Source organism: Symphalangus syndactylus, chromosome 8, assembly GCF_028878055.3.
Source record: "Symphalangus syndactylus isolate Jambi chromosome 8, NHGRI_mSymSyn1-v2.1_pri, whole genome shotgun sequence".
Classification (NCBI taxonomy): Eukaryota; Metazoa; Chordata; class Mammalia; order Primates; family Hylobatidae; genus Symphalangus; species Symphalangus syndactylus.
This window is the reverse complement of record NC_072430.2, coordinates 135,370,018-135,507,774: the sequence shown is the minus strand read 5'-3', so window position 1 is coordinate 135,507,774 and position 137,757 is coordinate 135,370,018. Positions and strand designations below refer to the sequence as shown.

At 42.3% G+C, this 137,757-nt stretch overlaps 2 protein-coding genes and 1 non-coding gene across 3 annotated transcripts; 1 reads left to right on the top strand and 2 right to left on the bottom strand.

Annotated features, from left to right (window-relative positions):
• Nucleotides 1-24,678: 24,678 nt before the first annotated feature.
• CAB39 (calcium binding protein 39) lies at nt 24,679-85,714 on the bottom strand. Its single transcript, XM_055290928.2, has 8 exons — nt 85,582-85,714; nt 54,681-54,845; nt 52,390-52,508; nt 46,822-46,990; nt 35,390-35,449; nt 31,631-31,696; nt 27,860-28,003; nt 24,679-27,242 (listed from the first exon to the last, which is right to left on the bottom strand). Exons 1-8 carry the CDS (start codon nt 85,693-85,695, stop codon nt 27,054-27,056), a joined length of 1,026 nt encoding a protein of 341 aa, XP_055146903.1. The 5' UTR covers nt 85,696-85,714; the 3' UTR covers nt 24,679-27,053.
• LOC134737481 (phosphatidylinositol 4,5-bisphosphate 5-phosphatase A) lies at nt 85,676-133,461 on the top strand. Its single transcript, XM_063645767.1, has 2 exons — nt 85,676-85,738; nt 131,913-133,461. The coding sequence occupies exons 1-2, from the start codon at nt 85,694-85,696 to the stop codon at nt 132,510-132,512; spliced, it is 645 nt and encodes a 214-aa protein (XP_063501837.1). The 5' UTR covers nt 85,676-85,693; the 3' UTR covers nt 132,513-133,461.
• LOC129489115 (U6 spliceosomal RNA) lies at nt 93,458-93,564 on the bottom strand. Its single transcript, XR_008659909.1, has one exon. It is a non-coding gene; the product is annotated as a U6 spliceosomal RNA (small nuclear RNA).
• Nucleotides 133,462-137,757: the final 4,296 nt, after the last annotated feature.

Here is a 137,757-nt window from a genome sequence, read left to right as displayed (position 1 = left end):
GGTGGCGCCTAGCTGAGGGCCCTTGAGGTCTCCCGGAGTCCCCGCCGGGCCTCGCTCGGGGTGAAGACCCCGAGAGAAACTGGATTCCGGCGGCGCCCCCTTGTGGCAGTCTGCAGGGCCGCGCTTCTGCTACTGTTGAGTTCCACCCGGAACTCCCCTCCTCCGCCTTCCTTCCGGGCTACAAGTTTGAGTCACCGCCCAGAAGGAAGGCAAATGATTTTTAACCACTTTAGACTCAGAAAAAGACAAATACAGTTTGGAAGGTGAATATGAAAAAGTCACTTGAGGCCAGGCGCGGTGGCTCAGCACTCTGGGAGGTAATCCCAGCACTTTGGGAGGCTGAGGCGGGCAGATCACTTGAGGTCAGCAGTTCGAGACCAGCCTGGCCAATATGGTGAAACCTCGTCTCCACTAAAAATACAAAAATTAGCCGGGTATGGTGGTGCATGCCTGTAATCCCAGCTACTCAGGAGGCTGAGGTGAGAGGATCACTCAAACCTGGGAGGCAGAGGTTGCAATGAGCTGAGATCTCACCACTGCACTCCAGCCTGGGTGGCAGAGTAAGACCCTGTCTCAAAAAAAAAAAAAAAAAAAGTCACCTGAAAGTCAAACTTACTCTTAAAAGTGCAGCAGTGTCTTATTCATTCATTCAATGCCTATTGATTGAGCAAGGTGTCTCATGCACCAGGCTGTGGGGATTCAGACTTGAACCAAGACAGACAAGGGCCCTACTATTCCCTTTCATCTATGTTGTAATGAAAGGAGACAGGCAATAAGCAAGTAAATAAGTGTGATTATTTCCAAGAGTAAGTGCTTTGAAGAAAATAAAACAGTGACGTAAGAGGAATGAAGGGTGGGGGGTGGCCAGCATTGGCTAGGGTAGTCAGGGTGGGCTTTTCTGGGGAGGCATCATTGAAGTGATGAGCTGATGAACAGGAGTCAGCTGGGACAAGATGGGTCTACTAGAGATCACCCACTCTTCTCAAATCCAGAGTCTATTTGTTGTAGAAGTGAAAATTCAATCAGGAAAAACTGTAGCATGTGCATCTGGTTGCCTTTCTGTTCTTTCATATGCATGTTTCACAACGCAGTTGTGTTTCACCCACAGGATTAAAGTTCAGGTTTGTCCACAGGGATAAGGGCATGTGGGGCCCCCTAGCAGTTTGTACTTGTTTAGGGAGTGTGGACATCTTTGGCCTGGGTATGGGAGGCATTTCTTTTTAGAACTTGAGCTGTCTTTTGGGCTATGCTTAAGGACATTTTTTTGTCTGTAATTATTGTTGTCAATAAAAAAGTGTAAGTCTAGGAACTGGTGACAGTTTAATGGGCTAAATTGTACCGCTATCCTCAATTCATATGTTGAAGTCTTAATCTCCAATACCTCAGAATGGGACTGTATTTGGAGATAGGGTCTTCAAAGAGGTAATTAAATTAAAATGAGGTCATTAGAGTGGGTCCTAATCCAGTGCTGGCCACCCCCCTCCTTTCATTCCTTTTACATCACTGTCCTTATAAGAAGATGAGATTCGGACACAGACACACACAAAAGGGGGACCACGAGACCCCTTGAGAGAAGATGGCATCTACAAGCCAGGGAGAGAGGCCTCTGGAGGAATCAATCCTGCAGACACCTTGGTCTTGGACTTCCAGCCACCCAGTCCGTGGTACTTTGTTATGGTAGGTAACCTTAGCAAACTAACACATTTAGATAATGTGATCCTTAGAATGAAATTAAGAAAAATCAAAGTATAATGGTTGAAAGGAAAGACCTACCCTAAGACATTATTTGTAAATAGGCCTTAGGCAAGCTGAGGCCTAACTAGTCATGCTGTACCTGATGTGAGGAAAGAATGTGTTCAGAGAAGGAGGTGGAACAGGGAGCTCAAAGGATAGGGACTTGAAAGCTTTCAAAAATTCATTCATTCAACCAGCAGTGAATAAGCACCAGCTGCTTGCTAAGGGGTGGAGGTGAATCAAGCCCAAGGAAGGGACACATGAAGTTCAGAGCGAACTAAACAATAAATCAAGTCTGCAGGTCTGGGGAAAGTCATTGCGTATTTCCGTCATCTGCTGAAATAGTCCTTGAGTCACCCCCTCCACTGTCCTGCCTGCTGCCCTGTCGGATGCCTACTAGAGAACCTTTTGGTTTCTAATTTCGCATGACTTAGGAGAAGGGTGTTCACCACCCACCTGAAGTTTCACTTAATGAGCACCTACTGTATGCCAGGCACTGGAGATAACAGTGAGGGATTGACCTGGTCCTTGCTTTTAGGGAGGCTTTATATTCTGGGATATAGAGAGAAGTGGGTGGAGTTGCACTATGTTTGTAAATAGAGTCAGAAGAACTTGGAGAAGAATTGGATGTGTGGGGAGGTAGGAAGGAAAGGGAGGACTCCAGGATGACTCCCAGGCTTTTGGTCTAAAGAACAGGGTAGATGGTTGTGAAATGGAAGCCCGTGGAGAGGGGAATGGGGGAGAATTATCTCAGTTGTGTTGGGTTTGAGATGTCCCTTAAGCATCCAGGAGACATTAAGTAGCAGTTTGATACGTGGATCCTGGGAGGAGGCTGGGCTGGAGGGGTTCAGCCTAGGTCCCGCTGCTTGCCACACAGAAAGCCAGTCACTGAAACAATGAGTATTGCCAGGGAAAATGGCTTTATTACAGGTGACGTCAGCTGGAGGGATGGGAGGCAAGCCTCAAATATGTCTTTCCCTCGCTAACTAAAGTTAGGGGTTTATATTATAGCAGGGGATGGAAAACAGGTGAGGCAAGGAAGAAGAGTTGCTCAGCAGGTGGTTAGATGAGGGGTCTAGTGTCTGTCTCATAACCACGTGCAGGAGAACAGGAGTTACGGAGGGGTGAGGAAGAGGAGCTGGTCAACAGGCAGCAGGTGTGACTCACTGTACAAATGGAAGTTTCTCAAGCTTCAGTTCCATGGGCATCTGGCTTGTTGGAAAATTGAGCCTGTCTTTCCTCTGTTACTTCTGCCATAATGGCCTCCTTCTCTTCATGAATGACTGGGTCAGGGGTCCCTTACTGGACCCTGGGGAGAGCAGTTGCTGATGAACTCTTACTTTATGATATGATGTTCCATTCCATCCCATTGCTTATTGTTTTCTTATCTTCCTTTCTGCATGTAGAGACCCCAGTGACAGCAACTTTGTCTTCATTATCTTCATACACCCAGTGGTTGTTACAATGCCTAACTCAAGAAACAGTTGTTCAGTAACTGCTAATAGTAGGTTATTGTGCTTTACCATCTTTAGTGCTTACTAAATTCAGTTGAATAAAACAGGTATATACAGCAAGTTTCATGCAGCAAGTATAAAAATACTTCCAAGTGTTTGACATATTATTTCTCTTAATTTGAACGTATCCCTTATGTAAAGGTACCATTTTTATCCTGGTTTTACAGACAAGGAAACTGACATACAAAAGGTTAAGGTGGCCGGGCAAATTGGCTCATGCCTATAATCCCAGTACTTTGGGAGGCCGAGGCAGGTGGATCACCTGAGGTCAGGAGTTTGAGACCAGCCTGGCCAACATGGTGAAACCCCATCTCTACCAAAAATACAAAAATTAGCGGGGCATGGTGGCATGCACCTGTAGTCCCAGCTACTTGGGAGGCTAAGGCATGAGAATCACTTGAACCCAGGAGGTAGAGGTTGTGTTGAGCTGAGATCACGTCACTGCACTCTAGCCTGGGGGACAGAGTGATACTGTGTCTCAAACACACACACACACACACACACACACACACACACACACACACACCGTTAAGGTACTTGCTTGAGGTCACACATTTAGCAGATCAGTCTGTCTGGATGCATAGCCTGGAGCTCTTACTCTGCAGGCAAGGACTGTGGGAAAGGAGCTGTGGAGGACAATTAAAATGAAGGGAGGTAGAAAGTTGGGCAGAGATGGCCGGGCGCAGTGGCTCATGCCTGTAATCCCAGCACTTTGGGAGGCCGAGGCGGGCGGATCACCTGAGGTTGGGAGTTCGAGACCAGCCTGACCAACATGGAGAAACCCCATCTCTACTAAAAATTTTTTTTTAAATTATATATATATATATTTAGCTGGGTGTGGTGGTGAATGCCTGTAATCCCAACTACTTGGGAGGCTGAGGCAGAAGAATCACTTGAACCTGGGAGGCAGAGGTTGTGGTGAACTGAGATCCTGCCATTGCACTCCAGCCTGGGCAACAAGAGTGAAACTCCCTCTAGAAAGAAAGAAAGGAAGAAAGGAAGGAAGGAAGAAAGAAAGGAAGAAAGGAAGGAAGGAAGAAAGAAGGAAAGAAAGAAAGAAAGAAAAAAAGAAAGAAAAGAAAGAAAAGTAAGTTGGGCAGAGATAACTAAAATCCAAATATGGATAAGTCTTTAAAGACAGCTTTAAAAGATAGTTAGATTTTTTCAATAAAGATCAGAAATAGCCCAGTGCAGTGGCTTACACCTGTAACCCCAGCACTTTGGGAGGCTCAGGCAGGAGGATCACTTGAGCCCAGGAGTTTGACACCAGCCTGTACCACAAAGCGAGACCCCATCTCTACAAAAAATTAAAAAATTAGCTGAGCGTGATGGTGCCCGCCTGTAGTCCCAGCTACTCAGGAGGCTGAGGCAGGAGGATGGCTTGAGCCCAGGAAGTTGAGGCTGCAGTGAGCTGTGATCGCACCACAGCACTCCAGCCTGGGTGACAGAATAAGACCCTTTCTCAGAGAATAAAATAATAATGATAATTTGTGTAGTATGAGTCTGTCAAATTTAGCTGGGTGTCCTGTGTTTAATGTGGCAGCCCTGCCTGGTGCTTCTCTTGGCCTTGGCCATATGCCCATTTGGAACACAGGGTTGCAGGCATACTCTTGAAAGCATTGACATTCTTCTCCAATATTTTTACTGAAGTATAATTTTTCTTAAGTTTCTAAGGTTTTTTTTTTTTTTTTTCAGCCAACAGAGCTCTCAGCCCATTATCGTGGGTTTTTTCTCTCACAGGAAATAGGCTAGCTTGAGTAACAGCTTATGATTCTTCTGCATTTTTCTGACAGAATTTGGGCTTGTATTTTATAAGTCTCCAGCATGCTTGGTCTTGCCATCTGCTTCAGAAATAGTCTCCTCTATCATTAAGGGGCAAATTCTCTCTAAATTGGCTATCTGGTGCACACTGATTTCTTTTTCTTGATGCAATTCAGGAAGGACTTGGAGTTCCTGCTGGAGCTGTCGCCTCCCCTTTCTGTGTGTGTCTGACTTCAATGACGCTGTCTCAGTTCGTAGATTTTAAATATGAAGGCATCGATCATTTCATCTCCTTCAGCTAATTTAGTGTACATTTGATTTCTTTTAAGGTGTTTTAGCTGGGCTCAGTGGCTCATTGCTGTAACCCCAACACTTTGGGAGGCTGAGGTGAGCGGATTACTTGAGCCCAGGAGTTGGAGACCAGCATGGGCAAGCTAAAAAGACCCTGTCTCTACAAAAAATACAAAATTAGCTGGGTGTGGTGGTGTGCACCTGTAGTCCCAGCTACTTGGGAGGCTGAGGTGGGAGGATTGCTCGAGCCCAGGAGGTCCAGGCTTCAGTGAGCCATGTATGTGGCACTGCACTGCAGCCTGGGCGACCCTGTCTCAAAAAAATAAATAAATAAATACATACATACATACATAAAAAATAAAGTGTTTTATAAGAATCCTTTGAGTTGCCTTCACTTCTTCAAAACTCCTTTTGAATAATCTAGGAGCCATTGGTTTTCAAATGCAGTTGTTCTACCCAGTTCTGAGCTCCTACCATCCACACTGCCTTCTCCCAGGAAGGCCGCCCAATCACTCCTCTTTAAGCAAGTGGCCACCTAGAGGCTTGATCTGATCTCCTTTAGAGTTTTCTGTATTTCATTCTGCTTAATATGCTCACTCACTCTTCCTTCTCTTCTCTGGTTTCTTGCGAAAGCAGCCTCACACACCCCTGAAGACCACCATGGTCATCCAGGTCATGCTTCATGCTGTCTAAAGGTACTCTGTTTCCTTTGATGTATTCTGAAGGCTGTTTTGGTTGCAGATACTTGATATCGGATATATTTTAGTGCATCTTCTAAAGACTGAATGTTTCTTGCAATGCCAGCCGTCAACTCAACTTGTTCTGAATGTTTAGATTTCTCTTTACGTCCTCTTCTAAAAGCCTCTATTTTAAGCCCAAATAAAGAGTTGGCACTTTCCAACTCTTGATTAATGGCCTCCAGTTTTTATATTTCCATGTGGCTGAGTTTCCAAAAATGTGATGTTTTCCCCCTAGAAGGACAGTAGCCAATCTGTCTCTACTTGCATAAAGTAGGCTCTCAACTAAACTCTATGACCAAAACCGCCCTCTTGCCCGACAGTCCTTGGGGAGCTAGGCCTGGTCCTGGGCATTGCTCCCACTACCTGGCGTGGGATCTCTAGGACCAGTGTGACACAGAGCATCATGGCCGTAGCAGACCCTACACGGCCCTGACGCCACTGTGAAGTCCCTCAGGTTGTCAGTACCCTGCCAGTTACAACAAACTGAGGAAAACACAAAGATTGAACCAAACCAGCCTTGGCAACCAGGGCAGACTCCAGTGGAGGTGGGGCAGGGGACAAGTTAGTAGACCTGGCTGAAGTTCTTTCTTCTCGTAAACTTTTCCTTCTGAGGCCCTGAAGCCTTCATCTTGCCCATAAAAAGTTACACAAAACTCCTGATGCTCAGTCCCTCCTTGGTCTGGGTCTGGCCACCCTTGAATGTGTATAGGGAGGGGTTCAGGAGGGGTTACTGGGGGTCCTGCAATGAGGTTTGGCTTACTTCACTAACTTCATCTTTAAACAAGGAGGAGGAAGTAAGTGGGATTTTTTGTCCTAATAGTATAACTGCCCAAGGGGTTCACCTTGCCTGCTGCCTAGACAGAGCCAATTGATCAAGACAGGGGAATTGCAATAGAGAAAGGGTAATTCACATAGAGCTGGCTGTGCAGGAGACCAGAGTTTTATCATTACTCAAATCAGTCTACTCCAGCATTCGGGGAGTAGAGTTTTTAAGGACAACTTGGTGGGTGGGGAGAAGCCAGTGAGCCAGGAGTGCTGACTGGTCAGAGATGAAATCATAGGGAGTCGAAGCTGTCTTCTTGCGTGGAGTCAGTTCCTAGGTGGGGGCTGCAAGATCGGACGAATCAGTTTATCAGTCTGGGTGGTGCCAACTGGTCCATCAAGTGCAGGGTCTGCAAAATATCTCAAGCACTGATCTTAGGAGCAGTTTAGGGAGGGTCAGAATCTTGTGGCCTCCAGCTGCATGACTCCCAAACCATAATTTCTAATCTTGTGGCTAACATTAGTCCTACAAGGCAATTTAGTCCCCAGGCAAGAAGGAGGTCTACTTTGGGAAAGGGCTGTTATCGTCTTTGTTTTAAGCTATAAACTATAAATTAAGTTTCTCCCAAAGTTAGTTCAGCCTACACCCAGGAATGAACAAGGATAGCTTGGAGGTTAGAAGGAAGATGGAGTCAATGAAGTTAGATCTCTTTCACTGTCTCAGTCATAATTTTGCAAAGTTGGTTTCAATAGTTCAAGAAATAAGCTGGCCAACATGAGCAAGGAAGACATGACATTCAACTCTTCTTATGGGAGTGAAGTGTTTGATGAGTCAGAAGCCCTTAGAAGGTATTAGATGCTGGATGGAACGTGTGGCAGGAGGTTTGGGCCACCTGAGCACTTCTGCAATGTAGAATCTGGTCCCTGGGCTATGGGGGAGACCAGCCTTGTCTAGCTTAATGAGCAGCCGGGTGTTGATGATGAGGCTGCAGGTCAGCTGGAGGTTGGCTGATTTGGTCTGGGCATGGCTGGGAAGTTCTGCTGACCTCAGCTGAGCTCACTCCGGTGTCTCAGGGTCAGCTGAAAGTTGGCTGAGCTTGACAGCCCTCTGCCTGACTTGCTCATATGTCTCAAGGGCTGCTGGGGGTTGACGAATTCTGAGATTGGACTGTGGGGGACATTGGTGATCTTGGCTGGGCGCGCTCCTGTGTCTCAGGGTTGGCTGGGTGTCTGTTGATGTAGGCTGGGCTTAGTGGGGTGCTGGGCCCTGCCCCACATGTGTCTTTCCTTGGAGACATCAGCGATTGTTTTGATGACCATTTCCTTTCTCTTCCTGAAGTCATCCTTGTCAGGAAGGCTGTAGGTGTCCAAAACAAGGAAATAGAATAGGAGCAGGTGTAGTCACCCATTGCTTATTTTGTTTCTATGGCTCGCTTTACCTCACCAGCCACTGAATAATAGAAAATGTATGGAAAAAAATCTCAAGTCTGGTAGGGCCCCGTTTAGTGTGGACAGTACATGCTTGGCAGAGCTGATGGAGCTAAGTTTTGACCTCTGTAGGGTTTTCATGAAAGAATAAGCCAGAATCCATGTCATATGGATGCACCAAGTCATTTCTCCTATGGCCTTGTTCAAAGGCCATAAGCTTTTAATTCTTGGTCTGGAAGAACAGCTGCAACCAAGAGCTCCAAAATCTCAGTCAACTTGGCATTTTGCTCTTCATCTCTCATTTCCACCTCTGAGAGCCACTGGCCCTCCTGCTCCTTGGGGACTTCTGTGACTGACTCCCTTGGGCTGGGCAGTGGCAGCAAAGTGCAGGGTGGTATCCAGAGGAAGCTGCTGTCTTCACTGGATTTTGTCTGCTTATTCCATTAATGACAGAGAAAGGCATGTTTCATTGATAGATTGCTGCATAGCAAACCACCCCAAAACTTCATGGCTTAAAAAAATTCATTATTCCCCATGAGTCTGTGGGTCCACTGGGTCATTCTGCTTGCTGAGATCTCAGCTGGTGTCATTTAAACAGCTGCAACCATCCAGAAGCTCAGCTACTGCTAGCTTCACTTATGTGTTGGGGCCTTGGCTAAGATGCATCAGTTCCAGTCCATGTGGATTCTCTGACTCCACGTGATTTCCCAATTCTCAATAGTCTAGTCCAAGGTATTCTACATGGCAACTGGCTTCCAAAAGAGTGAAAGAGAGTCTTCCAGCCTCTTAAGGGCCAGGCTGGAACTGGCCCAGAATCATTTCTGCTACATTCTGTTAGTCAAAGCAAGTCATAAGGACCATGTTGATTTAAAGAGTAGGAAAATACAGCTGGGCGTGGTGGCTCACGCCTGTAATCCCAACACTTTGGGAGGCCAAGAGGAGTGGCTCACTTGAGGTCAGGAGTTCGAGACCACCCCGGCCAATGTAGTGAAACCCCGTGTCTACTGAAAATATAGAAATTAGACAAGTGTGGTGGTGCATGCCTGTAGTCCTAGCTACTCAGGAGGCTGAGGCAGGAGAATCACTTGAACCCAGGAGGCAGAGGTTGCAGTGAACCGAGATCACACCACTGCACTCCAGCCTGGGTGACGGAACGAGACTCTGTCTCAAAAAAAATAATAAAAATAAATTAAATAAATAAAGAGTAGGAAAATAACTCTTGTTGGGAGGTGTAGTACGTGGTTGGATGATGGTGACATTGTTGGTGGCCATCCTTGGAGACAATGTGACAATGATTACAGATTCATCTATTTCTCCATTTAGTTCTGTCAATTTTTGTTTCATGTATTTTCAAACTGTCATTAGATACAGCCACATTTAGGGTTGTTATCTTCCTGATAAATTGACTCGATTATCATGAAGAACTATGTCTCTTTATCTTTGGTAATGCCCCTTGCCTCAAGTCTATTGATATTAATATGGTTATGCCAGCTTTCTTGTGATTAGTGTTTGCATGTTTTTCTTAATCCTTTCACTTTTTATCTTTGTATCTGTATCTTTACATTTAAAATACGTCCATTGTAAACAGTATGTAGTTGGGGCTTGTTTTTTATTCAGTTCAACAATGTTTTTTGTTTTCTCCTCTCGTTCTTGCTGTCATCTTAACAGTTTTTGTCTTCGAAATGGAGTGGTTACCCTGTTTACATTTAATGTAAGTATTGATATAGTTGAGTTTTAAGTCCATCAGTTTGCTATTTGTTTTCGATTTATCCTATCTGTTATTTGTTTGTGGCTTCTGTTTTTCTGTCTTGTTGAGGATTAATCAGGTACGTTGTGGTATTTTATCTTATCTCTTCTGTTGGTTTTTCAGATGCACATCTTTGTTTCCAGTTATTTGATTTTTTTAAAGTGGTTGCTTCAGGCAGTCAATAAAGCATGTATCCTTAATTTATCACAATGTACACTGAATTAATATTAAACCACTTCTGTATAATACAAGAACATTACATTAGTATAATTATTCCTCGGTTGTCTTTGATCTATCTGTGTCATAGATTTTGCTTCACATTTGTTATGAACTCCATATTTTTTTTTTCCCTTTTAAAGAAATGAAGAAAAGAGATAAAAATTGTCTTTTATATTTACCCACAAATTTGTATTTCTGGCTCTCTTTATACCTTCCTGTTTTCATCTGTATCATTTCTCTTCAGCTAATGAGCTCCCTGTAGCATCTCTTGTCTGGTGAGTCTATAGGCTATGAATTCTCTCAGCTGCAATTTCTTCAGAAGTGTCTTTATTTCACCTTCAATTGAAAATTTTTTTTAAACTTTGGTATGATGGAAATTATTCTTTTTTTCCTTTTTTTTTTTTTTTTTTTTTTTTTTTTTTGCAGCATCTCATTCCCATGGCCCAGGCTAGAGTGCAGTGGTGTGATCATGGCTCACTGCAGCCTCGACCTCCCAGACTCAGGTGGTGATTCTACCACCTCAGCCTCCCAAGTAGCTGGGACTATAGACACCCGCCACTATGCCTAGCTAATTTTTTTGTATTTTTAGTGAGATAGGGTTTTGCCATGTTGCCCAGGCTGGTCTCAAACTCCTAGGCTCAAACGATCCACTTGCTTTGGCCTCCCAACATGCTGGGATTACAGGAATGGGCTACTGTGTCCAGCCTGGAAATTATTATTTATTTCCATATTATAATGATATTTTACCACTACTTTGTGCTAAGAAAAATGTATTAGCAATTATTACTTTATTTATCAATAGATCATACTTATTCAATAAAAAAATACAAACTTTTTTTTTAACAATAAAGTGTTTCTAAACTTTAAGATAGCTGGGGCCAGGCGTGGTGGCTCATGCCTGTAATCCTAGCACTTTGGGAGGCCGAGGCGGGCGGATCACTGGAGGTCAGGAGTTCGAGACCAGCCTGGCCAACATAAAGTGAAAAAAAGCCCTGTCTCTACTAAAAATACAAAAATTAGCCAGGCATGGTGGCACGCACCTGTAGTCCCAGCTACCTGGATGGCTGAGGCAGGAGAATCACTTGAACCTGGGAGGCGGAGGTTGCAGCGAGCTGAGACGGCACCATTGCACTCCAGCCTGGGCAACAAAGCGAGACTCCGTCTCAAAAAAAAAAAAAAAGATAGCTGGATAGAAATAAAACATTGTCAAATATCATTTTTTGGTTAAATGATACTTTTTTCATCATTTTGGTTAACTGCTACTTTTTCATTATTTTGGTTAATTGCTACTTTTTTCAATTCAATTATTTTTAGTAAATTTATGGAATTGAGCAACTATCTTTATAATCCGGTGTTAGAACATTTTAATCACCCCAAAGTGTTCCCTCATGTCCATTTGCAATTAGTTTTTGCCCCATCCTCAGCCCTAAACAACCACAGATCTGCTTTCTGTTCTCATAAACTTGGGACAGTTCATATAAATGGGATCATCTAATAGGAAGTCTTTCGTGCCTCGATTCTTTCAGTTGGCATAACGTTTTTCAGGTTCATCCATGTTGTAGTTGGACCAGTAGTCTCTTCCTTTTAATTGTTGAATAGTATTCCACTGTATGAATCTATCAGACTTTGTTTATACATTCATTAGCTGTTGGACATTGGATGGTTTTAAGGTTATAGTTATTATGAATAAATAACACTGCTCTGGACATTCAGGTACTGGCTCTGTGTGGCATAAGTTTTCACTTTTCTTGGGAATATTCCTTAGAATGGAATTGCTAGGTCATACGGTAAGTTTTTTTGGGAGGTTGTTTGGCTTTGTTTTGTTTTTTGAGACAGTCTCACTCTGTCACCATGCTGGAATGCAGTGGCAAGATCTCGGCTCACTGCAGCCTCCACCTCCCGGGTTCAAGCAATTCTTCTGCCTCAGCCTCACAAATAGCTGAGACTACAGGTGCACGCCACCACACCCAGCTGATTTTTTTGTATTTTTAGTAGAGATGGGGTTTCACCATGTTGGCCAAGCTGGTCTCGAACTCTTGACCTGTGATCCACCTGCCTCGGCCTCCCAAAGTGCTGGGATTACAGGCATGAGCCACCGTGCCTGGTGCTATTATTATCATAGATAGTAAATCTATATATTATAGACATAACACTACAGCTATATTTGTTGCTTTATACAAACTTACGTCTTTTGGAAGTTAAAAGAAGAAATAAAAGCAAAACATGTTTATCTGTTATATAAATGTATATATGTATGATTTCTGGTACTATTTACTTGGATTTACCCTGTGGATTCAGCTTAAAACATCTGGTGTCCTCTCCTTTCACCCTAAAGGACTTTCTCTAGTATTTCTTTTGAGTCAGACCAGCTAGCAATCAAGTCTCTCAGTCTTCATTTATCTGAAAATATCTTTATTCAGCCTTCATTTTTGAAGTGCAGTTCTGCTGGATATAGAATAGTTGACTGACAGTTTTTTCCTTAGCACTCAGAATATGCCATTCCACTGCCTTCTGGCTTCTATAGTTGCAGATGAGAGAAGCCAGCCAGTAATTGTATTGTTGTTCCCCGATGGATGGGTGTTTTTCTCCTACTGCTTTCAAGATTTCCTCTGTTAAAAGAAAAACTTCGGCCGAATTAAATTGAAAGGAGTTTAATTGAACAATGAATAATTCATGAATTGGGCAGCCCCCAGAATCACAGCAGATTCAGAGAGACTCCAGGAGTGTCTCATGGTCAGAACAAATTTATAGACCAAAAAAAAGTAAAGTGACATACAGAAATCGGAAGTGGGGTACAGAAACAACTGGACTGGTTACAGCTCAGCATTTGCCTTATTTCAACACAGTCTGAACACAGCCGTGTATGAGTGGTTGAAGTAGGGCCACTAGGATTGGCCAAGACTCAGCTATTGTTACAGGTGCATACTCCTAAGTTAGGTTTTCAATCTTGTCTACCTATTAAGTTAGGTTGCAGTTCATCCACAAGGACTCAAACATGGAAGTATGGAGTCCTTCTCAGGCCATAGTTAGTTTGCTTTAACAATTCTTGGTATGGCCGGGCACGGTGGCTCACACATGTAATCCCAGCACTTTCAGAGGCCGAGGCAGGTAGATCACGAGGTCAGGAGTTCAAGACCAGCCTGGCCAACATGGTGAAACCCCGTCTCTACTAAAAATACAAGAATTAGCTGGGCATGGTGGCACGTGCCTGTAATCCCAGCTACTTGTGAGGCTGAGGCAGGAGAATCACTTAAACCTGGGAGGCGGAGGTTGCAATGAGCCAAGATCGTGCCATTGCACTCCAGCCTGGGCAACAAGAGCAAAACTCCGTCTCAAAAAACAGCAACAACAACAGCAACAACTCTTGGTAGGTTCAACATGTTTGAGGACCTACCATGTGGATCTCTTTGCATTGATCATACTTGGGGTTCATTGAGTTTCTTGGATGTGTGGGATGATGTTATTTCACATGCAATCATAGTTGTTGATGGTAAGCCTTTCCCCCATCTGGTGCAGGGATGGATCTTTGAGATTCCTTCTAGAGCAAGATGAGTTTGACTGGGCTGCAGCTTTAATCAGGGGCATTCTCTATGGGAAGCCCAGTCCCTAATCTACTGAGCCACTGCCTTTTGATCTTATAGTCAGGGAGCTGATTGTCTTCAATTTCAGCTATTTTTGGTTCACCTTTGGATTCAACGCTGGCAGAGCCCCAGGATCCAATCACTGCAAGAATGTTTCGGATTACACAGTTTCTTTCTAGTTATCATCCTTTGCCCTATTGCTGTTTTCTTAGCAAAACTCAGAGGAGGATATTTCTGGGCCAAGTGATCTGTTCTTGTGTTTGAGGCTTGTCCAGACTCCAGTCTGTTCCACAGCCCTGTTTTCTAAGATCTGACTGATTTCCCCTAAAAGTCTCTCCATCCTCAGCAGAACTGCTCTCACCGAGATGAGGCATCACCTCCCCATATGGAAGCTGCCTCAGCTTCCCATTCACCTACAACAGCCTCAGAATGCTCCGGAATTTACTTCTTCCAGGTTCCTTGTTGCTACCACTTTTTGCTAGCTTCATAAGAAGCACGCTGTTTCTTATTTTGCTTGTTTTCTTCTTGTTACCACAAGACTGAAGTCTCTTGTGACCTAAATCCTAGCTGGGAGCAGAGGCCAAATCGGGAGTGCTTTCTTGCGTGTCCTGAACTTCAGGGTGACTGTTCTTGAAATCACCATTGCAAAATTATAACTGAGACACTGAAAGAGATCTGACCTGACCAACTCCATCTTGCTTCTAACCTCCAAGCTGTCCTTGTTCATTCCTGGGCGTAGGTGGAACTAACTTTGAGAGGAACTTAGTTTATAGTTTAGAGTTTAAAACCAAGATGATAACACCCCTTTCCCAACAAACCCCTTTCTTGCCTGGGGACTAGACTGCCTTTGTAGGATTAACAAATTAGCCAAAAGAATAGAAATTATGGTTTAGGCGTTATGCAGCTGGAGGCTACAAGATTCTGATCCTCCCCAAATCGCTCCTGGGGATAACATCACTATTGCAAAACCTAAGATCAGTGCTTGAGATATTTTGCAGACCTTGCACCTGATGGATTAGCTGGCACCACACAGATCGATAAGCTGGCTCATCTGATCATGTGGCCACCACCCAGGAACTGACTCAGGGCAAGAGGACAGCTTCAACTCTCTATGATTTCATCTCAGACCCAACCAATCAGCAATCCTGACTCACTAACTCCCCACCCACCAAATTATCCTTTAAAACTCTAATCCCAGAATGCTCGGGGATACCGATTTGAGTAACAATACAACTCTGGCTTTGTGTGAATTACTCTTTCTCTGTTGCAATTCCCCTATCTTGGTAAATCGGCTCTGTCTAGGCAGTGGACAGGCTGAACCCGTTGGGCTCCTACCCACTGTGCTTCACTGTCCTGGCAGTCCTGACCTCACTGAGTGAGGGTGGAAGGACCGAGACACAGCCACACTCAGCACCACCTGGGCTGGCAGCAGGGTTCAGCACGCACTAGCTGTGACAGTGGCTACAAAGCACAGTGACCCAAGCAGGGAAGGCACCAGGATGTTTCTAGCACAGTAAATGCCAGTGAGTGGCTGTGCTTTCATCCATCAAACAGGGGTGAGAAGACTCAAGGCAAGCATGACTCAAGGTCATGCTACACACGTGACACCCAGTGCTTTTTCCAAGCAAGCATGTGTTAAGCCGGGCACTCTCCGAGGTCCTCACAAACTCTGGCTTATTTAGTGCTCACAGGAGGCCTAAGAGGTAGCTCTTACTCTCTCCGGCCTGCACGGAGCTGAGGAAAGCAGGCTGGGGACGGGGGAAGCACATGTCCTGCCATTGCACTTGGCTTCAATGCCTGCATGAACTTGACATTTCGTCTCTCACGTTTTCAAAATGTAGTAATATTTAAACTGACAGGATCTTTCACTGAGACAGTTTTTAACACTTTGTCCTTCACAACTGCAGGTCTGGGTCAAAGGCCCACCTCTTACATGAGGAATAAAGGATTTGCTGTCTTCCTGGCCTCAGCGACGTTCCCATGTATGTCCATAGGGACAGCCACTGGCCCAGGCTTCCTCCCTCGCACCTAGCATGGCCAACGGTGGTCCTGGGGATCCTTTCCTCAGGAACTGTGACTGGATGCAGGTGACAGAAGCCATGTGGCAGTGGCATGGGGTTCTCCTGACTTCACACTCCCAAGTGGGGAGTCCACGCCTGGGCCGGGCCGTGTCCAGGTGGGCACCAAGCCTCTAGGATGCTTTCAGCTCTCCTCAGCAACCCCAGGCCCCAGCAGTTGTCCTTCTGGTCCTGTCTCCAGCCCTGGCTGGTGGTGGTCTGGGGCGGACTGAGCAGGGCGACACCACGTGTATTGCTTCTTCCCTTAACTCTCTCAGGGGGGCCGGCCCACCAATCCCTGTACTGGTGTCCCTTAGAGTCGCCCAGTGAACTGGAAAGAGTGCGTCCTCGTCACCACCTCCCTGGGCACCAGGCTCAGCCAGCAGCTGCCTCTTGCAGAAGCGCCTCCCATGCTTTCCAGGGCTCAAGGAGGGTCCCCTTCCGCACTGCACCCCAAGCCAGGAAGAGCTGAGTCCTGCACTCAGTGGGGGAGGCAGAGGCTGCTGCCGCCATAGGAGCAGAACAGCTTTCTGGCAGAGGGACCCCAAACATCACCTGGGGACTCTTGAGTGTCTACTTTCCAGGCCTAGGCCCTGCAGCAGGGACAGGCCCTCGGGGCAGCAAGGACAGGCCCTCTGACTGGGAGACGGCCTCGAGTCCTGCACAGGCCTTCGACACAGCAGGGACAGGCTCTGGGGCAGCAGGGACAGGCTCTCAGGGCAGGGCTCCAGGGATAGGACCTCGGGGCAGTAGGGACTGGACGTCGGGGCAGCATGGACAGGCTCTCAGGCCGCAGGGACAGGCCCCCTTGCGAAGTCTGAGGAGGGCTGAGCCAAGGTCTTGGCTGTGGGCGGGCGCCGGCGCTCAGGACTCCCCAGGGACCCCCTGTTGCTTTCCCAGGTTCCGAGGCCCCAGCCCTGGGGCGCCGCCGCCTGGCTCCCGGAGAGTCTGAGGTTCCGGGCCGCTGGGGGTCTCCCTTGGGTAGGGACAGCCCGGGGCGGTCGCGGGCCGGAAGGAAAGGGTGGCCTCCTCCCCAGTTGCCGGGGCCCTCTGCAGGGACGCGGCCCAGTGAAAGCCGCAGACCTGGGAGTCCAGGCCGGCCACGGCGCTGGGCTGAGCCCTGGGTGGGGCCGGGGGTGAAAGGCGCGCTACGCCGGCTTCCGACCTGGTCACGCCCTAGCTCCGGGTGCCAGGACGTGTGGACAGGCCGCGGGGACGCAGGCGAAGCCCACAGCCCAGGCTTCACCCGGGTGGCCATCGGCGTGGCCTCCGTGAGCTCCCTGGGACCTGGCATCCCAGCGACGCCGCCATACGCCCGGGCGCGCCCGGGAGACGCCCACCTCGGCCCGGGCACACCTCGGGGCTGTGCGCCCCGTACCTCCAGGATCGCGCGCCTGGCCCTTCTCCTCCCCGCGGCTGAGGTCGCCCGCCCCCCATGGCGCCTCCCGGTGTGGTCCTCACGGCAGCCTAGTCTGGAGTCTCGGGCCCCACCCTAGACCGCCGGACCCCCGATGGGTGGCGTGGACACTGCAGTTTGAGAAGCCTGCTCCGATCCTGGCCCTGGGCCCAGCAGGGCGGAACGTTCTGGTTCTAACCTGTCAGGGGACGGTGGCAAATCGCCTTTCCTCGTCGGCGGTCCTGTGACTGTTGATCAGAGCAGATGGGATTCCGGAACCCTTGGCACTGCTCCTCAGGCCCCAACAACGTGCTCTGGAGGTCCTGGAGGAAGCCAGGCGTTTGGAAGAGGGCGCAGAGGGCTGGACTAATGAAAAGAAATGTCAGCTGGGCGCGGTTGCTCACGTCTGTAATCCTAGCACTTTGGGAGACCGAGGGGGGCGGATCATCTGAGGTAGGGAGTCGAGACCAGCCTGGCCAACGTGGAGAAACCCCATCTCTACTAAAAATACAAAATTAGCCGGGCGTGGTAACGTACGCCTGTAATCCCAGCTACTCGGGAGGCTGAGGCAGGAGTGAACCCAGGAGGCGGATGTTGTGGTGAGCTGAGATCGCGCCATTGCACTCCAGCCTGGGCAACAAGAGCAAAACTCTGTCTCAGAAAAAGAAAAGAAAAGAAAGAGAGAGAGAGAAAGGAAGAAAAAGAAAGAGAAAGAAAAGAGATGTCACAGCCACCTGTCTGCTACCTACTGCTGTTTGGTCTTGGCTTAATCTCTCTGTGCCTCTGTTTCCTCCTTTGCAAAATCAGAATAGAGTAACCTGTGCTTCTGAGTGGCCTGAGGACTGAGTGAATTATCCCTCGCGAAGCCCTTGGTAATCACTCTCCAAGCATTAATGAGGATTGTTGGCTGTTAATGAAGAACTCGAATGAATGGGGAATCTGCTGTCATGGGTGCTTTAGGAAGTAGTTGGATTTCTCAGATGAATAAGGACAAGGTTAGCAAAGATTTACCTATCAGTTACTAGAACACTTAAATGAAATCTGTACATATTCTGCATGGCTTCCTCGTAAAATTGCATTTCTGTTTCCTAAGAAGGGAAACGAACTTTCTTGTAATTTTAGAAGGCTTGCTCTAATAGTTGCAAGGATGTTTGACTTGCAACCTTGAAACTAAAGCGTTTTAAGGCAGGACATGATTTGCTTTTGATTGGATGGGGGAGGAGGCCAGGCAAGGGTGATTCCCACATTGCTAGCTTAAGAAACCAGGAGGCAGTGGCGCCCTGAGCTTTGGGGTCCTGATGGGTGGGCCTCCATCAAGTTCTGTTTTGGACACAGTGCAGGTGAGATTGTTGTTGACATCTGTGTGCTGCAGCCGCTGGGCAGTTGGTGTATTAGTCTGTTCTCATGCTGCTAATAAAGACATACCTGAGAATGGGTAATTTATAAAGGAAAAGAGATTTAGTGGACTCACAGTCCCACATGGCTGGGCAGGCCTGACAATCATGGCAAAAGGCAAAAGGCACGTCTTACATGGCGGCAGACGAGAGAGAACTTGTGTAGGGGAACTCCCCTTTATAAAACCATCAGATCTCGTGAGAACAGCATGGGAAAGACCCACCCCAATGATTCAATTACCTCCCACAAGGTCCCTTCCACAACACTTGGGAATTATGGAAGCTACAATTCAGGATGAGATTTGGGTAAGGACACAGCCAAACCATGACAGTGGGGAAGTGAATTCCGGAGAAGGTGCTGCGTGTGCTGCTGCATCCCCAGACGCCCCTGAAACCCCTGTGCCCTTGTACTTGGTAGCATGTGCAGGATGTATATCATCGTCCCCACCCCAGCCATTTTTTCCCATCTTTTCATTATGAAATATTTCAAGCATACAGAAAATTGAAAGAATTTTACAGGAAAAAAAAAACATATAATGGAAAAGAGACAAATCTTCATGCAAAAAAATGGTAAATAATGTATGTAGATACTCCATTCTCAGGAAGGTGGAGCATAACTCCCTACTTGGTAGGTGTGGGCTGCACATAGTGACTTCGTTCCTCAGAGTACAGAACTGAAAGAGGGAAAATAAAAAGCAATTGTAGAGAAACCTGACAAACACAGCCTCAGCCGGGCGATCAAGGTCAACAGCAACAGGGAGCAGTCATGTCCATAGTGTGTACCCCTGATATGACGTGATGAAAACAACACTTTAGGCTGGGCGCGGTGGCTCACGCCTGTAATCCCAGCACTTTGGGAAACCGAGGCGGGTGGATCGCTTGAGCTCAGGAGTCTGAGACCAGCCTTGGCAACATGGCGAAACCCTGTCTCTACCAAAAGTACAAATCAGCCTGGTGTGGTGGCACATGTCTGTGGTCCCAGCTACTCGAGAGGCTGAGGTGGGAAGATTGCTTGAGCCTGGGAGGTGGAGGTTGTGGTGAGCTGAGATCGCACCGCTGCATTCCAGCCTGGGTGACAGAGTGAGGCCCCATCTCAAAAAAAAAAAAAAAGAAAGAAAAAGAAAAAAAAGCACTCAATCTGTATGATCTTCCTCCCAAACCCCATAATCTCATCCTAATCATGAGAAAAAAGGCAGACAAATCCCAGTCGAGGGAGATTCCACAAATACCTGATGAGTACTTTTCGAAACTGTCAGCAAAAACCAAAGTCTGAGAAACTCTCAACTAAACAGAACATAGGAACCTGGATGGGATCTGGGAACAGGAAAAAGACATCAGGGAAAACATAAGGAACTCAGAATAAAGTATGGACTTTACCTAATAATAGTGTATCCATATTGGTTCCTTAATTTTAACAAGTATAACAGTCATGTGAGATGTTAATAACAGGGAAGACGGGGTGCAGAGTATATGGGATCTCTCTGTGTCATCTTTGCAACGTTTTCTGTAAATCTAGAACTCTTCCAAAAAACAAAGTTTATTGGCAACCAAGACAACCATGTATCTACAACCTAAACTCTATCTTTCACATGTTACTCTCACGCATCTGTCCCGCCCTCTGTCACTCTTTTCTTCTTTTCCTTTCTTTCTTTTTTTTTTTTTTTTGAGATGGAGTTTTGCTCTTGTTACCCAGGCTGCAGTGCAATGGCACGATCTCAGCTCACCACAACCTTCGCATCCCAGGTTCGAGCGTTTCTCCTGCCTCAGCCTCCCGAGTAGCTGGGATTACAGGCTTGTGCCACCACGCCCGGCTAATTTTTTGTATTTTTAGTAGAGACGGGGTTTCTCCATGTTGGTCAGGCTGGTCTTGAACTCCTGACCTCAGGTGATACGCCCACCTCGCCCTCCCAAAGGGCTGGGATTACAGGCTTGAACCACACCGCGCCCGGTCTCTGTCATTCTTTTCATAACCCCTTTAGACTGTCCCTGCCTTTTTGCTCAAAACGGCGTCCAGGAAGCTCAGGGCAGTTGGGTCCACGACATCCCAGGTTCTCTGCTGTTGCCCAGATTTTCCCTAGGAATGCTCCATTCCCTCCAGCTCAGCGCCTGCTAAAAGCAAAGAGCTCTACTGCCACCCAGTGGACATTTTTAAAAAATGAAAGCAAGTTGACTGCAGAAAAAGCTCACGGGGACCCCGCAAGGCAGAGAGGCCCCTTCAGGCGTCTTTGAGCTGCCTCAGCACCATTGGGTGGGCTCTGCCTCCACACAGACCCTAGCCCTGTCTCCACTGTCCCCATCCAAATTCTTATCTCAGCCTGGACGTTTCCTAAAATTCTGGCTCCAATTCCTCATTGTGCAATCATTTTGTTGGGCTAGACTGTATCTTTCAAGTCTTTTTTTTTTTTTTTAAGGGGGCAGAACATGAGAAAATCTGGATTTTTCCAGTTTTGCTAGCATGTTTGATGACCATGAAGAACTATTTGGGAGCAGATAGTGTGTCCTATCCAGCTGCTTTTGAAAGGATAAGAGTCAGGGGGCACTGGCTGACTGGGGGACAGCAAGCCTGTGTCGGGGGTCTCAGAACAGCTTCTTCAGTAGGAACTGTGGTCAAGAGCGGCTCTGCTGAGCTGGGCTTCTCCCTACCTGGTGTCAGGCTTTGATGCATACTCAGGGGCCAGCCTCTCTTAAATATTGAGGCAAAAGAGACAGGAAGGATGCTTCCAGAAGGGCAGGCAACACTGTTTGCTGTCCCACTGGCCTCCTCTTTCAGGAGAGAGCCCTCTCACCTGGCTGACCAGGGGCATGGCTGAGTTAGAAGAAACAAAATGAGCATGTCTTAGTTTGGGTTACCCCAGAAGCACACCCTTGGATAAGGGTTCCAGTGTTGGTTATTTATTTGGGACTTGATCCCAGGAGATACTACAGAGTGGAATGTGAGCCGGGGATGGAAATAATCTGATAAAAGGTTTCTAGCAAGCTGATTAATGCAGTGGGCATCAGAGCTCAGCCCTGCTGGGGCTCTGGAAGGCAGGAGTGCAGCTGTCCCAGCTGAGGGCCAAGGACACTGGCAGCTGAGGGCTGTTTCTGGGGACAGTCATTCCTGCATTTGGGGGCCAGAGGAGAGGGCTGAGGCAGAGTCACAGGTATTCACAATAAGCAGAAGTGGGTGTCAAGGACAGGGTGTGGGGCACTGACAGGGCCCTCTTAGTGTGTTCAGATGACACAGGTTGGCACCCAACCCTACCTCACACCCCGGATCTTCAAAGAAACGAGTTCCCAGAAACCAGGAGGTCCTCAATGGCTTAGGGAGAGCCCAGGACCACACAGAGATTCAGCTAAGCGTGAAAAGGTGCCCCTTGGGTTAGGAGGGGACTTGGTGCAGAGGGACCCTCACCTCCTTTTTCTCCACACAGGTGAGGACTTTGTTAAGATGACGGGATATATGCAAATGTCCCCATGAACGTGTGTGAGCAGTGTTTCTGGGGAGGGGTATTTGCTCCCTGGGATTGGTTTGGGCTAGAGGGGACTTGAGGTCTTCATGCTGCAGTCCATGGGGAAGAAAGAGGGAGCCACCAGGGGTGCAGTCTTGCCTGGAAACTTCCTCTGGGCAGAAGCCTCCCCAGCTGGCCTGCGGCTCTTCCTGCCTTTGCACGCCAGTTGCGTCTCAAGGAAACAAGACTCAGCTACCAACACTTAGAGCTAGACCATGCTGTTTCCACGGAACACCAAGATTTAGGTGATAATAAATTATTACCAAGGGAAAGGGGCTCTTATGAGCTAAAGCTCATCTGTAAAACCTGTCAATCTTGTGCAGAATGTTGAAAAAATGTCACTCTTTTCCAGAAATCTCTGGGGTCTGTCTTACTACTGAAGTGCTACCTAGAAAAAATAATAAAAATTTAACAAATTGCAAAGGATGAAGTCTTCTGCATAGAAACGGTCTGGCTGGGGCGGTGGCTCATGCCTGTAATCCCAGCACTTTGGGAGGCCGAGGCGGGCAGATCACGAGGTCAGGAGATCGAGACCAGCCTGGCTAACACGGTGAAACCCTGTCTCTACTAAAAAATACAAAAAATTAGCAGGCGCCTGTAGTCCCAGCTACTCAGGAGGCTGAGGTAGGAGAATGGCGTGAACCAGGAGGCGGAGCTTGCAGTGAGCCGAGATCGCGCCACTGCACTCCAGCCTGGGCGACAGAGCAAGATTCCATCTCAAACAAACAAAAAAGGCCGGGCGCGATGGCTCAAGCCTGTAATCCCAGCACTTTGGGAGGCCGAGGCGGGCGGATCACGAGGTCAGGAGATCGAGACCATCCTGGCTAACACGGTGAAACCCCGTCTCTACTAAAAAAAAAAAACACAAAAAATTAGCCGGCCGAGGTGGCGGGCGCCTGTAGTCCCAGCTACTCGGGAGGGTGAGGCAGGAGAATGGCGTGAACCCCTGGGGGCGGAGCCTGCAGTGAGCCAAGAACGCGTGCCACTGCACTCCAGCCTGGGCGACAGCGAGACTCTGTCTCAAAAAAAAAAAAAAAAAACAAAAAACCCCCCAAAAAACAAAAAGAAAGAAAAAACCAGGAGGTCACCGTCCTTGGAGATTTAGCTCCCAGCAGACGTGCCCTCAGGTGGAACCTGCCCCACCTTCCAGCCACAGTGGGGATGGACACTTGGCTGCCAGTTCTCAGACAAGAGCAAGGTTTTAGAGGACACTGTAAGGGCACGCACAGCATTAAGGCCTCATATAGCTGTGCAGTGACACAGCCTTGTGCAACCACCACCATCCTCTTCAGTCAGCGTGAATGCTGCTGGCAGGATTCCTGGAGGTTCGAAAGCCTAAGGTCCTTATTAGGTACTTGTTGGGTCTGAAGTGCTCAGTGGCGGAGGTGTGCTGGTTGACCGCAAGCAGACTGTCAGCGGGTGAAAGCGGATGGTATTCGCAGTGAAAAGCTCCGGTGGGTCTTTCTGCAGGACTGAGATTGCTGACTGGGGAGAATCTTACCCTGTACTTAACGTCTTCTGGAAACCAGATGGTCAGTGAGGACACAGCCACGGCCAGGGAGAAGATTCCTGACACATCCGGGAGTACCTGAAGGGCGGTGTGTGCTGGGCTGCCCGCTCTTCCCCTAAAGGACAACTTGGCACATTGGCAGCTGGGCTTTCTCATGACCGTGAGTGGCTCTAGCCTCCAGCATGAACAAGGTACTGGGCAGACTGCAGCCTCAGAGCACTTCCTGATCAGGACCTTGTTGGAGCCTAACTAGGAAGGCTGGGTGAGAACCGCACTACTCCGGAGCTGCCTGAAGTGCAATGTTCTGGGCTTCTTTGGCAAGGGGAGGAGGGCATTTGATTGGTGACTGTGGTAGGAAGTGGAATTTGAGCTGAAGCGTGAATCCAGTCCTCAGCCTGGTGATCCTTGGAAGTGGCCAAGTCACAAGTTATGACTTAATACACCCTTGTCACCTTTGGGGAACTACACCATACAAGTAGACTGAACTACTTGACAGGAATAACAAATAGGACATCGCTATTCGGATGACGTGTTTTTGGCAAGAGCACGTCCCTTGCCTTCACTCCAGAGAATAAGAGTTCATTTACTGACAGGGGTTAAAGTTGAGGGCAGGGTTGTGAACTACGGATTACGAGGCACCCTGGAAGACAGACGAGGGACATTCTTTATGGTGCCAGAGCTCTTGCTCCTGCTTCCACGGTCCCCTCGCCTTCATGATCATTTCACGTCAGTAACCTGTGAATACCCCGGGCCAAGTTCTCTAGTTTAGCCTCGCAGTGTTGGTAACAGCGAGAGGATCTACTCTTCAAACGTTAGGGTCTAAGAAATGGTGCCATTAAAAGGTGTAATTTTACTCAGGAAGGGTAAGGAAAACATGAGCACGGGGGCGGTGGGGAGCGAAGCCCCTGAACAGGGAAAGAGGCAGACAGGAATGGGTATTCACTGTCCCTCCGCTTTCAGTGGGTGACAAAATTGGGGCTTGTGTGTCTCCTGATGAAGCTGTTCACAGTAACACAAATGCAACTGTCTATAATACATCATGAAGACAGATAATGCTGTTTCTCCAAAATTTTATTTTAATTTAAATTACAGGGCCAGCCAGATATTCTGATAAGAAATTCACTTTTCCTTAGGAGAAAGAAAATGCTTTCATGGCATTGCTAACAAATGTATACATCTCCACTTTTTTAAGGGTTAAAAATCACATTAAGTAACTGCCTTATGTAAAATTAAACCTTTATAACACAAAAAGAAACCACTTCCAGTATAATAGTCTTGGTAATATGAATATATTAAACGATCATAACTTCAAATGCAACATTTCAAACTTAAATGTTTTCACATTGTTTTGCTTAAAAACAAAACCCAAGAAGTCTGAACCACCTTCAGATTCCAGCGCAAGAGTAACATGTTAATGTCTCTGACACGCTGCACCCCTCACTGTCTTCCACCTAAAAGGCTACAACATCATTGCCAAAGTGGAAGCTGTTCTACACGTGTAAGTTCTAAGAATGAGCTTGGCAAGAAGACATTTCTTCCACTTGGTGTAATCCATGTTTTTACACTAACTCCATACACACAGCACTACACCACAAAGCCAGGACACCACATGACGGCCAAGTCTTCCTTCCTAAACATCCCAAGGAGACTAGATTGCCTTATTTCACACAGATTCTGGTAAAGACAGTCTCAGGAAATGCCAATTATGATGTAGACTGCCATTTTAATAAAAATAAAATATATCTATATTTTCTGGAGCTATTTTCCGGAGCTATTTTCCTAACTGGTGTTCTTGAAGGTTTTAAAACCTGCTGAAACAGCAATTGGGAGGCCCATTTTACTGGCCAATATATAATTCCATTAGTAAGAGAGGCTAGCAAAGAATAATCATATCAATTTCTTAATCAGCTGCAGCCATGCTGAATTTGAACTGGCAAACTGATTTGTAAGTTGTTAGTTGTGATCTTCATATCACTAACATGAACAGATACCATTCTAATAACTTTACACAGATATAGTCTAGAAGACATTGTTCTGCCGTGGTCACAGTAACAAAAAAGTGGTGCAAAATCAGTTACTTTATAAATACTGATAATTTGCAGCATTAAGGAACAGGACATTAAAAAAAATAAATTTCCCCATAGGACACCTATGACTAGGAAGTCATCTTTTCCTAAGAGAAGCCAAAGTTTTAATTATTCAGTTCACAACTATTGTACTGGGTTACTTAGTCTAAGAAAGAAAAGGTGCTCTATAGAGGTTTCCCACACACACAAAGAATCAGCATTAATTTAGCATAATCTCTATCATTCACAGATCTGGCAGATTCATTAACTCATTTTAAATGAATAAGGCCAATAGGATGCAGGAAGGTGTGGCTGACTGAGCTCCAGGGCTGTATCGCAGCTTACTGATGGCACCCCATTAGGTAACTGAATACAAAGGATTGGTTTACTTTTTTTTTCTTTTAATGCTGTGATACTTAAATGTTAAATCAGCATTTTCATGTGATCTGAAGTATTTCAATTACATATGAGCATTCATTGTTTTTTGCAAAAACTCAGTATTAGGTAATAGTTACATACTACTACAATAACATTCCTCTGCTGTACAAATTAAACCATTTAAAAGAAATGAGCATTCTAAGAATTATATACAAAAGAAACCTTTAAGCAGTGTTGAAATGAAATGCAAGGTGTCACTGCTAGCTCTACTGTTTTAAAATATCTTCGAAAAGTAAAATTAACAAATACCCTTCAACATATCCAGGTTTACAAGTCTCAAGAAAATCAAATGTCAAAAAATTCTAGAAAGCTGTGAAAAGCATATATACATTTTCCTTATGATCTTATGAGGCTTCTTTACACTTTGAAGAAGTTGCTAAGTTTCAGTATCAATTTATTCGCATGTCAACTTTATCTGCCCCCAAACTCCCATTTTGGATAGCTCCCCTCTGATTTCAGATAAAGCTCTGCGTCATCTTCCTTCAGCGAAGGTGCGCGATCTGAAGGTGCGCGATCTGACGCAGGGATGCCAGGTGTGCACTTGCCACACTGCACTCAGATCGCCAACAAAGATGGGTGCAAACACATAGGTCTAATCTGATATCAGTGCCCTCTTTCCTAAACCACACTCTCATCCATACATTTGCCTTCATGAACCCAGCCATGTTCAGAACTCCCGTAGCACAGAGCCTTTGAATTCTGAAATGACACAAAGATCAAGAGAAAGCCCACATGTGCCCTAGTGTGCAAGCAGCAGCAGCTACGATCTCCAACCTGGACTGAAAAACAAAAGGGTAAAATGAAAAACCGTTCACTTAACAGCAGATTAGCAGTAATGTTCCTCATGAATCAATAAGAGTGCCTGATGCTGAATAGCTAACAGCAAATGCTGAATTTGGATTTAACACAGATGTTTATTGGAGATTAAGCTTCTTGCTGAGCTGGTCTCTTCAAATCCCTGATCTGTTTAACTAAATAGGTCTTCTCGTCGTTAAACTGCTCGTCCTCCGTCCTGTCATTCTGAAACTTGCTGAGGAACTCTATGAGTTTGGTCTGGTTCTTGAGGAGGATGTCTAGGATGGGCTGTGTCTTGTTAGGATTGGCTACAAACACCTGCATGGAGAGAAATGCACATGAGGCACAGAGAAAGAACAAAACGCAGCCACACCTGAGCTGCGGCCACAGCGCAGAAAAGCAGAGCTATGCTCTCCTGGGGTGGCGCTGAAGTCAGGGTCATTAGGTTTTACTTTAGAAGGCCTTATTTTACAATTTGGAAAAAAATTAATAATTACATGTTTTAACACAAAACGACTGATAAACTCATTCTGCCAGCCCTGCAACACAGTGTTTAGTATTAAATACAGACTTTGATTTTAGGATAAAATGGGCAGAAATTATTCCCCAGCACAAGAGGTCAGATTGGATTTTAAGAATGAAACCTCCACAGAAAGCATTAAGAAATGCTTTTGTTTTGCAGTTAATACTCTTCTAGACCAAAGATAATGACATTCCTCTATGAACAAACTTTCTCGTTCCCAAATCCAAATAGTAACCCCTGATTCCGGGTCTACGTTTCTGTTTAAAAGTCATAGCACACAAATGTGAAAAGTGTCTGAATTTAATTAAGTCACCTGGATTACCAAAGTGAGGCTAATAATTTCCGTTATTTGCGAATGAAAGAAGAGGAACAATTCTAGTGGACAGTATCATTGACGGTTCTAGTACTCTACCTTAAAAACGTGAAAGGCCTCAAACTGGATGTTGCGACTTTTGTCTCGCAGCAGGTTCATCATTAATTTGAGGTTCTCAGGTTTACTGATGTATTTTGTCATAATTGTGAAGTTGTGTCTATCTAGTAGTAGTTCACCGAGAAGCTGAGAAGACATTTAAACAATTACTCTTACACTGTTATTAAAATTTAAAGAAAAATCAAAGTTTAAAAAATTTATAATCATCATTAAGTATAGAGTATCAGTAGGCACTCAAAAGACCGAAGAACTGAACTGAATTACAACCTAAAAGCTATCAAGGGCCTTCTCTCTGCCGCCTGAATGCCTTCCTACCTTTCCCTGAGGAGATGAAATCTACAGGAGGCCTGACGCTTCTCTCTGCAGAGGATGTTCAAGATGCCCCCTTGGCCCCGAGTGGGAGACTCTCAAAGCCTCCCCTTTAAGCATGCATTTGTGTTAGCTCACTAAAAAGAAACTATTCAAGAAAATGGTCAAAAGTTATTGATTATTCCTGTTAACTAACCACAAACCTTAGCTTAATTTTAAAAAACTATTTTTAAATTTTATTTAGTGGGACTTCCCAAGATAAAGGGTTTTGTGTCCAAAGTTTTCCATATGTGTACCCTGCACATGCCACAGGTATCATTTTATCACAGCTAATTCAGAAAGGTTTACACAAGTGAGTATTTTTCTGCTCCTTCTTAGGTCTCCTGAAGATAATCCAGTGTTTTCTTACTGACCCCTCATCATCACTAATTATACCAATTACGCTAAAAAACATCTGTTTACTTCAGGGTTTACTAATTTCTGGAGAGTTGGTTATATCATATAAACTCATAACTTTTAAACTGTCACTGCTTACTCTTTCCTAAAACCAGCAGTCACTTCTTCAGGTGGTCAACATGCCAACAACCTGGCCAAGGCTGCGTGTGCAGAGCCAGCAGTGGGGCAGGTGCCAAGCTGCGGTCCTTGTGGACAGAGGCAGAGCAGTGGAGAGCTTGCTCCCTGGTGCCAGCCTGCCTGGGTTCCAATCCTGGCTCCCTACTTCTTGTGAGCTCTGTAATCTTGAGCACATTATTGAACTCCTCTGTGTCTCGGTTCCATCATCTGTATAATGGAACAGTGCCTCTATCTCAGGAGAGTGCAGTGAGAAACGAGCGTCAGTGTGCAAAGCACACATCAGGCCTGCATCTACAGAGATGTGAGTGAGTGAGGGCTAAGGGAAGAAAAGGCGCAAATAGCGGCTCTGTGTCTTTGCTTTAATTGCTTTTGTTGCTTCCTTTCTGGGTTTCTGGCTATGTTCTAGATACTTGAAGTTTCCAGATAACTGATCTCTGGATAAGTAACTTGTCATCATATTAAATAAAAAATGAGCTGATGTACAAGAAAACAAATCTATTTTACTTAGGCTTTATAAGGAACTCATAGGAAGAACTCAAAGGTAGGCTTCATATCAACGTGAATCACAAAATCTATTCTTGCGGTGAGAAGCAACCAGTATCTACTCTTACAAAGACTGAAAAGTTAGTATTATGTGATTTATAGCTTTAGTGTTCTTTTTCTATCACAGAAACCAAAGAAAATCTGAAGGAAGATGACTTTAAATATGTAATTTTTTTTAAATTTTTGAGATAGTCTCACTCTGTCACACAGGCTGGAGTGCAATGGCACAATCTTGGCTCATTGCAACCTCCACCTCCCGAGCTCAAGTGATTCTCGTGGCCTCAGCCTCCCAAGTAGCTGGGACTACAGGCTTGTGCCACCAGACCTGGCTAATTAATTTTTGGGGGTAGATAGAGGGTTTCACCATGTTGACTAGGCTGGTCTCGAACTCCTGACCTCCATCCATCCACCTGCCTCGGCCTCCCAAAGTGCTGGGATTACAGGCGTGAGCCACCGTACTCAGCCCAAACATGCAATCCTTTACTAAAAAACTTGGAGTCTTGCATAGGGAATATACATTTGCTGGCAACATAAATATGGGAATAAATAAATTCCAATGTGGCTACAAAAAAGAAAGTACAATTAAAATCCATCTTTAAAGTATGGCTGGTGCTGAAGCCGCTCCATGTGTTCACGGGGCACTCACAGGTCCACCGCTAACATCAACTGCAGGAGCCAGCAACTTGCTTTATATCTTCCTAAGGGCTTGGAAATGGCAGTCTCAGCCTTTCTTTTCATGTTGTAATTCTGAATGGCAGAAGGGTCTTGAAGGCCTTTCTCCTTATCCAAACAGCCCAAGAATCCAACATTTGGTCAAAGTTTATGGATTTGTCAATAACCCGCCTCCCCCGGCCCCCGCTTCCTCCCACAATGGCCCTAGAAGCTACTAACCTAGGCTATCCTGTCTGGCCTTTGTGGCCTTAGAAGATACTGACTCCAGTGAACTGTGTGCATCTGTGTAACCGCTGGCAAGAGTAGTATACCTCAGCCCTTTGAGGATCACAGAGCAGGAGAGGCCCCAGGCACCTCCACTCTCTCACACACTGATGTCCAGGGAGGAGAAACTTCTCCCACAGCTGCCAGGAAGTTCTGTCCAATCCCCCAAAGATGAAAGGATAACAAATGATCCTCTAGCCAGGGGAGGGGGGGCCCAAGCAACAGCAATGAATGGAAAGCAAGGGGCCTGGCTGGACTGTGCCTGTTCCCCAGCTGTGGCTGTCACGGATGCCCTGCTGCAGGAATTACAGCCTTACACGGAAAGAAGGCATATGCTGTTCTGAAAGAAAGTGTGATTGAAAATGCGGACAGTGGAGTGTTCCTATCAAAGGACACAAAGTATTGCAGATGCTCCTAGTGTCGTTTAGTCTTTTCCACAGGAAGATAAGGTCCTCAAGGGAAATTTCCCCACGGTAGGAAGGGGATGAGTGGATGGAGTCTTGGTCATTATCGGTCCAGACACCCATGAGGGGAAGAACTCTGGGCAGAGTCAAATTTTAAATGGACCTGGCAAAAAACTGAATGGAATTATGATTTTCCCTCAAATCCTCTGTGACTTCATCTATATTTCCTGTCGGGACTGCTTACTGACAGAATGGAGGGTATGCACTTATTAACTGCTATAAGAACTTTCTACAGCAGGGGTCAGCAAACTATCAAGGGCCAAACAGTACATATTTTAGACTTTGCAGACCATAGGGTCTCTGGGGCATCTATTTAATTCTGCTGCTGGAGCTCAAAACAGCCACAGACCAATATGTAAATAAATGAGCATGTCTTTATTCCAGTAAAACTTTACTTACAAAAACAGGCAGCTGGCTGGATTTAGCCCATGGGTTGTAGTTTGCCAACCCTTGTTCTACAGTTTAAATCTTAAATTTAACATTGTAAACTTGCAAAGGATATCCTATTTTGATACAAAGCAGCCAAGCCTGTCTATGGTCCACAGCCTCACACGCACATTGCCTCCCTCCACTCTCACACACCTGCCTGTGCCACCCAGGCCACAGCCCAGGAGCACAGCACCTGGAGTGCCTTCATCTAGCTGATATGACTACGGCTCAAAATCTCAAAGAATGCACGGCTAGGAGATGAAGTCTTCTTCAAACTGCCGTTCATTCCCTTTCTGTGTCTCCACCTTACTAGGAAGCAGGAAGGTGCTCCACATGGATCACTGTCCAACTCCATTCCTTTCCGCAAAAATCTTGACCCTCGGCAAAGGTATTTATTTCCCCCAAAGGTCTATGACCCATCCTGCACATCTCCCTTTCCCCAAATCCACATTTCAAACACAAGGTGCAGAAATAAGCTATACAAAATGGTCTGTCATACCTTCAGTGACTGTCTTTTTGTCACATAATTTTCTGAATGAAGTAACTTCTCATATTCACTGAAAAACTAAAAGATAAGAAAACATATATCAGGGTTATTGCAAAAAAAAAAAAAAAAAAAAAGACTGGTAGGTAACATTGTAAATTAGCTTAAGGACACGCTTCTCACACCATGAAGGCCAACAGCTGCCCTGGCTCCCCTGCCACTCTCTTTCATGTCTTCCTCTGAGACTGTCAGGTGATCCCACCAATCCCTTCCAAGAAGATGGCTCCTGGGACTGAGCCACTTCCCAGTTCCAGCCAGGCCCACAGAGAGAGCTTAAATCCAGGCCTCTCTGTCACCCCAAGCTCCCTATGCACAAAACCTAACTCCCTTACCCCTCACACTTCTGCTTGTTGAGTCTGCTCTCATATCTTGATGTTAGATTGAAAAACTCGTATTTTATATAAACAAGAATTCAATTTGTTCAAAGCACAACCACAAAGAGAAAAGTTATCTGCTCTTTCAATGTATCAGGCAAAGAAAGAAAGTAATTCAGAATAGAAATTAAGAGAGGAGAAATTCAGCATTGTGTTAACCAGGCCGACACCGAAGGTGGGGCTTAGGCTCAGACCTGGCGGATGGGAGGGATTTCACTCAGAAATGGAGGGGAGAAAAGAGAATCTGGGCGGAGAAAAAAGGAAGGGCATAGCATGAATGAAGCCCCGGGGAGAACAAAATGCCACAAATTTAAGAACTGACAGGTCCGCTAGACCTTCAAAACAGCGGTCACTGGCAAGAGTGGCACTGCTGGAATGGTGAGGGCTAGAAGCCCATTAAAGCAGAGAGTTAGAAAACCGAAACGACAGGCACTCGGGGGCCAAGGCTATCCTTCAAAAACCTAGTAGACAAGGCTAGTTAGCCTTAAGATTTTCTTTTTTGTCTGTCTGTTTAAACCACAGATAGGTTTAAAACATTCTGAAAGTCTGCAGCACTAGTATGACTGTTGGATCTTGGTGCTTTCCTGAGACTTTCCTTTGGTCATGGCGAGTGCCAGGGGATGCCTGCTTTGTCATCTGTCCATGAGAGAACTACTGGTGTCCATGCTTTATGATGGGTCCTCATTAGCCATTCATCTGTGGTCTAGAGCAGGGGATGGCACTATGGCCTGCTGCCTGCTTGTGAAAAGTTCTTCTGGAACACATCCATGCTCATTTGTTTACTGAACATGAATTCACTGAAAAGTTTATGTATTATTTACAGCTGCTTTCACAGAACAACAGACAGGAGAGTCAAAGAGACCATATGGCTTACAAAGCCTCAAAAATTTGCTTTCCAGCCTTCTTGGTGTAGAGCTAACACAGAAATATACATTATTTCTTTTGTCTGCCTCTTGGCAGAGGTGAGCTGGCCATCTATTTGGTAAGTATTTGAGTTAGATTTCTCTCTTTTCAGAAAAAGCTGTTAAGTCTACCTTCTCAAATGATCATCAAACTGATGATCAAAACAACTGGACTTGCTTTTAATCAGTAATAAAATATATACATCTCAAGTTCTTGATAAAAAATGCAAGTTAAGATTTTCTGCTGCATCTTTGGATAAGCTTGGTTGCAAGAAACTTCTCATGGAGAACTGCCTGAAGAGAGCATGTATGTGGCCCCTGTTTCCTTCAGAGTATGTTAGATTTTCCTCTGAATTAGGACAGACAAAGAATAAGTAACAAACCTAGATACCTGTCCTCCCACCCACTTCTGGGTTCCTCAAAGACTTGCTTTCAGGGAACTGCATCAGAGTTGAGCATTTTATTTACTGCAATGCCACGGCAATGACTGTCCACTACATGACACTGTAACTTGACTCTCCTTTAAGAATGCCAAGGAGAGAAACCTGTTTCAGGTCCCAGTGCTAGGAAAGGTTACGTTTCTTTTGAGCAGCCAGCATGTATTTTACTCTACAAATACTGTCATCTTTTAATTGCTTTTATTTCTTTCTACACTTTGGTTATTAGAAAGCTCAGAGCCAAACTGGACCAGAATTTAGAGCATGCATTTTGGTGTAATAACCTCACCTGTGGCTTTAAATTACCCACATCCCCCACTGCTTCTCCCTCTGGAAGATCTGACTGCTTTCTATATATTTGTTGCCTCACATACGTTTTTTCTAAAATCCTGTTAACCGATGTCATCTATTAACAACATGTAGGAAACTATTTTACTGCAAAATTAAATAGATTTCACTGTAGCAAATGTCTTGGAAATCAGCTAGTCTGTGTCTTTGGTAGGCCTTCAATTACCAGTATGTTGAAAAATCTTTGTGGTGATGATAAATGAGCTAACGTTTATTAAATGCTTCCTGTGTGCCAGGCACTGTGCCATGCACATCACATACACGTTCTTATCTAATCCTCATGATGATCCCAGTAGACAGGTACTATGAAGAGCCTTCTTCAGGGTGGAAGACCCTGAAGGCACAGAGGGTGCATGAAGGCAGCTGCTGAAGTCTTACCAGCCCATGGTAGGGCTGAGACTTGCAGCCAGAATCCAGGCAGTCCAAGGCTCAAGTCCATGCTTCTATCTACTGTAAAAAGGCCCTGATGATGACAGGGCTGCCATTTGAAAGCAATAAACATACAAGAAGAAACACACCCATATCCTAATATACATGAGCTGGAATAAAAATAAAAGACCAGCAATTTTTAAGCCATTTATGAGGCTACTTACGAGGGACTTGTGTGCTCAGTGTTGTGTTATGTTCTTACTGGGAGTGGAGGGCAGGGGGAAAAGACAGGAAAAAAAAAAAACACAAAAGAACAAGAAAGCATAGATTTTTGCCTCTAAGAATCTTGTAATGTATTTGAACAGCAAAGTGAATAATGAAGTATTAATGAGACTTAGGATTTCAAAAATTTAAATGAGTACTGGAAAAATTAAAATCTAAACCAAATCTTGCAGGATAGACAAGAATTTTAAGTGGATTGTCATTCTTCTAACCTCTTTACGGGCACCTATCAGAATCTTCGACGACGTGTAGTTAAACCAGTACATCACCACAGTGCTTGTGGGTATTGTGGAAGATCCTCCTGAGGCCAGCAGAACTGGCAGTGGGGGAAGAGATCATTTCACACGGCAGCCCTAGAGGCAGTTGTGTGAGTCTAGGGAAGTCAAGCTATCAAGCACTCTGGAAATCACTGACAAATCTCTGGGGGACACTATTACCAGGAACATCTGACATTGACTCAGTGCTGGAAGGGACCTTACCGACAAGCTAGTCCAATGTCCTCATTTTACAATAAGGACGGACTTCTAAGTCCCCAAGCGGTTAACTGCCTTGGCCATGGCCACAAAGGAGTGAGCAGTAGAGCAGGAGCAGAGCCGGGCTCCCGTCCCCTCTGGCCAGTGCTGCTCTCATCCTATCAGCTGCTGCCTCCCTTTCTCTCTATTTGTATGCAGCAGAAATGTGGGGCAACTGACGGAAAAGGAAGGAAAAGTTAAAAAGTCAGATAATTTTCCTACTATCTTTACTATCATTTTAGCAGCAAAATGCTCTATTTTCCTCTTTTAAAGCAATAATAGCTTCAAAGGGCAGTATGTCAATCAAAAAGATCTACTTCTGACCAAGTAATATTCTATAAGCTGTTTAAGTACAGAAATAACTACAGCACCATTTATAAACATCACATATGCAAATAAATATTCTAGTACAAAAACCCAACGTAAGTCTTTCATTTCTGGTAACAAAAGTTACAATTTATTATTTAAAAATAGTATTGCATATACTTACTCTATCATAATGCTGTTCCAAAAATTCTGCACTGAGCAATTTATGTCTTGTAAGTAAATCCTACAAAAAGAAAAAAAAATTTTTTACAGTTGTTCTCCAAGTTTTCAAAAAAGAGAATCCTAAAACATTCCACACCATTTTACCTAATAAAAACTGTTGTTAAAAATCACCATACTTAACATTTGAGCATGAAATTGTATCAAAAACACTGATTCTATAAGAGCAAAATAAAATCATTAATTATTTGGAACTGCAATTTTAATGATTATGATAAGTCATGGATCTATAGCTCTTAGAAAAAATGATAAAGGCAATGGAAATATAAACTAAAGGAAAAGAATAAGGAATTGTAGTGAAATTAAAGTTAACACTCCCCAAGTGGGCTGGTTATTTAAAAACAAAAACACAAAAACAAAGCTAACAGTAGTGGTAAACTGTCAAACAGCCCACTTAGCGCTCCTGGTGGAGAAAGAGGAAATTTCTTCTATTAGAAAAAGGATTAGAGGCTCTATTTTCTTCCTCCTAAGTTTAATCACATTCAGGTTCATAGCTAATGCAAATTTTTTAGAGGCAGAATGTGTTTTAGGTAAGCAGAATGTTGGTACGATAACGTAGAATTAACAATGACTGTGAACCTCCCGTCTGATTTTGTATTACCATGAAACAGAACCCTATCCCTCACCCTGTAGCTTTCCCAAGGATCATTCAGAAATATTTACTATGTGCCAGATAAAATTCTAGGTGCTAGGGCTTCAAAGATAAAAAGATATGATCCCTGCCTTCAAGGATCTAGAAGTTAGCAAAGGACTAGCCTTGGTCTCACTGGGTGGGAAAGAGAATGGGAACAAGTGACAGCAGGAAGGCCTGGCCAGTAGCCGGTAAACTAACGGATTGAGGTCCTTTGTACCTCTGCTAAAGAGGATAGTGCCAATCATTGCCTTTCTCCCAACCAACTTTCCTAGTTTTCGTTCCTGTTTATGTTTGAAGGTTGCCCAGGTTACAAAGAACTAGTGTTTCCTGAAGTATGCTGAAATGAAACACTGGTTCTGAGAAATGCTTTAAGAAATGTCCCATGGTCAAGCAAACGAGGGAAGTGCCACAGCTCACTCCAGATGTCAGGTCCTAGACTGCAGAGGGAGCTCTTTTATCATCTACTTTCTGTGAAAGTCCTTCCTGAAACGGCCTCTGTACAGGCTTTCCCCACTGCATGGTTACCTACTGTTCGTCTTTCGGACCTCAACTCCTCCTGACTGGTCACCAGCACGAAAGCACTGGACATAGCTGTGACTTTACACTGGTTTGTGGGATTATTTGATTCAAGTTTCTCTTATGCTACACTGTAAGTTCCGTAAATACCAGGATCGTGTCTGTTTTTATTAACCTTTGAATTCCCAGCACCTATGCAGTGCCCAGCGCATAGTAACAGCTTAATATTTAATAAATCAATGAATGAACCAATAAAATCAGGGCACATGTCTGGAAAAACATCACATTCAGCAATCTTCAAAGTATGCTTTTGAGAAGGTTTCTAACCCCACCCTAAAGATTTACAGTTGTTCAAACTGCTGCATGGGGTATGTGTTATATTTCCTGATTATAACAAGGATGGCCAGGAAGGACCTACCCAATTTTTCCCAAATCCTCCTTGAGGATTCAACAGGCCGTATTAGAAAACCTGGAGTTTATTCTGAGTACCCTCAAGAGTTTGGCAAGAAGTGCCACGTTTCCCCTCCAGGGGAAGGAGAAGAGCAAAGTGGTTAAGAGAATTTCTATTATCTTCCTACCGTGGTCCATGGGGTCACAGATGCAGAGAGAGGAACATGAGGACCTGAAGGGGAATATATCAAGTATGGACAGCACCATTTAACATGCTATTGTGGTGTGTTTATGGCTGGAGTCCCGCTGTGGAGGTGCCACAGGGCAAGGTTTGTCTGTAGGGTTCACTGCTGAGTCCCCCAGACCTAAAGAATAGTGCCTGGCCGAGGTGGGTGGATCACCTGAGGTCAGGAGTTCAAGATCAGTCTAACATGGTTAAACTCTGTCTCTACTAAACACAAAAACCTAGCTGGGTGTGGTGGTGCATGCCTGTAATCCCAGCTACTCAGGAGGCTGAGGCAGGAGAATCGCTTGAACCCAGGAGGTGGAAGTTGCAGTGAGCCGAAATCGCACCACTGCACTCCAGCCTGGGCAACAAGAGCGAAACTTCATCTCAAAAATAAACAAATTTAAAAAAAGGAAAAGAAAAGAAAAGAAAAAAAAAGTGCCTGGCACAGAGCAGGCACTGACAATCTTGGTGAATAACAAATGAATATGTTAACTTAGGAATTCACGTGTCAGGATCCCTGTCAGACAGTGTTGCTTCTACCTTTTTGCAACTAAATCGTTCTGGAGGCCAGTGTGAGGAAGCACAGCAGAAGGAATCTGCTGCTCACTGTTCTGTCATAACCTCATGAAGAGAATGCCAAGCAGGAGGGTCCTGAGAGACACTGGCGCTTAACTGGGGTTGGATTCTTAGGAACAGGCAGGAAGAAAGTATCTACTCTATAAAGCAAAGGCCCTCTAGGTGTTGACATGTTGCACAACAGATTTTTACTGAAGGTTTGAGAGAAGTGAGTATTCACTCTGTAAGGTATCTCAACAGGAGCCAGAGGCTCACAGATGGGCTACACAAAGGGGGACCTCTAACATCTTCCCATGTAGGGGAGATTCTATGTGTTACCATCTGGAAACTCAGGAAACTGCTGCCAACCAGAAATCAAATCTCAATGGCTTTGGGGTAGGAGAGATTGAAAGGGGCACTCAGAGTCTGCCCAAGGAGCAGTTGGACCCAGTACGTAACAGGATGAAACCCCTTTGTTAAAAAGGGTCATTCAAAGGCCTGGGGTATGGGGTTGGGGGGGTAAAACACTAGTAGGAAAAGAGCAACTGTTAAGAGCCAGCACAGAGAAAAAAGGTGAATACTAAGCTGGGAAAAGGAGGAGATGAGGACAATCAGCAGTGCCTCTATCTACTGAGAGATGAGAAGGAACCTTAGCCTAGTGACTACAGCCAGAAACTTCAGACAGCTCAAACTGGGGTGAGTGTGGGTGGGAGGGGGTGTGTGTAGACCAACAGAATAGAACATAATGGGCAAAGGGCATGCAGACTTGCAAAGCTTAGGGTGCATGCGACCCCAGACCAGCAGAGTTGCTAGGTCAGTCAGCAGAGGGGAGAATAAAAGGATTCCTGATCTTCCATCTATCTGAATTCCAGTCTATGCCATGCCCTCATATAATGGAAGAAAGACTAGGGATCATTTCCCAAGTCCAGCAGACTAAGCAGCCAACTTTTAGGGTGAGCTGAATTTAAAAGCTTCCTAAAAGCTTGAGTTTGGGCTGAAACATCATGTGACTAAGACAGCCCTGGGATCCCTGAAGAAATCCTGCTAACCCAGGGGGCTTATTTTCACATTCATCTTGGCAAACCGTTTGGCCCCATTTCCTACTTGATGTTTGATTATGTCTAAGGACAAGAAACTCAATTTTTCCAGTTGTGTGGTTCAGCTCTGGAGTTCTTACAGTGAGAAAGTTCTTCCTGTGCTAGGGTCAGACCTATCCCCAAGTACTTTCCCAGGAACCATCAGAGCTGGCAGATGCATGTTTTGTCCATTTTCTATGGGACCCCACTTCAAATACAAGTAGTGCTCTCATGGCAGGTCCCTACCGAGTCTTCTCTTCTCCAGGCTAAATACGTCCAGTTCCTTTAAATACTCCTCGAATGACAGGGTTCTGAGTCCCCCTCACCATCTACTGTCTTCTGAAAGTCATCTATTTGTCTATGTGCCTCTTAAAGTGTAGCGCCTGGAATGGAACACATTTATGTGTTGTTACCTGATAAGCTCATAGTGGAGTGAGACTATGAGTTAGCTCCTTAGGTTACATACTACGTGGTCACATGGAGCTCTGGGGGACACATTATCATACTGCTTAATTGTATTGGGGGTATTCAAAATTGTTAAGTCAAAGTGGGTTCTGGTAGCCTGCCTGCCTGGGTCTACAGTCTGACTTCTCCATTTATTGTCTGATTTCAATAAAAATCTCTAGGCTTCACTTTCCTCATCTGTAAAGTCACTAATAACACCACTTCCCTCCTAGGGTTGAGCATGATATGAAATTATCTCCATTCTAGTAATTATTATACTTAGTATCTCATTTTGTATTATTATTGTGTTATTCCTCCATCCCATGTTTTATACAGGTAGGTCCTCAAGTGGAAGACCTCAGTTACCTGTATCTAACTTCATCCTGCTATATTCTGGTCTCTCTGACCTTTCTAAGTTTTAGGATCCTCTGTTATCTGCTGTCCTTCCCTTCATGGCTAACATCTACACATTTGATAAGTATGCCTTGTCACCTTTTATTTCAGTCACTAATAGAAATGTTCGGCTGGGTGGGGAAAGCCCCGTGGAAATTCACTAGAAGTTTCTCTGCAGGGTGACGGCAATTTACTTGCCAATAGCATATGGATGTAACATACAACTGGTTGTGAATCACTATACTGAAACTCCATCTAGCTCAGTTTTACTGTTTCCGTGCAAACAGATTTGCAGAATTATACAATATCTAGCATATCCTTTGTTGTGACAAAGGAGTAATTCTAACAGCTAATGTTTACTGCATAGACACTGTGTGAAGGCATAACAACTGATATGGTCATGTTATTACCTGAATCTGAACAGATGAAGAGATTGGAGGTTAAATCAGCAGCAGAGCTGGTGTGAACCCAGGCAGCCATGCCCTTTTACTCCCCCAATCCACCAGTACCTATGAGATCAATATGACTGAACTTTCTCTTAGTGAATCCATGATGGCTGTGGGTACAGTTTCCAAACTGCTCAGAAGCCATCTTTTTTTTTTGTATTTTTTTTTAAATTATACTTCAAGTTCTAGGGTACATGTGCACAACGTGCAGGTTTGTTACATATGTATACATGTGCCGTGTTGGTTTGCTGCACCCATTAACTCATCATTTACATTAGGTATTTCTCCTAATGCTATCACCCCCCACCCCACCACCCCACGACAGGCCTTGGTGTTTGATGTTCCCCGCCCTGTGTCCAAGGGTTCTCATTGTTCAATTCGCACCTATGAGTGAGAACATGCAGTGTTTGGTTTTCTGTCCTTGCAATAGTTTGCTCAGAATGATGGTTTCAAGTTTCATCCATGTCCCTACAAAGGACATGAATGCATCCTTTTTTAAGGCTGCATAGTATTCCATGGTGTATATGTGCCACATTTTCTCAATCCAGTCTGTCATTGATGGACATCTGGGTTGGTTCCAAGTCTTTGCTATTGTGAATAGTGCAACAACAAACATACGTGTGCATGTGTCTTTATAGCAGCATGATTTATAATCCTTTGGGGATATACCCAGTAATGGGATCACTGGGTCAAATGGTATTTCTATTTCTAGAGCCTTGAGGAATTGCCACACTGTCTTCCACAATGGTTGAACTAGTTTACACGCCCACCAACAGTGTAAAAGTGTTCCTATTTCTCCACATCCTCTCCAGCACTTGTTGTTTCCTGACTTTTTAATGATTGCCATTCTAACTGGTGTGAGATGGTATCTCATTGTGGTTTTGATTTGCATTTCTCTGATGACCAGAGATGATGAGCATTTTTTCATGTGTCTGTTGGCTGCATAAACGTCTTCTTTTGAAAAGCGTCTGTTCATATCATTTGCCCACTTTTTGATGGGGTTGTTTGATTTTTTTCTTGTAAATTTGTTTAAGTTCTTTGTAGATTCTGGATATTAGCCCTTTGTCAGGTGGGTTGATTGCAAACATTTTCTCCCATTCTGTAGGTTGCCTGTTCACTCTGATGGTAGTTTCTTTTCCTGTGCAGAAGCTCTTTAGTTTAGTTAGATCCCATTTATCTATTTTGGCTTTTGTTGCCATTGCTTTTGGTGTTTTAGTCATGAAGTCCTTGCCCATGCCTATGTCCTGAATGGTACTGCCTAGGTTGTCTTCTAGGGTTTTTTATGGTTTTAGGTCTAACATTTAAGTCTTTAATCCATCTTGAATTAATTTTTGTATAAAGTGTAAGGAAGGGATCCAGTTTCAGCTTTCTACATATGGCTAGCCAGTTTTCCCAGCACCATTTATTAAATAGGGAATCTTTTCCCCCATTTCTTGTTTTTGTCAGGTTTGTCAAAGATCAGATGGTTGTAGGTGTGTGGTGTTATTTCTGAGGGCTCTGTTCTGTTCCACTGGTCTATATCTCTGTTTTGGTACCAGTGCCATGCTGTTTTGGTTACTGCAGCCTTGTAGTATAGTTTGAAGTCAGGTAGCGTGATGCCTCCAGCTTTGTTCTTTGTGCTTAGGATTGTCTTGGCAATGCAGGCTCTTTTTTGGTTCCATATGAACTTTAGATTTTTCCAATTCTGTGAAGAAAGTCAGTGGTAGCTTGATGGGAATGGCATTGAATCTATAAATTACCTTGGGCAGTATGGGCATTTTCATGATATTGATTCTTCCAACCCATGAGCACGGAATATTCTTCCGTTTGTGTCCTCTTTTATTTTGTTGAGCAGTGGTTTGTACTTCTCCTTGAAGAGGTCCTTCACATCCCTTGTAAGTTGGATTCCTAGGTATTTTATTCTCTTTGTAGCAATTGTGAATGGGAATTCACTCATGATTTGGCTGTCTGTTATTGGTGTATAAGAATGCTTGTGATTTTTGCACATTGATTTTGTATGCTGAGACTTTGTTGAAGTTGCTTATCAGCTTAAGGAGATTTTGCGCTGAGACGATGGGGTTTTCTAAATATATAATCATGTCATCTGCAAACAGGGACAATTTGACTTCCTTTTTTCCTAAATGAATACCCTTTATTTCTTTCTCTTGCCTGACTGCCCTGGCCAGAACTTCCATCACTATGTTGAATAGGAGTGGTGAGAGAGGGCATCCCTGTCTTGTGCAACTTTTCAAAGGGAATGCTTCTGGTTTTTGCCCATTCAGTATGATATTGGCTGTGGGTTTGTCATAAATAGCTCTTATTATTTTGAGATACATTCCATCAATATCTGGTTTATTGAGAGTTTTTAGCATAAAAGGCTGTTGAATTTTGTCAAAGGCCTTTCCTGCATCTATTGAGATAATCACATGGTTTTTGTCTTTGGTTCTGTTTATGTGATGGATTATTTTATTGATTTTCGTATGTTGAACCAGCCTTGCACCCCAAGGATGAAGCCCACTTGATCGTGGTGGATAAGCTTTTTGATGTGCTGCTGGATTCAGTTTGCCAGTATTTCATTGAGGATTTTCACATCGATGTTCATCAGGAATATTGGTCTAAAATTTTTTTTCTGTTGTGTCTCTACCAGGCTTTAGTATCAGGTGATGCTGGCCTCATAAAATGAGTTAGGGAAGATTCCCTCTTTTTCTGTTGATTGGAATAGTTTCAGAAGGAATGGTACCAGCTCCTCCTTGTACCTCTGGTAGAATTTGGCTGTGAATCCGTCTGGTCCTGGAGTTTTTTTGGCTGACAGGCTATTAACTATTGCCTCAATTTCAGAGCCTGTTTTTGGTCTATTCAGTGATTCAACTTCTTCCTGGTTTAGTCTTGGGAGGGTGTATGTGTCCAGGAATGTATCCATTTCTTCTAGATTTTCTAGTTTATTTGCATAGAGGTGTTTATAGTATTCTCTGATGGTAGTTTGTATTTCTGTGGGATCAGTGGTGATCTCCCCTTTATCATTTTTTATTGTGTCTATTTGATTCTTCTCTCTTTTCTTATTAGTCTTGCTAGTGGTCTATCAATTTTGTTGATCTTTTCAAAAAACCAGTTCCTGGATTCACTGATTTTTTGAAAGGTTTTCTGTGTCTCTATCTCCTTCAGTTCTGCTCTGATCTTAGTTATTTCTTGCCTTCTGCTAGCTTTTGAATGTGTTTGCTCTTGCTTCTCTAGCTCTTTTGTGATGTTAGGGTGTCAATTTTAGATCTTTCCTGCTTTCTCTTGTGGGCATTTAGTGTTATAAATTTCCCCCTACACACTGCTTTAAATGTGTCCCAGAGATTCCGGTAAGTTGTGTCTTTGTTCTCATTGGTTTCAAAGAACATCTTTATTTCTGCCTTCATTTCGTTATTTACCCAGTAGTCATTCAGGAGCAGGTTGTTCAGTTTCCATGTAGTTGTGTGGTTCTGAGTGGCAGAAACCATCTCTTTAGAAATACTTTCTAGAACCTTATACAGGCACAGTCTGGGGAAGCTACCTTCTTTTATTCTAGAACATTGGAAACATATTTTTGGCTTTCTAATGTCCCTCCCCATCTCCTTAATTCCTCAAAAAAGAAAAATTAACAAATATTTGGCCATCTGGTTTACTATCTCAGTATCCATTTATTCAAGCTATGAATTTTGGACATATTTAGAGCATTTTTTTTTTTTAAACGGAGTCTCACTCCATTGCCCAGGGTGGAGTGCAGTGGCGTGATCTTGGCTCACTGCAACCTGTGCCTCCCAGGTTCAAGGGATTTTTATGCCTCAGCCTCCTGAGTAGCTGAGACTATAGGCACACGCCACCATAACTGACTAATTTTTTGTATTTTCAGTAAAGATGGGGTTTCATCATGTTGGCCAGGCTGGTCTCAAACTCCTGACCTCAGGTGATCCACCTACCTCAGCCTCCCAAAGTGCTGAGATTACAGGTGTGAGCCACTGCGCCTGGCCCAGAGCAGTTCTAATTTCCTTTAAAGACTCAGCACCTGTTCCAGGGCTATGGATTAGCCACACGTTTGGAAATTTTTGTGTGCAAAGCATGTTTTCTGGGAGGGCGCTCTTGCCACATTCTCAAAGGAAAGCATGAACCATAGATCTATTCTCCTTTTCCATTGTAAGAATATGCTCTGCAAACAGGAGACTAGCAGCAAGACAGGAGAGGAGCAGCAACGTGTCCCTCCTTGTCAGCGCCTCTGGTGTGCAGCTGTAAGGCTGTTTCTGCTGGTCTTCCTTTCTTCCCTGACTGGAGTTTTTTTCAGGGAGGAGTAGGAAGGTGACTTCCGCCTGTCTGCTAGTTTAGCCACCCTGAGATTATGAGGGGAGGTCTGTCCTCTCTTTCACGTGTTGTCTTGGCTGTAGACTCTGCTTAATTTTGTTTCTTGGAGAACCCTCTTTTGGGGGGCCTCTCCTCTCAGCTCCTTCCTTTCCATGCAATCAGGAGCACCTGAGATGCACAGTCTAGGCCAGCTCCCCAGTGCTCTCTCTTCCAGAGCTCACCCTTAGGACACTACCTTGTTTTACGAAGCTTCCTCTTTATCAAGTAGGGGTGACCTGCTTGGCTGCCCAGTCTCCCTCTCTGGCCACCATGACCTGACAGGGCTGCTTTACCCATGGCGATCCATCACTGCCATTTTCTCCTTGGTGAGAATTATCAAAAGAAGTAACCCTAACTGAAATGAAATTATCAGCCAGGCCAGACAAGACTCACTGCAAATCTCATTTCCAGCACGTAGTCAGTACATCTCTCTCACCTCTGAACCACCTTTGCCATCTGTGCCAGAAGCACGTCAACCACATCCTGATGGGGTCAGGGGTCTTGCTGCATTCTCCCACACCACTGCTGCTAAATCCTCTTCCTTCGCCCTCCTGTGCCCAGAGTACTGCCACCCTCAGGCTCCTGGCTGTCCTTCCACACAGGGGAATCTCTCCTTGACACATGGTGCTGCTACACCGCCCTTCATGGCGGGTCTGCTACTTCTGAATGGGGCATACCCTTCCACCGATGCATTATGAGCATGAGTCCTAGCCCACCAACTGTGGCGAAACCTAAGACATCATACTGACCACTCTGTGTTATAATCTCAAATTCATTTTGTTTTGCTTTGTACACCTACATACAAATATCTGGGGCCTCACCTGAGGCTTTCGACTCCCTCTTTAAGAGTTTTGGGAAATAAATTCCTGGGGAGCTCTCACACTATGACCTGATTCTCATTCAATAAATCCCTGGGGGCCTTATGACCTGATTCTCATTCAAGGTAAAACCCTAATGATCAGGTCCCCAGGTTTCATCCTATCTTTAGGGCATTCATTCACTCTGAGGTGGGACATATTTCACCCAGAGACCAAAGTGTGTGCTCATTATTTCAGGGGCTTTTCATAATCATGAAACTGAACCCTCACAAGAAAGGTGGCCACTTCTCACTGTGATAGTGTTCGTGGTTTCTGAGCATGGTTGTCTGCATATCAGTATGCTAAATACTGGTGTGTGTGTGTATATATATATATTCTTTGGTTTATGTATATATGTGTGTGTGTGTGTATATATATATATACATACTTTTTTTTTTTTTTTTTTTGAGATGGAGTTTCGCTTTTGTTGCCTAGGCTGGAGTGCAATGGTGTGATTCTCGGCTCACCACAACCTCCGTCTCCCGGGTTCAAGCGATTCTCCTGCCTCAGCCTCCTGAGTAGCTGGGATTACAGGCATGTGCCACCACACCCGGCTAATTTTATATTTTTAGTAGAGACGGGGTTTCTCCACGTTGGTCAGGCTGGTCTCGAACTCCTGACCTCAGGTGATCCGCCCGCCTCAGCCTCCTAAAGTTCTGGGATTACAGGCACGAGCCACTGCGCCTGGCAAGTACTGGTTTATATTAAAACAGCTCTAAATATTTACTCATAAAGTTAGGCAATTTATATAAGGGAATGTAATCTACAAAGGCTTGCTCTCATTGTAAAAGACTCCTGCTTTATTCATAGATTGTAAACAGCACAGAACCTTGTAACTCAAAACAAGAATCTGCATGTTGTACAGTGCTGTCGCATCATGTATGTATTTAATTTATACAAATATACACCAAGGGAGGAAAGGTAGATGGGGGAGTGGGGAAGATACATTCTGATTTGAATAGTGTAGGTGATTCTGTCCATGCTCTACATTTAATAGACATGATCCAGTGTGAGCAGAGATGGGAGAGGTGAATCCACTGTTTCCTCGGGCCTGTCCACAATGTGAGTATCTCTGTCCTGAATGTGGTCCTAATATTTCATGAAGTGTATATTCCAAATTAACATAAACCTGAACAGAAGCCAACTACTTCATTTGGTGCTTAACCAAAGAAACTGCTGCACAATGTTTCAACACAGGTAAAACCCGGTTGTTACGTATGCTATACAGTATGCCATACTTAATTATAATTTAACAGCAAAGTAAAATTTTGACCACACAGGACTTCTGTCTTTTAGATAGACTTTAGAATCTAACTTTTCCACCCTTTTAAAGCTGTGACTTTACTGCATATACCTCTATCACACAAACACATATAAAATATATCTTTCTCTTCCCACTAGAGGGCAGCCACGTGTAGATTTAGGAGGGCAATGAAGGTTTAGAAAAGCAGCACAGCTCTGACTTTCAAGGATATTTAGAATTCCACAGTTTTTATGTTACCTTGAATGTGGCAAATGCATCTGAAGCTATGTCAAATGTTGACATTTCGACATATCTGAAGAAATCATAAAACTGTTCCGACCACAAAATGATTTTTGCAAGTGGTTCATGTCTGATGCATTCTCTTAACATTATTCCACAATTTAGGGCTATTTCTGGAGATTCATACCTGCAAAAACAAAAAACCAAACAAAAAAACCAAACATGATTGTTCTTTCAAAACGCTAACACTGAACAGTTCAAACTTTCAGGGCAGAGAAAGTTTTCAGACATGTATCCTAACTAAATGATCATCGCAGATTACAGAAGGTATTTCTGTCGGAGCAGAGCATGTGCTCAGGTAAACTGACTCCAGAGTGCAAACACGCACTAATTGGTGATGACCGCCTTAAACCAAAGAAAAATAGCCATACGAGTGACTGTGTGACTAAAGGTTCATTATTTAAGCTGAAAGATTTCAAGAGAAGTATTTTGGGTCATACCACTCCATACAGGGGTTAGCTTTTACAGATGGTGCTCTTGACACTCAGAAAAACCAAAAGCTAAATCAAAAAACAGAAAACAAAATATTTCCCCAAATTCAGAATATCTAAATAGGTCTATAAATATATAGAATTTATACCTTGTTGTTTCAATTCAATACTCAAGATAGTACTTGGAGACTCTCAGCCACATGTAAACACTACCAAGCTGATAAGCCTCCTCCTGAGGACTTCACAAAGTGTCCCCATCAGAGAGCCCAGAGGCCACAGAGCAGGCAGCCCCGCCCATCAGCTCTCCGCAGGAAGCCTTCTCTATGTTCATCTCCATGTCTCTGGCTTCTTCCTTCCCTGCCATTACAGAGACACCTCTCAGCCAAGCAAGAGGCATTTCCCCTTCAGATGTGCACAAGCCCTCTGACTGGACTCTTCTGCCCCCTCAAACACATCGCTCTCTTCTATTTCCTCTCAAGCTGCATGCACTGGCTTTCTTTCCACTTCACATTCTCCTCTAGTCATATTCCATTTCCCAACACACTAGTGAAATAACGGGCCAGCAAAGATTCCCTCTTGGCTAAATAGTCTTCTACTCAAGTGTCCTGACAGTGCTATAAAAAACCAAACCAAAATAAAACCTTTCACGTTCTCCTTTCTATCTCTCTGACTGTTCCTATTTCTTGCCTGGCTGAGGTCTTTACCTGTTGCCTACAACCTGCTAATGAAAGTCCATACAATCTCATGGCTCCCACCATGACTACTAACCCCACCTCCCCGTCTACTCCTGAATTAGTTAGGCATTTTCTGTTGCCTCTGGACAAGTTCCGTTAAAGGGCTACCATAAACTCAACGTGTCTCAAATCAAATCTCATCCCCCTCCATAAAATCACCCCCACCCCCTGCTTCCTCATTTCTATAATTTGGCATCATTATTTTGTTTCAGTTACCCAGTTCTAAACCAGGTCTAACAGAAATTTCCATGTTCTGTATCTGTGCTGTTCATTATGGTGAGATTGGCCAGATATAGCTACTGAGCACCTGAAATTTGTCTAGTGTGACTGTGGGGTTGAATCGTAAATATTACTTAATTTCAATTAATTACATGTGGTTAGCAGCTACTATATTGGACAGCCCAGTTCTGAACCTTTCCTTCTTTACTCCAAATCTTCCCACCTTCAATGTCAGGCTTTAAAAGCCTTCAAAGGCTTTTAAAAATATTTCTCTGATTATCTTAGTTTCATTTCCTTTTATCCATTCCCACTGCTACATTAATTCATACCTGGACAATTGGAAATGATTCCTAGCCAGCACCTTTGTTCAAGCTCTGTCATAATAAATCTACCCAACACACAAGTGTATCAACAGCATTTCCAGCTTGGGAGCTTAAAATGATTTCTTCTAGCTAATCAAATAAAGACAAACTTCTGGACTTAACTGTCCAGTCTTCCCCTCATTAGATCTCCTGTTCTAGCACAATGTCACCTCCCACCCGGCCATACAACTTTCAAATACTCTCCTTATTGCTGCCAATCATGTTATGTTCATTCCTGCCCCTATACCTTTGTTCCCAGTCATATGCCATTAGGATGCCTTCTCTCTCTTTTCTGTCTATGTAAATTCTAAACTACTAGAAACTCCCATCTTAAGTCCTATTCCTTTTATCAACCCTTGCCTTATTAACCCAAACCACATTTTATCCTCTGAAATCCTGTAGTACTCATTTGTTATCTAGTAGTGGTGTCCTCTTACACATCATAGATCCTCAACAAGATAAAACCACACTCCTTGGCATCAGTGGAGACATGCAGCTAGAATGTTGACCGGCTCTTACTTGATGGAAATATCTGCTCACAAAATGGCTCATCATACAATTCATCTTTGCTGAGCTTTAGCAGGCAGGAAAGACAAGGGTAAGACAGTTTGGTACAAGTTGAACAGGTTTTGATGGAGGCTTGTCAAGCTTGTCTAAATGATTAAACCATAAACCAGTAAATACAAGGCAAACAGTTATGCTGTATAACCTGTGAGCACTAGAGTGAAAAGCATATTAACATGTAAATTGCCAGCAAAAAAAATTGCCTCCAAATGTAGTCTAACACTAGCAATACAACTTCAAATGCATGCTAATATTAGCAGCATGGCCCCCCAAATAAATATCTAACATAGAAGTACCTACAGCCTAAGAAGATAATCACACTGTATGGAAGCAGTCTAAATTAATTAACAAAAGTACAAAAATCTTAAAATGCAGTTCACAGCGCTCCTTGAAGAAACGGCTGTTTCCAGGTCTGGCAGGACTTGTACAAAATGAGTAAGATGGTCATCCTACGCAAGAAAGCAAGGAAGCAATCACAGACTGATGGGGTCTGGCCAAAAGAACACAGAAGGCAACTTGAAGGAGCTCCCAAGGGCTAAAGATGGGGTAATTTGGACACAAGAGAGTAATGACTGGAATGGACTGAGACATATCAAATATAATCTTTAAAAAGACAAAAACGTGAGTTTATAATGATCCTTAAAACAACTCAATACTTATCTAAGGAAGTGGTCAGGTCACCAACTGATTATACTAAAAAATAATACCTGATCATACTTAAAAATGAGACTATTTTGGGATAACTAAGTCATCAAGGAAGAAGGGTTCTTCTTTATAGAAACAATTTAATTATATGAAGAAGAAATAACAGAATCAGGAAACTGCCATTCCGAATCTAGGCAATGATTCTCAATGGAAACTAAAACCAGGAGGTGAAAGGTCAATGAGAATTTTGTAATGGACAGATTACAGACTGAGAACACCTGCATCCACCGGTCAATCCGAACATCACCAGAAATGAGATAACCAGTGCCACTCAGTATGAAGCAACACAGCACCATCCATGAACTTTTGTCCCCCTCAAAGTGAATCTGAATCTAATAAAAAAAGCCAGATCTAACTATCCACCACTTAAATCACTAGTGGATAGTGGAACATGTTACAGAAGCAACAGGAATGCCAACTCTAAGATATATGATTTTTCTACAAAACAAACAATCCAGGCTTCAACAAAGAAATGGCATAATATTAACTATTATAGATTAAAAGAGAGCTCAGAGTTATATTAACCAAATTCAGTTTGTGGGCCTTGTTTGGAACTTTTTTTTTGGAGACCAAGTCTTGCTCCGTCACCCAGGCTAAAGTGCAGTGGCGTAATCTTGGCTCACTGCAACCTCCACCTCCTGGGTTCAAGCTATTCTTGTGCCTCAGCCTCCCGAATAGCTGGGATTACAGGTGTGTGCCACCACACCTGGCTAATTTTTTTATTTTTAGTAGAGGCGAGGTTTCACCATGTTGCCCAGGCTGGTCTGAAACTCCTGGACTCAAGTGATCCACCCGCTTTGGCCTCCCAAATGCTGGTATTACAGGTGTGAGCCACCATGTCCGGCCTGGAAGTAATATTAAATAAACTAACTGTAAAATGCCATTTTTGTGAAAATTGAGGAAAACTGCAAATTGGGCATTAGCCATTAGGTGCAAATGGTATCATAGCTGTGTTATACTGTGTCTTGTACTGTGTACTAGGGATGCATACTGAGGTGATGTCATGTGTCAGAGGAAAAAGGGGGCAAGGACTAGAGGAACAAGAATGACAGAACATTCATAACTGTTGAAGCTGGGTTTAGGGTAGGAACCGGTATGTTACATATTCCCTCTAGTTGTACGTACATTTTTCACAACAAAGGAGGTGGGCGGGGGCTTCTGGTAGATCCACCAGTTGCATTCTCCATGCTACTTCCTGGCTGGAAGTGTCTGCTCTGGCCAGCACAGGTGAGAGCTCTAAACTGTAAATTGTATCTCAAAAGTCTTTCTTTACATGCCATTTAACAACATTCATATCATGCCTCTGATTACTCTGAAGTGAAAAATGTCAGCAGAGTTAACTAATGTATTGATTTTAATAATCCTTGGTTTCTATGGAAAAGGAAATATGGGCTTTAAAAGCACACAAAGGCACCTGAAAGCTGCTCTAAGATCACCAAAATTTCACACTACTCACTACATGTTTATACATACAACTCTGAATTGATACAACAAAAAATTAGATGCCAAAAGTTCTGTATCCCAAATCTGAAGAAGTAACACAGATGGTTAGAAATAGAAAGAGGGAAACAGAATGCTGGCGTGCAACACAGGCACTGACTCACACTTTGTCTAAACAAGTTTGAACTTGGGGGAAGTGTTATTAAACCGCAGAGACGTGAATCAGACTGAGGCAAGCTATAAAGCCAGGAGGAGTAGAGCAAGCTGATTCACACCAACAGTCATGCCAGGAACATGCCTGCCCAGCAACTTAATAGAACAGACCACCACCAATGCTGGGACAAACAGATGCACACCATACCCGGGGCTGGCACACAACTCTGGTGTGAAACTGCAGGAGGTTATCTTGCCAGTCAATGAGGCTCGGGGATGAGGGAGAAGGGCATTTGGTTCTATGGTTCGGTTTTCAGGCTTTTTTAAACTGACAAGACTACCCAAACATTAATGTCTGCTTAGACCAGTAGTAATTTCAGGAAGATGCACTGTGAATTACCAAATTATATGGATTAGTAAGTGGACACAGAGAGGTAAAAATCAAAGGACACTACTTCATAAACATGTACTTTGCTGACTCAACAAAGTAAAGCTGTAGAGAATCCATGCTCCATTTAAGAGGCAGCTTTTACTGCCTTACAGCATGCGTATTATGTCCAAAGGAGATGTCTTTCAATATATAACTTAACTGATACTTAAATGAAATTCAACTTTTTTAAATCCTAGAGAACAGAAATAAGACCACAGAGAGTTATTATTTTTTCCTTCAGTCATGCTGGATTTGTGAATTTAAAAGCTCAGAATTCACCTAATTTTAAATTCCCACCTGTAGGGCATTTTCAAATTCAATTTAGCTCACAGGTTGAATTTCAAGGAGGGAAATGTGTTCAAAATCTATGGAAAAATTATCTAACTACAGAGAAAATGCTTCCCACATTCAGCATCCTGTTTTTTTCCCCAAGGCAACCTTTCCTTTATGTTCAACTGAGAATACAAATTTTATTACATTGTACATACCCTTTCAATAACATGAACAAAATATTCTGTTGGGTGCAGATGTATTCAACAGTAGGAGTTCTCGTACCAATTTGTCTTCTGAGAATATTGTTGAAAATTTGAGCCACGTCTTTTTTGCCCTATTAGGAATACAATCATTAACATATTTTCCTGACTAAACATCAAAATGCCCACTCACCCTCCCAAATGAACTCGAATAAGGCCATTGTACTTATTGTTATGACTGAATATCTGACTTCAACACATTCATAGACATTAAATTATCTCTTCATTTGTAATTCCAAATTGTAAGTTTACTAGTGTACTATTTTTAACATGAACAATGTGTTGACAAAAACAACAATGGGTTGACTATATTCCACATATAATTTCCACCATTTCTAAGTCTCAGGATCATGCAGACTCTGATATGAGAAACAAAAGCCTGCAATATGTTAACAATCTAAGGGATCTGAATTCCACCCAAATGGAACAAGCAGCTTCAAATAAGATGCTTACATTGGGAACACTATATGTGCTTTCCTTTCACAGTGATGGAAGGAGAGGAAAATATACTCTGCCGCTATATTAAAAATGGAGTAATTCTGTATGAAGCTGGGCTTTAATGGAAAGTAGAACCATCTTCCAATTAAACTAGGCCTGTTTAGGGAAGACTTTATATAGATTAATAATGAAGGTGCTAAGTATCACATGATACAGTAGTTCAGAGATTAGAACTTCATTACACTACTGTACAAAACAGACAGATCTTTCCAGTGAATCTTACAATCAGAAAGCTGCACAAGAAATCAACAAATGGAGAACTGGACTCCAAGTGGCATTTCTGAACAGCCACTTGTTACAAGGCTAACAAGCCCATAGGAGAGTGAGTGAAATGCTAGCTTTCCAGGGTATACCTAAAGCGCAAACAGAGAGATTATCCTGGGCCCCGCACTAGCTCAGGAGCAGTAATGGCAATCTCTAAGAACCAGCCTTAAGGGCACACTTTTCTTTTAAGTTGATGTCTTCAAAGTTCCACATAAATATTAAATTCAGTGTCCAGGTCGCGTGGAGGCAGACAAAGGAGAAGGAACCTAGATGTTCCACTACATCCCCAACTTTGCAGAGGAAATAAAAATTGTTGCTGTTGGAATTTGATACATTATTAAAAATACATGAAATCAGCTATAAAATGGAAACGTTGCAGTTCTATCTGCTCTACAGTAGGGCAGAAATAAAATTTTACTTTATTTTATTATCAGTATTATACTCAACTTATGAACCATACCCTCTCATACTTTTCCAAAATTTAATCTGGCTATACGTCTGTCATTTTCTCCTCTGGAACATGTACCTGTCTTTCAAGCACCTGTACAGACATCCACTCACTCAGGCTGACAAACACTGGGGCTTAAAACAAAGCACACTGATGACAAAGAGTTAAAGAGGCATGGCCACGCCACAGCGCTTCATTAGCTTCATTACCATATATGCATCACAAATATTCAGATGGTATCTAGGATTATTATTCTCAGTGTTAAATCCACTAAATATTTAACATAGCATGATCCAACTGTATTAACTTGGGCAACAATGTCAAATGCCTACCAGGGCTGGGCAGGAGATGCAAATGGGCCCTGAGACAGGAGGAGCAAGCTGTGCCATCTACAGCAAACCCAGGTGTAGATGCCCTGTGATGCTACTCTGCTCTAGCTGAAGGGCCAAGTAGGACTATATACCCAATATTGCTAGAATCAAGTTTTTCAAGAGAAGCCAGAAATTCAGACCGTGTATAGATGTCCTGTCACTTAAATGTTATACTAATTTAAAATTTAAAAGCAGTGCTAAGCAAACAAAACACATGGTCTCTGACTGTAATGAATTAACAGGTAACGAAGACATAACTGGATGTTCTCTTAAGATTGTATCTTCCTCTGAAATTCTAACATTCTATAGCCGTCTTTAGATTGTTTATTCCTTGAAAGTCAAGGGCCAGTGAATTATTAGAGCACTAGAGTGCTCTAATGAGCAGTTGTTTTTTAAAACAACCTAAATGAAAGGGCAATGAATATGTAAGAAACTCCATGTCCAATGTGATGAAACAGGGAAGAACCCTGTCCCAAGCCTGAAACACTCCTGGGTTCCTGCCTTTGCTCTGCTCATCAGGCAGGCAGCCCAGGCATGCTGACAGAGGTCAGTAACCCTGAGCCAAGAGCCCAACAGGAATCTCACGATGTTCCAAAAGAGAGAACGTATGGAAAAGAATTATGCACAGGGTACAGTTTTTTAAAAATAAGAAACTGATTTCTTACCTCAAAGTCAATGAGCTGTAAATCAGCTACCAGGGTGCTAAGGAGCCCACTATTATAGAGTTCTTGAGCAAGCTGAGCTACTGCTTCTGTCTGAGGCTCTTTTTCATTTGTGCCATACAGAATTTCTTTCATGGCAACCAGATTTTTGGAAACTTCTTCTGTAGCCTAATTTTAGAGAGAGGAGTTGGGGAAGAGGAGAAAAAACAATTCATTTTAACAAACATCTAACACGTCAAAATTTGTCAAATCACCTCTCTATATTACAGACCCATGGACCTATGAACAAGAAGCAAAGTGGGCAAGCTCCATCCTTGCCCTCAGGAGCTGGACGCTATGTATGCGTGCACATGGGGACCAACATGCATACACCACAGGAAGGCCAGCATGTGCACAACACAGACACCCAAACACTGAAAATCACGTTTATGCATGGCAGAAACAAAACAGGGAGAAAGGTTCACTTCCTCAAGTGGAAGGGAAACATCACCAAAGAGGCAACTGGGCTGATCCCCAAGAATGAAGAGATTCTGACAAGCAAGTATGGAGGATAAAGAATGGCATGAGCTAGGGATGAGCGAGAAGGGAAAGTACCAGTCCTATTACAGAAAATGTGTGGAGGAAATGAGAGAGCTGAAAATGGGTGAGTGCAAAGCTAAGGGGTTAGTGATACATATAAAGTCACTAAAGAGCTTCTACTGCTCGAGATAGAGAAGGGCCAGATTTACCTTTCCCCATGAAAAAGACTAATGAGTAGGATTAGATACATAAAACGACTTTTTTTTTTTTTTTATCAGACAGGGTCTTGTGCTGTCGCCCAGGCCTGGAGTGCAGTGGTGGGATCACAGCTCACTGCAGACTCAACTTCCTGGATTTAAGCGATCCTCCTGTCTTAGCCTCCTGGGTAGCTGGGTTTCCCACAGGTGTGTGCCACCATGCCAGGCCGATTTTTGTATTTTTAGTAGAGATGGGGTTTTGCCATCTTGCTCAGGCTGGTCTCAAACTCCTGGGCTCAAGCAATCTGCCCAACTTGTGCTGGGATTACAGGTGTGAGCCACTGTGCCTGGCCAAAACAATGACTTTTAAACAGTGGACTTCAGGCAGTACAGGACAGTGATCCCTGAGAGAAGGAAACAAATGAGGGGAACTTCATTACCCTACCTTCTTGCTAGCCACAGCACAAGGAGGGGGGAGCCAGCCAGAAGAAGTGTTCTCCATTAGTTGAAGAGGCAGAGCTGGCAACCCAGGGAGGCCAAGAAGACTAGAGTTTACAACAGGGCAGAGTGGCAGAGAGGAAAGAGCTGCCCAGAAAGAGCATGGCAGAGACCTGCAGAGCCCACTCATGTCTTCAACTGAGTACTGACAACCACACGTGGGTAAGGAAAGTAGCCAAGGCTAGGAACCAGAACCTTGGAGCTCACATGGGGCTGGAAATAGCTCCCGTTTCCTACCAGCCTAATGGAAAACCTCATATTCACTAGTCATCAAGCAAAGTACTCAGGGGGTTTTGCCTCAGTAGGCATACAAAATTAATCCTAGGCCAAACTCTGATCTGGTCCTGCCCAACAAAGCTTAACAGCAATCCTGGAAAGGACCAAAACCGGAAAACACGACTAATAATAAGAACTAATCAACAGAAACAGCTGTGGAAATGGCACAGATGGCAGAATTAACAAGGACATTAAGATAGTTACTCAATAAGGACATTAAAATAGTTACTACAACTACAAATAGTTATCTATCACTAACACGTACCATGTTAAGTAGAGGAATGAAAGGCATAAAAAACACCTGAATGAAACACTTAGAAATAAAACTACAAGGTCTAAGATAAAAATTATACCAGATGAGATTAACAGCAGATTAGACAGTAGATAAGAATAGGTTAGTAAACACAGACAGCCTAAAAACTATCTAAAATGAAACTTGGGGGGAAAAAGGGACATCTCATTAGTCAGCTAGGGGATAACTTTAAGCAATCTCACAGATGTGTAACTGCAGCCCCCAAAGGAGGTGGAAGGGCAGACAAAATATTTGAAGACATAACGGACGAATGTTTTCCAAATTTAATAAAAACTGTAATTCCATAAAGCCAAAACAATGAAAAATCCCAAGCATGAGAAACAAGAAGACAATATCAAGGCATAGAGTAATCAAATTGCTTAAATTCAGTGATAAAGAAAGAATCTTAAAAGTAGCCAGAGGGAAAAAATATTATGGACAAAGAATCAAAGAATGACAACAGACTTCTTGACAGGAATGATGCAAGTCAAAAGATAGTGGAGGAACATTGTTAAAATACTGAAAAACACAACCAAATTGTCATTCTAAAATTTTATACCACAGCAAAAATACCTTTCAAAAACAAAGGCAAAATCGTTTTTGAGACACAGAAAAGTAGAAATATTTCACCACCAGAAGACTTGTACTTTGTGAAATATTTAAGGAAGTCCTACTAGCCGAAGAAAAAGGATTCTTCACAAAGGAATGAAAAGCAACAAAGATAGTATTAAACAAAATTTTCCCTTTTATTTAAAAGAGAATTGGCTCTTTAAAGCAAAAATAACAATGTATTCTGGGGTTATAACATATGTAGAACAAAAAATACAGCAACAATAGCTCAAAGAGGTGTAATGGAGGTATATAGGTATACTGTTGTCAGGTTCTTATAATAACTGAAGTAGTATATTTCCTGAAGATAGACTATAGTAAGTTAAAGGTGTATACTATAAGCCCTAAAGCAACCACTTAAAAAAAAAAGAACAACCCAAAAACAAAATCAAAGATTTACAGCTAATAAACCAACAAAGGAGACCCAAGTAGAGTATTAAAGAGACATAACATAAAGGCTATAAAAACTTACAAAAAGTGAAGCATTTATGATCAGAAGTATACTTCAAGGAGATTACTTTGCACAGATTCACAAAACCTCGGCATTTAGCAGTACTTAGAGGATCATATAGTCTCATGGTATTCAGTTATGTAACCTTCTAACCTTCCTACCAATCACATGACTTTACCTTAAATATTTCCAGTGTCCAGTAATGCAGGATTAGCTGAATTCAGAATCAGATAGCTGTTAGACAAATTTACGAGACAAACATTGCTTCATTACACTGTCTACTGGCCCTGGGTTTGTAGTGCAGATCAGGCAATATTTTAACTTCTCTTCCACATAAATCTCTTGAGGGCAGCCTGCGTATCTTCCCTAAATTGTCATCTTCTCCAGAAAACCCCCCAACAGGTTCTTTGATTAACCTCCTAAGAAAGGCAGAGTTAACATTCAGCCCTATCCAGAATGGTACAATGCAGAAGACACCAGACCATCACTTCTCCCTTACAAATGTTAGTGCAGCCCAAGGCTGCCTTCTAAGAATCTTTGCAATTATATTGCATAATTGACTCAGACAGAGCTTACAGTGAACAAAACGTCTCTGGCTTTCACAGGTACTGCTTGGTAAAGACAGGTCTTTCCAAATGTTATTCTTAAACTGAGGTGAATGACACTGCAATGAAGACTTTAATTTTTCTATTTAATTTAATCTCATCAGCCCATCATTCAAGATTATGGCAGTAACTCTGGATTCTGATGGACATCCAATGTATTAGCTAAATGCTCTCACATACATATGAAAATCTCATATGTGTGTCTCCCATGACCTGCCTCAATCATTGACTAAAATGCTGGAAAGGAATGACGCATGAATAGAGCCCATCATGTCTTTGAATCATCATGCTCCTTTCAGTAATGATCTACTACAAATCTTGGAGCAGGGCTGCTCAGTCATGTACATATGCAACAATTTCCAAGTTATATTCAAAAGGTTTTTTTTGTCAAATACCTTGATAAAATTAAATTATACTATTTCTTCCCTATTTCCTGACCATGAGAAAATGAAGTTATTTGGTCTGACCTTTTTACTATACCTACACTAATATCTACTGACTACGACGTTCTTTTCTAAATGCTTGTAAGTCATCCTCCTAATAATCCCATTATGAAACCATACTCAGTATCAATGCTAAGCCGAGTCTACCTTTTCCAGCCTGCTGTTACTACTTCATTATTGGTAATGCCTTGGAGATCTCTGATGGTAGTTCATCATCCCATATGCAAATTCAGTAACCCAGAATGTAATTTTTCTGGGCCAAGAGAAAATCATTTAGCAATAGTAGGTGTTCTCTTACAATGTATCTGCATGTATTGCGTTTTCCACTCCATTTTACTATCTCTATTCTTCAGATAATTCTTTTTGACAGGAAGAATCTGATACCTAATAGGTTTTGTGAATGCATTATCTATTGATTCTACGCCAGGGACCCTAAGTAGGAGGCCTCAGCCTCCTTTGCTTCTCTGGTTAGATCAAAGTTTTAAAGCTTTTAACAATTTTTCATGTATCTCAGTTTATACTTTTCTTTGAAATCATTTTATGATTTTTAAATTTGAATTCAGACCATATTCTATTCTGACAGCAAAAGATGAATAAGAAAGAAGGGAGGTGAATAACTAAAGGGTACTGGTTTGTGAGGTGACAAAATGTCCTAAAATTGACTGTGGTTATGGTTACACATATTTGTGAATAAACCAAAACCACTGAATTGTACCCTTCAAATGGGTGAACTATACAGCATGTAAATTATATCTCAATAAAGCTGTTGCCCCCATCCCCACCCCCCTCCCCCCCCAAAAAAAAGGAAGGAAAGAGAGAGGCAGGAACATAATTAGAAAGCTATTTATGGCTGGGTGCAGTGGCCCACGCCTGTGATCCTAGCACTCTGGGAGGCTGCAGCAGGTGGATCACTTGAGCCCAGGAATTTGAGACCAGCCTGGGCAACACTGTGAGACTCCATCTCTCTCTCTTTTTTTTTTTTTTTTTTTTTTTTTTGAGACAGAGTCTCGCTCTGTCTCACCCAGGCTGGAGTGCAGTGGTGCAATCTCGGCTCACTGCAAGTTCCGCCTCCTGGGTTCACGCCATTCTCCTGCCTCAGCCTCCCGAGTAGCTCGGACTACAGGTGCCCACCACCACACCCGGCTAATTTTTTGTATTTTTAGTAGAGACGGGGTTTCACCGTGTTAGCCAGGATGGTCTCGATCTCCTGACCTCGTGATCTGCCTGCCTCGGCCTCCCAAAGTGCTGGAATTACAGGTGTGAGCCACCGCGCCCAGCCGAGACTCCATCTCTTAAAAAAAAAACAAAAGTTAGTTAGCTGAGTGTGGTGGCATGCACCTATAGTCTCAGCTACTCAGGAGGCTGAGGCTGCAGTGAGTTATGATCGCACCACTACACTCCAGCCTGGGTGACAGAGCGAGACCCTGTCTCAAAAAAAAAAAAAAAAGAGAGAGAGAGAAAGAAAGCTATTTGTTGTACTTCTGAATTGAATGGCACTGTGGACTCTGTATAAAGCCCCCTTCTCTTTCAGAAGGAATTCCCTCACCAGCTGATACTGCACCTGCCACCTACATTAATCCTCACCTGCTTTTGGATCTCCCCACCCCATGCCTTCTTAGGAACTCACCCTGCCTGTTACCTCATCTCCTCCTCACAGAGTCAATCTCCCCTCCCCTAATTTCTTCCTATCAGTTTTAAACCTGATTAAGACTCCACTTAACAAAATTGAATAGGCCCTCCTTAAATTCCACGACTGCCCCCTGCCCCCCTGCCCCCCTGCCCCCGCGCCCCTGCCCTGCTACTACCCACACCTCATAATTAAACCTCTCAAAACATTTGCCTGTATTTACCACAGTCCAAGTCTTTTTCCTCACTCACTCTTCAGCCCAATCCTTTGGCTAGTCACTGGCCTGCATGTCATTAAATACAATTTTGTGTCTTTATTACTGTGAGAAATGGGAAAGTTCTTTTTCAAAGATTATGAAAAGTCACAATTTCTTACTATAAGATTGCTATGCACTATTAGTGAGTATATGTATGTATTCCAAATCAGCTCTCCTAGCTTGCTCCAGCATGCCTGGACAGAACTAGGCACACCGGAGCCCACAGTGCATGCCATTCCTTATTTGGAGATGCTTCCTTAACTAGCCCTGGACAACTTCCTTTTCTTTGTTCTGTTCCCCTTACCTAATTAAGAAAGTTTTAAACTAATAGCCAATAGGATAAAGTGTAAAATGTGAGGTCCTATCCCAGCCAATGGAAACTGGACACAGCAGTAGGGTAAACATGTCAGGTTATAAATAACTCTGTCTCCTTTGTTCGGTGTGCTCTCGTGGCCAGACAACTATTGAGTAGCACCCTTTCTGCAGAAAGTAAAGCTCTCTTTGCTGAGAGATCATTTGTTCCCGCGTTAATCCTTTTTTTCTTTTTTTTATGCGACACCAAAAACTTCATTCCCAACAATTACACCTGAACTTTCCACAGGATTCAGAATTGCCGATTACACCCTCCTCTGAAAACCATTCTCTGGTCCTCTGTGACTCACCACCATCCTTATTTTCCCTCCTAACTCTCTGGTTCCTCCTTCTCTGTCTCCTTTTTGCCTCATTCACCTTGGCTAGGCCATTTAAACACAGGGAAACCCTAAGGCAGGGTACTAGGGCTTCCTCTTCTTATTCTCTAGACTCTTCAGTGATCTCATCCACACCCGCTGCTTTAATTAACAGTTAAATGCAGATGCCTCACAGATTCCTAACTCTAATCCAGTTCTTTTCTCCCAGGCCTTATCAGTACCACTGGGTAGCCTTCTCAAAATGTCTCCACTCGTAATGTCTCAAGGTACCTCAAATCGAATACATCTAAAATAGAACTCAAGATCTTGCCCTAGTGCCTGATATCCCCGCCTTGTTCCGTTTCATGTAACGATACCACTGATGATGTCATTACATGTCAGAAACTCAGGAGTCATCTTCAACTCTCCCCTCTTCACTTTGCCCCAATATCTAACTCATCACCGACTCCCAAATCCATCCATTTATCTCCCTGTCTACCATCACCACCCAAATCAAAGTTTCCATAACTCTTGCCTAGATTAATACATCGTGTACTGACTGGTTTCTTTGGATTGTAGGGGACCTAATGGGGATGCATTCTCCACATCACACCTAGAATTATCTTTTCATAACATAAATATGATTAAGACATTGCCATTGCTTAAAATGCTTCATACATTATTGATGAATGGCTGAAAATCAGCATTCCTGATCACAGGGTTTAAAATCCAGATTACAAATGGACGTAGAGAAATATGACGTTATCATACCATAAAGTCAAGGGATTCCTTAAAAGTGCTGAATTGAGGCAGGCCACCGTGGCTCATGCCTGTAATCCCAGCACTTTGGGAGGCCAAGGCGGATGGATAGCTTGAGCTCAGGAGTTCGAGACCAGCTTGGAAAACATCGTGAGAGACCCTATCTCTACTAAAAATACAAAAAAATTAGCTGGGCATGGTGGTGCATGCCTATGGTCCCAGCTACTTGGGAGGCTGAGGTGGGAGGATTGCTTGAGCCTGGGGGGTAGGGGTGGGGAGTAGTGCAGAGGCTGAACTGAGCCGAGATGGTGCCACTGCACTCCATCCACTGCCTGGATGGCAAAGCGAGAGCAAGACCCTGTCTCAAAACAAACAAAAAAAAACTGGACAAGAACAGACTTCCCTCTAAAACGGGCAAAGAAATCAATCACCTGAGATGTGAAAAAATAACTGCAGTTCAAAGGAATGGAGCCAGCTAAAGACTTATAAGCAGATGTCTTCCTAACAAAGAGTTACAGCAGTGAGCAAGGAAAGAGACCGGCTGAGTGATCCAATGCTCGCCATTTCACTTAATGAGCATATGCCCAGAGCTTGGGTCTCAGTGTGCATGCACAGCTCATAGTGTGGACATGTCCCCAAGCTGAGCCCAATGAAAGCCAACTACTGCAACTGGTGCTCCACTAAAGAAAGAGCAGTCTGCGCCGGGCGCAGTGGCTCACGCCTGTAATCCCAACACTTTGGGAGGCCAAGGCGGGCGAATCACGAGGTCAGGAGATCGAGACCATCCTGGCTAACACGGTGAAACCCTGTCTCTACTAAAAAAAAAAAATACAAAAAATTAGCCGGGTGTGGTGGCGGGCGCCTGTAGTCCCAGCTACTCAGGAGGCTGAGGCACCAGAATGGTGTGAACCCGGGAGGTGGAGCTTGCAGTGAGCCGCCACTGCACTCCAGCCTGGGTGACAGAGGGAGACTCCTTCCGTCTCAAAAAAAAAAAAAAAAAAAAAAAAAAAAGAAAGAAACAGCAGTCTGTTTCAATGTTGGAGGAAATACTTGCGGTGTTGGAAATCTTGAGTCACAGTACGGCCACACTGTTTACTGCTCTGTATGGACAATTAAGGGGTTTTCAAAGGTAAGTTTGGTTGTGATTCGCCTTGTGCTCAATTTACAATGTAACTCCCTATGGTCTCACAGAGAAAATACTCTGGGAGAATACACATCAAACTCAGTATAGCCGTCTACCTGTGGGGTGGAGTAAGAAGAGTATTTGTTCCATTTCAGACTTGCTTGAATATTTTTTCTCACAATTCACATTCTACTTTTATTTTAAAAAGAAAAAAGATGAGGTAAATTATATAGATCAAAATGATCATTATGTTGGTACTCATTGATTTCTTCTTCCATTTCTCCTTTTTCAGCCCTCCCCAAGAGACATCCCCCCCCATATTTTAAAGATTTATTTCTAACAAATAACCAAATAACCATGGACAATTATAAGCTGATTAAACAAAAAGCTTGAAAAATATATCCAAATATTACCAAAAGATGATCAGAAAATTTTAATAACTGTTTCACAAGAGAAGGCAATTCAGCAAGTATTTACTAACTGAAGATGCCACACACAAAACAAATAAACTTGGTTGTGGCCGGGAGTGATGGCTCATGCCTGTAATCCCAGCACTTTGAGAGGCCGAGGCGGGCGGATCACCTGAGGTCAGGAGTTCGAGACCAACCAGGTCAACTTGGCGAAACCCCGTCTCTACTAAAAAATGCAAAAATTAGCTGGGTGCAGTGGCATGAGCCTGCAGCCCTGGCTACTTGCGAGGCTGTCATGAGAATATCTTGAACCTCGGAGGCAGAGGTTGCAGTGAGCCGAGATTGAGCCACTGCACTCCAGCCCGGGTGACAGAGCAAGACTGTGTTTGAAGAAGGAAAAAATAAAACAAAACACAAAACCTTGGTTGTTCTTGTTCAGTTTTGACTTGGTTCCCTTCATAGCAGCTTGCATTAGGGACTATGCCTAGGGCCCCACCTCTGGCCTGCAGGCATTATGTCAATATGTTCTCTGCCCTTTTAACCACATCCTTCTTATCTCCCACCTCCCCGTCTGTCCCCTCACACCTACTGAGTAAGGTATTCACACTTACAGCTCCTCCAAACACTGTATCCTTTTCAAGCTGCTGAATCATCATGTCACCTAATCCACTGACCCCTTAATGACCACATTCCAGGTCCTGCCAAGCCTGCACATTTCAGTGCCACTCATGCGAGCAGCTCAAGGTCTCTTGGCTCCCCTACACAATCTTAAATGTGCTTTATTCAAATCTTTCTCTACTTGAGCTCCCACATTTCTAAGCACTGTAGAAAAAGTGATGGAACTTGTGCACATTCGGTTCACCAATACACCATGCCATCTGACTTCAAAGCAGCTCGGAAACAATCCTTTAAACTGGGCTGATTTCCAACCAGTAACTCCCAGCAGCACATATTTCAAGACGGCTCCACTTTCCTCAAGAGCCATTAGTCTCTCTTTATTCCTTTATCTGAACATCTAGCTTCACTCCTCCTATATTAACATAAAACTTTCTAATTAAAACATTCTCAACTTCTTCACTACATCTTGATGTATTTCTGCATCCTATCTCAAACTTGTCAACACACTCAGAATCACTTGAGAAACTTTTAGAAGAGATGCTCAGTTCCCCCGAGATAATTTTTTTTTTTTTTTGAGATCGGGTCCAGCTCTGTCGCCCAGGCAGAATGCAGGGGTGCAATTATGTCTCACTGCAGCCTTGACCTCCCAGGCTCAAGTGATCCTCCCACCTCAGCCTCCCGAGTAGCTGGGACTACAGGTACGCACCACCATGTCTGGCCAGGTTTTAAATTTTCTGTAGCAATGGGGTCTCATCATGTTGGTCAGGCTGGTCTCAAACTCCTGAGCTCGAGTTATCAGCCCACCTCAGCCTCTCAAAGTGTTGGGATTACAGGCATGAGCCACCGAGCCTGGCTCCAAGATACTTATTAATGACAAAAAGAAAAATAGTAATTTTCCAGTAGACACCATCTTAACCAACTGATGTTACTGACCATCATCAGTAATGAAACTATTGACATGCCTCCTGAACTGATGCAATGAAAAGGGTACTTCACTTCTGTGGTATTCTTGCAAATGCATAATCGACATTGAATCATGAAGAAACATCAGGCAAACCTAAATCAAGGGACACTCTATAAAATCGCTGACTAGTATTTCTCAGAAGTACCAAGGTCATAAAAGTCGTAAGACTGAGGAACTGTTTCAGATTAAAGGAGACCTAGGGAGATGTTACGACTCCTTAAATGTAATGTGTGACCCCGAATTAGATGTTGGTTCAGAAAAAGGACATTAGTAGGACAACTGATGAAACGTGAAAAAGGCCTGTGCATTAGTTAATAGTATTATACCAATGTTATTTTTTGGATTTTGATCATTGCCCTGTGGTTATAAAAGACGTTAACATTTAGGGAGGCTGGGTGAAAGGCACTCTTCTAAACCATTTTGTAAGTCTGATAAGTTCATCAATAATCTTTTTGCCTTTTCTTCACAGGTAAGGGGCATCCTACTTAGTTCCAAGGCTGATGGCTCTCTCTGCGCACTGGAGAAAGGGCTCCTAAACAAAAAGGAGGTTAGCTTTGACTCAAGTACCCCCCTGTGCAATTGTGCCAGTTGTGTGGCCTCATGAAAACCTGTTGGGTCTTACTGGACCATCCAATAATTAAGGGAACTGGACCAGATGACCCCTGAGACCCATTCCATTTCTTTAAGATCTCAAATTCCAAATAAAGGTCTTCAATTCTCTTTTGCCCTGTCATCTACATTCCTTCTCTCACCCTGGACATCTCTGTCTCTACTCAAGCTAACATAAAAGCCTGAATGCTCACACTCCTTTCTACTCTTAAGAGCTCCTACATCCAGGAAGACTCTCCTCCCTCCCATGACTCTCTCCTCCTCTGATGCCTACAGCAGCTGTGACCTTATTTCAGTTGCTGACCTTGTAAGTGCTATAACCTTTCACACGTACCTCTCATCTCCCTAACACATTCAAGGGCTTTGGAAAGCGCTTATGATGGCAATTTACACATGGAATGACTTGATGATTTTGTTAACTGACTGAATTGTCTGGGAAGTTTCCTCAGTTGAACATGGTGTTCCAAGACACAGATGCTACATTTCTATGGACCAGTTAGCCTCATATTACTTTTCATGGGCAGACTGCTTTATTAAAAGTAGCCAACTGTTTTACAGATCATGGTCAAAAAGAAAGGCACGAGAAAACAGCCCCCCTTTACAACAAGCCCACTCACTTGCCTAGAAAGAGATGCAGATCATCCCTTACTGCTGACTCGTCTAGGAGGGAGGTACAGAGTTTTGTTTCAGCTCTTAGCTGTTTCCTTATGGCTTCTGAGAAGTGCTTCATCCTGTGTGGCTGTACAGAGCAGCCGTATGTGGCGGGAGTGTGGAGGCTCCAAAAGAGCACAGCACAGAGTTTGGAAAAGGGTCTGGGGCTTGGCAGAGCTTCTCAGATCAAGGCTCTGAGTTGAGAGGTGAAGTCCCTATGTCCCATGGGGCCAGGCATATTAATTCTAAACTATGGAGCCTGACTTCCACATATAGTCAATGATAACTTCATCTTTAATTACATTTAATAATTTTTTAAAATTAAAATATTTAAGTGTTAGGATCAACTTAAGTAGTAACCAATATCCCAAAGTTCACACCTAATGCTCACCTCACTAGTAACAGTATCAGAAATTAAACTCCTTTCCCTCCCAGGGTGAGGACATAGGTAACTATACTCAAGCACCACATAATGTCTTGGTCAACAGCAGACCACAGAGACAACTGTGGTCCCATCAATATAATACCATATTTTTGCTGTACCTTTTCTATGTTTAGATAAACAAATACTTGCCATTGTGTTCCAACTGCCTACAGTATTCACTATAGTAACATGCTACACAGATTTGTAGCCTAGGAGCAACAGGCTGGAAGAAATCGCCTAATGATGCATTTTTCGGAATGTATCCCTGTTGTTAAGTAACGTGTAATAGGACTTCAAATTTTTAAGGATAGAGTCCATAATAACCTCTTCAAGTAGCACTAAGGTTATGAGATTTTTCACTGCCTGCTTTCCCATTAAAAAATAAAACAGGGTGGGAAAATAAGCAATTAGTAAGCTAAACATTAGTACAAATGGCCTTTTTAGAGATCACCAAAACCTCAGGAGGTTTCGTATTAACTCTCTTGATTTAAATCCAATATTCCCATGGTACCTATCAGTGCACTATTTTACTGTCACTAGAGGCAACTGCTGATAAAAAGTAGTGATACAAAAGTACAATTTCAGAAGACAGCTCACATACCCATTAGTGCTTCTATGCCATGTCCTTGAAGTACTCACAGCCCTTATCAACACTCCTTCTCTGGACCCAAGCACTCAGTAGATCCAAACCGGCCTTACGTTAGGAAACAAGGTGACAAGAAGGCTACTTCCAGATGAAGGGACAGGACTTTACTTGGTGAGATACAAGACTGGGCTGACCTCTTCACTGTCCCCAATTTTTAGTAGTTAGTAGCAAGACTAACCTCAATATAGAAAGCACACTTAAAGACAAACATAGTAACATGCTGAAGTATAGAAATGGCTAAGTCAGACATTAAAAACCTTATAAAAGATTCTATTTCATAGTAATAGTAACAATCTTAAAAGGATAAAATATTCTTCCTTCTTATCAGAGGCAAAGGCTTTTAGATACACTGCTGGTAGGAAAATAAATTGGTACAACTTTACTGGAGGGCCATTTGGCAAAATGTTATTGAAGAGTTTTAAAAGGTGCAAGGCCTCTGACTCATTTCTGCCACTTCCTGTGAATTATACTTTCAGGAATTTATCCTACGGAAACAGACAAGTACACAAAGGTAAGTACATGCAGTGTTACTTACAACAGCAAAGAACTAGAAGTAAAAGTCATCTCACTGAACTAGTTTAATCATGATGTACCCATAAAATGGAAGAACCACGGCAGGCTTTAAAAATAATTAGGGCCAGGGGTGGTGGCTCACACCTGTAATCCCAGCACTTTGGGAGGTGGTCAAGGTGGCGATCACTTGAGGTCAGGAGTTCAAGACCAGCCTGGCCAACATGGTGAAACCCATCTCTACTAAAAATACGAAAATCAGCCAGGTACCTATAATCCCAGCTACTTGGGAGGCTGGGGCACAAGAATTGCTTGAACCTGGGAGGCAGAAGTTGCAGTCAGCTGAGATTGTGCCACTGCACTCCAGCCTGGGTGACAGAGCAAGACTCCGTATTTAAAAAAAAAAAAAAAAAATTGAGATCTATAGGCATATGAAAAGATGTTAAAATTTAAAATTAAAAAAAAAAAAAAAAACAACAACAAACCCAACAGGCTACAGAGCAGCATGACCCCATACTCATTTACGTATCTGCCCCAGAGAGAGGGAGACAACAAGCAAGAATATGAAAGAGAATCCCCACCAAGTTAACAGTAGTCATTTCATGTGGTACTGAATTAAGGACAAACTTTATTTTTTTCTTTATAGTCTTGTATTTTCTGCCTTTTGGGGGAATGAACATACATCATTAGAGCATGACTTTCTATAAATTAGAATCTATGAAGGAAACAAAGATTTCTCGCACACACTCATACACACTTCCCTACTACCCAATGTAGAATTCCAATATACTAGTTAGAATAAAGTAAAACTAAAAAAGTGGATGAAAGGCTGGGCGCGGTGGCTCATGCCTGTAATCCCAGCACTTTAAGAGGCCAAGGCAGGCGGATCACGAAGTCAGGAGATCGAGACCATCCTGGCTAATATGGTGAAACCCCGTCTCAACTAAAAATACAAAAAATTAGCCAGGCGTGGCGGGCGCCTGTAGTCCCAGCTACTCGGGAGGCTGAGGCAGTAGAATGGCATGAACCCAGGAGGCGGAGCTTGCAGCAAGCCGAGATCGCACCATCGCATGCCAGCCTGGGTGACAGAGCAAGACTCCATCTCAAAACAAAACAAACAACAACAAAAAAGTGGATAAAGTGAGAAAGAGCACCTGGAACCATGACCTACTTGCTTCTCCAGAGCAATGAACTAGTGACACTCACAACCACTTGTGTGGATCTCATGAGAATGATGCTGAGTGGAAGAAAGCCCATCTCAAAAGTTTACACACTATATGATTCTATTTATTGAACATTCTTGAAGTAATAAAATGTATAGACTTGGAGAACAGATTAGTGGTTGCCAGCAGGGGTTAGGAATAGGGGAGATGGGTCTGGCTATAAAGGGGTAGGAGATGGGTCTGGCTATAGAGGGGTAGCAAGAGAGGTGGTGATGAAACAGTTCTATACCATGAGTGTTAACGGTGGCTACAAAAGTGTGATGCAATATGCACATCCACACAAACTGTAAAACTGGTGAAATCTGAACAAGCCCTGTGGATTATACCAATGTCAATGCTCTGGTTTTGATACCATATATAGTTATGTGAGAGGTTACCACTGGGGATACGGGTGAAAGGTACATGGGTTCTCCTGTGCTCATTTCTGCAACTTCCTATGAATTAATTAATTTCAAAATAAACAAAACAAAGTAAGGCAACATAAGACTTCTATAGCGTAAGACCTCTTGCACTCCCCCTCAGTATACCCTTGGGTTGTCTATAAGGCCCTTTTCATTCTACCAAAGCTTGTTTCTCTAGTCTTACTTCCTACTATTCCTCTTTATCTCCACCTCTTAAAAGTCACACTGAACTTGTCACTGTTTTCTGAACATGCCATAGGTTGTTTCAAATTCTGTTCCCTTTCGCACTTTGCCTGCCAAAAACCAGCTTAAATGTCACTTCAAACCTGTCATCTCTGTATCTGTCTCTGACAGACGTACGAACTGCTTTATCCTCTTGGTTCCCACAGAATTTTATCTGCGCCCCCAAGACCCTCTATATTATATTATTTACATGTGTATTTCCTCTACTAGATTATATACTGTTTTAAGAACGGGGACAAGGTTTAACTCCTATGCCTATCTGCCCACACAGAGAGGCACTAAAATGTCTGTGGATTCAATCAAACTGGGGATCTCTTGCAAGAGATACTGATGCAAGTAAAGACAGTAGACAACATCAAAGGCAACCATGCATGAGGAAAACGTTAACTCCAATGCACACCATTGTTAAGTCATCTTTTTAGAAATAATTTTGAAGGGATCTATGTAGCAAAATTTTCCATGCCTGTGTTCACTAGTTTACATAACTGAATTGATTCTAACTTATATATAACTAGTTATTATTAAGAAATGCCTCAAAGAGGCCAGGTGTGGTGGCTCATGCCTGTAATCCCAGCACTTTGGGAGGCCGAGGTGGGAGGATCACCAGGTCAGGAGATCAAGACCATCCTGGCCAACATGGGGAAACCATGTCTCTACTAAAAACACAAAAATTAGCTGGGCATGGCAACGCGTGCCTGTAATCCCAGCAACTCAGGAGGCTGAGGCAGGAGAACCACTTGAACCCGAGAGGTGGATAACACCACTGCACTCCAGCCTCACAACAGAGCTAGAGTCTGTCTCAAAAAAAAAAAAAAGAAAAAAGAAAAAAAGAAATGCCTTAAAGAGCTCAGATTTGGGGGGAATGATGAGGCTTAAATTATTATTTTTTGTTTTTTTGAGTTTCTTTAAACCAATCTTTAGCAAAAGAATCATTTTAAGCAAGAGTCCTCTAAATATTTACCCATTTATATTTACTGCCTGAAATATCAATTCATTCTAAAAGAAGAGATTAAATGACCTTGTTGAAAAAAGAAAGTTCTATATCAAAGTAAATGAAGACCAAGATGTGAAATGGAATCTAAAAGTGAACTGACAGATACTGTTGGTGCCAAGTATTTGACAATAAGAACAATTCTATTATCACATTAATTCCAGTGATAAATGCTTTCTACCTCCCCCCACCCCCACCTCTTTACTAAAGAAAATGTCTGCGTACTCTAAGCTGAATGATCATGGACTAAGGAAAGTCTATTAATAACCTTCTGGTGTCCAAGATTACTGTAAACAAGTTTAGTAACCATGAGTCACTGTTAAATGGCCATGCTATGAAGAGGCTACTCCCTTTCCCCCCTCTTAAAACATGTCAGCAAACTTACTCCTCTCATGAAATGAGTGAATATAGCTATTCAACCCTGTGAACACAAGCATTCATCGTGAGGAAGGGAACCACCTATAAGCTGAGCAAGGCAGCCATACCTCCTTTATACAGCATGTGGTGGGCAAAGTGTGTAAATAGTCATCACACACACACCAACCACATCTGTTTGGTTGTTGGCAGTGAAAGACTAAGTCCCACCCCACCCCTGTCCCCCAGTTACCTAAAAATAAGGATGGTAAGATTAACCACTTTCTTAAAATGTAAGAAAATTAGTTTTGTATGAATTCTTTTAAAAGAATTAGTCTCCTAAGAGACTAATGTATTTGTATCATACACAATTCTTAATGTGGTAACTATGTACCATATAAAACAAATACAAATACCAACATATAACAAATAAAGGAATAAACACTCAAATGTTATATTTATCATTTTGTCTGTGAGATCACAAGAAATGGATGGAAAAAGCCCAGGGACATAATGAATAAAGTGGAAAAAGGCATAATTTTACCATGGGTTTGGCAGAGCTAGGTGTGAATTCTGTCTTTGATTCTAATATAATGAGTCAAAGTAATGAGCCTAGCAAACAACAGCTTTCTTCATCTGGATCATGGGAAACCAGAATCAATTCTATCTCAAAATAAGATGGGGGACTCTATACAAAGGCACCTTGCAAAGTATGGTGGTATATCGATGTCAGGATATGTCAAAAGTGCAAAGCTTGAATTCCTTCTAGAACACTTAACTAAGTGGTCACCTAGTCCATGCCGATACCTCTCCAGAAACAGAGAACTTGCTATCTTCTGAAAAAGTCAGCTTCCACTTACTGTTTTTCCTAATATCAAGACAAAATTGGACTTCTTGTTTTATTTCCACTCACGGGTCTGAATTCTACCTCCTGCCACGATCAGTTCGAATCTTTTTTGTTACATTATATGGTCTCCCAAATACATTTTACTAAGAGCTACTCCGCCCTACAACATTACTCTGCTCAAATCTTCTCCCTAGGCTGTACCTCACATCTTCAGGTCATTCAACTGTTCCTCACAGTACAGTTTTGAATTTCTATGTCAGCCTGTTCACTCCTCTCTCAGCACACTGCAGTTTCTCTACATCCTCAAGTGTGGCCTTGCCCACACAGAGTAGAAGATAATCACTGAATTTCAATAGTGTATTTCAAGTATTGCAATCTAGCCTTCCAATGGCCTTTCTGGGTGCTTTACGGTTTCTAAGCCACATCTGCCCCAGTTGGTACATGAACAGTCTTTTTTTATTCACTACTGAGTTATAAATGACATACAGTGAACTCCACATATTTAAAGTACCTAATGTAACACACACACACACATATATATACACACACCCATGAAACCATCAAGATAGTGAACATATCCAAAACCACCAAAACCGTAACCACCAAAAGCTTTATGCCCCTTTGTGGTTCCCTCCCTCTACCACGCAACCCCTCCCCTACACATCTTTATCAAAGCTAAAGCAACCACTGATCTGCTTTCTGTAATTATGGATTAGCTTTGTTTTCTAGAGTTTTGTGCAAATAGAATCATATACTATGTGCTCTTTATAGTCTGGCTTCTTTTGCTCAACATAATCACTTTGAGATTCATCCATGCTGTTGTGTACAGCAATAGTTTTTTTTTATTGCTGAGTAGTATTCTGTTACATAGATGTACTACAGTTGGTTTATCCACATGTCTGGGCTATTTACAAATAAGGCCGCTATGAATGTTTAGGCAAAAGTCTTTTCATGAACATCTATTTCTTGTTTTCTTGGGTAAATACTTAAATGGCTAGATCATATGGTTGGTTCGAGTTTGGTTTAAAAAGCTGCCAAACTAGGCCAGGGGCGGTGTCTCACGCCTGTAATCCCAGCACTTTGGGAGGCCGAGGCGGGCAGATCATGAGGTCAGGAGATCGAGACCATCCTGGCTAACACGGTGAAACCCCGTCTCTACTAAAAAATACAAAAAATTAGCCAGGCGTGGTGGCGGGCACCTGTAGTCCCAGCTACTTGGGAGGCTGAGGCAGGAGAATGGTGTGAACCAGGGAGGTGGAGCTTGCAATGAGCCGAGATTGTGCCACTGCACTCCAGCCTGGGCAAGAGAGTGAGATTTTGTCTCAAAAAAAAAAAAAAAAAAACGAAAAACAAAAAAACAAAAAAAACTGCCAAGCTATCTTCCAAAGTAATCCTACCATCTTATATTCCCACAAGCAGTTCCAGCTGCTCTGTATCCTTCCCAACATTTGGTATAGTCAATATTTTCCATTTTAGCCACTCTAATAGCTGTGTAGTGGAATCTCCTTATGGTTTTACTACACAATTTCCTAATGATTAACATCTTTTCAAGGGCTTATTTGACATCTGCCTACCTCCTTTGGTGAAATGCATATACAAATATCTTGCCCACTCAACTGGATTTGTTTCTTACTGTTAAATTCTGAGAATTCTTTATATATTCTAGATGCAGTCTTTTATCAGATATATGCTTTGCAGACTTTATTCCAGTTTGTGGTTTGTCTTTTTCATTCTTCTAACAGTGTCTTCTGAAGAGCAGGTTTTAATTTTTATGAATTCCAATTTATCATTTTTTTAAATGAATTGTGCTTTTCGCATAACATCCAAAAATTATTTGCCTAATCCAAGATCACAAAGATTTTCTTCTGGCAACTTTATAATTTTAGGTCTTACATTTGGCTATGTGATCCATTTTGAGTTAATTTTTAAATATGGTATGAGGTCTGAGTCCTATCTTTCTGCCTACTAAATAGTTTCAGCACCAACTGTTGAAACAACTACCTTCTTTCTGCACAACTGCATCTATGCCTTTGTCAAAAATCAATGTTCCACACATGTGTAGGTCTATTTCTGCACTCTAATCTGTTCCATTAATATATCTGTCTTTGCACTGACACCACACTGTTTTAACAACTGTAGCTTTTTAAGTCTAGAAATCAGACAGTGTGAGCCCTCCAACTTTGTTTTAATTAGTTATTTTGATTACTCCAGGTCTTTTGCACTTCCATTCAAATTTCAGAACAAACTCTTTGATTTAAAAATCCTGCTGGAATTGCACAGAATTTCTAGATACATCTGGAGAGAAGTGACATTTTAACAATATTGAGTTTTCCAACCCATGAACAACATGTATCTCCCGCTTATTTGGGTCAATTTCTCTTAGCAGTATCTTGCAGGTTTCAGCGTACAACTCTTTTTCACTTCCTTTGTCAGATTTAACCCTATTTCATGTTTTTAATGCTATTCTAAATGGTATTTTTAGCATTTCGTATTTTTTGATGCTATTCTAAATGCTAGGTTTTTTTCTTTTTCTTTTTTTCCATTCTTTTTTCCCAATTACACCTAACACTCCTGAATACAAGGTATTTTTAAATTTCAATTTTGGACTGTTCATTGCTACTATACAGAAATACAACTGATTTCTGTATGTTGACCTTATAACCTGTGACTTGCTAAACTCATTTACTAGTCTACTAGTGTAGATTCCTTCAGTTTTTCTACGTAGATGATCATGTCATTTACAAATTAAAAGTTTTACTGCTTTCTTTTCAATCTGAATGCCTTTAATTTATCTTTATTGCCTGACTGCATAGGCTAGAACCTCCAAGTACAAAGCTGAATAGTTGTGGTGAAAGTAGATATCCCTGTCATCTTCTTGATCTCAGAGATAACATGATTTAGCCTTTCACCATATGTACAATGCTAGCTGTAGGATTTTTGCAGATGCCCTTTATCAGCTTGAGAAAGTTCCCTTCCTCTATTTCTAGTTTGCTAAGATTTTTTTTTAAATCAGGAATAGATTCTGGGTTTTTTCCCCTTTTCATCAATTGACATGTACTTTTTCAATATATTAACTTTGTAATGTCATACTAGCTCTGCATTCTAGGAATAAACCCCACTTGGTCTATTATTCAATTTGCTAAAATAGAGAAATTCTGCATCTATGTTCGTGAGACATATTAGTCTGTAGGTTTTATTTTACTGTAATACCTTTGATTTGGCGATGATTATAATTCTGACCTCATAGAATGAGTTAAGAATGATTTCTCTTAAATTTTCTGGAAAGGTTTACATAGAAATTGTATTATTTCTTCCTTAAACATTTGGTAGAAATCTCTAACGACGCCATCTGGGCCTAGAGTTTTCACTGTGGTAAGGAAGGGTATTAACTATATAGGGCTATCAGGTTATCTATTTTTTCTTGCATTACTTTTGGCAATTTGTGTCTTTGGAGTTTGTCCATTTAATCTAAGCTGTTGAGTTTAATCGCATGCAGTTGTTCATATATTCCTTATTAACTTGTACAATCTGTGGTAATGTCACTACAGGAATCTCTCACTCCAGGTAATGGGAATTTGTGTTTTCTTCCTCCTGGTCAGTCTTAGCTAGAGTTTATCAATTTTCTTGATCTTTTAATTTTTTTTTCTATTTAACTGATTTGTTTTGATAGCTATTTCCTTTCTCCTGCTTACTTTGTATTTAATTTGCTCTTCTTTTTCTAGTTTTTAGGGTAAAAACTCAGACCTTTCTTCTTTTTAAATATATTTTAACATATTTAGTGCTAGAAATTTCCCTGAGTAAAGCTTAGCAGCATCCCACTAATTCTGAGATGCATTTTTGCTTTTATTCCACTTTTTTTTGAGACAGGGTCTTTTTTTTGAGACAGAGTCTCACTCTGTCAGCCAGGCTGGAGTGCAGTAGTGTGATCTCAGCTCACTGCAGCCTCCACCCCTGGGCTCAAGCGAGCCTCCCACCTCAGCCTCCCAAGTCCTGGCTTTTTTTTAATTTTTTTTATTTTTAGTAGAGACAGGGTTTTGTCATGTTGGCCAGGCTGGTCTCCAACTCCTGAGCTCAAGTGATTTGCCTGCCTCAGTCTCCCAAAGTGCCAGGATTACAGGCATGAGCCACCATGTCCAGCCTCAAACTACTTTCTAATATCTTCCTTGATCCATGAGTTATCTAGAAGTATGATATTTAGTTCTTAAATATTTTGGGATTTTCTAAGGATTTTTCTGTTATTCATTTCTAATTTAATTCTATTGCAGTCTTGGAACATCCATTGTATAACTTTATCCATTAAAATGTACTGAGACCTTTTTCTTTGACCCAGAATATGGTCTACCTTGGTAGATCTTCCATGTGAACTTCAAAAGAATGTGTAGGTGTGTTCCACAGTTGTTGAGTGTTCTATAAATGTCAATCAGGTCAAGTTGGTTGACAGTATCATTCAGGTCTACCTAGAAAATCCTTGCTGATTTTCTGCTTGCTTGTTCTATCAATTACTGATAGTGGGGTACTGAAATCTCCAACTATTAATTGTGTATTTGACTACTTCTTGCAGTTCTATCAGGTTTTATTTTGCTTTAATTTGAAACTCTGTTATTAAGTGCATAAATGTTTAGAATTATTACATCTGTTGGAACATTTCACCCCTACTTTATCATAAAATGACTTTCTTTACCCTTGGTAATATTCTTTGCTCTGAAGTCTATTTTGTCTGCTATTAGTACAGCCCCTCCAGCTTTCTTTTGATGAGTGTCAACAAAGTTTATCTTTTTTCCATTCTTTTTACTTTTAACCTATTTAAGTTGCTAACTGTAAAGTACATTTTTTAATAGGCATCATATAGTAGGGATTCTTTCATCCAATCTGACAATCTCTGTTTTTTAAATGGGTTATTCAGACCATTTATATTTAATGTGATTACTGATACAGTACATCTGAGTCTATCATCTATTTGTTTTCTATACCACATCTGTTATTTAATTCCCTTCATCCCTTTTCTGCCTTTTTAAATTAATCAAGCGTTTTTAATGATTCTGTTTTATTTTCTTTTTGACACATGGTCTGTTTTTTTACATACAGAGTCATACTTTTATTTGTACTGTGTTTTGTCAATTAATATTAACCATTCCCTCTAACCACTGACCCACCACCTCCACCTAATTGACCCTTTTTTGGTGCCTAATTCAGTCACCCATAGAATGTGCTATTCTCCTCCAATTTTTGTCTTTCACAAACTTGGCTAATTAAACCCTTTAATTCTCTTCATATAAGTTAATCACAATGAATGTCAGTTTAGACTTGAGAACTGTCATAGATCACCAAAACCCTGCCAACAAGCTCACAGTGATTCAATCATCACATCCATTAGGTATGATTATTTATCTAACAGGGAAAAATGTCCCCTGATCATCCTTAACTACAGGGAAGATGATGAACATAAACCTATATGGACAATACCAGGACCACCAGTAAAGATCTCTTGAGAAAGGACATTTATCTTACTACTTCTGTGGGCAGTAGCACTGAAAAGAAATGTAATACAGTAGCTGGACACCATCACAGAATCCAGAGAACATACCTAGCTATGGTACTCTCTCCTCAGTCACAAATTCAATATATAAACTCTTGTCTTAGCAATATTTGTTTTAACTAATTCAGATAAGATTAAGAATTCAGAAGAGAACAAGATGACCATGTTTCATGTTACTAGTAACTCTGTTTTTGATTTCATTTTCAATAAATACAACTATTTATTGAGCTCTATCTTTGAAAGGCTGATGGTCTAACAAGGGGAAAATAGTAAGCATATATCATTATGCATAGTGCACAGGAAAATAGAGCAAGATAAGGGGGAAGAGGAATGCCACACAGTAGGGTTGCATTTTAAATAGAGGACTGGGTGAAAAATGGCACTTGAGCAAAGACTTGAAAAAGATAGGAGGTAAGCCAAATACAGCACTAGGCAAAGAACCTTCCAGGCAAAGGAAAAAGCCAAATGCAAACAGGCAGGAATATGACTGGAGTGCATGAGGAAAAGAGACCAATGTGGTGAAGAGTATTAGGAGACAAGATCATAAAGTCATGGGACTCATTGCTCAGGGCAGGAGTTGGCATTTATTCTTCTGTAAAGGAACAGACAGTAAATATTTTAGACTTTGCAGGCCATATAAGGTCTCTGCCTCATATACTTTGCTTTTTTAACCAACTCTGTAAATGTAAAAACCATTCTTAGCTCACGAGATTGATAAAAATAGGCCTTACAAGATTTGCCTGCAGAACTTACTTTAGGCCCCTGTTAGGACTTTGACTTTTACTCTAAGGAATATATTACTTGACTCATGTTTTGAAAGAATCACCATGGTTGTAGGGAAACCAAGGGAGACCACTGAGGCAGTGAGCAGGACACTACAGTAATCCAGGGCAGAGAAAAGGACAGCTCAGTGGGAACAAGCAAAATGGGGAGAAGGAATTAGATTCTGGACTTTTTTTTTCCAGATAAAGTGGATAGATTTGAGGAGTGAGAAAGTAGTCGTGGGTGACCCTCTTAAGACTTTTGACCTGAAAAACGGAAAGGACAGAGTTCTGCTAATGATGAGCGTGAAGCATGTGAATGGAACAGGTTTTGAAGTATGCATTTTGCTTCAAAACAGAGTGGAACTTATATCTGTAAAGTTTCAAAATTATCCTGCTGTGATCTGAATAGAATTGCTTTAAGCATGATTTGGGAAGAAATGGCATTTTAACTATATTCCATATTTACATCTAATAACATAGACCAGGTAATTCTTGTACCTCTGAACAAGATCCTTGAGCTTTCTTCATACAGGTTCAGTGTGCTTCCTGATGAAAATGTTCCTGGACATCTTATACTTATTTTTTTGCTGCTATAGTGAATGAACTACTTTTTTGAAAAATTACATTTTCTAGATATGGTTGGTGATATGATTGGGATATCTGTCCCCTACAAATCTCATGCTGAAATGTAACCCCCAGGCCAGGCATGGCAGCTCATACCTGCAATCCCAGCAATTTGGGAGGCCAATTTGGGTGAAGCTTAAGCCCGGGAGTTCAAGGCCAGTTTGGGCAACATTGTGAGACTCAGTCTCTACAAAAAATAGAAAAATTTGCCAAACATGGTGGCACATGCTTGTAGTCCCAGCTACTTGGCAGGCTGAGGATTGACTGAGCCCAGGAGGTGGAGGCTGCAGCAAGCTATGATCGTGCTACTGCACTCCAGCCTAAGTGACAGAGTGAGACCCTGTCCCAAGAAAACACATAACCCTAGTGCTGGAAGTAGGGCCTGGTGGGAGGTGTTTGGATCATGGAAGTGGATCCCTCATGAATAGCTTGGTGCCCTCCCCATGGTGATGACAGAGTTCTCGCTGTGAGTTCATGCAAGATCTGGTTGAAGACTGTAGTACTTCCTAGTCTCTCTCTCTCTCCTAATAAACTCTCGCTATTCTCATTAATTATCTTGTATTTTGTAAATGTTTATAAATACCTCTACACTAATTTCCCCTCTTTACTTGCAATAGGTATATTCTTTATTTCTAAACCACTTCTTTATGCACTGATTAGAATTTCCAGAACAATGTTCAACAGGTCGCAAGCACCTGGGTTTATAGTCATCAGATTTTCAGTATGACATCAGTTGTTTTTCACTGTTTTCAATTAGCGATTCAATTTTCATCTTTCCATTGTTTTCAGGTCTCAGTACTCTCTTCGTCATTTGCATTAGTTGCTACTTCCTTTTGAATCCTGATAAGAAAGTGAACTGGAAATTCCAGGGTTTTTCCCTCCTAGTCTTAAACTATTTCAGCATAAGTAATTTGCATGGACTGCTCTTCAGAAATGCCTCCTTCCTTTGAACTAAAATTTATTTTTAATAAATTCAAACGTTTTTCTTTGTTTATCCTAATGGCGAAAAGTCTATTCTTGTTCAATGCTGGTTTAGGGCAGGAGTTCTCAATCTCAGCATTGTTAACATTTTTTTGGTCAGAAAACCCTTTGTTGTGGGGGGCTATTCATTCCCTGTTTAGCAGCATCTCTAGCCTGTACTAACTAGATGCCAGTAGTAGTATTCCCCTAGTGTTACAACTTGTAATGTCTCCTGACATTACAAGTGTCCCCTTCAGGGCAAAATTGCCCCTGGTTGAAAATCACTCATTTAATCAAGCAGATGATAGGGATTCCATCAGAGATGAAACTTGCCTTCTATCACTGAAGACTCATTTTCAATGTCACCTTCTCAACAAGACTTTCCCTACATAACCTACCTAAATTAGGACATTCTCCCTACCTGCAGCCACTCTCCTACACAGTCTTTTAACTATCATATTACCTTTCAAAGTGCGGACCCTTGAGGTCCTCAAGACCCTTTCAAAGGGTCTGTAAGGTCAAGGCTGTTTTCATATAAGACATGCGCTTCCTCCCTCTGTATTGCTATTTATACTGATGGTGCTGACACCTTGGCATGAACCAAGGCAGTGACGCCAAACTATAATAGCAGTTATTGCAGTCTTCATCACCGTGCACTCAGTTAAAAAAAAGTCAGTCCATTGGGAGGCCAAGGCGGGCAGATCACGAAGTCAGGAGATCGAGACCATCCTGGCCAACATGGTGAAACCGTGTTCTCTACTAAAAACACACAAAAAATTAGCTGAGTATGGTGGTGCACGCCTGTAGCCCCAGCTACTTGGGGGGCTGAGGCAGGACAATCTCTTGAACCCAGGAGGCAGAGGTTGCAGTGAGCCAAGATTGCGCCACTGCACTCCAGCCTGCCAACAGAGCGAGACTCCATCTCAAAAAAAGAAAAAAAAAAGTCCAACTTAAGAATGTTCATGAAGCAGTAAAAATTTAATTTTATTAAATCTTGACCTTTGAATATACATACAATATTTTTAACACTTGGAGTTAACAAATGGGATGTACATATAAAGTACCTTTGGCTCCTTATAGAATGACGGGTTATCTTAAAGAAAAGCCCTTGTGTGATTATTTCAGCTGTAAGTTCAACTAACTGCTTTTGTTATTGGAAGAAAGACAAACTATTCAGACTTGAATTATCTGGCAGTTATTTTCTCTAAAATGAATAAAATGAACCCATCATTTCAAGGAAAACGACCAACTATATTTGTTGCCAAATCTGAATTCTGAAATTTGAATAGACCATGAAAAAGCTTGACCACACCCCAATACTTAAGATTGTTCTAATGAGATCAGTGGTGTTATTTAAAAATGTTACTCTTTATAATCTGTATAATGTGTCAACATCTGAGAGATCTGTATATGTCAGTGATCCAACACAGATGCTCCTCATAAACTGATGATGGAGCTACATGCAGATATACCCGTCAAAAGTTGAAAATACTGTTAAGTCAAAAGTGCATGTACTATACACTCAACTCACAGAACATCACAGCTTAGCATAGCTTACCTAAAATGTGCTTGGAACATAACAGCCTATCATTGGGCAAAATCCTCTTACCCAAAGCCTATTTTATAATAAAGTGTAGAATATCTCATGTAATTTATTGAATATTGTTATGAAAGTGAAAAACAGAATGGTTGTATGGGTACTCAAAGTATGGTTTCTACTGAATGTATACCTATTTTGCAACATTGTAAAGTTGAAAAATCTTAAGTCAGGAACCATTTGTACTTTTTTTGTTTGTTCGTTCGTTTGTTTTTGAGACAGAGTCTTACTCTGTCACCCAGGCTGGAGTACAGAGGCACGATCTTGGCTCCCTGCAACCTCTGCCTCCCCCGTTCAAGCAATTCTCCTGCCTCAGCCTCCTGAGTAGCTGGGACTACAGGCGCGTGCCACCACACCTGGCTAATTTTTGTATTTTTAGTAGAGACGGGGTTTCACTATGTTGGTCATGCTAGTCTCGAACTCCTGAACTCAAGTGATCCACTCTACTAGGCCTCCCAAAGTGCTGGGATTACAGGTGTGAGCCACCATGCCCAGCCACCATTTGTACTTTCTAAATGACCAAAACATGTTATAAAATCATGTACTGGTAAAAGTTTCGTTCAGAGTATAAAAAAGTTCATTTATGTAGTTTAATGTTCTGTAATGCAATCAAGAAACCACCAATTGCATGGTATTAAATATTTTACATGATCTGAAAGGCTATTAAAATACTGCTCTTTTTTCTAACTACACAGCTATGAGACCAGGTTTTCTTTTTCTTGTCTTTTTTTTTTTTGAGACAGAATCTCGCTTGTCACCCAGGCTGGAGTGCAGTGGCGTCATCTCGGCTCACTGCAACCTCTGCCTCCCAGGTTTAAGTGGTTCTTGTGCCTCAGTCTCTTGAGTAGCTGGGACTACAGGCGTGTGCCACTGTGCCTGGCTAATTTTTGTATTTCTAGTAGAGACAGGGTTTTGCCATGTTGGCCAGGCTGGTCTCGAACTCCTGGCCTCAAGTGATCCACCCACCTCAGCCTCCTAGGGTGTCAGAATTACAGGCGTGAGCCACCACTCCCAACTTTAAGTATACATTTTCTTTATATACTTAAAGCAAAATAATGTTTGAGCAGTTTGATTACAAACATAGCTAAGATAAGCCAGCTGTTTTCTATTAAGCCAGACACAGATTTTCAAAACTTAAAACAATGCTACACTTCTCACTAAATTTTTTGTTTTGGACAATATGGTTATTTTTCATTAAAACACGTTATTTATAACTTGTAATGAGCTTATTACTTTTAAATGTATTAATAAATATTGTTCAATTTTTCAGTTTTAATTTATAATAGGGTAGCATCAATAGATACCTGTACTTACACGAATCTCTTTTTGAGTCCTCAACAATTTAAGAGTATAAAAGGGGTCTTGAGACCCAAAAGTTTAAGAAATGTGCTCTATCATCACATCAGTACATTCTATTGCTTTTGTGGCACTTGCTGCCAACTGAAATTCTTTTTCAGTTATGTTTACTTATTTACTGTCCAGCTTTCTTAATTAGAACGGAAGCTACGAAAGAGCAGAGACCTTGTTCATCTTATTGAGTATTATATCCCCAGTGCCTAAAATCTGACCCAGCATTTAGGTGTTCAGTATGATTCTGATGAACAGAATGAATATAATGAGTAGACAACATATTTAGCCACAGACAAAAGATGAACCATTTTTAATTTATGGGACATACACATTATCCTTTCATCAATTTGCAGTTTTAGGATAAGGATTAAGGAATAGCCACTGAGGGCAGTTCCAGCAGACATGTATCATGTCTACTCTGTGGGGTCTGCTCTCTCTCAACTGCCTCTAGAGCCCAGTCATGGGTAACACCTCTGCTCTTTGCTGGCTGTTAGCTGCCTCCACCTGGTGCAAAGCCTGTAGGGCTATCAGGACTGCTGAGTGCTTCCTAAAGTTGAAGATGTCCAACTGTGAGGGGGAGGCCAAGTTATGTGCTATTACCCTCTGAGTCAGTAGATGTTAATGTGGTTCAGTCAAAATTCCCCTCTAACTTCTTCAGGTCACTTTGTTTCTAGTTTCTGGAGCTAAACTTTTCATATTTTTATATCCCCATTGACCAATAAAATGAGAAATGCTTGAATCCTGTGTTTACAATACCACTTACCAACCAGGCATGGTGGTTCACGCCTGTAATCCCAGCACTTTGGGAGGCTGAGGCGGGTGGATCACCTGAGGTACGGAGTTTGAGACCAGCCTGACCAATATAGTGAAACCCCGTCTCTACTAAAACTACAAAAATTAGCCAGACATGGTGGTAGGCACCTGTAGTCCCAGCTACTCTGGAGGCTGAGACAGGAGAACTGCTTGAACCTGGGAGGTAGAGGTTACAGTGAGCTAAGATCGTGCCACTACACTCCAGCCTGGCCGACAGAGCGAGACTCCATCTCAAAAACAACAACAACAACAACAAAACAACAAAAACAAAAAAGAAAAAACAAACAAAAAACAGTATCACTTACCTTACCCAAGGAAGTTCTCTTAGAATCTATATTCTCTTATAAATTGTTTCAATTAATCTACTTTCCCAGTCCAAAGGGCATTAGAAACATTGAACAGAATGAGAAAATGAAAGGAAGCTGGGTAAGCTTAAGATCAGCCAGCAGCACATACCAAAAGATAATAAGCAATAAAGGAAAATACAGACAGAACAGAAATGATAACTCATAGGTACTGAAGCTAGGACCATTTAGAGTAGGAATAATTAGTTGTATACTCCTCAAACTCACCTGAAAGCATCCATACTACGCTGCAGTATAATCCTTATGATAGAAATCCCAGATCAAATAATGATTATGACATTCTAAGTAAGAGGTTACAACAGATACAAGTGATACAACAACTATGCTGCTTAGTTACCCTGAACCAAGGTGCCACCTTAGTTCCAGTACCATCACACTCCAGCCTGGTATTATTAATGGTATGTCATATTTTTTACTGTTAAGTACTTACATGTGAATAAGTGTAAGAAAATGGCTGCTTATCAGTAGCATATAAATTCAGAGTCAGGAATGATGATGATGCCACAGAACCAGAGACTGTGACATTGGTGGCTGAGATAGCAACATCTTTGCCTTTTGATACTTCAATGTACACAAACTTCATTTAATGCAAATTTAAAATATTGTATAAAATTACCTTCAGCCTATGTATATGAGGTGTATATAAAACATAAATGAATTTCATATTTAGACATGAGTCCCATCCCCAAGATCTCATTACGTACATGCAAATATTCCAAAGTTAAAAAAAAAAAAAATCCAAACTCTGAAACACTTCTGATCCCAGGCATTTTGGATAAGTGACACTAAACCTCTACAATTTACTTAGAGAAACAAAGATCAGATCACGAAGGTCCTGTGTGTTACAAGAAGAATCTACACTGAAGATGTAAAGCAGAGATTTTTAGAAAGTGCAGTAAGAAGACTACTGCTAAAATCACAAAGAGTACGAATAACTTCTTCAAGAAGGAATGGAAGTCAGAATTGAATCATAAACAATTTAGGGAGTTGAACCAGATTTAGTGAAAAATTATATTTTAGGGAAGAGAGGGCAAGTCACAAGTGGGATGAAAGTTGGGTTTTAGACTGTGGTGATTGGGTAGATGGAGGCATTTGGCACGGATACACTGAATACGGGAAGAAAACCAGGAGGGGTGTCCTCCTAGGAAGATTGTGGGGGAAGAACTGATTTCAAGATCAGGTAACTGTGGCACTTACATCTCTCAAGTTGCCTGCTTGGCCTTCTTTCAAGTATACTTTACTTCCTTTTGTTCTTGCTCTAAAACTTTTACAAACCAACAAACCAAGCAGATAACTGCTAACTGTAATCCTAGCACTTTGGGAGGCAGAGGCGGAAAGATCGCTTGAGGTTTGGCGTTTGAGACTAGCCTGCACAACATAACACAACCCTGTCTCTACAAAAATAATTAGTAATAATAAATAAATAAATAAGAATCAAACACTTCAAGATGAAATATACACAATTTAAATAAACTGGAAAACCTGACAGAACAGTTAGAAATCTATTTGTTAGATGAAAATACAGAAGAAAAAGTATGGTGCAACAGCAGCATATGTTGCTTTTGGATGTTATTTTTAAAATCCAAAATAAACCCAAATTGGGACTTACTGATTCCTCACATAAGGTGTCTTGCATTTGTTAATTAACATATTTCAAATATAAATAAAGCCAAATCCATACCTTTTCTGCTTTTTTATCAGAAATGTCTTGCTTTTCCAGAACAGCCATGCTCTCCTTCAGATTCTTCACAATGTCTGCTGGAGATTTGTGAGACTTCCCAAACGGGAACGGCATGACGGCAGCGGCAGGGGCCTCCGCTGCACTCCGCCTGTGCTACCTGGAACACACCATAAGGTTCATGTGAGCAAACACTGGGATCAACGGAAGACAGACTTTCTAAATCCTAATCTGGGAAGAAAACCCGTGTTTAGGAAAGTCATTTTACATAACTTTCAAATTCAGCAGGAACCGGAAAATCCACAAATATATGCAAGAAATGATAACACACAGATGTCTTAGAATTACAGAACACTGTATTTTTCAAAACACTTTGTTTTTCTTTCCTTCAAATCAATTGCTCTCCTAACCACCCAAATGGGGACAAACATGCTGACTGATGCTGCTGAGGTAGAGAGCAGCAGCTCCCACTCACAGGGCAACTGCTACTGTCAGGCCTGATGCTGAGCACTAGAATTCATCTCATGAAACCCTTTCTAACAATCTCCTGCTCCTATTTACTGGTGAAGTTTAGCAAGGTTGACAGGCTCAAGGTACTAAGTGGTCAAACAAGCTCAAATCTGTCTTGATCCAAAGTGTCCTTAATCACCACACTGTACATCAAATGGATAGTATCTATTTTACAGCTGAGGCAACTGAGGCCAAAAGTTAGGTGGAGTGTTTAGCCAAACAGCACTAGCAACAGCCTACTTTCTAGGTCTCTCCAGATGCTCTTTTCCCGGTGTTCACGCTCCTCCTCCTAAGCATCCCAGTGGGCTGCCCTGAATATGGCACACACTTCCTCAGCACACTCATCTTATTCAGGCAGTCACAGGGTCTCAGAGCTAGAGAGAAGCCTGGATGGGGGAAAAAATCTCCCATTAGATCCTCTAATCCCCTATGGAATAGTTGTCAAGCTGTACTCTTTTTGCCTGGATTTGACCATCTCCTATGAAAGAACTTGCTGGTTAAAACCCTGGGGATGATGAACTTCTAGAAGTTCTTAATTTTTTGTGGGTAGTAGAAAACAATATTTCAACCACATAAACCACAGTATTACATCATCCAAAAGGAGGACATGCAACTATTCCAAGAAGGCACTATGAAGAAACAAAGTTAACACGACAAACAATGGAAGTGACTTGGGAACATGCTGGAAGTTACCATTTTTCAGTAAAAAAACTAGAGGAAGTTAAACTCACAGGCACTAAACAGTCTCATATCAGACACCAAAAGATGACACTTTCTAGAAAAACCTTATGGATCACTTAGATCAGTGGTTTTCTGACTGTAAGTTTCAACATCCTATGTTTAACTGCCCAAGGTGTTCCCCACACACACCCAAGACAAGGTGGCTCTCAGACACCCCAACCCTACTTTGTTTTCCCTTCTATATAAACACAAAAATAAGTCCATTGCATAGTATCGTAACACTTCTTTTGAGCTCTGCCTAAGATTTCATTTGATGAACAAACTTGAGTGTTTTTCCCTTAAGTTTGAAATAGTGACTTACATATTTGTTTATAAAGAATGTTTAAAACATGCCAAATGAATGCTAATGTCAGGCCTACAACTAAATCATAAACAAGTATGTTATTTCTCAACATGTTCTGATGTGAACTGTTCTGACCAATCTCTAACCCTAAATATTGCCTATCTTACCCTCTGTCACCTTGTAAATCCTTTTTTGATAAAATTAAAACCACATTTTCATTAACCAAAGAGAAATAGTTTAATGCATATCCTCTGTCATGGGTTCTTAAATATCCAAGGATTTTTTTTTTTTTTTTTTTGGAGTCTTGCTGCGTCACCCAGGTTGGAGTGCAGCAGCGCAATCTTGGCTCACTGTAACCTCCACCTCCCAGGTTCAAGTGATTCTTGTGCCTCAGCGTTAGCCTCCCAGGCAGCTGGGACTACAGGTGTATGCCACCAAACCCAGCTGATTTTTGTATTTTTAGTAGAGATGGGTTTTCACCATGTTGGCTAGGCTGGTCTCAACTCCTGGCCTCAAGGGATCCACCCACCTTGGCCTCCCAAAGTGCTGGGATTACAGGTGTGAGCCACCATGCCCAGCCATAAAATCCAAGGATGTTTAAGTCCACTACTAAATAACTTTTCTATGCCTAAAAGTTTGAACTGATGTTAGGGGAGTCACTCTTAACTAGCTGTCATATGATCGCTCTACAAGCCAGACGGGACACAAAGCCTGGATCATTCTTTTCCTTTTCCTGGATCATTACTTTTTCCTTTGGGAAGGGGAGTGGGCGGGGCAGGCCGGGGGCGGGGAGGGGGAAGCATGCAAGTTGCTTCTCCATAAACAGTTTATCAACACTCACAATATGTCCTCTGAAAGTATTATCTTTCCTATCTGTAACTCTGCAAATAATAGCAGTGATGTGGAGGGTGGGAATGTTTAATGGTATTTTGCAGGAAGTGTTACGGTGCTATGCAACAGAGATATTTTCAGCTCTGGCTCAATGGTGAAAGATGAGACTTTCCAGGGTAACAGAGGTTTACAAGTCCTACCACACACCAAAAGTTGGTTATAGCAGAAAGAGTACAGCCATCAAAAAGAACACATATATAAAGGGGAGGCATGACATAAATCATTTCTGTTAATTAATATACCAGCCAGCTAAGATTTTACAGAACATATGAACTAGTAAGACTGTATTCTATAGAAATACAGGCCAGGTGAGGCGGCTCACATCTGTAACCTCAGCACTTCGGGAGTCTGAGGTAGGGTGAATTGCTTGAGGTCAGGAGTTTGAGATCAGCCTCGGCAACATAGTGAGACCCTGTCTCTACAAAAAATTTTAAAATCAGCTGGACATGGTGGTGCATGCCTGTGGTCCCAGCCAGCTACTTGGAAGACTGAGGTTGGAGCATCACTTGAGCCTAAGAGGTGGTGACTGTACCACTGCACTCCAGCCTGAGTGACAGAGTAAGACCCTGACTTAAATTTAAATAAGGAGGAAAAGAAACACAGTAACAACTACCCAAAACAAGAAGTGACATTCCTCAGTAGGATCCAAACACATTGGTAAAGTTAATAAATTGTTATTCATGATTTAGTTCTAAAAATACAGTTAAAGGCTGGGCATAGTGGCTCACACCTGTAATCCCAGCACTTTGGGAAGACGAGGCCAGCAGATCACGAGGTCAGGAGTTCGAGACCAGCCTGACCAACATGGTGAAACCCCATCTCTACTAAAAATACAAAAATCAGCTGGGCCTGGTGGCGTGCGCCTGTAATCCCAGTTACTCAGGAGGCTGAGGCAGGAGAATGGTTTGAACCCGGAAGGGGGAGGTTGCAGTGAGCTGAGATCAAGCCACTGCACTCCAGCCTGGGCGACAGAGCAAAACTCCGTCTCAAAAATAAATAAATAAATAAATAAATAAATAAATAAATAAATAAAACGGTTAGAAACTATCCTCTTTATTTTTAAAGTATGAGTGTAATAATTCTCAAACATCATTTATGTTCTTAGGCTTATCAACTCTTAATACAATTACCCAAGATTTTGGTAGGCAAAAACAAGGAAATAACACTCCCCAAAACTTCTGCATTACAGAATTTGTTCTTATGTTCAGGTTTGCTAAGTATTAAGCTTAAATATCTTACACAGTCATGTAGCTGCCTGATGAGGTTTCAGTCAATGATTGACTGCATTATATGACAGTGGTCCCCTAAGAGCTGAAAAATTCCTATCACTTAGTGCTTTGTGTTACAAATACCTACTATATTCAACACAGTAACATGCTGTACAGGTTTATAGCCTAGGAGCAATAGGCTATATCACATAGATTACTATGTAGTTGACTATACTATCTAGGTTTGTGTAAGTACTGTACCTTCTATGATGTTTGCACAACAACAAAACTGCCTGATGCATTTCTTAGAATCCATCCCAGTTGTTGAAGTAACACAGGAGTTAATTCCTTCATAGGATCATGTGTGACCTTCACACAATGCTCAAGTGATAGCAAGGCACCTTTAAGAGCGGACTCTTCAGCTGGTACTGCTTTCTCCCGGGGGGGACGCTGCCTTCCAAAGGGCCTGGTCCACCATCAAGCCATTTAGAGTGCTCTGTGACCCTGAAGGGTGTGAAGCACACGGGCACATGTCTGAGTTTTGAAACTGACAATCCCTAGAGTACGGAGATGCCCAAGTTGGAAGCAGCAATGGTTTGAGAAGGGTTCCAGTGGTTTAAAGATATATTTCACCATAACAATCCACCTACCTTTCTCATCTCCCCTTTATCATCAGCAGTATTTCCTTTTATATATATTTGGAGGAATTTAAGGGAATAACACGAATCCACTGGTTAAGGTCTTCAATAATTTTTCACTGCCCTTAGAATAAAACCCAAATTCCTTGACCAAAAACCCAAAAGCAAATGTAATAAAAGCAAAGATAAATATCTGGGGCTTAATTAAAGTGCTTTTGCATGGCAAAAGAACAGTTAGCAGAGTAAACAGACAACCCACAGAGTGGGAGAAAATCTTCACAATCTATACATCTGACAAAGGACTAACACCCAGAATCTACAACAAACTCAAACAAATCAGTAAGAATAAAATAAACAATCCCATCAAAAAGTGGGCTAAGGACATAAACAGACAATTCTCAAAAGAAGATATACAAATGGCCAATGAACATACGAAAAAAATGCTCAGGATCACTAATGATCAGGGAAATGCAAACCAAAACCACAGTGCAATACCCACCTTACTCCTGCAAGAATGGCCATGATCAAAAAATCAATAAACAGTACATGTTGGCATGGATGCAGTAATCAGAGAACACTTCTACACTCCCGGTGGGAATGTAAACTAGTACAGCCACTATGGAAAACAATGTGGAGATTCCTTAAAGAATTAAAAGTAGAGCTACCACTTAATCCAGCAATCTCACTACTGGGTATCTACCCAGAGGAAAATCACAGAACCAATCCAAATGCCCATCAATCAACGAGTGGATAAAGAAACTGTGGGGGTGTCTGTGTGTGTATGTATATATGTGATGGACTACTACTCAGCCACAAAAAGGAATGAATTAACAGCATTTGCAGCAACCTGTATGAAACTGGAGATTATTATTCTAAGTGAAGTAACTCAAGAATGGAAAACCAAACATCGTATGTTCTCACCGATATGTGGGAGCTAAGCTTTGAGGATGCAAAGGCATAAGAATGATACAACGGACTTTGGGGACTTGTGGGGAAGGGGGCGAGCGACAGACTACAAATAGGCCGGGCGCAGTGGCTCATGCCTGTAATCCCACCATTTTGGGAGGCCAAGGCAGGTGGATCACCTGAGATCAGGAGTTTGAGACCAGCCTGGCCAACATGGCAAAACCCTGTCTCTACTAAAAATACAAAAATTAGCTGTGCATGGTGGCACGTGCTTGTAATCCCAGCTACTAGGGGGGCTGAGGCAGGAGGATTGCTTAAACCTGGGAGGTGGAGGTTGCAGTGAGCTGAGATCGTGCCACTGCACTCCAGCTGAGCATCAGAGCAAGACGAAGAAGAGGAGGAGGGAGGAGGAGGAGGGAGGAGGAGGAGGGAGGAGGAGGAGGAGGAAGAGGAGGGGGAGGAGGAGGAGGAAGAGGAGGGGAAGGAGGAGGAGGGGAAGAAGGAGGAAAAGGGGAAGAAGGGGGAAAGGGGAAGATGGCGGGGAAGGGGAAGAAGGAGGGGAAGGGGAAGAATGAAGGGAAGGGGAAGAAGGAGGGGAAGGGGAAGAAGGAGGGGAAGGGGAAGAAGAAGGAAGAAAGAAGAAGGAAGAAGAAAGAAAGAAGAAGACTACAAATATGGTACAGTCTATACTGCTTGGGTGATGGGTGCACCAAAACCTCACAAACCACTAAAGAACTTATGTAACCAAATACTACCTGTATCCCAATAACCTATGGGAAAAAAATTTAAAAATAAATAAAATCCAAATTCCTTACCATGGCCCTCTAGGTTTTACCTATCTCCAACTCACAGCACAGCCTCTGGCCTTGATCGTAGAGGTCCAGACACACTGATGTCCTTTCTGTTCTCCAAACTACTTCTAAGCCAGAGTATCACATTTGCAAATATGGTAAAATTGTAATTTTAAAATTTAGATGGTTGGTGGGTGTGTGGGTTTTCATTGTTGGTTAACTTTTCTGTATGTTCTAAGTTTTTCTTAATATTGTTTTAAAACAGCCTTAACTATGTTTTGGACATAACTGAATTTCACGAAGAAAATGAACAGCAATAGAGATTTTAATTAAAAAATTCATTTGGCTTTCAAATACAATTCCCTTGTCCATTAAAAAAAATTTTTTTTTTTTTTTGAGATGGAGTCTTGCTCTGTCACCCAGGATGGAGTGCAGTGGTGCGATCTCGGCTCACTATAACCTCCACCTCCTGGGTTCAAGCAATTCTGCCTCAGCCTCCCCAGTAGCTGGGACTAGAGGCGCATGCCACCACGCCTGGCTAATTTTTGTTGTAGAGACGGGGTTTCACCATGTTGGCCAGGCTGGCCTCGAACTCCTGACCTTGTGATCTACCCACCTCGGCCTCCCAAAGTGCTGAGATTACAGGCGTGAGCCACCACACCTGGCCAAAAAATGGTTTATAATAAACCTCAGCAGGATTCCTTGGGCTAAGCCAAAAGTATTAATGTGACTGGGACAAAGCCAGACACTGACAGGATTCTAAAGTGGGTTGAGGCAATCCATACCTACTATGGGGATAGGCTTCCTTCTGATGGTAATTATCGGTGTATACTTGAATCCCAAAGTGGTGGTGTGGGGGGGGCTGTTAACATATTACTTTCATATAAAACGAACAGTTACAACACTGCAAGCTGAATCCGCACGGATATTTAGCTTCCCCCTTTCGCATTCATGCACTGCTCTCCGCTAGTTGTTTTCTTCTCTCTCCCAGTGCCCTTTCCTGCATCTATTTATTTATTTATTTATTTATTTATTTATTTTCCTTTCTGCATTTAATTCAATGACTCTACTCCAATGTTGATGTCCTTCAATGTTCCACTCTTGGCTGTCACCTCACCCTATATTCCCTCTGGGTGATCTCATCTATGGTTTCAACAATCTGAAATCCATTTCCGGCCCGACCAATGGCCTACCTTTCCAACTGCTGCTCCCTATAGATGTCCTCCAGGCAATCCAAATCTCATCTAAGTCCTGCTTCTTTCTCAATGTTCCCCTTCACAGTGAATGGATCCATTGTTCACCCCATCACTAAACTTGGTTGTCATAGCAAACTCTACTCAACTATTCCATGTATATTCAGTTCATAATTTCAGTCAATTCTGTTTTCTAAATCTATCTTTACAGACATTAAGGGTAGACCCTCACCATTCTCCACAAAGGCCAGGAGTTGTCAATGGGGTCAGTATCACCTCTAGGGGATTACTATGGTCTGAATATACCTTAAAATCCATGGGTTGGAAATTTAATTCCCAATGCAAGTGTTGGGAAGTGGAAACTAATGGGAGGTTTTTAGGTCATGAGGACTCTGCCCTCCTGTCACTATAACGAGGGCTTACAGGAGTGGATTGCTCTCTTCTGCCATTGTGAAGACATAGCATTTGTCCCTATTTTGACCTTCCACCTTTCACCATGTGAGATGCAGCCCTCTTCGGACTCTGAATGCCAGCACCTGATCTTGGACTTAGTCTTCAGAACTGTGAGAAATAAATTTCTGTTTTTTATAAATTACCCAGACTCGTATATTTTGTTATAGCAGCACAAATGGACTAAGACAGAGATGTTGTGGGAGATCTGGTTGTCTATGATTGGGACATTTACTGACCATTGAAATCTTTTTTTTTTTTTTTTTGTAAATATATAACGTTTCACAAAAGTTTGTGTGTCATCCTTGTGCAGGGGCCATGCTAATCTTCTCTGTATCATTCCAGTTTTAGGGTATGTGCTGCCAAAGCAAGCACTGAAATCATCACTTTTAAAAAGGCATTGCTTTTTAAAAGCACATAAGCATATCCTTCTGCTAGTTTCTATATCCTTTGAGGTTGGGGGTGTGTGTCCGGGTGGGGGTCAGAATATGAAAGTCTTTCCATCTACTCCTGCATCTAAGTCCGTCACAGAGAGTTAAAATTCGAGCTTTTAAAAAACGGTTATACTGTTCATTATGCAAAATTCAAACATTAAAGGATTACATAAGGTAGAAAAGTGAAAGTCACCTGAAAAGCCTGTAAGAGACAGCCATTATTAGTAGTTTGGTATATATTCTCCTTTTTATTAATTGCTTTGTATTTGTGGGGGGTTTTGGTACTGAAGTCTACTCTCTTCTCCAAAACAGATGGAGATCAGATGACACTAGAAATGGCCACTTCTATCTTACAAAGAACAAAGACATCAAATCACTGCTCTATCACATTAACATTCTCAAGAATATCTTCAAGAGTACAAAGCAACATCCCAAGAAAGTGCTAGAGAATATACAGGATACCCATTAGGAAAATAAAAGCCCACACCATTAAAGTTAAGCCTGTTAGGTACTGCCCATCTTTGGAGATCTGACTGCTTTTAGGTTATGTGACACACTCCTCTTCACCTATGTATTGACAAATACTGAAAAGAACTCAAAAGGTCCATAAGTCAAAAGGTCCATAAGCCAGTCAGTAGAACACTCATTCACTCCAATTCTGTGTGTTTACTAACATGTCACAGACTTAAAGGCATCAAGAGTGCCTGCTCTCAAGACAACATTCTGGTGTGTATGGATGTGGGCGTATGTGTTTAGAGACAATAATGAAAAGCTGCTGAATGACAACACATTCCTAGACAGCTGAGCTCACAAGACTCTACACTAACATATGTGTTAGATCTGACTCATGAACTTCGTGGTCAAATACAAAAAGCACTAACAAAGAAAAAACCCCACACACCATAAGATAGTTGCCTACAAGGATTATTAAGGTTCTTAAGCAGTCATGGAGTGTGAAATGTAGTACAGGCATGAACACATTCTTTTTAGATAACTGGCTCTAAGACGTAATCCCTTGCTTCCAGCGTTAATGTTACTTAATTAAAACAATAACTATTTACAGATACTGTGTTAGGTGCTAGACTATCTATCTGGTAGTACAGAACAATTATTTAAAGCACAGTAGTTAATTACACGGGCTTTAAAGATAGCCTGGGTTCAAATCCTGACTTTGTTATGCCTCAACTGACTTAGACATTTCTAAGCGCCCTTTTCCTTATCTCTAAAATGGGAAAAGCAATAGCTACTTCATGATATGGTGTAAGAATTAAAAAGTGCTTAGCACTGTATCTGCATATCTATTACATAAACTGGATAGCAATATAAAATGGAATAAAATGAATGACCTTATTGTTCTATTTAAGTCTACATCTAAAGTCTTGATTCAGCTTTTGGATGAATGGGAAGCAAGCCTTTCTTAGCTGCAACTAAGTTGTGATAACGTAAAAATTTTTAAAATAAAAACGAAATTGAGAACTACATATGGAGAAGTAAAAAAAGAAAAAACAGATGTGGTAACTTAGGTTCCATTAAAATAAATCAAGAGTAGCTTTAAGAAGCAGTTGAAATTTGGGGTAATTTATAAAGGGAAGAGGTTTATTTAGCTCACGATTCTGGAGGCTGAGAGGTACAACATCAGGTGGCAGCGTCTGGTCAGCTTCTGTTGAGGGTTTTGTGCTATATCTTAACATGGTGAAGAGGAGGTAGACATATGTAAAGAGACCAAACAGCAGAAGTGGCCTCACTTTATAAAAACCTGCTTTGGCATTAACTAACCCAGTCCCCAAACAGTGAGAACTCAATCCTGGGAGAAAGGCATTAATCCCTCTTAACGACCTAATCACCTCTTAAAGATATCTCCTCCCAACACTGCCACATTAGGGGCCAAGCCTCAGCATAAGTTTTGATGGAAATAACATTCAAACCACAGCTGGTACATATTTGTAGAATATTTGTAGAATGAACTATTATTTATTTTGATCCTCAAAGTAACAGCGGGATTCTCCATTCGTTCGTTCCTACAAGAAGTTCTATTATTTCTATTCTATAGATGAGTAACCTAAGGCTCAAAATTATTGGCTAGTTTGTTCAAATATCATGAAGCTAGCTAGTAAAGCGAAAAAGCTGGGACTTCAAAGCAGGTTTTTAGCAACTCTTATGCAGTGTCTATCAGGCTGTCCAGTATCTTTCATACTGCAATCAATATATTCATACGTATCAGTAAACTTAAAAATGTTTCTAAGCCCGCAATTACACTTCTAGGAGTGTATCCTCATAATCTATTGCTTCTCTGAGATTTACATACAAAGATGGCCACTGAATAGTTATTTAATATAGTAGGAAAAGGAAAACCAACCAGAATTCTCAGTAAACAGAACTGAACATTCAGAAGTCATTTAAAATCAATGCGTCTGAGGATTTCTACTGATATGAAAAAATATCCACAACTCCTCTTAAGTGAAGAACACTTTAAATATAAGTTTGCATACATATAATCCCATCTTTATCTATACATGCAGAGGGATTTGTAAGAGAAAAAATATCAAAGGTTAATAATGGGTAGTGAGAACATGACGATATTTATATTTTTCTTAAGGTTAAGTATTTACAATGTTTATATAATACGTTTTTTCTAAATATAAAAAGTGTATTTAAAAAAAATCAATACATGATCATTTCCTACTAAAAGAAACCAAGACTTCATGAAAGAGTAGGAAATACCCAAGATGAGCCAGGGACATGTTACTCCAGAAAGCAAATACTGTACTTATGAGGTCATGCTAAAAAAGGCACAGGAGCTAAGTTGAAAAGTGCTGCAAAGGCCTAAGATGGCAGAATTTGAGCACAAAAAATAATGATTACAATGCATTAACATGGAAATCAAGCATTTGCATACATTAAAGTATTGTATATTTAATAGTAACATACGTATATATAAGAATATATGTAAAACATTAGTGCCCATTAAAATCATAATAATACTAAAAATAATTTTCTTTGGTTACCTTGGAGGTTGTGAAGGCAACAATGCAACACTCCAACAATTAGTTAAAAAAAAAAAAAAAAAAAACGGGGGTGGGGACGCACATTTATCCTGACTTTTTCTGTACAGACTACATTTCAGGATAACCATATAGATGACAAGGGAAATACATATATATGTATTTTTTTTTCTTTTTGGAAACAGAGTCTCACTCTATTGCCCAGGCTGGAGCGCAGTGGCATGATCTCAGCTCACTGTAAACTCTGCCTCCCAGGTTCAAACCATTCTTGTGCCTCAGCCTCCCTATGTAGCTGGGACTACGGGTGGGCACCACCACGCCCAGCTAATTTTTGTATTTTTAGTAGAGATGGGGTTTCACCATGCTGGCCAGGCTGGTCTCGAACTCCTGGCCTCAAGTGATTGACCCGCCTTGGTCTCCCAAAGTGCTGGATTACAGGCATGAGCCACCGCACCCAGCCCATTTTGTAATTCTTGATGAAATAATGGAACTAGGCAACAATCACCAATGGCCTTAACCATTAGGTGAAAGGCTGATGGGGAATTTCATAGAGAATACACAGGCTAACTACATGGACAACTACTACTACTAACTACATGGACAACCACACACCAGTGTGACTCATGATACAACACAATAGGAAGTACAAAGCATCATCTATCAAAATTTGACTCTCCCTCCCCCGCCCCGCCCAACTACAATTCTGAATCAAATCAAGCTTCTAGATCTAGCGGTTGGTCTACAGGCAACAAGAGGGAGGAACAAGTTTAACATCACCATAGGGAAGCAGTAAATCAAACCCAGAAAATGGGACGCTTCACAGGACAGATGTTAGGCTTCTCCAAAAAACCAAACATGAGAAAAAGGAAAAAAAAAAAAAAAAGACAGCAGAGACTTAAATAATAAGAGCCTCATATAGTCAAATACAATGCATAGGCCCTCTCTGGATCCTGATTCAAATAAACCAACTGAAAAAAAGATATTTTGGCAATCAGGGAAATTATATACTGGGTATGACAATTAAGGAATTACTGTTAATTTTGTTAGGTATTATGACGTATGTAAAAAATATCCTTATCAGTTAGACATACATGTGAAAGTATGAGTGATGGGATTTCCTTTAAAATACTTTAGTTCCACCTCTCTCAGAGAACAAGGTGGCGGACAGATGAAATAGCTAGCAAAGTATTAACTGTTGAAGCTGGAAATTCATTATACTACAGCCTATATGTATACACTTACATATTTCATAATTTAAAACATAGTAATAAGGCAAAAGTTTCTATTTGAAGAACTGGTATGTCTCAAATCACTGGAAGGCGAACTATAAAATCCATTGTATTTTGCACTAATTTTCCCCCTTATTTGCCAAGAAGTTCAAAGTTAGATTTATACATAACTGCCAAATGACCACTGTAATCCATGTTTCAGACATAAACACTACCTTTTCCTTCTATAGAGTCTCAAAGCTTTCTTACTTAACTGTTCCAATCTACATGTGTTTTCATTTTGTCCACTGCAATTCAATTAAACTCATCTTGTTGATGGCAGGTAAGAGGAAGAATATCTATAGAGGAAACAGTTCCATGGGCAATGCTGTCAACAAGTGGTTCATAGTGCTCCTTTCCCCTTCTCTCCGTGAAATAATTTTTGGAAACTACAGCAATGCCAATGTGTGTAACCCCTCCTCAGAAATGCCCTCACTCCTCTACTTGTAAAAATGCTGCCCATCTCTAGATCACTTTTTTCTTTCTCTTTTTGAGACGGAGTCTCACTCTGTTGCCCAGGCTGGAGTGCAGTGATGTGATCTCGGCTCACTGCAACTTCTGCTTCCCAGGTTTAAGCGATTCTCCTGCACCTGCCTCGGCCTCCCCAAAGTGCTGGCATTTACAGGCATGAGCTACCACGCCAGGCCTCTAGACCACTTTCAAACACCAGCTTCTCCATAAAGATCTCCACAGTAAAAGTGTAAGACTCTCCTTATACCCGTAAGATTTTTAAAATCTTGATTATAATGTGTTATGTATGTATGTATGTATCACTCCCAACTAATCTGGAAGCCTCTTGATAGCAAAGTTGTATATTAACAGTCATTTTATATTCTTATAACATTTGGCATGCTGCTTTGCATAAGACCCCAGATACATTTGCCGAGTGGGACTGAAGAACATTTCTGAAAACAAAAATCACACCAACAAAAAAAAATCCCACAGAAATGATACATAAATAACCAAGAGTTGACTAGAAAATTTTCACCTGAAACCCATGCAGACAGGAGCTAGAGGCCAGAACCAAGATGCTCTTGGAGGGTGAGCAGGAAATCTAGCAAAATGTCTATAATTTCTCTATTGCTACACACAAAGCTGGACTCACACCTTTGCTGAGCAACTCTTAATTTGTCTGTCTGAATACTGTTTATGCCATGAATATAAGCCTGGCAATATTGTGACTAAGGTGTGATGGCTTCACGTAATATCCAAGATGGAATATTCAAAGGGTTGATCTGGGTTCCTAAGAGTGCAACGCTATTTATACAGCCATCCTGTTATGCAGCATCACAGCTTTTTTGGATTGACTGTTTTATCAGTGTTAAACTGGAATGAGTCATTGATTAAGGCATGTTATATACGGTGATGTGCACTCCCTAACCCAATGTCTGCGAACACTTTCCATCCATGAAACCACCCTGCACCCTTTCTCTAGCTCCCATGGTAACTAATTCCTGTATATCTTTAAAGTCATATAAAAGGCTAGCCGTGACATTACACACTGAATGTAGGTGTCAGGATTCAAGGCAAGTCTTCTGATTCCAGATTCTACTTTTTGTACTTACTTGTTCTGTCATCTTACACATAAATCAAGTATTACAAAAAAATGTAAAACATAAAAATATAATTTTAAACACAGTAATCACAAATAAATGTTTGCTGAGTGATTTTGTTAAATCCCGACCAAATAGGCAAAGGGCAATTTCTAAGATTATGAGTCAAATAAACATGAAAAGGATACCCCTGAATGCCCCATCCTTAAAAAAAAATTTTTTTTTTAATTTAAAGATTTTGTCCAGGCGCGGTGGCTCATGCCTGTAATCCCAGCACTTTCGGAGGCCGAAGTGGGCAGATCACAAGGTCAGGAGATCAAAATATCTTGGCCAACATGGTGAAACCCTGTCTCTACTAAAAGTACAAAAATTAGCTGGACGTGGTGGCATGTGCCTGTAGTCCCAACTACTCTGGAGGCTGAGGCAGGAGAATCGCTTTAACATGGGAGGTGGAGGTTGCCGTGAGCCGAGATGGCACCACTGCATTCCAGCCTGGGCAACAAGCTCGAAACTCTGGCCCCGCCCCCCCACCCCCAAAAAAAAGAAAAAGAAAAAAGAAAAAAATTTTAAAAAGCTTGGCCCATACCCCAGCTTCATTTGCTTTTAAGAGGATTATTGCTCTTAATTGATAAAGTTCCTTTTCTATTAAATCTCAGATATATGCTTCATACAGAGTACCTTCCAGTCCCAACCAAGTCTCCGGAGTGCAAGCATAGGTCTGAGGACCATGAGCTTCTCTACATACTCATCATTCTTTGGGGAAATAGCATCTTAACTAAAACAAAGTTCCTTTAGGCACATGTCTACATTTTTCTCAGCACATTTACAAAAAAAGATTTTTCAAAGACTTCAAATTTTTTTAACCTTTCCAGAATAGAGAGGCAAGGGTAAAGGTAGACCATTGTTAGCGGAACATTCTCCATGATCCTAAAACTAGACATACCTATTATATACGTCGAGTAGACCGTTAATTCCATTTTGGTAATCTAAAGTATTAAATAATTCTTATGCTAACCTATCTTTAATGAATGAATGAATTATAGAATGAGTACTTAATGAAATGGGCTTAGTGAATGTATTGTTTAAAAACACTTACGTTCCTCTTTAAAAAGGCTTTCTGTTAATCCTTACAAATTTTATTTATAGTAAATGAGAAATGTCAAATTATGAATGTTTATGAAATATGCTGTAATGCTAAGGTTCATTCTTCATTGGAGCAACAAAATATATTTGCTTAAAGAGTGCGCTTTGCTTTAGTAGCTGATTTTTTAGAGAAAAGTCATTTTACAAAGTAGCAACAGCTCTTGCAGAAAGCTATGTGTTAATTTTACCAACAGGAACTTCATGTTAAACCTCAAATACTTATTGAGAGACTCATACCACTATTGCCAAATTTTACTGTGGTGATTTCAGTGTACCATGCAGTTGTTATAAATTTCAAAAACTAAAGTTATGATAAATACAACAGACTATTTCAAGCTCTCTTAAATTCTTTCTGGAACAAGGTAGGACATGTATAAACAACCACTGTAACATCTAAGCACAGTTATAGAATATACTTCAAAATATGGTTGGAGGCCAGGCGTGGTGGCTCACGCCTGTAATCCCAGCACTTTGGGAGGCTGAGGTGAGCGGATCACGAGGTCAAGAGATCAAGACCAGCCTGGCCAACATGGTGAAACTCCATCTTTACTAAAAATACAAAAATTAGCCAGGCATGGTGGCGTGTGCTTGTAGTCCCAGTTACTCCGGAGGCTGAGGCAGGAGGACTGCTTGAATCTGGGAGGTGGAGGCTGCAGTGAGCCGAGATCGTGCCACTGCACTCCAGCCTGGGCAACAGAGTGAGACTTTGTCTCCAAAAAAGAAAAAAAAATATATATGGCTGGAAGTGTTTTAACCAAACTGACCATAACTAAGTAGCTCTTCAAAGTTAAGAATGTATCATGGGGCTGGGCACGGTGGCTCACGCCTGTAATCCCAGCACTTTGGAAGGCCAAGGCAGGTGGATCACTTGAGGTCAGGAGTTCCAGATCAGCCTGGCCAAAATGGTGAACCCCTGTTTCTACTAAAAATTTAAAAAATTAGCCAGGCATGGTGGCAGATGCCTGTAATCCCAGCTACTAGGGAGGCTGAGGCAGGAGAATCACTTGAACCCAGGAGGCGACATCTGCAGTGAGCTGAGATTGTGCCATTGCACTCCAGCGGGGGTGACAGAGCGAGACTCCGTCTCAAAAAAAAAAAAAAAAAGTATCATGTATCAGAGCTCTGTGACTTTATTCTTCTAAGTTCTAATAGCCATATATATACATACACATACACATACTTACCTGATTTCTGCAGACAAAAGGTTTCTTTCTTTATATTAATATTTGTTTTTTGCCCTAATTTAATACTGGCCCCAATTAGCAGTTTTCAAATGTCTTTTGTTGTTTACAAGAAAGGTAGTTTGCTCAGTACTGAAACAAGCTGCCATCAAAGCCAGTACTCTTCTAAATGAGTTTCTTCTAGTTGTGAGTAAATGTATATCAAGTTCTAAATTAGCTTAATAACATCATAAAGTCAAGTTTAAAAATTAAGGTCTATATCCTTATGTTTAAATTTTCTATATTAATGTAGCTTGGCAAAACTTTCAATATTTTTATCAATAACTCCACACAAAACTATCTTTAATAATGTCCTTTAGATTAATTATAAAAGTAAATACATATTTTCTTCACATTTGAAACTGTCAGACTAACACAACTCTTTCTGGAGTTCGTAGGGGGTCATCACAGCATTTTTCCAAAGGACAGATTGCTTTGTAACTGTTTCAGCAAAAAGACTCGTCTTTGGGGGTCTTATTTTTAATGAGTTACTCTATCTGTCCCTTCCTTTCTGTGCAGATGTAGCCGGCCTTACTTTGTCTTAGAGTTCCAGCCTAGTTGTCTGTGGAAGTCATATAGAGTGAGTGAAGGGAAAGAAACTGCAACTCCTTGTCTTCCTCTATACTAACCAGACCTAGGACAGTCAATGAGCTTAAATGCCAGTTTCCACATCTTTATAAAACTTGAGGTAATTAAACCTGTCCTGCCCACCTTAGAAAGCTATTCATAAGGAATGGCTAAACAAACGGCTGACCTGGCCACAACGAGACCACCCAATGTTCTGTGCAGTTATGTATACCACATATGAGAGTAAAATGCAGCCAAGGAAGATTCTGAGTGACTCAGATAAGGCAGCAGCAGTCTGAGAGTCAAAACACGAAGATTCTTAACTCATCCCAAAAACTTAGGCCAATTTACACAGTCATCAAAAGTCCATGACGGCAGCCATTTCTTTGCCAGCTAATCAACACTAGGACCTATTAACCTTTTCGATTTGCCAGATTAAAAATGCTGTCTTCTTGACTTCCTCTTCTTTCCACCCCTCTGATCAATTAATTTGAATTGCCAATCATTAATGACAATGAAGATACTTCCATTTGTATTTTCTTACTGAAACTGTACATCTCTATTGCCCATTAGCCAGCTGGATTTGGAGTCCTTTTCTTATTGACCTGTAGGATATTGAATAATTATGAAGATTATCCTTTTGGCTGTTTAGATTTTTTTGCAAATATGTTCTCCTAGTTTGCCATTTGCATTTCAACTTTGTCACTTAACATAAGAAGTTTTCATTTTCTTATAAGATTTATCGGCCAGGCACGGGGGCTCACGCCTGTAATCCCAGCACTGTGGGAGGCCGAGGCGGGTGGATCACAAGGTCAGGAGATTGAGACCATCCTGGCTAACACGGTGAAACCCTGTCTCTACTAAAAATACAAAAAAATTAGCTGGGCGTGGTGGCAGGCGCCTGCAGTCCCAGCTACTCAGGAGGCTGAGGCAGGAGAATGGCGTGAACCCAGGAGACGGAGCTTGCAGTGAGCCGAGATCGCGCCACTGCCACTGCACTCCAGTCTGGGTGACAGAGCGAGACACCGTCTCAAAAAAAAAAAAAAAAAAAAAAGACTTATCTGTAAATCGTTTTATTTAGGAATTCTGGATTTCCTGCTAGGCTTGGAACTGCATGCTGAATATGAATCCAAAATTTCATATTTATAGATATCAAACATTTATGGTCAAGCAATGGTATCTTTCTGAAATAAGCCATTCTAGTAGAATCTCATTTAATGAATCTCACTACTATCCAGTTTGAGAAAGGATGGCTGCTTTCATTATGGCACTGCTTAGTTATAGACAAAAAAGTAAATCAAGAAATCCACTGTAAGAATTTGTGACTTTTCTCCAGTTAGCCAGCAACTAAGTTATTTTGGGGGAGGCATAATATATTCTTTATATGGTAACTATATCTAAATACACGTTGAATAAGTATAACATTACATAAACTTATTTAAATTTGATATAGCGTTCAAAATTATAGCCCTATGATTTGAGGATATTTTAAAAACTGAATGTATACACATGCCTTTTAGAATTGGATTCCAACTTATGATGTGATCAAATTCCCATTCCTAGAGTTGGGCACGGATGCCTGTAATCCCAGCTACTCAGGAGGCTGAGGCAGGAGGACTGCTTGAGGCTAGGAATTAGAGACCAGCCTAGGCAAAAAAGTGAGACTCCATCTTTTAAGAAAAAAGAGAAAATAAATTCCCATTCCTAAACCTTATCCCAGTCCAAGCCAAGCCAGGAGCACATACTAGAAGTAAATTGACAAAATATCAAATCTCAGCAACCATTTCCATGGGTATCAGGTAGGAATATTCTGAAGTAGACCTGTATCCTTGTGTCTTAAGCATGGAGGCATCCAGGATTGGGATAAAATGAAAGAGATGTCATGAAGAAAGAGCTGAAAGCATTTTCAACAGTCTAATAGGACATGTTAATATGTAAATAACCATCTCCACACTAGCCTGTGCGGTGTCTGGGAACGAGAACCATATATTCATATTGAATCTGCACCACAATTAGCATAGTCAGCAACCAAATTCCTATAAAATTTATCCAGCTGTGGTTTTGTCAGAGGGAGATAAACCTTGGGGGAATTAACTCAATCAGGGAACCGCCTGAGTTATTCTCCAGGCATTCCTATTTGTCACTGCTCCTCTCAGAGTGTGGTGCTCCAAACTGGATCCCATACTCCCCATGTGTCAGCTAACCAGGCAAGACTATCTTTCCATATATTTCATAAATGTGATCTTAAATTATGTTAAGTTTTAACAGTCACACCACACAGCTAGAACACTTTCTACTGAGCAATTTAATTGACCCAAGTCTTTTGTATATGTTGCATAGGAAGCCCCATCTTCATCCATTGTATACTACTGCAGGGGTCCCCAACTCCTGGGCTGCGGAGTGGTACGGGTCCAGTGGCCTGCTAGTAACAGCAGGAGGTGAGCAGTGGGTGAGAGAGCATTACTGCCTGAGCTCTGCCTACTGTCAGATCAGCAGCAGCATTGGATCTCACAGGAGCGTGAACCCTATTGTGAACTGCACATTCGAGGGATCTAGGTTGTCTGCTCCTTATGAGAACCTAATGCCTGATGATCTGAGGTGGCACAGTTTCATCCTGAAACCATCCCCCGCCCTGCACGCCCCACCAGGCCTAGTCCGTGGAAAAACTGTCTTCCACAAAACTGGTCCCTCATGCCAAAAAGTTTGGGGTCTGCTGTATTACTGCATTTTGGGACATGCCAGCAGGATTGAACAATTATTCCTATTCAATTCCTTCTGATTTAGACTCAGTATGTAGTATGGCATTTAAATTTTTTTTCTTGGATCTTAATGCTGTTATCCAGTATACATTAGCTTCCCCTACCAGATTCCTGTCAACTACAAATCTGATTAGCAAGTCACACAGGTTTTCCTTTACTTCCTATTAAAAGTATGAATAGGTCAGCGAAGAGAGTACTGGAGCTTTCCAATAAAGCCTCTCATCAATCTGTATTTTGTGTACAGTCATTAAATAACCACGAGGCCACCTAACTGCATTATAGTATCATTGGTGGCGTACAGACTACTTTGACCTCATGACCCATGATGCACACATATTCATACAAAGAAAACAAGAGTCACCAAATAGCACTTATACTTACTATGTAAAATTATACTGACATTCTTTATTCTATTTTGTTCTATCCTAGCCCTACTCCTTCCCTTCCTTGTAAATGCTAGTCATAACCCACTAAGGTGATTTTATAACTCACTGATAAGATTGAACCTGCAGTTAGTAGAAGATTTAAAATCAATCTGAATAGCTCTTTTATACTAATGATAGCAACCATATTCACAATGCTGAACTTCTCCAATTACGGCAAAGCACAAAGACTTTATCATGATTTAAGACTTCAAATTAGAGGCTGGATGTGGTGGCTTATACCTGTAATCCCAGCACTTTGGGAGGCCGAGGTGGGCGGATCACCCGAGGTCGGGAGTTCAAGACCAGCCTGACCAACATGCAGAAACCCCGTCTCTACTAAAAATACAAAATTAGCCAGGCGTGGTGGCGCATGCCTGTAATCCTAGCCACTCAGGAGGCTGAAGCAGGAGAATTGCTTGAACCCGGGAGGCGGAGGTTGTGGTGAGCAGAGATCGCGCCGTTCCACTCCAGCCTGGGCAACAGGGCGAAACTCTGTCTCAAAAAAAAAAAAAAAAAAAAAGACTTCAAATTATAGTTTCATATTACAAAGCATTATTTAGAAGCATCTGTAATACATGACTGATTTCTCTGAATATGTTAAAGGTCTTTTATCAATATAGATCTGCCATCTTTAGTTTTACCTACAATGATTTATTCACAGATACCCTAACAAATTAAGAGTTAAATTATCATATCTTTAGAACTAGTTTCAGAAAACGGGAACTTCAGCTATTTCTAGACAAATTGGCACTGTATTTTAAAATACAAAAGGTTAATCAATGTCTGTATTTTAAAAATATCTATTTTCCTTCTCGTTAAATTTACTCTCACTTGCTACAAAGCCTGTGTAAACATAGTCCATATGATCATGGGCAAACATCACAGCCTCACCCACGTTTTGGTAAATAAGAAAAGCAAACAGTGAATCCTGCTCTTTTATAGAGATAATTCCTTTAAAAGAATACCTAAACAAATGAGAAAACTTGAAAGTTCAAGTATGGGGAAAAGGCCTTCCATAAAATTATTTTTGTGTCAAAGAATTAAGGTAGATTAGAAACGCTATGGTTCTAAAGCCATACCTGAGAGTGGTGAAATGATTTTTAGTTTTTCCTTTTAGTCATTCCAATGAATAACTATTTTGAAAAAAAGTTTTATTTGCAAAATTTATAACCTTAAACTTATTTCTACAGCATCAGATATAAACCTGGAAAATCACTCTCCTTCAAGGTCTAAGCATTGCTATTTCTGTTCTGGCCAAATGCCCACAAAAGCACAAACATGCCACAAAACCAGCCTGAGCTAAACCACCATAGTAGGAGATTGGAAGGTTTCTTTTTAAACTGCTCAAAGGCTGTCGTATGGTGGTATTTAGTGTAAACAGACTTTTTCCAGCAGCAGTATTTAGAGTCACAGAATGCACAAGTACACAGCCCTGTAGATGACCACATAGAACATTCTACCCAAGGATAATTTCTGTTGAGAATTTTCCTAACCAATCAACATATTCTTTCCACTCCACTCCTCCACATCAACACACTAACTGGCATACGAAGCCTTGATCCTGATGAAATAATGAGGCTAAACAACACTGAACTTCAGAGGAAGTAACCAAACCTCATTTGCCAACTGACTGGTATGATCAAATATAAAAGTTCTTGCTTGTGTTTCTGGAGGAAAAAAGTTCCCAATCATACAGCCTAAACTCAGCTCATAAACCAACAGATGAGAGCTAAATGGCACGAATGATAAGTGGTACATATTTGTTAGGTGTTCCAGGACTTAGAATACAGCTGGGGAGAAAGGCACAGATACAGAAGACTTAAATCCATGGAAGACTAACAGGCATAGACAGGGCACTGTGTGCTGAAGGTCCCAGACTTCAGCGGAGACATTTCTTGAACTGCACTGTGTAGAATGAAAAATTTGGATAAGGGTCAGAAAATGTTTGACTGGAAGACTTTATGCAACAGTCTGAAGTATGATAAGGCAAGAAAAATGACTTTGTAATTTCGTCAAGCTCTGGTGGGTAATAAAGTATCGGGTGAAAAAGCAGGCAAAAGGTGAAAAACCCAAGTGCTGTTTACAGAATAACCACATACCTTCTTTTATTGCTCAAAGAACATTCCACACTTTATGGAGTGGTGCTTTGCAGGTAAGTGTTGACATCATAATATAGTCAAACTGGAAAACTTGCTTTTTAATCTCAAAGCAGTATCTAAAATGCACAACAAAAGCATCTTATATCCAAGGGAACATAAAAATTTAAGTTTTAGTGAGAGGCCTAAAACCATTCAGGAAGAGCTATAATGGATACATTTACTTACATTAAAAACTTATTTTTCTCTACAAAAATTTTGAACATGGGATTTTACTTTTCCTTTACTATTTTGGCAGAAGAATATTACTAACACAAGTCAATGTGAGGACTAAACAAAATATTTGTGACAGCATTCTGTAACCTCTAACAAACAGAGATGATCATTTCCGTGCAGGCCTCAAAAATCTATCCTCTGGATTTTTCTATCTCCCCAAATGCTGAGGTTATTGTTAACCATATAGCCAATCTCTCAGACTCATAGTGGCTTGAAAAGGAAGTTACATTGTTTAAAATTAGTTTTTCTGCAGGTGTCCTGAGAGGGTAGCGGGGAGACAGGGTGAGCTTGTTCCATAACAGTGGGAGAACAGCGATCCAGGCGCTGAAGTTTTGTCAAACTAAAATCACAGTAGCCATGATTCTGATAGTGGCTTTTAAGCCTTATTCTAAGATCTGCAGCAGGTGAGGGTCTATCTCCTCTTCAGCCCAAACACCTCACTCTTATCAGTTTTATATATTGGGTTTCAGTGTCATCAATTTAAAAAATTTTTTCTGAAAATTACTTTAAAACTGTGTCTATTAAAAATGTCTGCATGTTGGGTGCAGAACTAGTTTCTGAGGAAAACACTAACCTGGCCTCCAAGTCAACTTATGTAACTAGAGTTGAAATCAAGTCCCGGTTAAGTTTTGAAAGGCAGATATTAGCGTTGGTTGCCATTTGAGCCAACTGTTAAAGCCAGAGCAGCTACCAGACACTCTAACCTTGGACCTCTCTGGTACTCAATATTAATTAAAAGGTCGGCAGCATGAATCATTATAAAGGGCCACTTCCACAGCTCCAGAGCATCAGAAAAATGATTTAATTAAACTGCACTCTGGCCTAATACTATGTCTTTTATGTCTTGTACTAAGATACCTTAAACTTGAACTCAGGTACTTCATTTTTACAGACACTGTTGAGACTAGAGAAGGGTCAAATTTTTGAGATTTTTTGACTCCCCTCCCTCCCCTCCTCCTGACCGAGATTTGAGAAGTATATTAAGGACCCAGAGCTCACATTAATAAAGGATCCACAGGGTCTCAATTACAGAAAATTATGCTTCTCCTAAGTGGTTAGCTTTCTTTTTACCTCATAAACTGTCCTGGATTTGCTCTTTCTTTCCTTCTTTCTTTCTTCTGGCTACTCAAAACTCAAAGCCAAATGTGTAGGCTTCATCCAGCTAGTGTAAAAGACGTGCATTTGATACTAACCTTGTCCTGAGAATAATTTCGTCTCTCTTTACTTTTCCATTGCTTTTTATCTAACTCTTTGGGGTGATGTGGAAGATGAGACAGCAGGGGAGAAAAAAAAAAAGAGAGAAGGAAACATACCCCTAATTTTCTCCATTTCCCTAAAATGACAGGCAAAGGACATGAAAAAATCTAATTTTAGCACAAGGGTGTAGCTTTTAACCTTACCACCATGCTAAATTTGTTAAATACTGTAAGATCTAGCATGTCAATATTCTCACTGTGGTAGAAACAGGTAACAATGTTACAGGGACATCCTGTCTGGGAAGAGATTACTACATTAAGTGAAACAGAGAAAATGTATTAAAGCCATCAACATGTACAATGTGCAGCAAAGGAGGAGACATCTACCACTTTTCTTGAGAGTCAAATACTTTCTATCCATGAGTAACAGCATACCAGCCCATCTGAACATGAGAGATGGTCGGCATAACTCTTCCATCTCTCAAAAGAGGCCCTATGCAGTGTGCAATAACTGCTTAGTTCCTGTCGTTCTCCTTTCTGGTAAGTAAAGATGAATAAAAATACTTCCAAGTTTCTTCAACATACTTTTCAAGCCCCTATTACATGCAAGCCATTATAGATATTAAAGTCTAAATGGTCTTTATAGAAAAAGATTTTTTTGTTGTTGGGCATGGTAGCTCATGCCTGTAATCCCAGCACTTTGGGAGGCTGAGGTAGGTGGACTGGTTAAGCACAGGAGTTCAAGACCAGCCTGGGCACCACAGTGAGACCTGGTCTCTATAAAATTTAAAACTTAGCTGAGTGTGGTGGTGCGCACCTAGGGTTCCAGCTACTTGGGAGCCTGGGGTAGGAGGAATGCTTGAGCCAGTGAGGTCAAGGCTGCAGTGAGCCGTGACTGCACCACTGCACTTCAGCCTGGGTGACAGAAGGAGACCCTGTCCCCTGCCACTCTCCCCAAAAAAGTTATTTTTTAACTAGGTATACAAACCATTCATAAATTAAAATAATGGCTGAGCTGGGAGCAGTGGCTCATGCCTATAATCCCAGCACTTTGGGAGGCCGAGGCGGGCGGATCACTTGAGGCCAGGAGTTCAAGACCAGCCTGGCCAACATGGTGAAACCCCATCTCTACTAAAAATGCAAAAATAAGCCAGGCGTGGTGGCAAGTGCCTGTAATCCCAGCTGCTCAGGAGGCTGAGGCAGGAGAATTGCTTGAACCCGGGAGGCAGAGATTGCAGTGAGCCGAGATTGCACCACTGCACTCCAGCCCAGGTGACAGAGCGACAACTCTCTCTCAAAAATAAAAAAATAAATAAGATAATGGCTGAGCTCTACTTGTAAACTGTGATTCCACATTCTACTCCAAACTCTCTAAGGAAATTAAGGAAAACAACAAGAATTCAAGGGGTATCGGGGGGGCAACCAGCAAAGAGCACAATGTAAATGGAAAACAAGCCGATGAGATAAGCCAAAATGCTACCCAATCAACAAGTATTGGTCACTTGATGCTTTCCTATGATTCAACAGAAAACACAACCCCACCACCGCCGCCAAATATTGGTGGTTTAGACCAGAAGACTAATAACGTGGAACAGTGTTCCACCTGGGTGGGGCACATATTCCAGTTCCTCCCTCCACAGTTGAGAGAGTATAAGTGCAGTGACTCCTTAGTCAGGGGTGGAATGCCTCTGGGATCCTGTGGGCCAGCTCTGTAGACTCCCTCAGGCCTTCACGATACCTGTGGCCAAAAGCCCTAAAGCAGGGCCTACATTTAAGACTAACATGAGAGATAAAGGACAAAATAACAGGAATGAAGATGTGGTCTGGGTCAAATAACCAAGAAGTCTACGGATGTTTGATTTTGGACACCTAAACAAATGAGAGGGGAAGACGACAGACTCCACCAATCCTCGGAAGGGTCATAGGGTCATTCCATATCACCCCCAGCACCATTTCTTTCTGGCAACTCCCCCACTTACACATACCACTCACATAGCTCCAGTGGGTGGTACTACGGCCTTACATGACCACATCCCTGCCGGCCATAACAACCTAACCAAGAGGTTAGGGAGGGGCAAGCTAGACACTGAACAGGAAGTCAGTCTATCCAAGGGCTGAAGTTCCATGATACATACTTAGGAAATGCAGGTGGCCAGATTTTCTATCAGGTGGAAAAAACTAGTCTGCACAGAGATCAAGGGGCGAATAAGCGAGGGAATGCAGTAGGAAACGGACAGTCTTAAAGGTGCCTGAATTCTTGGTTCCAGCTTTTGAGACCCAGATGCACCTCTTCCTTTTCCCCAAAATAAAATTTTACTAAATCCCTGTTTTGTTGGAAGAAACAAGAGTTCCAATAAATATAAGGGGCTACCTCTAAGGGCAGGGGTCAGATCTTTCTCCTCTTCACCTTTTAGAGGGCCAAACTGGCCTAGTGCAGGCTGCGAGTGGCACTGTCTTATTCTTCCATATACTCTGCATATCTACTTTTGGGGATGGAGATCTGAAATGTGTCATTAACAGGGGAAGAAACAAAGAAAAAAATTAAAGTGTAAAAACAGTATGTCTATTTTCACAAATTGAGAACAAAGTTCAAGATTATATAAGCAAATGCAAATTAAATGTAATTTTTTCCCCTGGCCGTCCTAAACTCAACTCCCAAAATGATCTTGTGAAAACTCCTGGTATTTCCCTTGGAAACATTTGCTCTAAAACTTGGAAGGGATATGGAAAATAAAGAATTAAACATTATATAAATATGTAAGTATAGGAATACTGCTACACTGTCTCCTTAAACAGTCCTTTTTTAGAGTTATAAGGCATCCAGTAACGACCATTTAAAATCTGCAACTCCCCAATTTCTCTTTCAATAATTCCTGAGAAGCTACTTATAGGAGAGTGAAGGAAGAGAGAATCTGGGCAAAAGCAGTGTTTACATGTAGAATCTCCTTTCAAATGAAGTCGGATACTTTAGAGCCAGAAGTGCTAACAGCATATAGCTCTCATTGAGAAGGAAGAAAAGTCAAGGCAATCTACTGAAAACCCTTTTAGTTTCAAGGAAGGAATGCTGCAGCTCCAGAAGCAACACCTGAGAATCAAACTACCTTGGGGGTATGTGGGGGGACATCCGAGGACCTGATACAACAGCCTTACATCCTTAACACCAAAAAAATGAGAGGAGGGGGTCAAAAAACAGCTAGTCTTGCAATTGCTGAATGGTAAGATGACAATTTATCATCCAAACCAGGGCAAATTGGAGAATGAAGGGGGGCATGATGAATAAATACATCAGGACAACAGGCATAAACGTGTGCTGTCTGGGAAGTCAGGACATTTGGTCACCCCTACTAATCTGTGACTATTTTGATTCCCCTATGACTAGCCAACTTTCCCGTACATGTCCATTTCTCAATCTAGCAAAGACAGAGCACCCTCTACTTAGAGTAGGGTGCAGCAGGGTAACCTGCACATAAATATTTGTTAGTCCTGGTTGAAAAAAATTCCATATTTAAAATTTTTTTTTAATTGTCAGTGATAACGTAAAGAAGTCTCTCTTGGCAGTATTTAATACTTCAAATCAGTAAATATCTACAATTCTCGAGATTTACTGGGGACTATGCCCATGTCATGAAATAAATAACTTTTCAACCTCCGACTAACCACACTGACCCAGGCCATGTGGGCAACTAGTTGCCGTTTCTCCTACAGGCACACACTTCATTATCATCATCATTCATCCCATCCTGCTCTCATTGCTGAATAATCAGAACAGGTTGATCTAACTGATCTCATTCCCCCAGCGGCAAGCATCTCAACATGAGTTTTTTCTCCCCACTGAATCTTTGAGCGATTTTACCCTGATTCATGCACCCCTATATTTGAAAATCAACAATAAATGTATTTACATACATGCCCCTAGACAGCAAGGGCCATCTTCATGTACTCCTCACAAGGTGAGATACAACTGAAAATAAGAGATTATGTTTGTATACACACATTAGTTTTAAATAAAGATGAGGTAGAAGATGTTTCCTAAAACCCAAGTAAGGGGTCTTAAAACTGACTGATAAACCTGAAACTGAGTTCTCCTGTTAAGAGACAATTTCGGCCAGGCGCGGTGGCTCACGCCTATAATCCCAGCACTTTGGGAGGCCGAGGTGGGTGGATCACAAGGTCAGGAGATTGAGACCATCCTGGCTAAGACAGTGAAACCCCATCTCTACTAAAAAATACAAAAAATTACCATCCTGGCTAACATGGTGAAACCCTGTCTCTACTAAAAATACAAAAAAATTAGCCGGGTGTGGTGGCAGGCGCCTGTAATCCCAGCTACTCGGGAGGCTGAGGCAGGAGAATGGCGTGAACCCAGGAGGCGGAGCTTGCAGTGAGCAGAGATCGCGCCACTGCACTCCAGCCTGGGCGACAGAGCAAGACTCCGCCTCAAAAAAAAAAATTAGTCGGGCGTGGTGGCAGGCGCCTGCAGTAGGCTGAGGCAGGAGAATGGCGTGAACCCGGGAGGCGGAGCTTGCAGTGAGCCGAGATAGCGCCACTGCACTCCGGCTTGGGTGAGAGTGAGACTGTCTCAAAAAAAAAAGAAAAAAAAAGAGAGAAAGATAATTTCACCAAGCTCTCAGCTCTCTCTCCTTTGCCACTCACTAAGACAGTCTTAGAACTAATTCTACTTTCTGTAGATTTAGGATACTCCATTAAATGGGGTGTACCAATAAAATCAGTGCAGGATAAACTGGAAGGCTCTAACTTGTTGGAACATTTTTAACAACACAAAGTTCCAAAAAGCTAACTATTTTCTTCTCCACTCAATAGCTAAAATAGCTAGATATTTTAAATATTAGCTTTATTGAGATAAAATTCACACACCATACAATTCACCTATTTAAAGCATACAATTCAGCTGGGCATGGTGGCTCACGTAATAATCCCAGCACTTTGGGAGGTCGAGGCAGGAGAACTGCCTGAGGCCAGTTCAAGACCAGGCTGGGTAACATAGCAAGACCCCGTGTCTACAAGAAATTTAAAAATTAGGTGTGGAGGTGCTCGTCTGTAGTCCTAGCTACTTGAGAGGCTGAGGAGGGACGATTACTTGAGCCCTGACGTTTGAGGCTACAGTGAGCTATGATCACACTAATGCACTCATAGCCTCGGTGACAGTGAGACTTTGTCTCAAAGTAAGTATTTTGAAGCATAAAATCCAATAGTTTTCGGTATATTCAGAGTTAAGCAATCACCACCATAATCAATAAAACAGCTAGATTTTTTAAGACAGCGAAGATGACTTGCAGTAAGAATGAAAAAGGAATTTTATTTTTTTCCTGGTTTACATGAGTATCTTAACAATCTGGCTATACACGGGACCAAACTCTTTCCCAGAAAGGCCCTACCAGCAGTATATGAGATCGTCTTGCCTTATGCATCTCAATGCAACCCTACTTGCATTAAGCATTATTACTTGTTAAAATCTCTAATAGCACCCCCCACTGTTTTATTTACATTTACTTTATTTAGCCACTATCTGATCTGGCTGTTCACTTGTCCAGTGTTTTAGCCTTTAACTTGCTTGAAAGGCAGCATGCTTTAAGGATTAAGACCATCTCTTATCAGACCCCAGTTTAAATCCCAGCTCTGCTGTTTAGTAGAGGTATGAACCAAAACCTGGGGATAAAACATTGACCTTCTGTATCTCAATTAGTTATAAAATGACTGTTGAAATTTTAACATGAATAAAATGCCTAGGGCAGCATTTGAAATATAAAAGGAGCTTACTAATAAATGGCTGTTATCAGTTTGTATAAGCTTTTACTATACTGAGGTAAACGTCAACACTTTGGCCATCATCGCACAAATTTTTTTCACACATTTTTCTTAGTTCTTTTCTTCTATCACTCAACAGCAATGAAAATAAACCTGCTTTTTCATCCAGTGGATATTCATATAAGTTTTCTTGGCCGGGCACAGTGGCTCATGCCTGTAATCCCAGCACTTTGGGAGGCCGAGGCAGGTGGATCACCTGAGGTCAGGAGTTCGAGACCTGCCTGGCCAACACGGTGAAACCCTGTCTCTACTAAAAATACAAAAATTAGCCGGGCGTGGTGGCAGGCGCGTGTAATCCCAGCTACTCAGGAGGCTGAGGCAGGAAATCACTTGAACCCGGGAGGCGGAGGCTGCAGTGAGCTGAGTTCGCACCATTGCACTACAGCCTGGGGCACAAGAGCGAGACTTGGTCTCAAAAAAAAAAAAAAAAAAAAGTTTTCTTCTAATGTATGGTTTTTATTCATTCTCCCATCTGATATATTTTCATATAAAGGGTAGCTTAATTATCACAATTTATTGTCCCAAAGAATAACCAATCATTTAAAAATATTTTGCTCTAGCCTGGGCAACATGGTGAAACCCTGCAAAAACTACAAAAATTAATTGGGTGTGGTGGTGTGCACCTGTAGTCCCAGCTACTCGAGAGGCTGAGGTGGGAGATCACTTGAGCCTGAAGTGAACCATGATCGTGCCACTGAACTCTAGCCTGGGTGACAGGGCAAGATTCTGTCTAAAATTATAAGAAAAAATTTTTTTCTAAATAACCCTTTCTTTTTCTCCACTAATATGTGATGTTGCTTATGTAGTAGGCTCATATGTATCTTTTACTGTGTTCCATAAGTCAACTTTTTAAAAAATCTGACAGTATTCTCTGGCCAATACTACACTGATTCAACCTGGAAAAATTTTCTCATTTGTTCTTATTTAAGTCTTTTTTCACTTAAATTTATAGTTTTCTTTGTAAAAATCTCAAATATTTATAGATTCCATCACCCTGGGCATTTCATTTTTTATTGCTATAATGAATGAAGTTTTTGCTCAAGATTTTTCATAACCAAGTGGTACCAATTATTAAATATCTTTAAGTGGTATAAAACCATCTTACTAAACTTTTTTTTTTCCTTAAGACAGTTTCACTCTTGTCCAAGCTGGAGATCTTGGCTCACTGCAACCTCCACCTCCCGGGTTCAATCGATTCTCCTGCCTCAGCCTCCTGAGTAGCTGGGATTACAGGCACATGCCACCACGCCCAGTTGATTTTTTTGTATTTTTAGTAGGGATGGGGTTTCACCATGTTGGCCAGGCTGGTCTTGAACTCCTGACCTCAGGTGATCCACGCACCTCAGCCTCCCAAAGTGCTAGAGATTACAGGTATGAGCCACCGCACCAGGAACTAAACTCTTATTTTTAACTCTTGATTTGATTCTCTTGGTTTTCCCAGGTTTAAAATTGTGACTGTCTGCAAATACTGCTATATTCCACCATTTTTTCCAATAGTTAAGTCTTTTATTTGATGTATTCTTGCACTGGCCAAGACATTATCAAACATCAGTGTTACTAGGCATCCTTGTTTTGTTTTCTGATTTCAAGTGTTCATAAAACAAGAACTGTTTAACATTGCTATCTTGGCACATATTGGGATGATATAGCCAGAGGTTAAATACTAGCTGGTGCAAACCTACCAAGGGTTCAAAACCAGGCTCTGTGGCTAATTTGCAACTAATCTTTGGGCAGACTATTTAACCTTTTGGCCTATATTTCATAATGTGTAAAATAAGCATAATCTATTTCTTGAGGCTGCAGGGATTAATTGAGATAATGTAAGTGCTTAAAACACTTACTTGGCACACAGTAAATACCACGTTTTGTCTTCTTTGACAATTTCATATTTAATTAGTTTTGCTGGTGTTTTACTTAGAATGTTCATGGCTTCTGCATGTGCATCTGGGGCCGGGTGCAATGCTTCATGCCTGTAATTCCAGCATTTTGGGAGGCCAAGGCAGGAGGACTGCTTGAGCCCAGGAGTTCGAGACCAATCTAGGAAACAAAATGAGATCCCGTCTCCACGAAAAATTTAAAAAATTATAGCTGGGTGTGGTGGCACATGCCTGTAGTCCTAGCTACTCAGGAGGCCGAGGCAGGAGGATTGCTTAAGCCTAGGGGTTCGGGGCTACAGTAAACTATGACCGCACCACTGCACTTCAGAATGGGTGATAAAGCAAGACCCTGTCTCAAAAAAACATAAAAGATAAATTGGGGCACGATGCGACGGCTCATGTCTGTAATCCCAGCACTTTGGGAAGCTGAGGCAGGTGGATCGCTTTGAGCTCAGGCGTTCAAGACCAGCCTGGGCAACATGGCAAAACACCATTTCTACAAAAATTAGCTGGGCATGGTGGCTTACTCCTGTAATCGCAGCTACTTGGGAGGCTGAGGCTGGAGAATCACTTGAGCTTGGGTGGAAGAGTTGCAATGAGCAGAAAAAAAAAAAAAAAGATAAATTGGAATATAGTTTTCATCCTTTGTAATGTCTTACCAGGTTGCTGTTCTTATATTTTATATTTTATTAGGCTTTTAAGAGTTTAGGCTAGTTTTTATTTATTTATTTATTTTTGAGACGGAGTCTCTCTCTATCGTCCATGGTGGAGTGCAGTGGTGTGATCTCAGCTCACTGCAACCTCCGCCTCCCAGGTTCAAGCAATTCTCCTGTCTCAGCCCCCGAGTAGCTGGAACTACAGGCGTGCGCCACCACACCCAGCTAATTTTTGTATTTTTAGTAGAGACTGGGTTTCACCATGTTGGCCAGGCTGCTCTTGAACTCCTGACCTCAGGTGATCTTCCTGCCTCGGCCTCCCAAAGTGCTGGGATTCCAGGCGTGAGCCACCGCACCTGGCCTAGGCTAGTTTTGTAACATGAATTTGGTATCTTTTGGTATTCTAGGATCTAGAATAAATGTAGTTTATGTTTTTTGAAACTTTTAAAGAGAACATATAATTTATACATGGGTATTTATGTTAGGTATATCATTTATCTAAGAGTATATAATTTCTATGCTAACTGGGTTTGGAGCACTCCTTCCCCTATCTGGTTGCGAGGGCATGGCCTTTAATATATATTTAATATATTCCATGAGTTAAGGCCAGGCACAGTGGCTTACACCTGTAATCATAGCACTTTAGGGAGGCCAAGGCAAATGGATCACTGAAGCCCAGTTCTAGACCAGCCTGGGCAACACAGCGAAACCCCATCTCTACAAAAAATACAAAAAAAATTAGCTGGGCATGGTGGTGCACACCTGTAGGCCCAGCCACTCAGGAAGCTGAGGAGGGAGGATCATTCAAGCCCAGGAGGTTGAGGCTACAGTGAGCCAAGACTGTGCCACTGCACTTCAGCGTGGGTGACAGAGCGAGACCCTGTCTCAAAAAAAAAAGAAAAGAAAAAAATACACACACACACACACACACACACACACACACACACACACACGGTTAACAATCTATTCAAGTGCTCTACTTCTTAAATACATACATATTGAAATATTTACATACATTTAAAATATCCCCCGCCCCTCCCTTTTAGCTTCCATAAGGGTATCCTCTTCCAATTTATATATATATTTAAATATTTACATATATTATTAAATATGGTTAACAATCTATTCAAGTATTCTACTTCTTAATTCTGAAAAGCAATCAGTTCCACCTTCATTATTAGCTCTTTCAAAGTTGTGCATGACACACAAATTTAGACCCAGTGTCTACGGTTACTTGGTCACTTTCTTCTGGATATACTCCTATGTCTTGTTCCTCTTCCCTCTCTGTATTTCTTATTATTCCTTCCTCTTCTCAATGATAACAAAAGCCTCCATAAAAGACAGTCTTTTGATCTTTTCAAACACCAAAGGGCATCAGCATATAATCTCGTATGCTGAGCGCACTGATTCCTTCTGTCTTCCTTTCACTATATTTAAAAAGTCCGAGAGCTTCCATAAGATTAAAAAAGAAAAAACATTCCCCGCCCTTCCCTTTCAGCTTCTGTGGGGAAGGGTTGCCCTCTTTCCATCAACCAGTTTCCAATCACTATGTGAACAAGACCAAGACCAGCCTTCGAGTAAACGAAAAGGTTAGCAACAATCTTAAAGAATAGAAATGGATGATTTTAACAATACAAAAACATAAGGTATTTACACTTTGCTGTGTTTACATACAGGAAGATGCTAACAGTTCCTAGTTCCTTCCTGCCTACATGGGAAGGTTAAGGCACAGGGATGCAGGCCACTGTACCTGTGACTAATGTGCCATATGTGACTTATGTGCCAAAGCATATTAGATAGCTATAATGAACACAAGTAAAAGGATCCTATAAAAACATCAAAATGAGACCAGGCGCAGTGGCTCATGCCTGTAATCCCAGCACTTTGGGAGTCCGAAGTGGGCAGCTCACTTGAGGCCAGGAGTTCAAGACCAGCCTGGCCAACATAGCGAAACCCCATCTCTACTTAAAAAAAAAAAAAAAAAAATTAGCCGGGCATGGTAGCATGCACCTGTAATCCCAGCTACTCAGGAGACTGAGGCATGAGAATTGCTTGAATCCAGGAGGCAGAGGTTGCAGTGAGCCGAGATCATGCCACTGCACTCCAGCCTAGGTAACAGAGAGAGACTCCGTCTAAAAAAAAAATTACTTGATTAAATTAAAAAGCAAAAACATCAAAATGACTTTCAAGTCCTAGAAAATATTCCAATTTAAATTGTGCGATTTAATATTTTCAGATAATCTCAAATATGGAAGAACTATGCATTCTTTCAGCAATCCTATCCTGCTCCATCCTTATCTAAGACATTTAATAGAATCCTACTAAAAAAGGAAATAGTTAATAAATAAATGGATGGTAGCTTCTAGAAATCAACACTTAGCTAGGACTCTGGCAATCAACATCAAGTGCAGTCTCATGATGTGTAGATTCCATCTTTTCCTTTTACGGAAAAACCGCAGTTTTAACTTTCCTAATTTTCTTGCATGGCTCCATCTCATCACAACTCCTCAAAGATCACCGACAGCAACTCAGTAATGAGAAATGAAAGTTCTCCGTGTCCTGAGACATCAAACATCCTGACCAGGAGACTTGACCTCATCTGTTTCTGTATCAGAAATGTCCTGTGTTCCAGGATGATCCTACATTCCAGTATCCTGCAGTAGAGGCAGCATGGTAGGTTGCAAGTTCAAGCTCTGTGATCTGGGTTTCAAATCTAGGATCCCTTTCTACATGTATAACTTCAGGCCAATCACACAATTTGCTTGTTTTTCTCCGTTACTCACCTAAAAATATGAGGGCAAAATTTGATATTAAAAAGGGCTGTTAAAAGATTAAGCGAGGTAAACTACTCATAGGGTTTTTTTTTTTTGTTAGTGTGTGTGTTTTTTTAGACGGAGTTTCACTCTTTGTTGCCCAGGCTGGAGTGCAATGGCACAATCTTGGCTCACTGCAACCTCTGCCTCCAGGGTTCAAGTGATTCTCCTGCCTCAGCCTCCCAAGTAGCTGGGATTACAGGCATGTGCCACCACGCCCGGCTAATTTTGTATTTTTAGTGGAGGCGGGGTTTCTCCATGTTGGTCAGGCTGGTCTCGAACTCCCGACCTTGGGTGATCCGCCCACCTCGGCCTCCCAAAGTGCTGGGATTACAGGGGCAAGCCACCGTGCCCGGCCCATAGGGGTCTTAAACAATATATCAGCAGCTAACATACCTGTGCTATGTTAGCAATTATTCACTTTTTACCACATTCCTCCTGTTCACACAAGTAGAGAATCTTTATGCCTTTATGCTATCTTCTTCTTCTTTTTTTTTTTTTTTTTTTTGAGACAGTCTCGGTCTGTCACCCAGGCTGGAGTGTGGTGGCGCAATCTTGGCTCACTGCAACCTCCACCTCCCGGGTTCAAGCGATTCTCATGCCTCAGCCTCCCAAGTAGCTAGGATTACAGGTGTGCATTACCACACTCAGCTAATTTTTGTATTTTTAGTAGAGACAGGGTTTCACCATGTTGCCCAGGCTGGTCTCAAACTCCTAAAGGCCTCAAGGGATCCACCAACCTCAGCCTCCCAAAGTGCTGGAATTACAGGTGTGAGCCACCACGCCAGGCCCTCTTTATGCCATTTGCATACTGAATTGGTATGTGGCGGTGATGCTGATTGGAACCTCTTATTTCAGCAACTTCAGGTCACACTGAAGACAAACTGGGGAATAAAAGAAACAAACTGAGAAACACCTCAAATTGCCTCAGCGGTGACATTAATATATGAAGTAGCCAGCTATGTTTGAGATAATGGGAACCCTTGGCCAAACAATGACACCAGGGCATGGAGAGGGCAGGGCAAGACATAGGCTGAGTTCTTTCTCCTCCTACCCGCTAATCTTCTGCCCAGGGCTTCCATTGGCTAAACCCAACCAAAGCCCAACCAGCAGGAAGAGGGTTTTGGGTGCCACGGTGATAGTGTGGTCCTTCAAGGACAGTGTGGGGCACTAAAAGGAGGAGAAAGGTCTGGGAGGTGAGACAACTGGAGGATCAGCTCAAAGGCAACACACTGCAGGAACATACAGATGAAGACACACCTGCTGCAGAAGGGGCAGCAAGATTTCTCTGATGTGGCTTTGGAGAGTAAAACTTACTCCCCCAAGAATGCTGAATCAGAGACTTGCTTGTCTTCCTGTGTTTGGGGGAAGTTCAACCTTAAAATTTAAGTGGGGTGGGTTTAGGAAGCCCAAAGCAGAGAAATTAAAGTGTCTAAACCAGAAAGAAAAAAAAAAGATAATGGGAAATCAGGCTCCCACTATCGTAAATGCCCTGTAAATGTCCCTTTTCTTAGGTCAGGACACAAAATTAAACCACCAATGGCAATATAAAATATTGAGGATGGGCAAACTCACCAAACTTGCAGAAACGTGGATAAAACAGGAAACAGTAACTTTTTTTTTAATTTTAATGAATTAGAACTACAAGAAAGCTAAATTAATAGGTTACAGGTATCAACATATTTGTATTTAATTACATGCTTATAAAGACTAAAAAAAGGCTTGAAAAGCTGCTAAAGTATTCATTCTTTAACAAAATTGAAAATTAAGAAAGTTAAAAAAGAATAGTTTTAAAACTATATAATAATATAGCATAAAGCTTGGCAACCGAGAGTCAATTTGCAACTGAGACAAAACAACTTTAAGTGGCTCCTTCTCGCTATTTTTAAAACTTACTATTTCAGAGGGCTGAGATCACAACAAATGATACATCCAACTAGAGATCAACAGTCTAGCTTTACTTGGAGGTTGCTTAAACACTTCTAAAGTCTTAAAATATTTTTCAAAGTACGTATACTACAGCAGAAAGAATTTGAGACTTCAGCCATCATAAAAGCTAAAATGTATTGGACACTTAGAGCACACTAAGTGTCTGAACACACTATGCATGGCATTCTTACTGAATCCTCAACTACTTTATGTATAGGTTCTATTATTGCTATGTTACAAATGAGAAAGCTGAGGAAAAACAGGCATTAAACACCCTGCCCAACAACACACAACCAAGATTTAAATCCAGAATATATGGCCAGAGCCCCTCCCATCTCATCTCTACACTGAGCTTTAGTCTTCTCACTTATAAAACAGTTTGGGGCTGGGCAAGGTGGCTCATGCCTGTAATCCCAGCATTCTGGGATGCTGAGGCAGGAGGATCACTTGAGCCCAGGAGTTTGAGGCCAGCCTGGGCAATATAGTGAGACCCCATCTCTACAAAAAATATTTTTTAAATAGAAAAATGAAAGTTTGTATGGTATATTCTCACTCTAACGTAAGTTTATAAATTCATGTAACCTTGTAGTGTCTCTCAAATTGCATGCTGATTTTAGTAGTTCATAAAAAGCATTAAGAAATAAAATAGAAAGTATTAGAATGCATTCTATGTAGTAAGACCTAAGTACTGTTTCATGAAATTTCTTTTTCAGTTTTGAGAGTGTGTGTACGTGTTGAGTCACTGATCAAAAATATAATTTCTCACTGCAGGCTGAAATTAAAAAAAAAAAGGCTTGGTGAAAGCCACTACAATCTTAGTTGAATTCCAACTGATAAAAAATTATCATCCCAATTACCAAGTAAATGCTTTGAATGCCATACTAGTAAGTATGCAAATAAGAGGGTTTCCTAAACTGTGTTCCAGTAGAATCTTTCTTCAAGATGTTTGTGGGTATTTCCTGGGGCGGGCGGGCGGGGGGGGGAGTGGGGGGAGGCGGTGTTCTTTTGACCAAATAAACTTGAAGGAAGGAAATATAATGTGCAGTATTTCTCAATTTGCCAATATACACTACCAAAAACTCTGACAAGCTCTGCAGAAAAACAGTAACACAATCACCATCAAAAATAAAAATCTGTTTAACTATGTTTAACCTAGTGTTTTCCCAAGTTAAAATCTCACCCTGGAACCTCTCCTACAAACAACTAATCTCTCATAAGACTGGCATTCTACAAAACACAATTTGGGAAACACGGCTTTATGTGGAACTTATCTGGGAAAAGGGGATCCTCATAACCTTCAATTATCACAGTATGTAAATCACTTTCAAATAAGCACAAATATAGCTGAGATAAAAAGATAAACAGAAAAAATTGTATCTTGGTTAAGTATTTCATCTCTGCTAAGCAAGTTTTCTTTTTCTCTCTTCTTTTTTTTTTTGAGATGGAGTTTCCCTCTGTTGCCCAGGCTGGAGTGCAGTGGCACGATCTTGGCTCACTGCAACCTCTACCCCCAGGGCTCAAGTGATTCTCCTGCCTCAGCCTTCTAAGTAGCTGGGATTACAGGCACCTGACACCATGCCCAGCTAATTTTTGTATTTTTAGTAGAGACATGCTTTCGCCACGTTGGCCAGGCAGGTCTTGAACTCCTGACCTTAAGTGATCTGCCCACCTTGGTCTCCCAAAGTGCTGGGGTTACAGGCATGAGCCACCATGCTGGCTGCAAAAGTTTTCTCATACTACCACACAGCTGTATCATTTAATATTTATAGAAAGAACGTATTATTATACTCTGAAAACGTGATGGGGAAGAGGGGAGAGAAGATAAATTTTAAAAGGTAAAAAACAAAAATCCTCTATTCAAATAAATTACAATCTAGAGACACGAAACTTACATACATAGGAAAAACTTATAACTCACCAATGCTGAACAGCGATGAAATCATTCTGTAACTAGAGAGATGGGAGCCAAAAGAGTATCTACATGGGTCATGTTAATGGCCTGAGTTTCTGTCTCCCTGCTATAGAATCCAAAAATAAATGAACTGGCTGGCTTATAATATGCCATCAAAGCAGGAAAAAACTTGTTTACCGAGCTCCTTGAGGCCCGGCCTTTAGAACAGTACCTAGCATAAGGGGCATTAAAAACTGCTTAAGCCTGGCGTGGTGGCTCACGCCTGTAACCCCAGCACTTTGGGATGCCGAGGCAGGCGGATCACAAGGTCAGGAGTTCAAGACCAGCCTGGCCAACATGGTGAAACCCCGCCTAAAATTATCCATGCATGGTGGCGTGCACCTGTAATCCCAGCTACTCGGGAAGCTGAGGTGGGAGAATCGCTTGAACCTGGGAGGCGGAGGTTGCAGTGAGCAGAGATCGCGCCATTGCACTCCAGCCTGGGCAACGGAGCGAGACTCCGTCCTGAGAAACAAACAAACAAACAAACAACTTGTGGACCAAATTAATAATAGACATTTGAGGAGGTATGAATGCTAATGGGTGGTGAATATCACCCTTATCTCTCTTACCAGTGATAGAATCTCCAGCCGCAAAGAACCCTGTGATCTAAGCCAGGATGCCACCTTTACATAGGTAGGGGATTAATACCAACCACAGCCAAAGCATGTTCTTTACATCCCCAAATTTAATTCTACATTTTTGGTTCTTTCTTTCCCACTCTCATTGCCTTTGATTAATGTTTTTCCTTCCCCTAAAACACATAACTCGCCCAACTTTACAACACAATTGTGACAACGAAACTGATGTGAGGCTTGAGGACTTATTAATAAACAGACTGACTTACTAAGCTTGTACTTTACAACCATAAAACATTTAGTTCTTAACTATTTATTCATAAGCACAAAGGTAGAAAATTTGAAAATACACATTTTGATGTTATTCTCATTACCCTAAGCAGAGAACTTCAGTACTGTGAAATAACACTATCATCTGAACAACTGGGAGAAAAAAGGTTAAAAAACAATCACATGCCATAAAATACTCAGACAGACTGCAAGACCACCAGCAAAAGGCGAGGGAACCAGTGCAGGAGAAAAAGGCAAGTCAGAAGCCTACATACAAATCACTGAAAATAAGGGCAAGATAACTTGCGGGGTTTTAAATCTGGGGCCCTTGGTATAATAATGGGATGACTGAAGCCCAGAGAGATGGAGTTTCTTGTACAGAGTGACAACATAATTAGTCATGGAGTCAGGACCCAGCCCAGATCTTTCGATTCCCAGGCTTCTGTGTTTCCCACTGTAACACAGGCCTCCATCTTCTCTACAAGAATAATGTGGAAATTACATACTATCTACTGGCCCAACTAAACGATAAGCCACTAATCAAATTATGACTATACAACTAAAGCATTTATAATAAACCATCTCTTTTAGATTGTAATGTGGTTACTGCTTGGAAACCTATTAAAATCCAAATTAGGATCTATTTATAAACCTTCATTCTAAAATACTAATTCAAAACTGCTCAGCAAGGAAAATAAAATTATTTCATGAGGGAGTCATACCCTATTTCAGGGAGCACATATTTTGAAGTGAGGCAGACCTGAGTTCAAATTCTGACTCACCTGTGCAATGTTTATATTATCCTGGACAAACCCTCCACTTTGGTTTCCCATCAATAATGATGTTGGGGACAATACTACCTAAGAGGTTTGCCCAACATTTAGTGGACCTAAATGGTAATTTGTTCCCCCAGGCTAACTAATTTTTGTTAATTTCCCTTGATTCTTTGTCTATTTCAACTTTTAACTTCATACACCCCTCCCAAATAACTTGCCAGCTACATCACAAATATTATGAATATTAGTATATTAAACCTTAAAAAAGAATATGACAAAGAGCATTTAATATATTTTGAATACAACCTTTGTAAATGTTAGTGAAAAGGTCCAAAAGAAGACATTATTGCATAAAGTATGATACTTAATTCAAGTAAACTGGATAAAGAATGAAGAAAACCAGGCTCCAGATTCAGTCCTGTGGCTAATAAGCCATAAAACCCTAGGAAAGAGACTTCACTTTGCAGAAAGCTACACCTGTTACTGCTCAAAGTGAACCAAACTCTGCTCTTGTTATGGTGGGCCTCAGTGTTCCCACCTGCAGAAAGAACCATTCTGCCTAGGTTGTTTCTGAAGTTCTAAAGTTTCTCCCACCTGGAAAACCTATCATCAGCACCACAAAACTTATGTCTAGGCATCTGATACATGGCAGCACATCAGATGTAGCAACTCATTTAATCGTCCTACAACCCTCTCAGATATGGTCTACTATTACCATCCAAGGAATTCAAGCTAGACAGAAGGAACTTAAGGTTATAGAGCCCACAGCAGAGGAATGAGGGTTCAAAATCTAGGCAGTCTGGCTGCAGCTGGGCTTTTAACCACTAGCTAACACTACCTCTCCAAATTCTACAAATCTAAGAGTGGGCCTTAACTACAGACATGTAAACAGAAACCTGTCCAAGTATTTCTTTCTAGTGCATCAATACAGCTGACATATAATCTACTGTGGAGGGAGACAACAGTGACTAGCATGTTAATAGTCAGTATGCTGTAAAGAGCAAGTCACAGTTCATGAGACAAGGTCACAAAGTAGGAACTTAATTAAGATCAAGATACACAATGTATGTTTTGTTTCTCAAATATATTAACAAAATAAAGGGTGTGATCTTTTAACAGTATCATACTTCCCTGGTCCTCAACAATTTTTGCTGGATAATGCTCCCAAAGAATAATTACCATATAAAACCAAACTGCCACTAAATAATGGCTAGATTTTCCCCGTCTTTGAAACATGCATATGAATACACACATAAACAAGCAAACACAATCTATAACTTAAACACTATATTCTGAGTACCAAGACAAAAGCTATTAAAGATCATACAAATAGGTATGCACTGGATATGGTCAACACAAATGGCCAAGGCAGGATTTACCTCCCTCCTTTGGAGCCACTTCACACCCGAATGACCTCTTGCAATTCTCTGCATGCCATTCTCCCTTCCTCTGCAGGCTTAACATCACAGCTGCTATAAACCACAATTCTGCTGTCCCCTCACCCCTTCTATTTTAAAAGTTAAAAGCACAGTGGGACTGGGAAGCTCAGTGAGACAGAAACGGCACAACACCCCCAAAAATGCAGATGGCAACAAGCTGTTAACCTGATTTCAAAACCAACAGTCTATGATCTGCCAGCTAGGCCCGCAGTAACTCTTCTCCTAATCCTTGGAGGGCCTAAGAAACACAGGCAGAACACTGATCATTTTACACAGACTGGTAGACCACAGTAGATCACAGACTGGTCTACTCTACAAATGGTGACGGCAGAAATATTTGCTTCACTTTGATCTGTCCCCCATATTCCGGACTGTAGAGATGAGGGGAGTTGAGTCCAGTCTCTCTTTCTCATTGCAAGACACCCTTGCAGGAGATTTTTTAAAAAGTAGTGGCTGGGATCTGGTCAGAAAGTCACTAAGGGCACATAATGTAGGAACTCTCACACAGCTCAATTCCTTCTGTAATTAAAGAAGGCTCTAATACAAGTCTTCTCACAATGGCCAAAAGATACCGATGACTAAATTGCTACGCAAATTTAGATTACTTGACTTCATAATAATCCCAGATCTTTACACCTCAGTAATAACAAGTCACAAATAATTTAACCCAGAGATTCAGATTTGATATTGTTTCCCACAATTTTATCACACAACAAAGTGTGTAAAAAAAAATGTTTACCAAAGTTTTTCTGTTATCCAAATTAATCCACCTTCCACAGTCCCATTTCTATAACATGTAAAGACCTTCATAAAATCAAATGTCCAATTAAAAGGAGCAATGAAAAAGAGGAAAATGAGTTATTTTTATTATTTTTATTTTATATATACATTTTTTGAGATGGGGTATCTGTCACCTCAGGCTGCAATGCAGTGATCGTAATTCACTGAGGCTGCAAATTCCTGGGCTCAGGCAATCCCTCCCTGCCTCAGCCTCTTGAGTAGCTAGGACAACAGGCACACACACCACCATGCCCAGCTAATTATTTATTTTTGTGGATATAGGGTCTTGCTATGTTGCTCAGGTCGGCCTCCAACTCTTGGGCTCAAGCAGTCCTCCCACCTTGGCCTCCCAAAGCACTGGGATTATAGGAGTGAGCTACCCCGCTCGCCCTGAACTTTTAAGATAGGGCTGGAGGCTGGTGTGGTCAATGCCTATAATCCCAGTGCTTTGGGAGGCTGGGGCAGGAGGATGGCATAAGCCCAGGAGTTCAAGACCAGCCTGGGCAACAGAATGAGACCCCCAACTCTTTTAATTAAAACATTTTTTAAATTAAAAAGTAAAATAGAGCTGGAATAGAAACAATGCCAGAAAGGTAAACAAAAGACAATACCCGAAACAAAATTCGTCCTACTACTGAATTTTATTTTTGGGGGTTGGGGAGGTTGGATTTGTGTATTTTCATGGCAGATGGCTAAACTGTGAGTGATTAGTCGTCAATCTGGAAAAAAGGCTCTTGGGAAAGTATGGCAGTAACTAAAGAAATCTGTAATCCCACAAAAGTTGATCAAACAGAAAACTTTAGTAAATATTCCAAGGTAATAAAGACTCTGTGTGGCATACATATTTGCAATACACAAATATTCAAATAAAATCAAGTTACCAAACCCCATACTTACACTGGACTTTCTTAGCAGTCCTTCTATATTAACTTTAGGAAATGTACACAGCCTTACTCAGCATCTTACTTTATATGTGATGAAACAGAAACAGAGATCTTATTAATACACCTTAGAATGTAAAACACATGGGAAAAAACTGACTTAGTACAAGAACCTGAAGTAGAAAATGCTAATGAAGGGAAGTAAGCTGCCTTGAAATTAAAAAACAAATATCCAGGCAGGCGTGGTGGCTCACGCCTGTAATCCCTGCACTTTGGGAGGACAACGCAAGATTACTTGAGCCCAGCAGTTCAAGACCAGCCTGGGAAACATGGCAAGACCCTGCCTCTATGAAAATACAAAAATTAGCCGGATGTGATGGTACGAGCCTGTGGTCCCATCTACCGGAGGCTGAGATGGGAGGATGGCTTGAGCCCAGGAGGTTGAGGTTGCAGTGAGCCATGTTCGCACCACTGCACTCCAGCCTGAGTGACCCAGTGAGAACCTGTCTCAAAAAAACAAAACAAAACCAAAAAAGCAAATACCACCCATTTGTTATAGTAGCAAACCATTTCATGAAATACTCTATGCTTATATCCAGCCTGAGTCTTCGTGATGTCATGTTCAAAAAATAGTTAACCTATGTGGATGGCCCTAGTGTAGAGACTATTTTTCAGGAGCGAAGTGGGGAGTGGGAAGAGACACTGCATCGCCGTCTGTGGGGGATGGTATACCAGCCATGACAGTAATCTTTTGACAACATCCCTTTAAAAGTCCATTCACTCCTATAGCAGAGATCTGTGTGCTTTCTTCCTCTTCCATACCTCATGACAACACACATCCTGCCAATAAAAACTTTATTCAACAAGCAAGAGGATCCAAGTCTTACAGAGAAAGAAATATACTTCAAACAAGAAACTTTTAGAAAAAGTTCTGTCCACACTAGTAGTTATTAAGCCTAACTACTGCATTTCACCTGAGGTAAATAATACAACCTTGTCAGGAAAACATAACACACTTAGAAGACCTCCATTGTTGAGTAAAAATTTTTTATATGAAGATATTTAATGACAAGAAAAGCTTAATAAGAGATATGTGTGTGTATACATATGCATACAATATATTTCATTATACAGAGAAAAAAATACACAGAAAAAGACTGGAAAGGAAATACGCAAAAATGTTAACAGTAACCAAATCTAAGTGGTAACAGTATAGAAAATGTTTTAAAGATTTTCTAGTACTCCCTGAATTTTGCAAGCTTTGACAAAGATCATGTATTATTTTGAAAAGCATAAAATTTTTAAACCGCCAAAAGGTGGCATTCACTTGTCATACACGCAAACAAGTGCATGCTTACAAAACATAGGCCCTAAGCTGCTTTCACAGATCATATATTCTAGATTTCAAATACAGCTGCTAATTACTTCCTAACAATTTGAACAAACTACAAAATAAAGCTAAACACTTTTATTTCTGGCTCTACTATAAAGATTTCATAATAAAATAAAATATAAAAACAAATAAAGTTTTACCTTTCTGTAAAAGGTCTACATCCGGCTTTCTACAGCAGAGTATTACTAACCATTTTTTAAACATCATCAATTTATGTTATTTTACACAAATGCCACCTCAAAGAATGTAGGTTTAGCTTAGTAATTCCAAAGTACAGACGCCTAATACAAAGTGCAAGAAGTTTTTATGCATTGCAGCGAACACACAAATAGAAACACCTTCTGTGTGCAGATGAGCTTATTTTATATACACCTTTCCATTACCTTTTAAGAGCCTGACATCTAATGAAGCTTTCTGCAAAGGTACTTTGCTTAGCTTGGGCATGGATTTACTTGATTATCTGGGAAGCTGTCAAAATCGATCTGAAACTGCATTATATTCAAGGCACAGAATGTCAACTCCTCACTGGGCCTCCTTCTCTCTTGTTTCACAAGAGCGCCTTTAATATCCCCTAGCCTACATTTCCGGGCTCATGAGTCACTGAGAAATGAGCTCTAAGTTTCTCTTAGAATGCTGCTCAAATAGCTCCTCTACAGCATTCAAGGATCTGGCCCCAAAATACCTCTTTAGCCCAATACCCCCCGTCCCCTGCACTATGCCAACAAACGGAATTATCCATGATTTCTAGGCTTTGTCTTCTCGTTTTGCTACCCCTTCCACACACCTCTTCTGCAATCCTCCTCTCCTAAATCCCCATCAGGCCCTTCAAGACTCTGCTCAGCACCCCCCGCCCAGGAAGCCTTCCAGGTTTCTGCTAGACAGAAGTGATCGCTTCGGTTTTTCCGGGTGCCCTTCTAGCACTCCGTCGTTCTTTCACAGGACTTATCACCTCCTTCCCGGTATCGCAGTTATTTGTGTACTCGTCTTATCTCCCACACCAGAGCCTAAGCTCCTCGGGGGAGGGGACTGGGGTCCGCTTCACCTTTGAATCCCTCCGGTGCGGGCCGACTACGGCGCCTGCACGCAGTCTGCGCTTGGGGTGGTTCCATTGAACTCCAGAACGCTCCGACCGCACAATTCCTAACCAGAAATCAGTTAGGCATTTTGCTGAATTGATCACAAAGCTGGTATCTGCCTCCCGACAACAGGAAGTTTACCAGGGGCGGGAGCGAGGCGCCGGAGCCCGGGTGCAGCCGGTGACAGTTGACCCGGCCCGCACTTCCCCGCCCTCCCGACTCCGGCCCGGACCACCCTGCGCCGCCAGCCCCGCCTGAGAACCACGGAGGGGGCGGCAGGAGCGCCTGGACTGCAGGCCCCTGGGCGCCCCACGCCGGCGAAGGCAAAGGGAGCGTCTCAGCGAGGGGCCGGAGCCGAGCCGGATGGAGAGGGCAGGCCGGGCCCGGCTGCTCCCGGGGGCTGCGGGGCCAAGCTGGGCCGGGGCCGCCGCCACCCAGGAAAATGGAGGCAGCCCCGGGGCCGGTGAGGGCCCAGCAGGGCAAGCGGAAGCCGGGCAGACGTCCGCATCACAAGCAGGGCCGGGCCGGGGGTCACTCACGGGGCTGGGCCGGGCGTTCCTTTCTCTGCCTCCGCGTCGTCGCTGTCCCCGTCCTCGGCCGCCGCCGCTTCAGGCTGCTCGTTCGGTCCCCGCGGCGTGGCTCGGACGCTCGGCCCCTCCGTTGTCTTCCGCCCGCTCCTGCTCCCGGCGACGGGCTCCCGCGGCGGCGGCGGCGGCTGCGCGGGCGGACGGCTGCCCAGGGGCTCCCGCGGCTGCCGCCGCGCTGCTGCGCTCGCTCGGGCTGCGGCTGCTGCTGTGGGGCCCGGCGCCGCCTTAATCTTCGCGTGTGCCCCCACCCCGGCGCCTGAAAGCTCTGTGTCTCCCAGGCCGCGCCGCTCCCCGATCCCCGCGCCCCGCTCGCGGCTCGGCCCGGCTTTGACGTGCGCACTGCGCAGCCGCCGACGACGCGACGTCGGGCGGCGCCGCAACGCCCCCTTCCGCCTCGGGCGCCCCCGAGCGGCCGGCGGACTCAGGGCGCCGCGTGTTGGCGCGAGGCCCAAGCGGGAGGGGCCGCAGAGAAAAGCAGAAGCCAAGCCCCGCAGTTCCTCTTCCTCCGCCGCAGCTTCCAAGGCGGGGCTCAGCCCCTGCTCCTCCGCCTGAGCGCTCTTCCTGCGGGAATCGCACGCCCACTTTCAACGACCACTTCCTCAACTCTTCAAGCTTAATTCTGCCAGAGGCCGGGATCCCACTTTGTGCAGACCGATTCTTACTTTCTTGGAGCAGATCACTTCATTTTAGCATCCAGGGGGACACAGCATAGAAAGTGCCGGAACGTTCCAGATTAATGGGAATATTCCTATTTAAATCAGCAACCTGGAATTAAATCTTGCTCCACCATTTGCTATCTATGGGCTGTTTCACGTCCCTGTGCCTGGATTTCCTCACACATTAAAAAAAAAAAAAAGTGTGTAATAATATAGTGGTACCAGCCACGGGCTTCTGAGGATGAACGGGACGGTGCATTGCAAAGCTCTGACAACGGAGCCTGGCACATACAAATAACGCATGTGTGTATTTTTGTTTCTTTGTTTTTAATGTGTAACTGAACTATTTTTTTAAGCGCCTCCTGTACGCCAGGGGTGGGGCAGTGAGCGAAACAGCCCCTGCTCCTAGCACAAACGGTTGACAAATAATTGACTAATAAACCTACAGGTATGTATAATACTGGAAAATTAGGCCAGGCGCGGTGGCTCACACCTGTAATCCCGGCACTTTGGGAGGCCGAGGTGGGCGGATCAGGAGTTCAAGACCAGCCTGGCCAACACCGTGAAACCCCATCTCTACTAAAAATATTTTTAAAAAATTAGCCGGGCGTGGTGGCGGGCGTCTGTATTCCCAGGTACTTGGGAGGCTGAGGCAGGAGAATCGCTTGAACCCAGGAGGCGGAGGTTGCAGTGAGCCGAGATCGCGCCGCTGCACTTCAGCCTGGGCGACGCAGCGAGACTATCTCAAAAAAACAAAACAAAACAAAAACAAAAAAAAACAACAAAGAAACAAATACTGTACAGTTAAAAACACGACTGGGTGAGGAGGGGAGAGAAAGCAGGGTGTTGTTATTTACGGTGTTCCTTCAGGGAGCGGCTTCCTGGAGAGAGCGAGCCTGGGAGCTTTCTGCATGGAAAGGCAGAGGGAGTAGCAGGACTAAGGCCCGGAGGCGAGAATGTGCTGGCTTGAAAGCGGCCCCAGATAGGGCAGGAGATGAGGAAGGAGTGCGGCTTTACCAAAGTTAGGACTTCCTGTTTTTACTCTCAAGGATATGGGAAGCTATTTGAAGGGTTGTGAGCAAAGAAAGGACGTGGACTGACATTTCAGAAGGATCCCTGTGGCTGTGGTATGAGGACCAGACTGAAAGCCCTGGGGGTTTCAGCAGGGGGACCAGCGAGAAGGCTGTTGAAATCAGCCAGCCAAAAGATAAGACTGTCCGGCTGGGCGTGGTGGCTCGCGCCTGTAATCCCAGCACTTTGGAAGGCCCGAAGTGGATCACCTAAGGTCAGGAGTTCGAGACCAGCCTGACCAGTATGGCGAAACCCCGTCTCTACTAAAAATACAAAAATAACCCCAGCTACTTGGGAGGCTGAGGCTGGAGAATTGCTTGAACCCGGGAGGCGGAGGTTGCAGTGAGCCGAAACTGCGCCACTGCACTCCAGCCTGGGCGATAGAGGGAGACTCCATCTCAAAAAAAAAAAAAAAAAAAAAAAGGCTCTGTCCACGGTGGTGGCAGTAGAAAAGTAAAATGGTCACCTGTAGACACATTTAAAAGGTGGCTCACGCCTGTAATCCCAACACTTTGGGAGTCCAAGGTGGGAGGATCATTTGAGGTCAGGAGTTCGAGATCACCATGCCCAACATGGTGAAACCCTGTCTCTACTAAAAACACAAAAATTAGCCGGGCATGGTGGCGGGCACCTGTAATCCCAGCTATTCGGGAGGCTGAGACAGGAGAATCTCTTGAACCGGAGAGGCAAAGGTTGCAGTAAGGGGAGATTGCAATGAGCCAAGATTGTGCCACTGCACTCCAGCCTGGGCAATAGAGCGGTACTCAGTCTCAATGATAATAATAATAAAAGGTGGCTCACGCTTGTAATCCCAACACTTTGGGAGGCAGAGGAGGAAGGATCACTTGAGGCCAGGAGTTGGAGACCAGTCTGGGCAACATAGTGAGACTCCTGTCTCTAGAAAAAAAAATTAGCCAGGTGTGGTAGTATGTGCCCGTAGTCCCAGCTACTCCAGAGGCTGAGGTGGGAGGATCACTTAAGCCTGGAGAGTCGAGGCTACGGTGAGCTGTGACTGTGCCACTGTGACTCCAGCCTGGGCCACAGAGTGAGACCCTGACTCAAGAAAAAAAAAAATAAAAGGGTAAAGCTAAAAGGATTTTCCTGATTTCTAATTTTTTTTTTTTTTCTCAAGCAACTGGAAAATACAATTTGGTGATATGGGGAAAATTTAAGCAGAAACAGATGTGAAGGGAGGAACTTGGAAATTTATTTAGAGAAATACAAAGTTTGAGCTGCCTGTTGGACACCCAAGTTGGAAGTTGGACTTAAGAGTTCAGAGGAGAAGGCCTGGCGCGGTGGCTCACGCCTGTAATCCTAGCACTTTGGGAGGCTGAGGCGGGCAGATCACCTGAGGTCAGGAGTTGGAGACCAGCCTGACTAACATGGTGAAACCCCGTCTCTAATAAAAATACAAAAATTAGCTGGGCGTGGCGGCGTGCGCCTGTGGTCCGAGTTACCCCGGAGACTGAGGCAGGAGAATTGCTTGAACCTGGGAGGCAGAGGTTGCATTGAGCTGAGATTGCGCCAGTGCACTCCAGTCTGGGTGACAGAGCGAGACTCGGCTCAAAAAAAAAAAAAAAAAAAGACTTCAGATGAGAAGTCTGGGCCAGAGACAGAATTTAGGTGGTTCTCAGAGTAGGTAAAACCTCTGGATTCAGTGAGATCCTTTAGGATGTGAGTGTTACTACTAAGCCTAGTCCCCCAACAATGACAGGTCAGGGAATGGTAAGGAACCAGCAAAGAACCCTGAGAGGGAGGGGCCAGTTTGGTAGGAAGAGATCCAGGAAAATCTGGCCAGGTGCGGGGGCTCATGCCTATAATCCTGGCACCTTGAGAGGCGGAGGCAGGCGGATCACTTGAGGCCAGGAGGTCGAGACTAGTCTGGCCAATGTGGTGAAACCCCATCTCTACTAAAAATACAAAAATTAGCGGGGCATGGTGTTGCATGGCTGTAATCCCAGCTATTCAGGAGAGTGAGGCAGGAGAATTGCTTGAACCTGGGAGGTGGAGGTTTCAGTGAGCTGAGATCACACCACTGCCCTCCAGCCTGGGTGACAGAGCGAGACTATGTTAAAAAGAAAAAGAAAGATAAGGAAAGAAGGAAAAGAAAGAAAGGAAGGAAGGGAGGGAGGAAAGAAAAGAAAGAAAAGAAAAGAAAAAAAGAGAAAAAAGAAGTAAAAAAAATCATCTTCTGGGAGATAAGGGACACCTTTCAGTGGGGAGGCTGGATCTCTGCTGCCAAATGTGGCTTATAGTTAAGTAAGGTTACTGTTGGTCATTGGTCATTGGTCTCAGCTCCACCGAGGCCACTCAGAGGCCATTCCTTGGTAAGAGCTGTTTCAGTGGAGAGGTAAGTGGCAAGGCCTGATTGGAGTAGTCTTTAGAAAGAATGAGACTGGTCAGGCGCGGTGGCTCATGCCTATAATCCCAACACTTTGGGAGGCCGAGGTGGGTGGATCACCTGAGATCAGGAGTTTGAGACCAGCCTGACCAACATAGTGAAACCCCGTCCCTACTAAATACAAAAAATTAGCCAGGTGTGGTGGCATATGCCTGTAATCCCAGCTACTTGGGAGGCTGAGGCAGGAGAATCGCTTGAACCTGGGAGTTGGAAGTTGCAGTGAGCCAAGATTGTGCCATTGCACTCCAGCGTGGGCAACAAGAGTGAAACTCTGTCTCAAAAAAAAAAAAAAAAAAAAAAAGCCGCGCACGGTGGCTCACGCCTGTAATCCCAGCACTTTGAGAAGCCGAGGTGGGTGGATCACTTGAGTTTGGGAGTTCAAGACCAACCTGACCAACATGGAGAAACCCCGTCTCTACTAAAAATACAAAATTAGCCGGGCATGGTGGCATGCGCCTGTAATCCCAGCTACTTGAGAGGCTGAGGCAGGAGAATCACTTGAACCCAGGAGGCGGAGGTTGCAGTGAGCCGAGATCGTGGGTTTGCACTCCAGCCTAGGCAACAAGAGCAAAACTCCGTCTCAAAAGCAGGAGAGGAGGAGAGGGGAGGGGCGGGGAGGGGAGTCCCTAGAAAGAATGGGGGCCCTAGAAAGAGAGACCATTGGTTTAGACAACATTTTCATGAAGTTTTGTTTCTAATGAGGAGCAGAGAAATGTGGTGGTGGCTGGAGGGGAATGTGGGGTCCAAGCAAATGTTTCGTTTTATTTCATTTTGTTTTGTTTTTAGATTGCGAGCTCTTCCAGTGTGCTTAAATGCTGGTGGGAATGATTCAGTCGTGAGGGAAGATGTGATGATGAGGGTTGGGGGGTGTTTTCTGGATAGCTGTGCCTGATTGAGTGAGAAGGGAAAGACGCAGAGTGCACTGGAAGGTCTGGCCTTGAATAGGAGCAAGGCCAGTGAGGTCACGGTACCAAGAGGGCAGGCAGAATGTGGGCACGAGGCAGTGAGCCAGGTAGACAAGGTTCCTGGAACTTGTGGACAGTCCCTTCCGAAGGCTTTGATTTCCTCAGGGAAACAGGAAGAACAGTCATTCATTCGCTCAGTGCAGAGAGGGAGGAGGTGTTGGAAGTTCCAGGGGAGAGGAGCAGGTGTAAAGGACCAGTTGGCAGGCTTATTCCATGTTTTTCAGCAGACACATTTTGCTGGGAAGGTGGGGAATTCTATTCCACCAGGGTTGTTTTTGCTAGATAATTCCATGGAGGGAAACGGGAAAGGAAGGTGAAGGTACAATAAGGAAGTAATAATAATGGTGGACTGTTGAATCCACGCCTGTCCAGGAGGGAGTGAGGAAGGGCTGTGGGCAATGGGAGGAGAGACGCCCATGTAGAAGTGGCAGGATCAACTGATGGTTGGAATCAGCACGGTAAGGGAGTGAGCTGGAAGGAAGAACGTGCTGGTTGGAGAGCCAGGTTGCTTGCTCCTGAGATTATGGAAGGAGTGGTTTTCAGGAATGATAAGGCCTAAGGCAACTTCTCGAACTATGTGAATTTATAATGTGCATTTCCAGGGGATCTTGAAGATATGTAGATAGTGGTTTTAGTGGTCTGGAGTGGACCCCTGATTCTGCATTTCTAACAAGCTGAGATGGGAAGGGGTGGAGGAAGATACT

Bases quoted from the DNA above. Each gene is read 5' to 3' on its own strand.
- LOC134737481 (XM_063645767.1), top strand. From the start codon at position 85,694: ATGACGGCAGCGGCAGGGGCCTCCGCTGCACTCCGCCTGTGCTAC. The intron at 85,739-131,912 runs CTGGAACACACC...GGGGTCACTCAC, and splicing joins CTGCACTCCGCCTGTGCTAC to GGGGCTGGGCCGGGCGTTCC.
- CAB39 (XM_055290928.2), bottom strand. From the start codon at position 85,695: ATGCCGTTCCCGTTTGGGAAGTCTCACAAATCTCCAGCAGACATTGTG. The intron at 54,846-85,581 runs GTATGGATTTGG...CTCTAAAATTAG, and splicing joins CTGATAAAAAAGCAGAAAAG to GCTACAGAAGAAGTTTCCAA. The intron at 31,697-35,389 runs GTAAGTATATGC...CTTATCTTTTAG, and splicing joins TGGAACAGCATTATGATAGA to TTTTTCAGTGAATATGAGAA.